We start from the raw sequence: 115,651 nt of genomic DNA on the forward strand, positions 1-115,651 counted from the left end.
GGCACCCTTCGCCGTCGTCGAAGGCTAGCGCGCCGGCGGTGAAGGACCTTGGCTGGCGGCCGTGCGCGACGCGGAAGCGGTGGCGCGGCTCGCCCGTGAGCGCGGAGAAGGCCGCCACGCCGCCGCCGCCGCCGCCGTCATCGCCGCGGCGGCCGGTGCCGGGCCGCTCCCGCGCGGCGACGAGGAGCGTGGCCGCGTCCAGGTACGCCGCGTCGTTGACCGGCGCGTGGCCGGGGCAGTAGACGGGCCGGCGCTCCTCCAGCATCCAGTTGTACACGCGCACCGCGCCGCCGTGCGCGACGCAGCACCCGCCGTCGGGGGCCGCCCGGACGGCGGTCCCGTCCCCGGGTGCGCGGCCGGGGACGGACGCGGCCAGGCGGAGGCGGTCGCCGTCGAAGTCCCCGAAGCGCGCGGCGCGGACGCGGTCGAGGAGGCCGTAGTAGAGCGCCTCGCGGTGGAGCGCCGCCTCCGGGACGCCCGGGGGCACGTGGAGCCCGCCCGTGCGGAGCAGGTCCAGCAGCACCGCGAAGCAGGCCGGGTCGCGGTCGATGAAGTACTCGGCCGCGCCGCCGTCCGCGTCGTGGCCGGCGTTCCAGGAGGCGTCGAGCATGGCACCGAGCATGGTGTCCCGCCCGGCGGCGGAGAGCGTGGCGGCCGTCGTCTCGAACACCCGCCCGCCCACGTTCAGCCGCACGCGGCCGCGGCCCGCCGCGGCGGGGGTGCACATGGCCGATCGCGAGCTGGAAGCGTCACTGGTTATGCTGGATCATGCGGAGCGCGGGAGGCACGGCCGTTTTGTTGGGTATTGGCCTATCCGGGGATGAGGCCGAGGCGGGCGGGAGGACCCGGGTCGGGCAGCTGGCATATATAACGGCGCGGCGGGCGGGCGGCCTCGTGCCGCGCCGGCTGGTCGGCTGGGACGGAGAGAAGGAGGCGCGGCGCAGCGGCAGGTCGGACAGGTACACCAGCACCAGGTGCGCGCGCGATGGAACCGAACCGAGGATTTGGTCGTCCCGCGCGAGACGTCAACCCCCCAGCCCACGTCCACACCCCGGCCGGCGGTTGTTTCGTTGACGCGAGACGACTGGCGGGAGCGAGTGGGGGCAGGGAGTGGCGTCCGGGGCGGGGGCGACGGGTTTGGTGGGGCGGCGATCGCGGGAGTGGGTTTCGGTTGGGTGCGGTGCGCGAGGGCGTTTGTCCACCTCCTCCTCGAGTGCGATGCGTGGCGTGGCAACGCAAATCTAACGGGGTTTCGGCTGATGTCGCGATGCCCGCGGGGTTCGCGCGCGCGAGGTTTGGGGGCTGGGAACTGAAAGCAAGTGTACTGGTAGTGGAACAGAAAGTTTCTCTGGATGGGTTGGGTCGGACAGGGAGGCGTCGCGTCGCACGCCCCAAAAGCGGCCGCTCGTACTTGGGTTGCGGCGAGGATCCCGAACCAGTGAACCACCACTCGCTCTCGAGCAGCACGACGCTGGGGCTAGCTCACTAGCTCCAAAACCAAAAGTGGGAGCTGCAGCCTCGTTCAGTATACTGAATGCTCGTAGTCATGACAACTTAACCGCGGCAGGTAAGAGCGCCTTTTTAGGGCGCTGGATTGAGCTTAAAGAGTGGAAATGCAAAAGCACCGTCACCGGATCGTGTAGCCATGTAGCGCAATTATATGCTACGAGCTCTCTCTCTCTCTCTCTCTCTCTCTCTCTCTCTCTCTCTGTGTGTGTGTGTGTGTGTGTGTGTGTGTGTGTGTGTGTGTGTGTGTGTGTGTGATGGCAAAGAAATGATCACGCTACGTTTGCTTAATCGTCGTCATATCCTTATCTTCGGATAGAAAAAAAAAAGGCAGCGGAATTAAAATGGCACTCGAAAATGTACTAGTCGCTTGCGTTCTCCCCCGTGAATCCAAGTGAGATGTTCAAACAAGTGGCAAGAGGGAGGTGAGAAATTCTGCAAGGAAAGCGACGGGCCGGGCGAAGCCGCAAGCGGATGGCGATCGAGCTGACCTAGCAGAGCATTCAGGTCTTATCTTGGTCGGCTGGCTCTAGTGCCCCCTGCCTGGCTCGGGATAATTTTCGCGTCATTTCTTCCTTTGAAGTAAGAAAACGCACGCGTTCTTATCGTTTTGACCAGTGCAAACGCGCGCCGCCAGGACCCAGTAGAAAAATTGGCGGCAGTGCATGGTGCGGAATTAAAAGGACACCGGCCTAATCCCACTTCCTAATCCTCCTTCCTCCAGTAATCTCATAGCGTTGACTCTCCTTTCTTTGCAAGCGTTGATCGAGACGACCACTACGGGACAGTATCATAGACTGACGGTGTCTTTGCACGCGCCCCCCGGAATCCCGCCTGCTCAACAGCTACCGTCTAGTACAGCTTAAACCTTAGCCTATGTGTTCCGCTGACCAGATTTTAACAAAGTCCCAAAGAGGAGTCCGACCGCTAGAAGGATGCATGGCTGTGGTTTAGTTGACCACCAGGACGTGACGCCACCGAATCGGTCACTTGGATGTGTATGGACTTGTGGAACTGGTCACTGTCCCTGACGATTCCATGTATTGTGCCGTGCGGTGACCAGGTTGAGGCAATTTTTTTCTTCTTGTTTTTGAAGAGGACCTGGTCGGTGGTAGTTGATCGTTGCTGACCGACCGGGTTAAAAGTGAAAAGAATAAAGAGCTGTCAGCTGTGTAACGGGGCTTGCTGCAGACTGCAGAACCATCACCTTGCCACGCTTGCGCTTGAATAGTTGTGTTTGCAACTTTGCATCCTCAAGTTACGAGGAGCCGTGTAGCCTGCAAATATATAGAGGACCTGCAGACCCTCATTCCTCAGTGGATGAAAGCGAACGGCAGTAATCCCTACTACTGTAACACAACCACCCACCATGCAAATGCAAGGTTGCTCGGTTGCTTTCTGTATCTTCCTGGATTCCTGAAAGTTTCTGTTGCTGTAGATTTCCATCACCGGTCAAGTAGAGCTGTAGAAATGTTGAACGGCAGCCCTGAGCGTCTCTGCAGAAACTCAGGATGATAATGAGCATACGCTTTCAGGATGCCGACATGAAACTTTCTTTCAGGATAAAGGTTGCAGATATAGAACTGAGCAGACAGACAGACAAGGCTTAGGCAAATGAATTTCAGATTCTGCGATGAACTTACATTTCGAAGAGATAAGCCATCAGTTTGGATGCCGCCCTTGGCTCGTCCTCCCCTACATAAATGTAAGTAGATACAACAATGCGCAAGCTATAACGGCAGAGCCAAGATCCAGAGGTAAACTGCAAATATCATCCGAGAAATTAGTAAGCATGCAACAAAGAAACAAAGCCAACTTGCCCACCATCTTTTTCGAAGGCGCATCTGCTCAAAATCCACTGAATAAATTGCCTATCAATAAATATCACACCATGAAGCTACAACACCATCCTGACAACACGATGCCATGGGCCTCACAGCGAGCATGGGATTCATTCCGCTTAAGGCTCCGCACCACGCATCCGACCACAACGAACAAGTTACTTCTAACATTAAAACTATAGCAAATGTTGCTACCACTCCTAAACACTAGAGACCCAATCAGATGACAGTTTAAAAGGCAACCGAACCAGGAGTTACAATCCATAATACATGGTGCAGTGCCGACCCCTCTCTGACTAACGGAGCAAACCTAGGGAGCAGATCCATTTACAAGAGAATCATAGCCGCCAACTTCAAGCCTTCCTTCTGCGCTTCTTTCCTGTAGAAGCATTTGCTGATGCCTCTTGCTCTGTTTCAGCTGTCTTGCCATCTTTCTCCTTCCGCTTCTCTTTGTCAACTTCACTCACTGCAGGAGTATTTTTTGGTTTGCGACCTGGCCTGCCTTTTCCTTCAGTGGACTTCCCTTCATCTTTGGAATCCTTGCCTTTGCTGCTAGCCTCCTTAGATTTGCTTGCACTCTTGTCATCAGCATCTTTAGGCAATTCATCCTTTGTCTTCTCAGTTGATCCACTGGCTTTGTCCTTGGAGGTCTTCTCAACTTCATTTTTGAGGTTGGGGCCAGTTTCAGGCGTATCTTTCACATCTTTGCTTGCAGCTTTCCCCTTTGTGCTTGGAGTAGCAGAGCTGTTGTCATTCGGTGCCCCATTGGTGGATCGCACACCTTTGGGACGTCCCCTTTTCTTTGGAGGATCCACAGCATCGCTGCCACCATGCAGAAAACAGTAGCCTCAGAAAAGCTACAGGCACAAGTCGTCGCAACTTCTTTGTATCAATTACTTACCTTTTAGGTGTCTCTGTATTTTCTTCCTTCACTGCATCCCCTTTCCTTTTTCGGCCTCGTGGACTGTTCAAAACAACCAATAACACAAACTTAACAAACAATACTGCTTATGTCCAGTAGGGGTGAGGTGACAAGTATGGGACATATTAACATGCTTGGAATTTGGATAGATATCCAATTATCAGTTGCCAGCAGGGACCTACACAGTTTGCCGGTGTTCACAAACTAGTTTACAACAAACATTTCCCTTGAAATTCTTTCAGAGAACAAACAATTTCCAGATTAGGGGATGTGGAGCTTGACTAACACTATGCTAGTCTACCCTGGCAACCCCAATAGCAGTGGAGTGATCATAGCAAACCATGAGACCACAGCAAAGCCAAAGGACTGATCAACCATGAGACCACAACCAAGCATACTGATTGACACTTGCACAAAGGTAAGCCAGGCACTTCAAAAATAAGAAAACAGGAGAAAAAGTAGACATACATCACACTGAAAGCACAGAATCACACTACTTCACCATAGCCCAAAGCTTTAGCTAAAGATCTAGTTTCGAGTGCGCACCCATGCGGGTGAGCAAACACATTGACATCAACGCATTGAACAATGAGTCACTGACTCCATTGTCATGCAAGTAAACAGTGGCCCTGTTCTGATTTGAGGTAGCCAATTAAGTATGTAGGGTGCAAGTGCATTCTAAATATAAATATGGGAAACCAGTCCTACTGCCTATCAATACATGAACCAATATCCAAATTTGAAACTGTAACTAAAGGCAAAAATAGAGATGTAATTTTGACGTTGCAGATACAAAAATGGCGCAAAGACGAGTTTGCTTACGTTTGAGATGCCACAGAAGCTCCTTTGTCCTGCCAGAGTAAAAATTAATCAGAAACCAGGAAACAAACATAATCATCATCACGAGGTGAGATGTGCATACCTCACTGATAAAGTCCCACTTTTCATCCCTGAGAAGTAGTACCTCTACATCCCCATCATCATATGCAACCTACGCTCCAAAAATGAAAGAACCATGATGGAAAGAAAAAAAAAAGATACTTCAATCAACAGTAGTTTCCATGTAAGGTAAATAGCCAGTGCAGGTTATAGTAGTGCACAAAGACAAACCTTGTGCCTTTTAGAACCAGAATCAAATGACTCCACAACACCATTGTAGAACCTGCAAAACAATAAAAAAGGCTTAAAATCTGGACAATAATACACAGAAAGCTGACAAAATGTACAGAGCAACAGGCTTTGCTAGATCCAAACAGAGTATTCATTTCCGAGTAACAATCAGAAAGAAAATTGAAATAACTACACTGCAGAATTGTAACTATTCAAAAATAACAAGACATAGTAAATAAGTAGAAAAAATGGGTAGACAACCATGAACCATGTGAAGTCATATCTTACAATTGCTTCATTTTGGTACCTCAATGATAAAACATGTAATAATGGCTACATCTTTTAATATTAAATAGCGAAGAAACTAACCATTTCAACAAGAGGCAACAATTCAGAATCACAAATTGTTCATTCTACTTACATCTTATCATCTGGCCACCAAACTTTGATCCTTGCACCAACTAGGCTTCCATCAAGGCCTTTGTTTTTCCTTGAACGAGGAAGCTGTCAAAAGAAACTCAAGAATCAGATTAAGTAACTATAAACGAATAATGCAGCACTATAAGCACACCTGTACTGCTCAGACCAGGTTATTCAAATAATAAGAGGATATATATAAACCATGGAAAACTGGTTAGTTATCAGCATGATGAAAAATCTTCACCGCACAAAAGACCAACTTGATCAAACATTTTCAACCTCAGGCATCTAAAAACGCTGTATTGCAATAACTTAATCAAGCATGCACTCTACCCAAGGTTGCCAAAATTGTAGATTCTAGATCAAATCAGTGGTCCTCGGGTAAGATCAGAATCATATGAGATTGAATATATAAATCATGAGATTTGAATATATAAATCATAGAAACATAGATTCTATCACATAGAATCATAGAATCGAGGCCCTGAATCAAAATCGTAAAGACGTAAAATCTGAACAACCATGACTCTTACCTCTTCAGTCTCTTGTTCCTGCTTCCTCTTAGGTGTGCTATTCTCTGTGCTTTGTCCTTTGGTTCTACCTGGCCCCTTGGTCGAAGACTTCGGTGAGATCATTTCCTGCATTGTGGTCAAACAGTCAGTACACCAGATCACTGTGTTAGAAAAGTGAATAGCACGATGGCACATCTACTTTTTAAGTTTCAATGGATATGTGCAATTAAGTCTCTAATCACGAATTCCAGCAAAGCTAGACTCAAACCACCAACCGAATAGCAAGCACGGAATAACAAAGGTACAAATAATAGAATATTCCAAATACAGGTAATTGTATGAAACTAAAGTAGCGAAGACTTATTAACTAGCAACAGTAAAGAGTAAAGTTACACAAATATCATACAGTGCATCAAAATAGAAATACAAAGAAAACTATATTAGGGATCTAATACAACCTAGCAAACATTAGGGGCAATGTTCTACACATAAGAGGTAGAACTGTCAAAAGCAGGTAATATTAATAACTAAGAACAGAACCTGCTAGGTGTTAAGAGAATAACCTTTAAGCTCAGATCCTTGGCAGGATCTTCCTCAGAAAGAGTTTCATCCTTCTGCTGCTTCGAACTGCTCTTTTGAGGCTTCTTAGATGACTCTGCCTCACCAGCCTTTTTTACAGAAGACTTGACCTCATCCTTAGCTGATCTTTTTGTTAACTTCCCTGCTGAATCACTAGAAAATCTTGAAGGTTTGTTCTTTCCAGCAGCCTTCTTCTCCAATGACTTTGGCCCAGGAGGTCGGCCTCGTCTTGGCTTAACAGGTGTAATATCAGCAGGCTTTGATGTATCATCAGCTGCTCCGTTGGTCCCCTCCTCTCCAGATGCTACAATATCTTCTTTTTTAGTATCAGAACCAGAATGTTCAGTCGCTTCAGATTTATCCGATGGATTGGGCTTAATACTTTTGTCTGAATCAAGGGCCGACTTCTTTTTGGGTTCTGCAGCAATGGAATCTGCACCTTCATGGTTGCCAGAATTCAACTGATCAGCATCCACTATGTTTTCAGCATAGCAAGGTTGTTCAAACTTCTCTTTTGTGGAAGGCAGTACTTGATTAGACTCACCTGTGTCAGCTGGAGTTGCATCACTGCTAATAGCAGCAGCCGTATTACCATTCATAGAAGTACCATCTTGTTCAGGACGGCTAATATCTTGCTCCGCCTTCGAAGATTCCTGCCCAAAAAAACAAGCTGGTATTATATCAGCCATTTCAATAGATATAGAAGATGCAGGTCATACCTGTGGTAATTCATCAGAAATAGTTCTTTCAGATAGTTTGCCATCATCCACCTATTAAGACATCAAAAGTAAAGACAGGTGAATCAACTAGAACACCCTCTTCCTACATTTGTTGATTTGATTCTACAGGCTAAAACCAATCACAATTTCATCTCCCAAGCCATCCTCTTTAATCTAGCAAAGTGATAACATTTATGCATAACACCATCTCAAACCAAACAACGAAGGAAAAAAAAACAAGATTGCCTACTCTACCACCTGTAAGAATGGCGTAACAGTTTAAGCAAACAACAATGCAAACATCTTCCAATATTAATCGTAGCAAGCTTGTAATTTAACTAACCGTGTCCTTCCCAGAAGGATCAGCATTATTTTCTTCCCTGTCATCTGAACCCTCTTCACAAACTAATGCAACGATTTGGCTGTATTCACTCAAGGAAGTGCCTTTTAGTGATTGCAGAAAGACTGGCTTTAGTTTTTCCCGGCACGCGCCTATAACCTTCTCAGCAAGTTCAAAAGAAGGCGAAGAAGATTCCTGGAAATAAAATCAAAATGATTAGATCGTGTCAACCCTTTTCTCAGGCTATGAATGTAAATCTATGTTGCTGATGTGAGGAAAGTTCAGACAGAAATACCTTGTCCTCTTTTCTAACATTTTGGAGTAAGCAAGATGCAATCTGTGGTTGGACATCCTCACTCTCCTCAATTACCAATCTCATTATTGTTTCCATGCAGGAGATGACAGCATTTGAATGTTCAGAACTGAAATAAGACGTAGAAAAGTTGAAAACTCGTATGCAGAATACAACACATACTTCTGAAACCATGAATGCTGATCAAGTGAACAAAATGTAGTAGCAGAATAGGGTTAAGCTAATATCAAAATATAGAAGCTTCATTTATAAATAATCAGTGTGTGAATGTGTAACTCCCAGCCAGAGAAACAGATCAATGAGTTTAGAATCAACATTAGCAGTTTGGCAATGCTGACAAATATAATGTTGAAGTATCTAAGGAGGAAATCAAATTAAAACAGATAAAAAAAGTAGCTAGCTCTTGTTCCTTAGCAAATCTTACAGGTACAAAGTATCTTAGACAAATCTATAATTCCGTTATAAGTAATGGAAATGGGATCGAACCTCGTCTCAAAAAAAAATGATGGACAAATTTACAGAAACTTGAACATACATCCAGGGTATAACTTAGAAAACATGTTTTAGCACAGCAAGAAATAAGAAAGAGAAGAAATAGATGAAGCCAAGACAAATGAAGAGGTTTCTTACGAAACAGTCCTCAAGAAGTGATGGAACATATCGTTTATCAAATCATCACATTCAAGATCTAGCATCACCACACAGGACCGGACTTTTGCAACAGTATCAAGAATTGACAATCTCCTTCCAAACAAGGGGCTTTCTGTGTCATCGAGATTCTGGAAGGAACCCACAATCAAAGAGAATACATCCTGAAACCAAGTAAAAACATATGTGATTAGTGAGTACACACAATGTAACAGAAATCATTATGTTCAGGACAAACTATACCCTCATTGCATCATCATCATATGGAGCATCAGGTGCCGTGATTCTTGTGATCTCAGAGATACATGATGCCACAGCAAGCCGGACATCTGGGTCAGTATGGCCCACCAGCTCTTTCTTGACCAGCGCTTCAGTTGCTGCTCGCATAGCATTTGATGTGCTTTCAGGAGGTGATTGCTCTACTTTAAGTAAACACTCCTCAACTTCCTGCATGAACAAACAAACAACCAACTTGATGTCTTCATACAATTAGAGGAGCAAGCCTGGGTAGGCAGATGCCATGATCAGACTCTTAACATTTATAGGCCTTCCCAGTAAACTAAACTATGCTATGTCCCTACAGAAATCATTCCTAATAGAAAATATTTCAGACCATTAAAAGCACTCTTTCTGCAATGGAAAAAAAGGACAAACTTTGGAGCAGTAGAGAATAAATTAGGCTGATGTTAAGCTCCAATCTGATACACACATCCCAACCTCAATCCAACCAATAATCGCCAAGAAGTAAAGTAATAAGAGGCAACACCTCCAGCTTTTCAACCATACCAAACAGCCAAAAGGAGCAAGCCCAACAGAAAGAATAAAAGGAGCAAGCCAAGCCTAGAAGGAAGATTGCATGATAGCTCCTGACATTCACTCAGATTTCTAAAAAGGTAAAAATCATTCCAACCAAACCATGAGGGGGTAACTCTGTATAACAACAATCCAGCACTCTACATAGAAAACTGAAAACACTTCATGTTAGCCACAACAAAAAAGATTTACGAATTCCAGAGCACCGAAGACTAAACAACCCTAGAGCAAATCACCAGCCCTAGTAGCAGTTCATCCACAATCCAAACAGTCATACCCAGTAAACGAAAAATATGCTAAATCTCACAGAAATTATTCAGGACAAAAAATATTTCAGAGCCCCAAAAGTACTCTCTGCAATAAGACAAAAAAAAGACGAACTTGGGAGCAGTAGAGATTAAAGTGGGCTGATGTTAAACTCCAATCTTATAAACAATCTCATCCTCAAATCCCCAATCCAATAATACTCGCCGAGAAGTAAAGAATTAAGGGGCCAACACCTCCAGCTTTTCAACCATACCAAACAGCCAAATAAAAAATACAAATTAAAATTCAACATGTCCAACAAGTGGAACCCTAACAGATAGAATCGAAGGAGTAAGCTAAGCCCCCAGATAGAATCGAAGGAGCAAACCAAGCCTAGAAAGGCAGGTCGTATGATAGCTCCTGACATTCAACGAAACTATGCCAGGTTAACTCTGTAAAACAACAATCCATCACTCTGCAGTAAACTACACTTCCTGTCTAAGCCTTAACGGAAAAAAAATTCACGAATTCCAGAGCACCAAAGACTAAACAACCCTAGAGCAAATCACAAGCCCGAGTAGCATTCCATCCACGATCCAAAAAGGTAAGAGCGCAAAATCCAGCCGCGTTTCCACTCATACTACGACAAACCGAGCCGAAACCACAGGGCCAAACACGACAAATCACAGAACCGCGTCCCTAACAGATGCGCAATAATCAGACAAGACAAGTACAGGCGCTGGGAAAGGAGAGTAGTCTCACTATGAGGAGCTTGAGCAGGTCCTCCGCTTCGTCGGGCGGCGCCTGCAGGCGTTCCCCAACCTCCCTGAGCCGGTCCTGCAGCTGCTGCGGCCGCTCCTCCGCGTCCGGCGCCCCGTCGTCCGCCATTTCCCCGGCCGAATCGGCCGGATCGAGAGCGCCCGCGCGAGATCTGCCGCTGCTAGGGTTTCCCCCTCGCGGCGGGAGTGTCGCGGGGGCCGGGAAGGAAGCAGGCGGCGCCGGAGCCCGGCGCGCCGCCCGCGGAGGAGAGAGGGTTTAGCTAGCGCGGTGGAGCGGTGGCGGATGACGAGGGGATTCCGCAGCTGTATTCCCTTCCCACCCGCGCGCACCACTCTCCTCCCTCCCTTCCGCGCGACGCGACGAGGTTTCGGTGCGGGGGCTGCCTGGCTGGTGTGTCTTATGGCTCCTTCTGGCTGTGGCCTGTGGGGTGGGCTGTGCGTGCGTGAGAGGCGAGGCGAGGGCGAGGCGAGGCTTGGAAGAATCGGCAGGCGATTTATGGGGGGAGAGGGGCGGGCGCGGGCGGCTGGTGGTTTGGACTGCGCGCTTTCGCGCGGCCTGCCAAAATTGCACACGCCGCAGGCCCCAACGGACGGACGCGTCGGGCGGCCATGGAATCCCCTTCACCTGGCCGGCCTCGCGTCCGCCCGCGGGCGCGGCCTGCTGTGGCTTGGCTGGCCACCGCCACCTCACCCCGCGCGATCTCGGCCGTCGCTCGCCTGGGCCGCGCGGCCGATGGCTGCCACGGCTCGCTCGCTCGCTCGCTGCGGCAGAAACGGCAGTTCGGCGCGCTGGTTTTCGGCTGTGTACGCCCTCTACGTATCTCGGCAGGCAGATCTCGTGCTGTGAGCGTAGGGAGGGAGAGGTAAGATGGGAAAGGAATTTTGACTTTGCTTACCTGGTCAAAGATGTCTGCAGTGTGGCGAGGCGGCGACGACCGTGCTTCTGGTATGAAATAGTGGTTGCGATGGTGGTCTTTGAAGCGGAGACGGCAAGTAGACATGTCACCGACGTCGGAGAAGACGAACAATATAAACCGCGTACCGATTCGAGGCGATACGTCGAGAGGTAGGAGAAGACCGTCCGACGAAGGGGTATATATACAGGCGGGGGTGCTAACGGACCATCAAATTAGTGGAATCCAACGGATATGCGTTACTCCGCGTAAAAGTTAAAACATGACGACGATGCACATGTAGTACATAGCGTCGTATTGTGTGAACATGTAATAAATAAAAATATCTTTTTTAATTGAGGTAGCATCCAATGAGTATTCCTTTTTTTACCATCATGTGCCAATGGTGTAAATTACACACTTATGTAGGCTGCACGGCTATAATTTGAGTTTTCAAGTCTTTTGCATAAGAAAGTGTTAAAATCTTTCAAATACCTCGCAATAAACTCATGTCCATACCTTAAGTTTGGCTTCGGTCTTACTATGCTTCCTGAGTGAAAACGTCATGCCACTTGGTGCTATAGAATGCATGTTGCGGCAGTCTTATATCTAAACTTTTTCAGCGTGGCTGATTTTCAAATTGTAAGTTTAAAAATTAGCTGCATGTTTATCTAACACGGTATAATATAGCGAGCCATAAAGAACAACATTATTTGATCTTTGCATCGTAACAAAGATATCTGTATATTTAATTTTCTCACTTATTGAGTTATGAAATAAAATAAAATAAAATAATTATATCCCTATAAAAAAGTTGTAAATGAAAGAAGAAAATATTCTATACCCCAAACTCTTCCTTACCGAGGAAGAAAATATCCTAGCTATATGAAATATTATTCCAAGCTTGAAGATTGATTGTTCCATCTTTTGGATCACCTTCTATCTTACCTGTACTCCTTAGCGCCTCACACCTTAAAGTTAGAGACATCATCAAGAAGGATGCACCAGCATATAGAATTGTTTGAAATAAAATAAAATTCTTATATCCCTAGAAAAATAGTTGTAAATGAAAAAAGAAAATGGTCTAGACCCCAAACTCATCCTTACAGAGGAATAAAATATCCTAGCAATAAGAAATATTATTCCGAGCTTGAAGATGGATTTTCCAAGCATGAAGATGGATTGTTCCATCTTTTGGCTCATCCTCGACTTCTCCTTCATTCACCGAAAAAAAGAAGGGAAAGCTGATCTCATACTCAGATGGATCACTACTTGTCGTAAAGAGGCACGGGACAGCTTGAAGGTCAACCCTGGAAGCCTGAAGAGGAGATGACATGGTGATGGCGGTGATAGTGTAAAGCGGCGACGGTTGCTAGCGAGTGAGCAAGCAGAGCCAGCACAAGAAAGAAGAAAGAAAGTAAATGGGCTAAAAAAAATGGAAGCATGGAGGAAACAAGCGGCCCATCATTATGAATGACGTGGTCATCCGGAAAATGAGAAGATATCGAAGACTGGGCTGGTCCATCACCAAGTTGCTGCTAGATGTGGCCCGTAAAATGTGGCCCAGTGGGTTTGTTTCGATCTAGCGTTTGAAATGGCAGGCAATAGTTCGAAGGAAAAAGTGTATTGAAATGCATAAATCTCCTGTGAATTTCATAGGAGATGGTTCAGTTTGACATGGGAATTGGGAATAATTTCAGCGCTCCAAACGAAGCCTTCAAGATCTGCTTCTTCTTTAGATAAATGTTAAACTCATTTTGGCATAAGTGATCGAGGTTAATCTAGTACGAGGTTGGGATTCACGACCAAAGAGGACAAAGTAAAGAGCGACCAAAGAGGACAAAGTAAAGAGGACATGCGCGCGCGTTCTCAGTACGAGCAATGTTATGTCCCTAAACTACCAATTGATTTGCATATACTATCAGTAAATGTTCAATCTGAAAAGCCTTTATAATAAAAAAAACCCTGAAAAGCCAGCTGCACATTTTAGTTTGGAGATGCAATGAACCAGCTAAAATATTAAGAACAAGTGAAATTTTAAAAAATGGAGCCCTTTTTTTTGGAAACAGCGAATCAATTCGAGTAGAAAACCCACATGAAACGAAATGCCTCGCAACGTCCCAGGTCGGTTCTACCCGGGTGCCTTTCACAAGCTCGACCGTCTTTGACATGCTTTTGCTTCCCACAAGCCCGACAGTTATTTTAAGAGTCAGAGCTAACATCCGACAAAGCTACATGATAGTACTTGACACAATGTTCCCAGCACTGCATCACCATAAAATAAAATCAAGCACTACATCTTAACTCCACTGATTCATCCAAGCACATGTACAACAACACAACACGAACGTATAGGTACACTAACAGTAACAGCAGGCAGATACAAATTCTAATTTCTACGGCAATAATTCATTTTATTCGCCGCACGCGGCACAGATTATGCTTAGCAGATAACACTAGTACTAGCAGCAAAGCACCGTAGCATGTGTAGTGACTGATAGATGGATCATTTGCCGAAGAGCGACTTGAACCACCAGACCCCCTTGGTGTCGGTGGGCGCGGCGTCGCTCTCCGGCGGCGGGTCCTGCTGCGGCGTCCTGTGCAGCTTGCTCACCTCGTAGCCTTCCTCCTTGGCCCTCTCCACCAGCTGGTTGTACACCTCCTCCTCGATGCTCGTCTTCCTGCACAGGATCTGCACGCCCAAAGACCGATGAGAACACACGGTGGAATTGAAACTCGAATACTGTGTGGCATGCTCTTGTACTTGTGTATGTAGAACAATCGGCTTACCCAGAGGTTCTTGCGGCGGGGCTCGCCGACGAGCGCGTACTGGTAGTCGTCGTCGACGTAGAGCACCCAGTAGTCGCCGACGACGGGGATGATGGGGAGGAAGGGCGGGAGGTAGAACTTGACCTTGAGCTTGGCCTCGTCGCTGCTGGGGTCGGCCTTGTACGCCGTGCCCTCGATGTAGTCGCGCTTGCCCTTGCTCCACGTCTCGTTCAGCACGTGCACCGTCGCGCCGTCCTCCAGCAGCTTGTAGGTGGCGCGCGTGTCCCGGCCGTCCCGGGGCTGGAAGAAGGACGGGAACGACGCGATCTCGTACCACCGCCCCATGTACCGCGCCACGTCCAGCCCACGCACCACCGTCATCTCGCCGCCGCCGCTCTTCTTCGCCGCCGCCATTGTTGCTGCTGCTGCCGATCGATGGGCTAGTTACTGTGTGCTCCTCGCCTGGGACAATCTGGTGATTTCGCTTTGTTGTTGCAGGTGATGCGGTGAGCTTCCGATGATGGATGATATATAGAAGAGGATCGGAGAGGGGTTTTGGGGGTGGTTTGCTGGGACGGAGAGGGAAGGGGAGCAAGAGATCAGGATAAGGTGCTGGTGCGAGGGGAACGACGTGGAGGGCTCTGGAACGCTTAACAAGTGTTTGTCTCGTTGCTCAGGGAGGTCAGGGTACGTGGAGACTTGTACGCGAAGGTAACTGCTTTTTACTGTGCATCTCTCCATCCACCGTGCAGCACTAGCACCGTGTCGCGTGCTCGCATCGCACGCCCAGACAGCTGAGCTTTCCGTTCGCTGGCACGTTGTTTTGGTCGATTTCGTCGAGGAATCAGCGGCGCGAGCGGTAGTGCCGGATTGCCGTGCTTCCAGGACTACAAGTCTACAACAGAAATGCAGACATTTCTGTTAACAAAAGGCTGTGTTTTTGGTTTGGTTCTCGTTCCGAAAACGCATCTTCTACTGTTCCAAACACCAAGAATTCCAGCGTCCTCCTCTTACTTTCCTGTTCGGTAGTGCTAGTTGCAGCAGCGGCAGTAAGCGTTTAACACAGCGAGCGGCTGGCTGGCTGGGCTGCTGCGGCTGCAGCCGCAGGCGGCCGAAAGTAGTGCAGCGAGCGTTCTTGTCTGGCCACATAGGATCAGCACAAGGCCGAATAATTTGATCTAAAAAACAGTGCTGATCGACCCAGAAGATGGGTTCACATGATTGGAGCACTCCGGAGTACTCCAGAATATCCATGTCACTACTCGATGGCCCTGCGAGATTCTTGCTTCTTGCTTGTTCTCCAAGGCTGAGACTCTAGACCGCAATGAGAAAACGAAGAAACTGATCCGGGAGGCGAGACCGCGACATCACTGCACTCTAGTGCTGCTGGCGTTGGGAGCTTTCCGGCAATGTCCTTGTCCATGGAGGGAACAGACCTTCTCAGAGTTCAGGTGCGCACCGTAAACCCAGGCCAAAAGTGCGTCACTGTTGACGGTACCGGGCCGTGGACGATTCGGCACCGGTAGAAAACTCATCTTCCATCTACCCATTTTGTCCCAATTAATATTTGATCTGGGATTAAAGGCTCACCAACCGGTACTAAAACTCGGCCACTAGCGGGGGCTCATCAACTGGGACTTTTTTATTCCGGTTGCAAAGACTAGTGGAAAAAAAATCTCTCTTTTATCCCGATTGGTGTTACCAACCGGGATAAAAGGCTCTCGACCCTTTAGGGTGCGTTTGGTTCCGAGGACGGAACGGGACGGGACGGGATGATCTCATTTTTGCTAGTGTTTGGTTGGGAAACATACGGCATGGGGTCGTCCTTAGTAGGGAATATACCGCAAATATCCGGGACGCTCCCGTCCGCAAAAAACGAGTGGACGGGATCATCCCACTTCAACGCCGTCGTCCCCCGTCTGACACGCGAGAGGGAGCAACAGCGAGCGGGCGAGCTCTGCCGCGGCCCTCCATGGCTGGCGTGGGCGAGCTCCGCCGCGGGCGCACGAGCGAGCTGGACCTCCGCCGTCGCGGCCCTCCATGGCCGGCGGGGGCGAGCTCCGCCGCGGCCGCGCGGGCGAGCTGGAGCACCGCCGCGGCCCTCCATGGCCGGCGGGGGCGATCTTCGCCGCGGGCGCGCGGGCGAGCTGGACCTCCGCCGCGACCCTCCATGGCCGGCGGGGGTGAACAGGGGTGGCGGCGGGGGGATCGGGGGGCCGGGGTTGGAGCAGGGGCGGCGGTGGGGTGGATCAGGGGCAGCGGTGGGGTGGAGAGGGGCGGCGCGGTGGGTGGAGCAGGGGCGGTCCCATGGACGGCGTGGGGCGAGCAGGGGCGGCGGCGGGTGGATCGGGGGGCGGCGGGGTGGCGTGGCCCAGGATGAGGAGGAAGAAGATACTTAGTATGACAGGTGGGCCCCACAAACAGTGTTTGACGGAAGGAGGAAACGGTGCTCGTCCCATCTGTTGCAATCTCTCCAACCAAACAAAAAATTGGGACGGACCCATCCCATTCAACCAAACATGAAATGGGATCATCCCATCCCAGAAAACTGGGACGGAACCGTCCCGTCCTACATTATCTCCCATCCAAACACATACTTAATCTTGGTTGGTAACACCAACCAGGATAAAAAGGGAGTCATCTGTCCTGGTTGGTGTTTCCAATCAGGATAAATGGGTCCCCGCGGGTGGCTGAAAAAGACTAAAGTTCTTGGACCCTTTAGTCTCGATTTGTGTTACCAACCAGGACTAAAGGAGATATTTAGTCCCGGTTAGTAACACAAACCGAGAATAAAGGATTCCCCACGAGTTAATACAAAAGAATTGCATTCTCTGTATAGTTAGATGTGTTGTGTAGGTGGGATGGCAAGAAAACTATGCGCGAGGTTTGAGGTTGTGGGTTCGAATCCACGCACCATGCACGCGCATATTCCGTGTGAAAAATCGCATGACTTGCGACATGCGCGTGGGGAGCCTCCCGGAAATTTCTAATATTTTTTTTGCAAAATCCTTTAGTCCCGATTGGTTTTACTAATCGGGATAAAAGGGATCTTTAGTCCCCTTTTATCTCGATTGCTTTATCTCGGATGGTTTTTCGGGAGATTTGCTTCCTACCAATTGGGATAAAAGATTTTTTACTAGTGTGGTCACACATTCATCTTTGCTGGAAAAAAGTTTCTTGCAAGTTCACGTATCTTGTGCATTCAGGCCTTCTGGACGCCGAAGAGCTGATGCAGTTCAGCAGTTGCATACTTGCATTGCGAGGAGGGGTTCACATGGTAGCTGTCAGCGACGCCGGGTGCTGCTGTGTCAATGTCACGGCACACGAGTTGCGTCCCAGGACACTTCAAGTGCCGGCTGATAAGGCTTCCCAGCTGGATTATAGTTTAAGGATACTAGAATAGAATAAAAGATCATCATCTAGCTTATTTCAAATTATTTGTAATCCTAAAATGATCATAAGGTGATTTCTTTAACATAATACACATGATCCATAATTCAGCTTATATAATCTAGGTGGATTATAATCTCAAACAAACAGGGTAGATTATGATCCAAGGTAGTAGGGTAAGAGATCATCATGAGATATAGCTTATTTCAGATTATTTGTGATTCCAATATGATCTTTTACTATAGTACCTTGGATCCATAATCCAACTTATATAATTTGGATGGATTATAATATCAAATAAATGGATTATAATCTCAAACAAATGGGATCCAGTTTTTCCCCTTGAAATTGAGTTGGTGCGATGGCTTGCAACTGCCCTCAGCACCTATAGCACGTTTCTAAGCTGTTACAGCATTCTAAACGCTTATATATTCTCTCAAAAGATGCTAAAGGCTCTTGGCGATGCCAAAGACAAGGAACAATACTACCAAGTCATGAGAGCAGCATACAGGCGATAAGATGCTTCCGTTATTATTGGATACAAATCAATCCTCCTAATTTATTGGTTGTTTTGATTTTTCTAGATGTATAGTTTTAACTATGCACCTAGACATATGCTTATATACATAGAAAATACTATGAATCTATAAAAGCTAAAATGATCTATAATTTTGAAACAAATGAAGTGCGCATCAGTGTTTGAGCGTATTCATCTTGGCTGAAAAAGGTTTCTTGTACGTTCACAGATCTTGACACCCAAAGCTCCAACAAGCAAAATCGGTGCATGATATAGCTATATTGCTGGGTAACGGAGAGTACAGGGTAGATGGGATCTCACCCTCTTTCTGGAGGCTCTAAGAAGTTCCAATTACTTTCTACTTAAGGATTTCAAGGACTCTGCCGTGCTTTATATTAGCAGCCGGCTAACTAACAAACTCTAGCAAAAACAATATCTAAACCGAACTAACTTATTTCCCTAACCAACTAGCCTGACGCCGCGATGGAACTTAGCACCAAAGAAGGTGTCCCATGGAGTAAATAAAAGAGGGCAAGTGTTCCTAAATCGGTAGGCGAAGATCTCATAGAACTACAGCAGAGGACCAAACCATCAACACCAAACAACACTCAAGCGCAGGGCGCAATATACAACACCCCAAACAGGACGTAGGGTATTACGCTACTCCGGCAGCTCGAACCTGTATAAATCCGTATCATGTCCTCACTTTTACCTTCAAGTTCCAGATCCGATGATTCCCCACCAACCAATCTACTACCTCGGGATACCCCTCGGTAGGTTGCCGGGTATAAAATACCGACAGAAGGCTACATGGCCCTAACCCTGATGAAGAACAACACCAAATCCCGAACCAGACGCATCACAATCAACCACAAATTCCCGATCAAAATCCGGCAACTGAAGAATCGGTGCTATGGTGAGTGCTGTCTTTAAGGCGTTGAACGCCTCTGTAGCAGCGTCCGTCCAATGAAACGCCTCTTTCTTGAGCAAGGCTATGAGGGGAGCAGCAATAAGACCGTAATTGTGAATGAACTTACGCCTCTGCAACAGTAATATTCTCCTGATCCATGGCCACCCCGTCTTCACCAATCACGTGGCTGAGGTAGGCTACAGAGCGCTCTCTGAAGACGCACTTCGACTGCTTGAGGAACATCTCATGCGCGCAGGGTGGTTAGAACAGCACGAATGTGCTGGAGGTGTTCCGCCCAGGTGGAGTTGTAGATCATGATGTTGTCGAAGAAGATGAGCACCTCGTTCATCAATGCCTTGGAACGTCGACAACGCGTTGGTGAGGCCGAAGGGTATCACTAGGAATTCAAAGTGGCCATGGTGTGTGCGGAACACGGTCTTGGGCAATATCATCGGGATGCATTCGGACTTGATGGTAACCACTTCGCAAATCGAGTTTGGTGAAGAACTTGGCGCCACGGAGTTCATCTAGTAGCTTGTCGACGACGGGAATTGGGAGCACGTCCCGCTTCGTCTTGGAGTTAAGGGCACGGTAGTCCACACAAAAATGCCAGGAACCATCCTTCTTACGCACCGGCAGCACCGGGGAGGAGAATGCCGACATGCTTGGTCAAATGATCTGCGTAACATCTCTTTGCACTGGCGCTCAATTTCATCCTTCAGGAATTGGGGGTAGCAGTACGGCCACACTACCACTGGCGGCGTGTTAGGCAGAAGGTGAATGCGGTGATCCAGATGGCGAGACGGCGACAGTCCCGTCGGAGGCTCGAAGATGTCGCGGAATTTATCTAAGAGCAGGGACAGCAAGTCACGAGCGGCGATGAGGGAAAGCCTTGACGTTGTGGACGCGCCCATGCCAAACCACTTGACGCGGTGATCAAAACGCTACAAGGACATGGATTTGGCGGTGAAGTCCCAGAGGATAGGTCCTAGGGTGCGTAGCCATTGGCAGCCTAAGACCATCTCGTAGCCATTGAGGGGAATCATGAAGATGTCCACGTAGAAGCGCTCTTGGCAGATCAGGATCGGGACGGCGCCGCACACCCCTGACGATGGCACTCTTTTGCCGTTGGCGACACCCACGGTCAGCCCGGGGCGTGGCGTTAGAGTCAGCCCCAATCGTGCCACAGTTGCCGTCAACACGAAGCAATGAGTGGATCCGTAGTCCACGAGGACGGAGAGGGTGCTGCACGCATTCTCTGTGTGCAGCTAGATTGTATCCCCTATCGCGATGCCGGTGAGCGCATGGATAGAGACGCGCAGGTTGTCGAGGTCGAATTCGTCAGTGGGATCATCCTCGGCAAGCTCCAGCAAATAGATGCCGCGCATTGAGCACGACTTGTCGTAATTGGGGGTGAACTTTTCCGGGCAATTGAAGTAACGGCCCTCGAGCCGCCACTGTGCCATCTCCTCAGGTGATAGGTGCGTGAAGTGCGGACTGTGAGGCACCACCTTAACTGGTGTTGCTAGCGTTGATGGTGTAGAGCCGGTGGCACTTGCTGCAGGTGAGGGCTTGGGCATGACTGGTGAGGTAGGGAAACGCGCCAGCGACCGTGGCGTCGCGCTCGCCGTACCGCGCGTCGTCATCCACCTTAAGCCGTCGCTCGTATTCCTACGCCAAGGACATTGCATCCTCGAACGTCTACAGCTTGAGCATCTCCACGTCGGTGCGCATTGGGTTGCCCAGGCTGGCCGTGAAGATGTCCATCTGCTGCTGCTCGGTGACGCCATCACAATGGGCCAATAGCTTCAAGAATTGATCTTGATATTCGTCGACGGAGCCCGTGCGCCGGAGATGAGTCAACTTGCCCAGTGGATTGCTGCGAATCGGCAGTCCAAAGCGCTTGTTGATACCCTCCACGAACTTGGCCCAGGACAGTACGCTTGTGTTCTTCTCCAGGCGGTACTACCACTGCTGCGCCGCGCCCTCCACGTAGAACGAAGCCGTCCAAATTTTCTGATCCTCCAGCGTCCTTGCAAGCGACAGAATCGATCGCACTTGTGCAACCAGCCCAACGGGTCCTCGACACTGTCATACTTGGGAAACGAAGCTTGTGGACCGCGTGTGGCTGCAACACGAAGCGGTTTTCGGAGGAGGCGTCGTCGAAACGACCCTTGTTCGTCAAGATCTGCGTGTGCAGGTTGTTGATGGAGGTGTTCATAGTTCCAGTCTCGACCCTTGTTCGTCAAGATCTGCGTGTGCAGGTTGTTGATGGAGGTGTTCATAGTTCCAATCTCCGTGCGGACCAATGCAACCTCGCACTCAAGCTTGGAGCCAAGATCACTGATGGCCTTAACCATCCGATCGATTGCTGCATCGAAGGAATCCTTGGTGACGAACTCACCACCCATGATGATGATTGCGGATGCATGAGGCGCAGTGGGTTTTGCAGCAACGATGGCAGATGCAGGCGTGGAGGAAGGCGATTCCAAGGAAGATCCCAGCTAATACCAAAGATGATATGGCTATATTGCTAGGTAATGGAGAGTACAGGTGGATAGGATGTCGCCCTCTCTAGAGCCTCCGAGAAGTTCCAACTACTTTCTACTTGAGTCCAACTACTTTCTACTTGAGGATTACAAGGACTCTGCCGTGCTTTATATTAGCAACATGCTAACTAACAAACTCTAGCAAAAGAATATCTAAACCGAACTAACTTATTTCCCTAACCAAATAGCCTGACGCCGGCTTCTCATTCCTGCGATGGAACTTAGCACCGAAGAAGGTGTCCATAACAGTGCATAGTTTCGAGTATATGCAAAACAGGTGCATAGTTTTGACTGTATGCATCAAGCATATACTAAAAACCAAACTGAAAACCCGCATAATCACAACCAGCAACAAAATGATACTGACTGAAACAAAGCATCATTTAACCTTTTTTTGTCTTAACTTCAGCGCTCTTTGACTTTAACTTCAGACGATATTTTCTCAGTAAAAATCCTAGGACAGATGGAATTGCAATACAGAATGGGACATCAAAATCTCATAGCTTTCAGAATCTTTGATGTATTCCTCAGGCAGCAGTGAATGCCTTCTTCACAGCACCACTCTTTGACCCGGCAGGGATCACCTTCAGCACATTGAACCTCACGGTCTTGGACAGTGGCCTGTGTGGCACAGCAGCAAGTTTTAGATAGTTCCAAGCAGCATCTAACAACTCCCATTGGCACGCACAGCAAATGTTTGAATGCCGTAATGGTATTGGGGAAATGTTGTGCACGTGTTAAGATAAAGATCCACATGGAAAAGCTGAGTTTGACAAGGAAACATCACAACTGCTTTTACCTGCACTGGCCAATGATCACGTGGTCTCCTTCCTTCACACGGAAGCAGGGGGAGATGTGGGCAGGGATGTTAGAGTGCCTCTTCTCATACCTGTATTTACAAGTATAATAGTCAGTACAATGAAATCGGTAAAAGTTTGTAAACTGTAAAATAATGTCACTTGCCTCTGGTATTTCTTGACAAAGTGAAGGTAGTTCCTGCGAACAATGATAGTCCTGTTCATTTTAGCACTATGGCATGTTCCAGCAATGATGCGACCTCTAATTGACACAGTGCCAGTGAACGGGCATTTCTTATCAATGTATGTTCCTGCAAATACAAGGCAAATCTCAGATTTTACAAACTACAATTTTTCTGCACCGCACAGGGTATGGCACAAACACAAGCAATACTGAGTTATGATGCAATGGCAACAACAGAACAGACAAACGGTCATCAGATTTCAAGTATTTACATGTAGGCCCCGTTTGGATCCTTGGAATTGAATTCCACTCTAGTAATCATAATTTAGACACAAATTAATTAAGCTAATATAATTGTATGTGGAATATATTTGTATATTATTGTTGGCCATATGAAAGAGATACTTATGTGTTGCATTTATGCTACATGGAAGCGAGTCGAAGAGCGTGCTATAAGAATTGAATTCCATTCTAATAATCATAATCTATAGAATCAATTTCCATCTCCCACCCTATGAATTTAACATAGGCTTATATCTAAACTTTGGAAAGTTGTGGAATCCCACATTCCAAGATAAATTAGCCTACTCCATTAAATAGATTCCAATTCCTTCAAAATGAAGGGAACCAAACGGGGCCGTAATGAATTTCCAAAATGAATAATGAAGAAGCTAACCAACCATAAGTGAATGATGAAATAAAAAGTAATCTCCATAACAAACAACTAATTTAAGGGAACAGACAATTCATAACGAACCAGGAATGTAAAGAAGCAAGTGCATAAAGAAAACAAAGGAAGAATTGGAAGACAAACTGTCAAGCCATTCGCATCAATTCTACCATGCACACCCAGGTCAGATACAGAGGATAGTAATGTTGTACTCAATGGGCATAGGTGAACCAGGCAGTCCTTGCTATATGTGATAAACAAAATTGCATGCAAAAAAATATAAACAACCTTGCAACATGTGTGCTAAGGTTTTATATTTTAATTCACCCCTAATGTTGTAGAAAAGATCAAACAGTCAAGTGATGACAGGCTGACAGCTTAACCATCCATAGTTGCTCTACAACATACCAAGTAATTGTGAGCTCGATATAGGGCACATTTGTAACAGACAAATTTTCAGAGAGTCTGATTCAGTTGTAGACTATATGCTAGTTCCTTACCATTCAAATAAAATCAGCAACATTAGGAAGCAATGAACGAGCACCATGAGTAAATATAGTTGTATCACGCTGATAAGTTCCAAAATGGCAAGATAGATAATACATCTAAGCTAGTATCTGTTGGACAAGATATAGGGCAAACCTTCAATGGCCTCCCTGGGAGTCTTGAAACCAAGGCCAATGCTCTTCCAGAACCTGTTGCCCCCCTTGCCGGGCTTGTTCCCCTTGGCGGCCTTCTTTGGGCTGCAATTATACAAATGAAACATGGTTTGCTGTTTGTTACCAAACGAATACCACGAACCAAGTCACAGAGAATAGCACCACTTTCTCTTACCAGAGGAACACCTTCGGCTGCTTAAGAAAAGCCTTCTCAGTCTGCAAAACCAGAAAAATGTTTAAATTGTACTGCTCAAGAGAGTCCAAGGCCATCTTCGGATAGAATGATGACAAGTTAATTACAAAGCCACCAATCCATTTGTGGCAAATCAGAGTTAGACTGATCCACAGACGCGGGTGCTCAAATATTGAGCTACATGGCTACATCCAGTTCAGAGCATAATGGATTAATCACTAAGTGCCAATGAAGCAATTGAATCAAACCATGCCACTTAAACGAAATAACAATATTACTAAGAGCACCCATTGCTCTAGATATTACACTTCAATATAAGAGGCAACGATCTCTACCAGAATAAGAATACAGGACTAGATCCGAAGGGGTCAGCCAGACAAACGAAAGGCACCTTAGCAACTTGGGCCAACAGAACGCTGCGAGAGGAGTAATTGTACCTCCTGCTTGAAACTTATCGAAATACAACAAGTGGATAGACCATGCAGTGGACGACCGGACGCAACTCACCTGCTCCGCCATGGTTGATGCTCCAAGAGACTGGCGGGGAAGCGGCGCTCGGCGTAGATGGCGGCGGCGGCGCAAGGATAGAAGGCGTGCCCGAAGCCAAAACCCTACCCGTCCCGCTGGCTATATGTATGAGAGCTAGGTGGGCTTTTCTTCTTTTCTTTTGAGAGGTCAGATGGGCTTTTCCTTTTTGTGGCCTGCTGGTTTCATGTTGGGCTAGGTTAGGTCGTCGGCTTAATGGGCTTGGAATCGTCAGATTAATCAAGCCCGTAGAAGCAATCAGCTCTATGGCCGTCCTCCGATTATATTAAAATTAATTAAAAGAAAAATGGTTAAGGTGAATTGGTAATTACAACGAGCCGTTTGTTTGTGAAGACTAGCAATGACAAATAATAAGTGCACAAATAATACCAAAATCTATATTTTTTATATGAAATTGTTGCTTCACCAGACAATGATAGAAGAATTGTATAGCGTAACATAGCATCGGAACGAGGAGCTTTCTATCTACAAAACACATGTCCGAACAGACGTCCGGACGCTAGCTATGCCGTTTTATCAATTTGTTGTTCCCCTCAACTTGTTGTTCCCCTCAACGACATATGGTGAAGAACTAGCTATCATGTATTTACTTAGTCCCAAATTGTATTTCGTTTTTACTTTTCGATATTGCAACTATAGATTTTTTTATGTTGCAGATATTTTGTTTTGATGTTGCAACGGACCTCCGAGCCCTAGCTGTGCCGTTCTATCAATTTGTTGTTCCTCTTAACAACATATGGTGGAGAACTAGTTACCATGTATTCGCTCAGTCCCAAATTATAGTCGTTTTTACTTTTCTAGGTACACATAACGTATATCTGCATCTAAAAATGCCAAAAGATTTATAATTTAAAACGAAGGAGGTAGCAAGTATAAGACCAAGCATAAATGCCAAACGATTTATAATTTGAAACGAAGGAGGTAACAAGTATAAGACCAAGCATAGCTACTCACAGACATCAAAAAGTTAAATTAGATTTTTTCAAGATATTATTGAAATACCTTTTTCACTATAATCTCGTATGTGAATCTACAAGGCGTAATCATTTCCGTTATGGTAAATAAGGAAGAGTCAGTAGGGCTTTTTTTATTTTTACCAAAGGTTAGTAGGTTACCAAGGTCACGTGACCCAATAAATTCTATAAGACTGCCATATATATGAACCATAATCGAGCATATTTTGCACACTATTCCCTTTCCGTGAATTTTTTTTTGAAGAAAAACATTTATTTCGCATGCGTGGCCTCCAAAACCGGGCAGGGCCTCTCGTCCGGTTGCCTTGTCTCACGGCCACAAAAAAAGGAAGCCCAACCAAGCCGCGGCCAGCTTTCGCCTATTCCTTCCCTCGCATTCCGGCAGCCTCGCCCAACGCCCGTGCGCCCCCGCGTCGCCGCTTCCTTCCTTGTTCCTTCCGTCCTCGGCGAATCGAAGCCGCTAGCCCCGCGACCGCCATGGCCGCCGCGCTGACCCGCCTCCGATCCGCCGTCGGGCGGCTCGGGCCGTCCCGCGCACGCGCCTTCTCCGCAGCAGCCGCCGAGGCCGAGGCCGAGGCCGAGGCCGCGGGCCCGCGCCGCGACTCTAGGGCTTTCGCCGCGGCGGCGGCGGCCGCCGGGTCGGGGCTGGGGATCTGGCTGCTGCCCTCGAGCCCGCAGCCGCTCGCGGACTCCGGCCAGGTGGCGGACGCCGCCGCCGAAGCCGGCGGAGGCAAGGGGGCCTTCTCCGCGTTTTTCGGCGGTGTCGGAGCCGCGGGGGAGCGGGAGGAGGATCGCAGGTTCCTGTTCGGAGGTGAGCACCCCTGGCTCGACACGTGGCGCTATACTGTATGCGTTATTTTGACTAGGGGCATTGATTTATTGTGATGTCTCGGATCATGTGGATGGCTGTTCCGTTTCTGTTTGAGGCTCGTGGTTATCATATTATCATTGCACGAACGGTTTTATTAGTTTCCCGTCATTTGCGTTCTTATGATTTCACGGAAATCTGTAGGACTGTAGCCGTCTATTAGTCAAGTTAATCTGTCATGGTTGGTAGAAACGGAATAATAAATTAATAATCTGGTTACGATCCTCGTTTGTAGACTCGTATCGCAGGAGGGTGTTCTTCAACTACGAGAAGAGGATTAGGACGCGCAGCCCTCCAGAGAAGGTAACTGTGGCATGTCACATTCAGAATAACCACTCTGCGTCATATGGGCTGATAAATTATTGTCATTCTAATTCTTGTGTTTCTGCTGCTAGATCTTTGAGTACTTTGCGTCTGTCCACAGCCCAGAGGGTGAGATGTACATGTTACCTACCGATTTGATGAGGGCGGTTGTTCCTGTTTTCCCTCCATCCGAGTCGAAAATTGTAAGAGAAGGGAGGTTGAGGGGGGAACGCCACCCGGGCGAGCTACATTGTGCTCCATCTGAGTTTTTTATGCTATTCGATACAAATGGTGATGGAGTCATCTCCTTTTCTGAGTAAGTGGGTTGTCACTTCAGCCAAAACATCTGTTTGTGGTTTGCTTTGGTATCTAATATTCACGTGTTGGCAATTCTTTGTGTTCTATCTAGTTATTTTTATGCAATAAGATAGTTAAAAGAAGCTACTGTAAGGGGTATATTATCACATATAGGCGCTGTTATAACGTCCTCTAAACTTTGCATGCTTAGAGATGAAACATCGAGGCATCTTGCTAAGTATGTGTCACTATGGTATTAGTGTTGCGTGCCTTGCTGTACTTATGTACTTCTGTAAGCCGTATGACATACATAATTGTAATGTTGCCATCCACGCAGGTATATCTTCTTTGTAACATTACTCAGCATCCCTGAATCAAGCTTCAATGTGGCTTTCAAGATGTTTGACCTTGACCACAATGGGTATGTTATATTAATGAGCTCTTAATCATTTTAATTATTATAAACATGCTTACTTACAAATTTTATTTTGAAATATGTGTGAATAGTTATATCTTGTTTGGAAATACTGGTGTCAGATGATTATGGTTATATGTACGTCCATAGCAAATGATATCTGAGAGAAATGTAAATCCACGCTTTTCTTCTTTTGAGGGCACTTGATCACACTTTGTTGTATAGAATTTCTGATGTGCTACACTGGAAAACAACTGCATCTACATGTTTTAAGCTGGAATTCAAAGCAAACATCAGATCTCAACAAACCACCATAGCTCTCCACCCCCACCTCACCGAAATTTTTTTATTGCGACATGTGCATAGTGAATCTAACATCCATTTTTATTAAGAAATCCAGGTTATATGTGAATTATTATTGCTTTCTGGTTAAAGTATCATTTCCTTTTTCTCCTCAGAGTATATTATAGGTCTAACAGTCTTGCAAACAAATATAATCATTAGAACAGTTTAGCCAATGCAAGCCTTTACACAGTGAGTATATGAATTAATAACTGTGAATGTCAAAGCTGCCCATGCTTTAGAGTTTATTTGGAAGAAAATCAGATAGAGCAAAAGAAATATCCAACATCACTAGTTGTTTGTCTTTTGCATTGTTCTAAACTTTGATGTGATCTTTACAAAAGGATGCCTTTGAATACATTTGTTTGTGTTACATTATTGTTTACATTTGGCAATTCACGTACAGTTGAATTTGTCATTCAGAAAAGACCGGCTTTATGTGCATTGTTAGTAAGGGTATTAATTCGGCAAGCTCTTTATCTATTTTCTCCTCATTATCATTTTCTACTATGTCTTCAGGGAAATTGACAAAGATGAGTTTAAGAAAGTGATGACACTGATGCGGTCCTATAATAGGCAAGGAGCTGCCCACAGGGATGGTTTACGCTTTGGACGTAAAGTTGGCCAGCCGGTGGAAAATGGTGGACTGGTTGAGTACTTCTTCGGCAAGGATGGGAATGAACATTTACACTATGACAAGTTCTCTAGCTTTTTGAAGCAGTTGCATGATGAGGTGATTCTTCATTCATTAATTTGAGTATGATTCTAGATAATGTTCTGTTGATAACTTGATATAATACTTGAGAGACATGAAAAGCCAAACAAGTCAGCATTGTGTATCAATCAACTCCATTTTGTGTGTTTGCTTCTGGTGTTTCTGCACAGCTGCAAATAATCCATTGTTTCATGAAATGGATATTGTGCGTGTCACAGAAACAAGTTAGATGTTCTAGAAAGTATTGATGAACATGACTATGCTATATATATATGTTTACTGATTAATTCGTGTAGAGTTTATTCGGTTTATAAAGTTTCTATAAACAAGCATATTGTGGAGAATAGGAACAAATTAATGTACACGGAGAGGCTGCAAATTCCAAAACGTAGAAAAAGGAGAAGCTGCCAGCCTGTTTCTAATAAATTCCAGATTATGAACACACACAACTTATCCTGAATTTCCTTGTTTTCAGGCTGTATAATGTGTTTGTCTTGGAAACATTAAACTTTGATAAGGCCAACGTTTCAATTTTTTACTGTAAAAGAGCATCAGTCCAGTGATTATTTCCATTGTATCCTAGCTTTTAAGTAGCGTTTGGATCCTTTAGGGTACTAAAATATGCTTCATCATAGAATCAACACTACGGATTCAGTGAAAGCATGAAAAATTTCCTTAGTGCCATATCAATTCCTTTTCCCCTCTTACTATCTCCAGTCCATGCTGAGAGAACTTTCTAACTCATGGTGTTTTCCCCTGAATCATCTCCAGATTGTTCGCTTGGAGTTCAGTCACTATGATGTGAAATCATCCCAGACAATACCTGTGAAAGACTTTGCATTGTCCATGGTTGCTTCTGCTGACATGAATCACATAAACAAGCTCCTGGACAGAGTTGATGATTTGGACGACAATGCTGATCTCAAGGATCTGCGCATTACCTTTGAGGTTGGACTGTTAGCTATCCAGAGACCCTCTTCATCATAATTCTTGGCTCCACCATCTAATCCTTTTTCAAATTATTATCTGGAATTTTAGGAGTTCAAGGCATTTGCTGATCTTCGGCGAAGGTTGGAACCATTTGCAATGGCTATCTTCAGCTATGGTAAAATAAACGGTTTGTTGACGAAGCAAGATCTAAAACGGGCTGCATCACATGTAAGGTTTTCTACACATGCCATGTCTAGTTGTTCGAATTATCTATTACCAATGGAAGTATATTCTTCCAAAATTCCTTAGAAGAAGCACAGGACCTCACCATTTCTCTCATTATGTAGTGCTCTGCCCTAGGCTGCTAGCTGGACAGTTGGTTTATTGCTGGCATGCTACAGTTATTCACAAGTGATCTATTTTCTGATTGATTTCCTAATCTTTGCCTTATAGGTTTGTGGAGTGGACTTGACTGACAATGTAGTGGACATAATTTTCCATGTGTTTGATGCTGACCGAGATGGTAACCTAAGCTCAGAGGAGTTCCTGAGGTCATTACAAAGACGAGAGAGTGACATTCGCCAGCCAACAACTTCAGGTTTCCTAGGGGTGGTTGCCTGCTGGCTGAACTGCACAAAGTGCTCTCTTCAACAGATGCTGCCGCAGTAGATTATTTCGATGCTCGCGATACTAGAAATCCGTTGCCCTTGGTTGCTCTATGTTTAATCTAGGTATGCCAAAATCTCCCTGTATGAAGTTATTTGCTTTAGTTGCATCATTCAGTTTTCATATAATTTCACCTAGACTACTCGCTAACGTCTTTCTTTGGTTCTGTGCAGGAGCTGGAGAACCTGATCGATGACCAGTAGAGTTGGGAAGTGTGACCGTGCGAGGACACGATTTTGTTGTAAATACTACCCTGCGCGATGATAATCAGAGTTGGTCATACACATACTACGTAGCAGCTGTGAGGAATATATACCTTCCGTTCTCGCCCAAGGGCTCAGATGACGTCTCTCGTCTCCACTGACGTTAAAAACAACCATCGACTTCCCTGGGATCTTTGCTACCTATCTTGTTTTTAGTTCTATATCCTCGATGCTAATGTTCTGTGGGTGGACAATCACACTTGTCATAATCTCATAGCTAGTCGATGTTTTCTTCTGTAAGTGATTGATAATGATGATCCGTTGGAAGAATTAGTTTGCAGTAATATCATGGAAGAAAGATTGTGACGTAATAATATCTACGGTTTTCTGTACAATGCCCTGAACGACCTGATTGTATAAGTTCGCGTAAAAAAACATTTAGGTGGAGGTAACCAGCTCAGCAACTGGTCCACGAAGGTGTATCATCACTGTGTATGGCGTATGGGTATGACCTTTTGAGCTTTTGATGAAGCCAGCCAGTGCCCACGGACATGACTGGGCTGAGGGCGTTGTACGGTGGTACTGCCGGAGCGGAGCACCAGTTTTTCTCCGCACGCCCACGCTGTCCGCCGCCGCCCGGGCACCGCTGCCAGCCCCCGGACTCGGACCGCGGCCGACAGCGCGAGGCGGCTAGACCCCGCCCTACTCGGAACGCACTCCGACCGCGCGCGACCGGACTCCGCGTGCAGGGGAGCAGAACATGAGGAGATGTCGCACGAGGAGCTCCAACTGTTCGCCCCCTGCGGGCTGCGGCATGGCGTCTACTGTCTGCGGCATGGCGGCATGTCGCATGAGGAGAATAAGGGGCATGTGCCCCCCTCCTCTCTCTAGACACATGTTATTATGAATTAGTTTAAAATTATCTATCATACAATAGTTGGTAGAGTCGAGCAATGTAGCAACTATATATTCGGATGGACGAGCAACTACTATGGATTTGCCATTGAAACTAATTAACAACAAACAGACCTGAAAAGTGAATATGATTCAATAAGACCTATTTGTGGGAACGGAGGTAGCTAAAATTTTGAAGGCACCACGTAAAATATTGCCATAAAATAATTTTTTAAGGATATGTGAACTCATTTTGTCCGGAAGCTAAATTTTTTAATGATGATAGACGTGCCTAAGTCAGAATAGTTAAAATTATTATGATAATTGTGCGAATACTTCAAGATAATTTGTATTACAGTGATGGTTTTGCAAATATATCAGGATAATGCACATTATTATTAGAATTCTAACTTACAAATCACGAGGATTCATGGCTATTGAGGCTATTCTAATTTCTGGTGGTGAACTAGAGGCTTTGTATCTCGGTATAAATGACATTTGGATGGCAAAACAGCTATTGACTTATCTTGTCCTGTACTCGATTGATAATTTGATCATCTTGATGCTAGAGGATTTCTTTCATATCTTTGGTAAGGAAGTAAATATCAACACAAGCGCTATAAATAAAACTACAAAGGAGCTCAACCAAGTTGATATATACTTCCTCAAATTTATATTTCAGGCTGGAGCAAGTAGATTTTGTAGTTTGAATTTGCAATTTCTGAAATTATAAACTTCAAGCTCTATCATGTTGAATGCACAGTATGACATCCACCAGTCCACCATAAATTCTCAAACCTGTAGCGAAATAGCGAGATTTCAATTCAACCTTTTGATTTCAGGTTAAATTGCATATAATAACTTTTTTCACCGTTCCAATTTATGAAGTATTCCTTTGTGATTGACTATAAGGTTTTTGTTTGGGCATGTGAAAAGCAACCTTTCGTTGGATCCAATATGATTGGAGAATACTCCCTCCATATCTATTTTTATAAAATATAGTATGACTTGGCACGATCTTCCAAATAACACCTCGACTATTCATTTATCTTATATTATATTACTTATAATTATGAACTTATAATCATGGGAGGGTATATTTGATTACGAATACAACCATATAAACTTTATATTATAAAAATAAAAAATTAATTATCAAATTATTAATCAAAGATTGCAAAGTTTGAATCTTGATATGCGTGTGCGCCTTATAAATAAAACGGAGGGATCGGAAAATAAAAACACTGGTGAGACTTGTCGTGTTGACATCAACACACAGGCCGATGCGAGTGATCATCACCATAGTAAAGATTGCAAAAGTAAATGTCCCCAACAATCAGTTGTAACTTGCATGTAAGGAGTGGAAAAAAAACAATTTTTTTTTTAAAACGAACCTGCGTAAGAGCTGCAGCTATATTTTAATATAGAGAAAAGGCCCCGATGGGCAGACAAAAAAACAACTTTGGCATGTGAATGTGATACTCCATGATCTCAATAAAATACATAGTTGAAATTGTACGATCTTCAACCCTCATCGTTAATCCGTACATTCCTTGTTGACACGAGGGGAAAAAAAATCTACTGCTCTATCATCAATACCATACTCTACCCATCCTACATTAAACCGAACACATACATTGTACAATTAAACAGGAGCCCATGGACCTGACCGGAAGCTGCATCAGTACGGGAGCCTAACGTTAAGCCTCCTGAGCCAGATGGAGTGCAGCACCATGTGGATCATGTCAAACCTCCTCGCCGGCCGGTGCATCACGAAGTGGCGCTGCGCCTGCAGCACCCTGGCGCGCAGCACCCGGTACCTCCGCTCCGACACTCCCCTGAGGATGTCCTTGAGCTCCGGTATCCTCGCCGACGGCACGGCCACCGACATCTTGCTCCAGTCCAGCACGTCGCCGAACGGCGGCGGGTAGCCGTCCGAGATGATCACGGGCACGCAGCCGGAGAACACGGACTCCACCACCCTCGGGCTCGCCACCTCGAAGCCGCTGGGGCAGAGGCAGAACCTTGCCCTGGCCATGAGCGCGTGGTAGTCCTGCCCCGCGGGGAGGTACTCGTGGACGTCCATGTCCGGGTCCTTTTTCCCGAGCCAGTACCCCAGCAGGGCCTTGCGGATGTGCCCGTGCATCCCGCCGGCGAAGAAGGCGAGCGTGGTGCGGTTCTCCGGCGGGAGCCCGAAGGTGGGGCCCCGGAGGATGCCGTCGGCAAGGTTCACCTCCGGCAGCGTGGCGTCCTTGCGCGGGATGAACCCCTCCGAGGTGTTGGCGTTGCACAGAACCCGGATCGCGTTGGTGTAGAGCTCCCGGTTACCTTCGGAGACCAGCGGTGCCCAGTCGTGGCACGAGACGATGACGTGGTCGGCGCCGCGGGACCTGTTCCAGTAGGGGTACCTGTCGGCGACGACGTCGATGTAGTCGGCGAGCATGCGGCGCATGGGCGCGACGTAGGCCGTGGTGTTGAGCCTGTAGATGTACCGCACGAGGTTGCAGACGCTGACGGGGAGCAGGAAGGCGTGGGCCTCGCCGGGGTGGCGCGCGGCGAAGGGGTTCCGGGGGTCCTCCATCTCCTCCAGGAACTGGCCCTCGATGGAGTAGATGTCGGCGCTCGGGCCGAGGTGCGCCAGAGGCGGCTCGCCCTCCCTGTACGTCCATATCTTGAACTTCCTCTCCATCTCCAGGTAGCTCCTGTTGATCAGCCCGTTCCAAGATCGAGTTACTCCATTTGTGCACGACATTCTTTCCATGATGAAAAAAGTGTCCAAGATCCGGGAGAGCTACAGAGACGTGCGTGACGATCACAGTACCTGTGGAAAGCCCTGGGGTTCCGGTAGATGGCGCCGCGCGGCACGAAGGCGTCGCCGACGTCCTTGAAGCTCCGCCGGGCGCTGTCGGCCGCCGTCGCCGGGGCCTCGCGAGCGGCGCGGCGGATGGCCGCCCGAGACCAGGCCAGGGATTCCTCGATCGGCCCGACGCTCACCTAAAGAGACACGCACGCCGCGGACGATCAATCAAACACGACGCGGATTTCCGCAGAGTCGCGGCACATGCATGGCGCATTGGAGCATGGGCGGCGCGCGTGTCACGTACGTACCTTCCCGGCTGCGTGCTGCGTGCCCGCCGACATCGTCCGCGACGCCTCCGACGCCTTCTGGGGCTCATGCGGGACGTGCCGCAGGAAGTGCTCGCGGCGGCGCTCACGGCTGGCGGGCGACTCGGCGCCGCCGCCGCCGCCCAGGAAGGCGGCGGCGAGGAGCGCGAAGGCCAGTAGCGGCACGGCGATCGCAGCCACGCGATGGCCGCCGCCGTTCTCCATTGCAGGAACCGGGCGGGCGTGCCGGCCCTGAGCTGCTCCGCGGCGATCCCTCCCCGCTCGCCGAATCGGCTACTGCTCCAACGACCGCCCGCGCATGTTGCACCCTCTCTTGTTGACTCCCGAACTGACAGCCCGAACAACCCTGCCGTCTTGTGTTGCGATTAGCCCTGTTAATTGAGTTGGGTTTATTGGTTTTAATGGTTTGGTTTATATAATAAGTTCATTTGAATTGGTTTATAATGAGTTGGCCTGCTAGATGGTTTGGTTTGGTTTGGGTTTTACAAATAAATAGTTTGGAAGGTGTTTGGGCTGTGTGGTATTATTTTTGGATCTAAAAGACTCTCAACCCGTGGGTTGAGACCCATTAAGAACCCAAAAGCCTGGAGCCTCATCTATCAAGAGTCGGACCCTAAAAATAAAACCTCGCGTTTACACCTTAAAATTTTGGATAAATTGATCGAAACTTGCTACAGATGAATTAGTTTAACAGTCCGCTACTGTATGCAAAGTAGTACGGCTGGACTTACATGTGGGGCCCGCGTAAAGAGTCGGACCCTAAAACTAAAACCTCGTGTTCACACCTTAAAATTTTGGATGAATTGACCGAAACTTGTTGCAGATGAATTAGCTTGACAGTCCGCTACTTTGTGCAAAGTAGTATGGCTAGACTTACATGTGGGCCCCACGTTGAGAGTCACATACAAACTCAAAAAAAAAGTTAACTAATGGGTTTTTATTGGGTACCTAATGGGTTCTTATTGGGTTGTAACCATATTTGGCAAGTAATTTGTATAACTTATGCAATGGTAAGTTTGGGGTGGTGTGGTGTGTGATAGTGGAGGTTTGGTTTAGGGTGGGTTATATTTATTTTCTTATGAGAATAGATTGAATAGATTGGTGTGGTTACAACATGGGTTACAACCCAATTAACAGGGCTAGTTGCGATCCGAAAGGGAAGTTTATCGAGTAATCGAGTTCGTTGCAACAGCAGCGGCCGTTTTTCTCGGCACAACAGGGCGATCAGGAGCTCGAGATCTCCTGCTGCACCGCACCGTGTCACCTGGGCGCAAGAGAAGAGAGAGGAGCTGCTGCCCCGGCCGCGCTCGAACCGGCCGGCAGCGCGCCCAACGACGAGGGCGTGTGGCGTGTGCACCCGCGGGGCCGCGACACCGTGTGCCACGGCAGGTGAGGTTTGGTTTGGCAAGTTTGGTTGAAGTTGGGTTGAGGCAGGCGACATGTACGTACGTGCAAAACTATGCTTGTTGGCACGGGAAAAAGTTTGGCGTGCTCAGCACCGTGCTGCTTAGATGCCGTTGATCCGGATCAGGTGGATTGATCATGTTTGGCAATTCAGGATTTGGTAGCGACTAAACTGCCAACGGAAGGTTCGCCATTTTATCGAGAAGAGTCCCCGCATAGGACACCGCTAGCACGAAACAAGCTTGGCGTCCTTCGTGTTGCGCGGATGCCGTTGAGCCGGATCAGGTGGGTCGATCATGTTAACACTAGCAAATCAGGGCTGGGAGCGACTGAACTGCCAACGGAAACTCTGCATTCTTTCAAGAAACCCTGCAGGAACTTGGAAGCTAGTATGGCATTCAGTTCAAAAAGATTATGTAGACACCAGACAGTGAGGGCAACCGGGCAAAATAATAAGGGATGTAAAAAAACCGGGAAACAAAGCATTCAGAAATCAACGGAGCATAACCACAAAACGTTCAGCTCCAATTAACACGGAAACAACATGTTCGACACATAATCGCACATACTCCACACAAGCATCCCAGATGGCGAGGAAGCGGGCTATTTACAATTCTGTTTCTTCCCGTCGCGCCTTGGAGGGTGCACGCACGGTGCAAAGCAAGTACCCAGTTCTACAGCGTCCCGAAAAAGACGAGCACGGAGCACGCTGACACCGAGCACTAGATTTGCCACACACTAACAGTATTATTAACTTATATGCCTGCCTTCACCTCAGGCTCTTTCGAGACTATACCTATCTACAGAACAGCCTGCTACAGCCTGGTGATTATTTACAGCAGGCATCGGATGGCAACTGGCAAGCTACTCAGGCCGCATGCTGATCAGATTAGGCAGCGTCGTGGCCCGGAGCTTCTTCATCTCATTTGCCGTGACCCTGGTGGAATCCAGGGATAGCGAGCGCAGGTTCTGCATGTCCTTCAGGTGTTTGAGACCGGCGTTGGACACCCGGGAGTTTGAGACGTTCAAGTTGACCAAAGCGGTCAAGCCTGTAACACACGGATGGCCATGAGATTTCAATGGTATCAAAGGGAGCTGGGACTGGGAGCATATATGCAGGCAAGCGCCCGCGAAGAAATAAAAGCAAGGAATTTATTTCCATATGTAAGAGCAGTACCAGAAATCAGCTCCAAGGTTTTGTCCGTCAGGTTAATGTTTTGAGAAAGGTTCAGCTGCGTCAGAGCTTTCAGATCCTTGATGTTCTTCACTCCAGCATCCGTGATGAACCCGCCACAGACCTCAAGAGACTTAAGATTCTTAAAACCTGCAGTAGTGTAAATTATGTCAAGTGATGTAGTGCTTAACTACAGATGAGGTCACCAGCTTCAAACATGTCTCTCCAAAATGATCTTAAAATTGGAAACGGGGATGCCTAAATGACACCAAACAAATTGGCTAACACAACAGGACCCAGCAAAAGCTATTGCTGTACAGTGCAATAGCTCAGTCTTTCTATATATATGACCTCAACCAAGTTATAGAAGACAAACGTGTTTGTTAAAAGTGCCTGTGTTAATTGACAAAATTATCCAATTTGTGTTGTGTGTGCTGTGTGATAGTGTATCATTTCATGAAACTGGCTTCACAAATAAGGCTGGTTTTCCAACATATTAAATTACCGCACTTGTGTAAGCTTCCGGACAAACTGAAGAGTTGAAATTAGCTATGATTGGTAGGTCTAGATAGAACACATGAAAAAAATTCTAGCTTAAATATATTCTGAAGTATGCTCTTACATCTGAAGCAGTTTGCGCCATAGTCAGTTATGCGAGCTCCAAAAAGGTCAAGATGAGTCAGCCCAGTGAGACCTGCATTATCAACCACATGCATCAAATTTCGGTTAATACCAAGTGGTACTGAAAGTCTGAAATCTAGGTTTGTAACAACTCAGAGCACCTAATTTGCAACCACGCAAATTGATCAAGCCAAATATTGGTCATATTACAAAACATTGTCGTATGATAACTCATAGTTGAGGCAACAACCAATGATCCAAATTTTAGCCCAGAAGAGAACATGCAGCAAGATTTCACAAAATTAATAAATAACAAGAACAGGCAACGCAAAACTCAGAATGTGGTAAACTTTTATCCGAGCTAATAGTTTTGGAAATAGCTGTACACCACAAATTGAATAAAATAAGGACCATGGAGAAACAATCCCAGTATGATACATACTCGTAAGTGCTGCCAAGCCAACATCAGTAATTTGGCGGTTGTCAAGATTAACCGCCTTCAGGGAACTCAACATGGAGATCTTCTTCATACCAATGTCCGTAACCAAAGTAAATGAGATATTGATATTCTGCAGATTACGAAGGCCTGCAGAAACGGAATAACAGAAACCCCTAATCAGCATGTTTCTCAGGTTTTAACTTCATTAAAAAGATTTAATAACTGCAAGCACCATTGTCTAAAAATTTTATCAAGAGTTCTACTATGTGTAGGGTTTGATTAGTTTAGCTGCTAAAAATGATGAGAACTAAAAAGTTTCTGACAAACCAGATAGATGATGGAGTCCATTGTTTCCAACTTCAGTATCAGAAAGCTCCAAGCTTTGTAGTAGCACAAGGCCTGCATTAACATAGACCCATACTGTCACAAATACAAATATTCTTAAAAGCTCTTGAGTGTAAAGAAGGAACAATTATTCACACATACAAGCTGCATGAAATCCTAGTCAAATAATTAGTGTTTTTTTACACATGGTTGATGCTAAACCTCCAGGATATAAGCAGGGAATGGAATGGATAAACAAATTTCAGAGATGATACTCAAAGACAGGTAAATATGCAACTCACCTTTCAGATACTGTAGACCTTCATCTCCAATCTTGCACGAATCCAAGTTCAAGGACTCCAAATTGATTAATTCTAGAAGCAACAAAGGAACACAAGAATTTAACTTTACCAAATTGAAGTTCTGCTCTACAATTATTTTTGTTTTTAAATATCTTTCAAAGAAATAAAGCATGAGAGGGGGATCATCATTTGGCAGAACTAAGCATGTGCATGGCATATAAAAATGCATTAGCACCCAGAGGAAATCACATTCCTAAATTTTAAAATTTTGGTTTTGACATATTTTTTTATGTCTCTGATGAATATATTTTGTTATTCGCACTATTTTATGATCAACTATATTTAATGCCACAATTCATGTTTCTTGGTTATCTGAGCACCAAGGAAAAGGAAATAAAAAAAAGTCACCAGGCCATTTTATCAGTGAATAGTATCTAGCCAATCCCTTGAAAGAACCTGTTCTTTTAAATTCTTGAAGAAACAATCACTAGGATAATCTAATGAGGTGATACCATATGCAAAATCAAGACCTCAACAAATAGAAACTATTGAAATAATCAAGAACATGTGAATTTGATATATGCATTATTTGTGACTTTCATGTATAACTCCAATCTAAAAAATTAAGACAAGAGTTTTCAACCACATTACAGTAAGGTAGTCCTACCTTTGAGATGCACCAAACAAGCATCTGTAATACAGTTAAATCCCAAGTTTAAAACCTTCAATTTTCTAAGACCTGGAAAGCAGTGGTAAGCAATGAATTAGATTGCTAAGCATGACATAAACATGCAGAAGAATTGTTTAGAGTAGCTATCATGGCAACACATGCTCAGCGGCTAACTAAGCAAGCTTGATTCAACACAGCAATGCATCTATCATCTACTGTGCATAAAAGCAGGTAAACCTTCTATAATACTTTTCTGAGTTGGAAACAGAAGCATTTTTTTTTTTTGAGTCAGCAAGAAGCATTACATTTACCTTCAAAGTTTTCACATCCATCATCATATATACCACAACGATTCAAATTCAATGATATCAATGAAGCCAATCCTACAAAAGCGACCATGAAGTTAAGAAATCTTCCAAAATGAACAAAATCAGCAACTGCTTTGAAGATGCATTTAACACCTACAACTCCCATCCAAGAAAAGAAACACAAGATTGAAAAATGTACAGGAATACTGAATACATGACACATATAAATCAGTGAACAGTGATAAGTGCAAAAGAGTATATAATCAAGCAGTAGTCAGGCCTCATCTGCAAGAGCGGAGTTCTAACTCCTGAGGAAAACTATTTAAATCTGCACTATCATGAGAGCTCATTTAAAATAAACATACTTAAACGGCAAGCTAACCATATTTCCTAGATCTGTGAGAAATGCCTGATCTACCATTGTTCTGAGAACTTGTCATTTTCTTATCAACATTTATCCAATGATTGAGCGCTCGTTTACAGTAAATCAAGAGTTTCTTCAGGACACTTTATTGCACATAATTTGGGAAAAGACAAAGATATTCATAGGAAATCAGTAGATTATAATTCCGTAAAGTCTAACCACAGATGAACCAAGCAAGCACCAGAAAAATATATGGAACTTGAGGTCAAACACAATGAAGACTAGGTGGCACAACACGAGATACTTAGGAAAGATGCAAGACCTGAAATAGCTTCCAAACAAGCAGCAGTCACTGTGCAGCCCTCTAGGTTCAAGTGGGTGAGCTTCGACAAGCCTACAGGAAAGAAATGGTAAAAATAAAACTTATGAAGCTTTTGATCGGTTAAAGATACACAGTTATATGGACCGACTTACAGATAAAACACTTAAATATGCACTTACAGAAACAGTTAAACACATGTTATCAATATACAGTACAAAGGTAAATAAGGTTTGGAACATACATCGGTACATGCACTCAACAGCAAAAATGATCCACCTCCAAGTTAATAAAGAAATTTGAGATCCTGTTTACCTCTAAGATAAGATACACCCAGATCTGTGATCCTACAACATGACAATTGAAGGTCCTTCAAATTGGTAAGATCTACAAAGTAAAGATGATTGTCAGCTTTGCAAAGATGGGGGAACTGGATAGAACATCTTATAAAATTTACTAAGTCGCAAATGAAAATAGATTAATTTCTGTTACAGCAATCCGTTTGTGCCTGACAGACTCATATCATATGCTATATCTGAAGAAAAGACACAAACAAACAAATATGCTGGTACCTGTTAAATATTTGATATCTGAATCCGCAATATAATTGCAATACCTCAAATTCAGTGACTCCAGCTTTGTCAGATCTGAAAAGAAGAAGACAATTGAACTGACATTTCAAGCCAACAACTCAGAAAGTAGTGGAAGTTCATGAGGACCAGAGGAGACCTTTTAGATGAATAAGGCCACCATGAATCTTTAGGCAACCTTCAAGGTCGAGTTTTACTAAGTTAATTAAATTTGTGAAGGCTCTCATTCCTTCAGCAGTAACACCGTTACTTCTCTTGAAACTTAAAGAAGTCAGGTTTGAAAGTCCTGCAGGCATAGAGGCATTAAGATTTAGCGTAACAAAACACAAGTTCTGGCAGATAGCAAGTTAATTGCCTAATAGGTTATAACACAAACTTAATAAAAAGAGCTTTGTATTGGAAGTGCACCAATGAGTCAAGGTCAGAATAATTGAGTTTGATAACAAGCCATTTGTATTCGAGGAAAAAAAGATAACAAGCCATTCAAAGAACCAACTTGAAGTAGTGCACTAATCTTGCAGAATAAAGTTAGCAGCCGGGAACGTGGAACATGGCCATGTTCCTCGTTCCGGGAACGTCAATCCAGGAACTATTATGTTCCGGGAACAGGAACCGTTAGTGTAAAAGGCTTTAATAAGTGCGGTACCACGTTCCTCGTTCCACGTTCCCGATCCCATCGTTCCGGGAACATGGCTGCTTAAACAACAGTTTTAAGTCATTCAAATAAATAAAAAAAACAGTGAGAAATGTGTGACTGACCTGACAACATTCCCAGGCTATGTTCAGAGATTTGATCACAGTAATTACATGCCAAGCTTTGTATGCTTGAGCAATCTCTAAGAAGATCTATCCCACTATCAGTTACTTCAGAGCAAGAAACATCAACCGACAACAATGATTTTCTTTGAGATGCCACTACTTCCATCCAAGCATCCTTCACTCCAGGGTACTCCCCTAAGCAAATGTCCTAATAGTGAGACATAAAAAAGAACAATTAGCACACATGTGAACTGTCCTCATATTTTCATATGCCACAAGTATTGTTCTGGAAATATACATTGTCAACAGCAACCTAGTTTCAGGTGAAATTCTCAATACCAAGTTATTATCTATTATGTGTGCTTAATTATTTACGTGATTTCCAAATGAGGAAAGAGCATTTAAGCAACTTAACAGAACATAAATCTGACTTTCATGGAAACAGTTACACTTGCCACTTGCTAAACAGTACTTGCTTATTCTTATTATTAAATACCACCTTCAAAGTTTGGCATGTATCTTACGGGACCAAGCTATGTGCTATACTTGCTAGCAAGCCAAACATTATGTATTTTTGTGGTAAACAGTACGAGCATGCTCCTACTGGAATGCTATACATATCAGAACAGAAACATTACCTGCAGCGCACAATCCCTAAAAGTTTGAAGCGATGCCTCCGTAAGACAGTTTGATTCTACTAGCTTATTGAAAATCTGCTGGCTGAGATCCCTCGGCAGCATCGTGAAAGTAGAATACTTGTCTATATCCTGCAAATATTGCTGGGTTAAAAAAAAGGGGGAAGACATTCCACTTCAGAATTCAAACACATGTAGCCACAGTACTACCTTGCAGACTCTAGCCACACAAAGATCCATGAGGGATGGGCATCGCCCAGGACCTTCCCCTTGCCCCTTGCGGGAGACATCAGAATTGGTCCGGGGCAGCGAGAGCAGCAACCATTTCAAGCTGCTGGTCTTTGAGAACCTTGGGGATGTCTGCAAAGAGTCTCCCTCATCCACCAATTGGCTTCTCTTCCTAGAGCAGACGCCACCCATGATTGAGGCACAAAATCGAACCAAATCCAGTCACTTCTCTTGGTATCAACAATTTTGGTTCTATAAGAAACTGGTAGCTGCACCGCCACTATCTTATCACCCAATTATGGTATATTCAAAGCCAGCCTCCGTCACCTCCCACTCCATTCTGCAACATGAGCATCATTAGAGGAATCAACGGTGGCTCAAAACCCACCTCCCACCAGACGCAACATTAACATTTCAGTGCTGTGCTGTTTTTAACTTTGAGTGCTCTGCTTCCAGATAACACTAACCAAACGAGTAGATAAAAATTTGTCGGCCAAGCATGCAACCTTATCCTAACAGACCAAAACAGACAGCCACAAACAAATCGAAACAGGGAGAAATTACCTAAAAAAAACATCACGATTTTACGATAGTATATATTGGCAACTATCGTCTACGGATCGAACAGTCCTGCTCCCGCACACCCCCAAATACAGAAGCCCCGGCCGAGTAGCATCACCAGAAAACCTCAAGACATAAAACAAAACACCGAAGCAATCCTGCTCAAATCCCACCGAACAGAGATCGGATGGAAGGAACCTCCCGAAACCTCACCGATCACGATCAATCGGTCAGTCCTTCGGAGGTAAAAAGAAAAAAAATCCCAAACAATCCGAGGATGGATAGTCACACCAAAAGTGCAAAAGGTTAGAACCTAATTGAGGGGAAAGTCACAGTGCCCAACCACCCCCTCACCCAGCAAGTCCCGCACAAACATCAGAGTCAGCACCACACAGTCACACCAGTCGCCGAATTCTCACCTAACCGGAGACCAGCGTGCCGCCGCCGCCGAAGCCAATCAACCCGGCCGCGCCCCCGGCTTGGGTTTATCCCCCCGCACGGCTCAGCTCCACCGCTTGCGACTGCGAGCACGAGCACGAGAGCGGAGAGGGATGGTTAGCCCGCTGCTGCGCTGATAAATATCTGACGAGTTCTCGCGGAGGAGCGGAGGGGGAAGGCGAAAGGAAAAAGGGTGGGAGGAAATGCCAGTGGGGGAGAAACTGTTACGCAGGAGAGCCGAGCCGGCGCCGCGTGTGAGCTCCACGTGTCCCGCGGGCCGACGGATCGGTTCCGCTGATGGGTGGGCCTGGTGCGGGAGGCCGAGAGCGGCTTGTGGGTCGGGGAAGGGGTGTGGGGGTGGGCCCGTGGAGCGGAGGGGATAAGGCGAATGCGGGGGCACGCAAGCGATCGGCCGCGCGGCGCTGCTAGCCCGCTGATTGTGCGGCCGGATGTGTGGTCCTTTTACTGTTGGCCGGGCATCGAAGGACATGTGGGTTCCACAGTGATTCTTTTTGTTATCAATGTTTTCTAATTTCTTCTACGGGGCAAAGTAGCATGAAAATATGGTTTGAGCGTGGAATGAAACTTTGTTTATTGACATTAGAAAATATTTCAAATTGCAGGTTCATTTTATTTTTTTTCTTTTTTTCCAATATAGTGTATGTCTAGGTGCATAAATAATATCTATGAATATTATAAAATTAAAACAACATACAATTTGGAACAGATGGAGTAATATTTAACAACAATTTGCAACGGAAGGAGTAATATTTAACAATTGCTGTTGTTTATAGCTGGAAAACTAGTTATGTATATTCGGCCGCAAGCTTCCCTTTTCCGTTGTTGGCGCGACCCACCCGGCAGATGCTTCTGCAATTGGCGGTGCACCTTGACCCGGCGCCGGGGTGAACAGTGAGCGCAAGTGCGCAACCCGTCCACTCCACTGACACTAGTGGAGCCGCGCCTACGCGGTCGCAGAAGATCCCTGCCCAGAGGACCATCGACACGCGACACAGTAGTACGCAGCCTGTACGGACGGCACACACTGGAATAAAACAGGCCACACACACGGCCACGGACGCCTGTCGAAGGAAGCATCTGGATCTAGCCATCTACTGCTACTAGTACTGTACTACTAGTAATGGGCCTCGTGGCGTCACGGATGAAACGCTGCCGTTCGTGCCCCCGGCTCTGGCGCCCGCGAGTCGTCGGAGCGTTTAGAAGCTTCGATCCGGCCAAGAGGAGGCCGGCACGGCACGGCACGGCACGGGGTCGCGCTTTGGCCGGAGCAGCAAAGCTCGGCGCGCCACCCATGACCCATGCTTGCCCCGAAAGGGACGGCGGGATTCTCTCATCGATCACCGATCGCATTTTCGGCGAGCGACGAGATGATGCGAAAGCGGACCGGCGGTTTAACTGCTTTCCCGACCTTTTCGCCCGATGCGCTTGCCGTCCGGCCAAGCCGTCCAAAATCCAAGGGTCTCGTCGACCCTTTGTGCTCCGAACGGAACCATTCGTTTCCACCTTTTTCGTTGGAGCGCTGGAGCAAGTGTCACTCGTCCGGTGCGTGGAACCGGTCGTTCTCGCATCTGCTTTCGCTGTAGCGCGCCATCACAGATGCCTTTGGCTTGGGCGGAGGACACGACACGGCCGGCCGTCGGTGAGCTTGGCAAGGGACGCTATAGATGCATATATGTGATATGATACGATACGATACGAATCGAGGTTTTTCTCCGGTTGGACGGAAGGGACGCTGGCTGGACGCATGTTGGTTTGGGCCACGACGCACGGCATCGCCCAGCAGGAAGGACGGCGGGCGCGAGGACGACCGGCGCGGGTGCGTGGGGTGTTGTGGGCTGCGCTCGGTGAATCGGTCTTGCTCTCCGCGATCTTGACTGAATTCTCGCGAGTCCTGATTGATCCATCCGTAAGGCTGTAGCCATCGCTCGTTGCTGTCTTCGACGCGTCGCCGAGATGATGACTCAGGGACACGCGTGCGTGCGTGCTGATTAGTTTAGCGTGTTTCTGGACACGTGTTGGGGACGGATCGATGACTCATCGTCCCTGCCCACGCTGCTGTCCACCACCTGGTTCATTTGCTCTTTCTTTCCTCCAGAGAAAGCAGGGGTAACGATTTTCGGGTCTGCATCAGCGACTCCCGGGGTTGACATCACCCAAGCATGGCGTCTACCTCAAGAAGTCAGTAGTACAAACTGTATAATAAGCATGTATACCAAGATTATGAGCATCAACATCCACGTAGGAGTTGTTCACATGGCGAAAGGAGAATGGCCGAAAGTCCCACGCTTCAACTTGAGTTCCTGAATCCCTGGGGTGTTGTACGTAGTAGACAAGCACACCGTGTCGTGTAGTAGGGTCCTCCATGCTCTTGAATCTTGATCACGAGAGGCCGACCCATCTTCATGCTAAAAGTGAAGAATGGGTTGCTTGCTCTGGGCTGAATTAACTGGTAAATTCCGGGCGGACAACCCGGCCCAGCACCGGAGGCCCAAGCAACGTTAGCCTTGGCCCGTTTACTCGGAGGCGGAGCCGCGGAGGCCACCGCCGACCGCCATCCACATCAGGCGCGAGGCAGTGTCGAGCGTGTGTCCTCCTAGTCCGTCTGAACCGGAATCCGGAAGGTCTGAACTCTGAAAAACCACGGAGTCCGCCGAGTCCAATGCTGAGATCCCACCACCACCACCTGCTCGGAAAGCTAGTAGCCGGAGCCGGCTACGCCACGCCGCCAAAAAAGGCAGAGGCGCACCCTGCGCTTCTCTCAACCAAACCAGAACTGCGTTTGCAAAGGCCAAACATTCAGCCAACCAAACCAACGCAAGGTCCACGTCCACGAACCCTGTCGTGTCTGCAAGGCAGCGCGCGTGAAGCCAATCACGGGGATCATCACGGGGAAGAAGCTTCTGACGCTGGCGATCACGCTGCTCGCCGCCCTGCTGCTGCTCCTGCCGTGCGCCGCCGCACGCCCTGGCCCCGTTATTTCCGGAACGGCTGCCATCGACGGCAGCCGGAGCCAGCACCTCCCGCTTCGCGGCGGGCCGCTGCTGCGTGGCCCGTAGAGCGTCGCGTTCGACGGCAACGGCGCGGGTCCCTACAGCGGCGTCTCCGACGGCCGCGTCCTCAAGTGGAACGGGCAAGCGCGCGACTGGTCGACCTACGCGTACGGCCCAGGTTACAACGCCAAGGCCTGCACCGCGTCCAGGACTCGGCCGGCGGAGGTCACGGAGAGAATGTGCGGCCGGCCGTTGGGCCTGCGCTTCCACTACGGGTCCGGGAACCTCTACATCGCCGACGCTTACAAGGGGCTGATGCGCGTCGGGCCGGGCGGCGGCGAGGCCACGAAGGCCGACGGCGTGCCGCTCCGCTTCACCCATGGAGTCGATGTCGATCAGGTCACGGGAGAAGTTTTCTTTGCAGATAGTAGCATGAACTACCCGCGGTCGCAGCACGAGAGAGTCACGGCCACCGGAGACTCGACGGGCCGCCTCTTGAAGTATGACCCGAAGACGAACCGTGTTGCAATCCGGGATCACTTACCCCAATGGCCTCGCCATCAGCCCCGATCGGACGCACCTCGTGGTCGCATTGACTGGACCGTGTAAGTTGCTCAGATACTGGATCAAGGGTCCCAAGGCGGGCACGTCTGAGCCGCTTGCCGATCTACCGGGCTATCCTGACAACGTAAGAGCCGATGGTAAAGGTGGATTTTGGGTGGCACTACATCGGGAGAAGATGGAAACTACCTTTTGGTCCGGACAGTCACATGCTAGCCGTGAGGATCAACGCCGACGGGAAGATAGTCCAAGTGATGAGAGGACCAAAGAGCGTAAGGCCGACCGAGGTGATGGAGATGGAAGGTGGCAAGCTAGCTGTATATGGGCTCAGTAGAATTACCTTATGTCGCCGTAGTTACTGAGTAGGAAATTTGATTTGTATATGCCTAGTGCTTTTTGTTTTAGGTCTGTTATTTTGAGTAGGAAAAGTTTTAGGAGCTTGAATTTTTCTTTAAATTTCAATTAAGATTGTAAATACTCGTTCAATGCGTACTTACTGTAGATACTCGTTTAAAAAGAAATGAAAGAATAGTGGCATGCAGTGATCCATTCATTGTTGTAGTTCTCAGTCAATGGCTATAGAATGCCAACAAATAGCAAAAGGTTCACTAAAAGTAAAATCACAAAAGTTATTAATAAATATACACATATATGACAGATCTAGAATCGAAGCCATTCATAGGATGACATGCATATATGAGTGTGTTATTGCCTTATAAGAAAATATCATTATATTTATACATTATCAAATAGCCCAACATTAAGTGTGTGTACCTTGGTTGATTATACTCCTGAGTGGCTAAGTGAAATCAACAAAGGTTGAAATTCTAAGTCTAACTATTCAATAAAGCTTTTGTGACGAGCCAAAAAAAACCTAACATTAGGTGCTTGTCCCCAATACAAACTTAGGGTCCCAAAGCTCAATTTGAAGCTAGTTCCCAAATATATTTGCTATACCTTTAGATGATTGGTAATATCCATACATAAATTAAACTATTCTTCAAATAAATTCGACAATATAAACATTGGATAACTTTGTTGTTAAAAAACTTATTTGTCGATTTAAAAGGATAGTAGTCATTGCATTACTAATTATGTCCAAATAACTTTTAATTAAGGGATCATTAATAATTTTATTTATATTTACTATTATGGGGTTAGTGATGGAATATTGCGGTTTTACAAATGACAAATGATAATGCCAATGACAAATAACTACATAATATTACTAGTATGATATTTCATTTAGGTTGAACTACATAATATATATATATATGTGCATCATTGATTATATTTTATATTTATATTTTGTTGATAATTAAAAATTATTACTAGATATAAATATTTTATATAATATGTCTTGAAAATTGTATATGTTGCTATTTCTGTGATGAGGTGGTTGATTATTTTTACTATACCTTCATCCCTATTCCCTATCCATGACAAGGGAGTGAACATATATAGTTACTATGCCATGCTTTTTGCAACCGAAGCAGGCGTTGGTGATGAAGAATGCCCGGGACCGGAAAATGGCAACAACTCCAGCAAGCCCAGAATCAACAAGCAGAAAAGTACTCTGACATCTACGACAAGCTGGTGAACTTCGTGAACCCCTGCACCCTCGACGAGGAGATCATTATCCAGTTGAAATCGTGCTGATGAAGTATGAAGCGGCAGCACTAGCACCGAGGAGACCAATGTGTTATGGATGAGGCTGGGTTGACCAATGCCACCAAGACCGAGGATGGCAAGGTTGTTGGAGCCAACATCTGGTCGCACAGAGGGAGGAAGGGACAAAATATAGCCAAATAAATTCTTCTCGCGTAGAAAATTTAGACATTAAAATTGTCTGCATATGCAATTCAATGAAAAATGCATCAATGTGATTGTTTTACTTCAAATGGTTCTGTTGTTAGATTGAGAAATTCTAATTTGTCAGTTTCATATTTTTGTCCTTGCAAATTGGCATTAGAATTTGTGAGATTAGGGATAACACTACCGTCATCAGATTCAGAGTTGATTATACTGATATTGGCATGGAGTAATGGTAGTCTAATAGAAAAAACATTCATACTGAAAGAGTTACAATTACAAGAAGAATCAATCTCAAGAACACTTAGTCAACATTTTAAGAGTGTGACCCTCAAAAAATACATTTTAAGAGTGTGAAATAGTGATCAAATAAAAGATTGGAGCCAACCTACATGCAACCTCACATATTGTCATAGAATTACATCTTTCTTTTGAGATAAATGCAGCAATCATAAACTTCTTGAAAGCAAAACCTAGATTCCTGCTGATAAAAATTGCATTGAAGAGACTAAAGAGATCGTCTTGCACTCATCCCACTTGGTGCCAAGAGGAAAGAAGAAGTGCAAATGTTCTTCTAACTATCATAGTAGTCTGTGTCTGAAAGATAACTTTGTCTAACCCGCAAAGCTCTTTCTCGTGCTAAAAGGAAGAGGAATATCGTGGGAGCAAGGCGCGCGGCCCGAATAGGTACTCTGGGCTGAATTAACATGGGCAACCCGACCCTGCACCGGTGGCCCAACCTGCATAGGTGCTCTCAAGAGCCCACAACAACTTTTTAATTAATATATTTTAATATTTGTGTTTTGCAAATATATTTGAAACAATTGTCAATCTACACCTATATAGATATTTAAAATGGCTATAGCCATTTTAACTAACAGAATGTCCCTTGCCGATGTTGTGCTCGTTAATGAGACATTTTCAATACCGTTTTAGCGGTATTATTGAACTAATTTTTATACTAACTTGTCACTTGGCACCTGAAATAACCTCATATTCGCATATGTTGTGTTTTGAACTATATGGCAAAATGGCAAGAAATGCGAAATAAATAGGTGTTTTTTGCATGAGCCTTAGTTTGGACCTGGAGTTTGGATGATACAAGGAACCCGCACGAGAAAGAAGAGCACCGGAGGGTCTAAAAACCTCATGGCCTGATCGGCACAAGGACCCTACGCCAATTGTCTTAGGCTATTTTTGTGCCCAAATGCATCCACACTTGATGATCCATCATTACAGATGACTTAAGGGCAAAGCACGTTATGATTTTGCAAGTTAATCTCATGGTTAAGAAAAGGAAGCTCAAGATTGGAATATCCTGCAAAAGCAGCAGATCTTGTATAGGTTATATCTTCCTCATCCACACTCCTATTGGGGCCAATTTGGTATCTAAACTACATGGCTCAAAAAAATCTACAATTTTCGTATGGAAGGTTTGGGTGTTTGAGGTCGGCAAGGTGGAGAAATCACGCACGACGATTGGCCTGGCCCTTTCCTCTCCATTCGACGTGCCTTTCATCCCACGGTACCCTGGGCTATAAATACCCCCATTCTTTATCCGCATGTGAAATCCATTCATAAGAAGTCGTGGAAATAGAGGGACATGCACTATAGGAAGCTGAGGATCGCTTCAAGTCATCGAGGTTGCCTAGGAGATGGCCCGTCATGATCATCCCTCCATGGTGAAGCCATGGTGGAGTTCCACAGCCAAACCTTGGATTGATCAAGGCATATGTACATTCAATGGTGATAGCAATCTATTATGATATCCACATTGATCTACTTCGATACATGTTAATTCATTCATATGTTTAGCTAGCATATATTCTTAGTAGGATTAGATTTAATTGTGGTGATTAGTCTATGTCTTGCGGATGCATTGTTGTGATGCAAAAGCAACCGGTGCTAATACCCTTGTGTGGTGACAGCATGCGGAAAGGAAAAGGCCTAAAGATTGCATAATGTTGACGACTCTTTATCAAGGTGTAGATGGATTGGTTACTGATTTGGCTAGAACTGCAAATAGAAGTCGTTAGACTCATGTTACATTTGGTTGTGTTGGTGTGCTTGGTTCCCAGCCAAACCGCCACACTACATGGCTGTGGCGCCACACCCGTCACACTACAGTGGCGTGGCTTTTGGTGGCGAGCAACCAAGCACGCCCGTTATCTCGTGTCATGGGAATATATATATGATTATTATATTTATCCCATACTTATGTTTCCCTACATATACAATTTATGATTCATGATAGGACTACATTAGACAGAACCTTAGCTAGTTCACTATCAATCCACGGATTGATAAATTTTGGATGGAATACTCTAAGAAAAAAGCTACCATTAATTCATACATTTATCGTTCACAAATTACCATGCTAACTCCCACCTACAACCGTCACCTTACAGCTAATTCAGTTGGCATTATGTCCATTCTCTGCATAGACACACGACGCATCTTTTAAAAATATTATAGATTTTCCATATTAATTCGGATGAAGATAAACTTTATACGAAAACTATAAAGCTTGACGAGATCTATAACTTAATAGTCAAAACCTTTTTCATTTGGAGCCATCTTGATGCCCAAATAATAGATACATTATTCAGATCTAAAATTTAGATACGAACATTGTATTGATTATTTGGGCACAAAAATGGATTCAAATAAAAACATTTTGAAAAATAAAGTTGTAGATTATATCTAGTCCTTAAATTTTAATATAATTTTATCTCTATACAAAGTCATATAAAAAACTTATGAGTTTTTTAAAATATGTTGTGCTGGAGAATGGGTGACTTATCTGATCGCTAGCACAGTATGTATTAGAAAAAAAAAGTAACTTTTTCATATGATTTCCTTTGAACATAAAAACTTTTCCAGGCTTCCATCCGTCCGCTCCGTAGTTCAACACATCATTGCACTGTAAAAACAAAAGGATTTTTCGTACCTGAACACCAGCAACTCAGGAGTGCGCTACCAGAAAAAGTTAGGCAACAAATCAGAACAGTGGAGGACGAAAGAGTGCAGAACTTAATGACGGAAAATAAACCTCGAACGGCATTATCTATCGCACCTTTACTTGAGAGGAAAAGGACAAAAGCCTTTAGTAGTGAGCAAGCACAACCATTCCCATAGCTCTCCACTTGCACCTGATATTTCCATCGGTTTCCTTGATTATTACATACATTATTTCATGCTGACGCCCTTTACGCTCATGCGACATCAAGCCGACGGCACTACCAAGTAAGTACAAGGAGAGAGCCTGACGGAAGGCCAGGAACAAAAAGGCTATCGCGTTGGCTTGCTCAGCGGCTGCAAAATACGCCCAGGCAAATGTGGCCCGTTGAATCAAATGCACAAAATGGACACCTTTTCCCACTTCCAACCGAGTCTGCTTCTCGCTCAGGTCGGATTGAACCAGCGGCCCCCGGCACCGTTCGCGTGCCCATTCCCGTGGATTCCTGCACCGTTGGGTGCGATCGGGGATGCGGGGATGCGCGGGGACGGCAGGCCAACTGCCATTGAAGGAGGCGGGGGCGAGGAGAATAAGCCAGGGATGTGCGAGAGAGAGGGGCCACCCAAGAGATGGCTGCCACCTTTCCTTTGCTGGATCGCTTTGATCTGTCTTAAACTATGCTCGTGGATGTTTGTGAGCGCCTCGAGCTCATCGAATGACAATGATTCGACACCAACACCGTAGAGTGGAGCATGCCGAGCCATCTCTTCTTGGAGTGAAGTTTCAAGTGTCCGAATGTATTGCTGAAAAAAATGGTGACAGATCAGTAAACATGGTGCAGCAGCAGTAGTATTAAGGAAAAAAAAACAAGAAAAATATGATGAATTTGTTCATCACAATGCATAGCATGGACCCTTACAGAGTTTCAAAGTTTTGTAAGTAGCACATAGTGGCGGATGGAACATGTGTCTATGACATAGATACCAAAACAGGTCAGAGATTTCAAAACCACCACAAAATTACAGGTCAACAATGTTGTGGTCAGTTATGTCCACTGAGTTCTGCTGAGTATTTAATTACATCAATTAAAACAATGCAAGATTCATTTTCAAAAATAACTGGCATACTATTTGGCGTACATATCTAAAAATCAATGTGCTGAATACAGGTAACACCATTCCATGTATATCAAATAGTTGGTGGACAAGTCCCCCAAATGTATGATGCTGTTGACTACATCTTTTGTGACAACAAAATATCCTAAGGAAATAATCTCCATTTTTTAACAAGGCATTTGAGACAATAGTCAATGTAGATATAAGTATAGAACAAACAACTGTGCAAACAATAGAAAATAGCAAGGTGGAAAACCTGGCAAACTTCCAGTTTCGACTGCATCCCATCAATGTAAGCTTCACATCGACTAATTTGCTCTTCTTTTTCCTTTTTTTCTCCCTCAGTTTGCCCAACTGTCTGTGTCAGCCTTCTCACTTCATTCTCAAGTGATTTCCGAATCTCTTCACGAGTCTGTGTTTCAGCTGCATAACGTTTTAATTCATCGTCAAACCTTTTCCTTGAAGCTTCAGCATTCTTCAGCCGTTCTGCTAATGTGGTTTTCTCCTTTGTCACTTTCTGGAGCACATAACACATTAGTTGTTTGGAAATGTGTAGCAAATAATATTGGTATAATTTGAAATGTAAACAATTACATGAAGGTAATGATAGCTATAATATATAATAGGAAAGAAATGTGTAGCAAATAATATTGGTATAATTTGAAATGTAAACAATCACATGAAGGTAATGATAGCTATAATATATAATAGGAAAGAAAGTAAAAAAATGCTTCTCATAAATGATAAATCCATAAAATATCTATACAAATCTGCAATAAACCTCTAGAATAAATCAGTAAAACAGTTTGTACCAAATTATGTACAGACACCAACACATAGAAGTTGACTTAACACAAAATTGTAATTCTTCTTTAAGAACGGCAAAAATCCGCAGTCGAGCAGAGTACAACCACTAACCATCATAGGTCTAGAAGATCACAGGGCAAGTCTGAAGTAAACATCAATACAGATAGATTCCATGGCACACATTTTAGGATACTTGAAAGAGAGTAGAAAACCAATTACTCCAGCAAACGATGCCTCAGCGTTAGCATATGCAACATGATATATGGATATTGAACCAAATTGTCATTGGTCCTCTCAACATGAACCAAGATCGAAGAGGAGCGAATATGAAAGGAAGAACTACTACCAAATGGCTTGCTACAACACATCATGGATTATTCACAATTCCATTGATAGTTATATAAACACAATCACCTCAATTATCTTTGCGCAACAGATGACCAATGTGACCAAAAAGGAGCTCCTCAAGGCAAATAATGTATCATTATCAAGATATGCATCTTTATGATATCGGACACATACATGCAACAATTTATGTAGGAGTGATAAATTCCAAAACCACCTCACGCGCACACGCACACTCGCTCACACACACATGCTCGCGCGCGCACACGCACACACTACCCCACCCCTAAATCCCAACCCAAAACCAACAAACAAGCATTTTCTTTCGTTTATCATTTTTCCACAACACTCAGCAATGAATTTCCATTGAAAATAGCTTTATTCTGAAAATCGAGAGCTAAAGTGCGCAAGTTCCTACCCAGGATAGCTGCATATCAACCAGCTAAGGGTGACTTTCCAACATTGCTTCTGGAAACTCAGAAAGCAGATGGTAAGTAACCAACAAAAAGGTACAGATGTATTTCTACATTTTCTTAAAACAGCAAGTGCACTTTTATCCTACATCTTGACCTTGGTAAAAGCTTCGCATATTAGATACAGAGACTCCAGGTCGAGGTGTACAGACATATTAGCATAACTGAATAGCACATATCTACAGTATCAAACTACAATGGTAACCAAAGCCCAAAGAGAAAAGGCATTAAGCAACAACATAAGACGTACTTACGGCAAGGAGGCGATTAAAAGCATTTATTTCGAGAATTTGTATCATAATCAACCTATCAATTAATGACAATAAACACCACAGACAAACAGTTTGTTTTGATCAGCATAAACACATTTTGGCACACAAATATTGCTTAGGGTTACTAGAACTTCTACCTTTAATTCTTCACGTTTCTGTGCTTTCACCATGGAGAGTTGTGACTCTGCATCATTAAGACGAACTTGAAGATTCTTCTTTTCAGCAGAGAGCTTAGCAATTTGCTCATCTTTCTCTGATCGCACCCATTCCAATTGACTCTCAATCTCTCGCATCTGATCGGACAGCGTCTTCTTCTCGCGAGTGAAACGATCCCTCTCAGCTTTTAGCTCAGACTACAGCAAATGAGGAAATCAATAATTGTTAGGCTAACAAACAAACACGAACAACAGGATTAACAATTGGATCACACCAGATAAATACCCTTAGATGGCCAATAGTTGCCTCCGATTCAGTTAGCCGTTGGTTTAGTGCAATCTTTTCATTGGTGAAATTTGTTTGCTCCATTTCCATGTCCTCACGAAGACGAATATTTTCATCTTCAGTAGTACATATTTGGTGCCAAAGATTTGAACGGTCAGCCTGAGCAACTTCAGCAACTTCACGCAACATGTTCAAAACAGGTCTTGCAATCCCATACTCCTCTTTAACAAGAAATACCAAGACATCCATATCGATGTCAACTGCTCGGCAGTTATCTGATGTATTTGTTGCTCGTTCAACAAGGCCCTTAAGAATTCTATATCTATAATGATCCTCAGAATAGATCTTAAATATGATAGCGTAAAGCATCCGCACAAAGTCTTGAACCTTCGTTTCTGTAGATAGAGATAATACCTCACCAAGCGCAAGGACTGAAGTGAAATCATTTTCTTGGACAGACAAAGGTTCAAACTGCCCATCTAACAGAACTTGTTTGTTCTGTGAATCATTCACAACAGACCCAGACTTTGAACTTGATCTGTAAGAGTGTCTTCTTTCCAGCACCATGGCTACTAATTGTAGGCCAAAGGCCCCTCGCAATAAAGCCCTCTCAAAAACCTGTGCGACTTCAACAAATAATCCAGGTATTGATAACATTTCTATCAATGCAAAAACATCTGATAGATGATTTCTTCCATGCACAGCTTGCTCTTGCCAAGAATACATCCCTTCAGCTGAAAGCCCATCTGTAGAACAAGTACTACACGATGATGTTGATGATAGACAATTGTTTTCAGGCTCACGATCAGAATCGATATCTTTCAATATAGCTTCAGCTACATCTGGTTGGCTTTGAATTGTTTTAGACAAAAAGTCAAGCACACAATCTGGAACTTCAGTTCCCAGATCTTTCAATCTCCATCGAACAGCTCTAACCTTAGGAAAATAAAAGTAAGAAGTTACTAATATGAAAAGTAAGAAGATGCTGAAGAAACAGAAAGTCATGAAGCATGACTGCTAAACATACCGCTAGAGAAAGATGCTGACAATGTGATGCCGCCTTAAGAACATAAGTAATGGCAGTTACAAGAGGCTCATCGTTAGAGTCGGACAATAATTCAAGTGCATGAACAGATGCTTGTTTCCAGATATCACTTTCGAATTCTAACTCAGAAAGGGCACCAAAAACCTGCAATAATTAAAATAAAACATAATCATATCAGGGATGAGTTGTTTGCATGTATTTTACATAAGCTAATCGGGCATGATAGCTATCCACCAATACAATCATATTTAAGTCACAAGCTCACGATACAGTGGAATAAATGTATATACATCAGCTACTCATTCCAAAAATAGTGGAAACAATTTATTTTGGAGGATTACTCTAATGTTTTGTAAATTATACCACATAAATTTAGTATCATTGGATATATTTGAAAGGGCTTTCAAACAATGTCAATTTCATGGTCATTAACAGTTTAACATAACTACATAAGAGATGTCAACGGTCAAAGTGTAGACTTGGAGACCACCTCAGGTCAAACCATACCCTACATCTTGATAAGGAGGTAGAAGCATTAGAGGAGCTCCAGCGTATACTCTTCCCAAAATCTGTGAAGGTGAACACGTGGAACAAAACACTCCAGCATATAGCAAGCAAGTTGAGTCCTAACCCACAAAAAGCGATCATTCCTACCTAACTTTCCTTGCCCCCTGCTGTTTCCATCCCGCAGGGATTGCCATGATCAATGGATAAATAAATACTACTTTTTGAAGCACTGGGTGCCAAAACAAGGTTCAAAGTTAAGATGGTGCTTCCCAGCCCCCCCCCCCCCCCCCCCCCTCACACCCCCGCTCCAGCATGAAGCACTAGGGAATCTTTCCCTGGCATCTCGTAGCACCCCCTTAGACATGTACGCTGGAGCTGCTCTTATAGCAAGTCTTTTTTTTTTCTCGTAACACCAGATGAGCTGTGTATCATTATATTAAAAAAGAAGAAAAGGGTACGAAACCCTTACAGAGAGACACCCACTCAAATCTTATGAGGCAAACTTACTGGTAATCTCAATGAAGGCTCCGCATCTGACTTTTGAAGATGATCTAACAGTGCACAAGCTGCAAGGGAGTGTTCTGAACCATCCACCAACTTTGGTACAAGGGCAATCAAGTCTTGCTGGAGCTGTTTTGGAGCTTTCTCTAGAACAAGTGCAATCTTCTGGACAGCTTGAGGCCGCCTTCGTGGTTCAGGGCATCCATGTGGTACCGCGCTGTCCAATGCCCTCAATGAATTAACAATCAACCCTAAAAGTTCCTCTGATTGCTCTGGCCATTTTGACTGAGAAATTTTTTTGGAAGGATAGTACATTAATTAAAGGAAATGTGATGATAAGGTTAAAAATAAGAAACCTTAAATCTTACCCTGGAAGCCTGCTCGGGGCCTTCATCTGCTGGCAAATCTGTAGCGGATGTTTCCAGAGGAAAACAAGAATGTTCTTGATTATTTGCAGTAATCTCATTTGTAGCCAAATCTGCATCTCGTACTGTAGGACTATCTCGAATATTATCACTATTAGGTTCCGTAATCGCACAGACATTACTACATGCACTTTCTGTTAGTTCACCTTCAACACTAAGCTCTGGTGGAGAGCTTGCTGATGAACCACTTTCTTCTGAAGGCTGGCAACACTCAACCATTATATCTAGAAGCAAATCTATGATAGCCTGCTTCAAGGCACTAACCCCCATCAGCAGACTAATGAGACTTGTGGAGCTTGAATCACACTTCGAAGCATCTTTCTTTCCACCATTCTTGGTGGATACTTTGGTCGGAAGAAGCATACGCTTAACTTTTGCTGGGTTATCCAGATAAACACGCAGGCCAGTAAGGAACCCAGCAATCGCACTAGCATCTGTTAGAATTTTCTCCTTTAAAGTAACCTGCGGTTGAGTATAGTTATCTCCGTATGTAAGAGAAAATCCAGCTCTTAAGAGGAGGTTCCGGAACATATCTTCCTCATCACCACTCATATCTTCGCTATCTTCAGAATCAATGAGTTCATCAGGATCTGTCGACAATTCATCCTGATCGTCATCTGAAGCCCAAACCTGCTAGACAAGTTAATTATGAGCCCAATAAAAAAGAGCACTGTCTACCATATGAGCACATCACCATATCACTTCCAAAAATGTGCCATGAACAAAAATGATTTCGCTGTCAACGTGTCACATAGTAAGGACTATAACTCATGAACAGCTACAACTTGCATACAAATATCATGCTATCAACCATAAATCCTTCAACGGTCAGAAGATAAAGTCTATTTACTCAACAACAATTAACTAATCCTGCACATATGGTCATCTTCTGAAGAAAACCCTAGGGCATCCGTTCAAAAGAAAGGGTCATAGGACATACCATTGCTTTCAGTGAACTACCAGATAAATGCAGGCATCATTGCAATAATCAACCAGAAATGTTACCTATCGGCCATAGCTAGGCCAGCGTAGCCCTCAGTAGCAACAAGCACAAAATGTGTAACTAAAACACTAACAAAAGGGCCAAGGGATGCATGTTTCAACATAGATGGCTGCTGTCCACAGGAATCATTAAACAATGCAGTTCATTCATTCCCATGATTAAAAAAATTTGATGGGTTCATAGGACTCTTAACAACGGTGAACATGATATCTTAAACTGCAATCTGACCAACATACAGTTACAATGCTCAAACTATTTTCAATGGCATATGATGTATAGAACCAATAAAATTCTTAATCAACTGCTTCACTAAACTTCCCTCCATCGATGCATTAACAAGAGAAAATAGACAAGACGCGAAGAAAAAGTAAATGAAATCTCACCTCAAGATCAGAGAAATCAAACCATGGGCAACAATCTATGATTTCACAAGTAAAAATAACAGTGTCCCGAACAAGGAAGCCAGCATCAGTATCAAGCATGTCTGAAATCTTCATAAACTGGAGAACTGAATTGTTCCATGTTTTCGTGCAGATTGAAGATTCCTTGCACACAGTTTTTGCAGAATTCTTCTGGTTAACTATAGCCATCTTATAGTGCACCCAGAAGTTCTTATCAGGATCATACCCAGATGACTGGTCACTCTCCAAGTATATGCATATCGTATCAAACGACTCATATACACCTGCAAGTTGCGACGAGGTAAACACAAAGTATGGGTTTGGTACAGCTGTAAGTTATGAAAGTAACTAAATCTACTTTACCTATCCGCAGCTCACAACCCCCAGCCTGAAAAAACTTGCTAAAAATCTTTCTGGTCTCCATAATCTCCTTAAAGGACAAGAAATTTTCCACTTTCCATGTAAATGATGGCCGCTTTGGTAAAGCTTCAATCTGACATCCAGAAGTTGAATTGCATATTTCAGAATCTTCATCAATTAGCTCTTGCATAGTTGCTGTTTCCTTCAGAATGAGAACCTCTGCTGAAAACACAACGGTATCCTGTACAAGAAAACCTGCATCCTGATCAAAGAGGCTAGTTAGTGTCACAAATTCGCGCCAGCCCCAATCCTTTGCTGACTTAGAGTAACGATTCTGAGACTCTTTCATGATCGACTTCTCCTCCACTTTCTGGTTGATGACAGAGAGACGATGGCTCACAAAGCAGCTCCATTCAGTAGTTGTATTTCGGGGATCTGTCACTTCCAGAAATACTGATAGGTGGCATGGTGGTTGAGACTGCCCTGGTTGCAGCAACATAAACAAAACCAACTGAAAGAATCAGTACCCAAATTATAAGAATGCCCACATATGAAACGTTAACAAGTAAACATATTCAAAGGCTACTAAAAAGAATGGCCGCAATTTGTAGCGAAACCAAATTCAAACTTCAAATGGACTGAAAAAATTGGGGCTGCCATAGAAATGTGTCAGCAGTAGCAGTTAACATCCCCAAACAAAATTACATACTATGTCTACAACAGTGATTTCAATATGGAGGGAAGGAGCGCCAGGAAATCCAAGTTGCGGCTGCATTTGAAAACTGTAACTCTACTTGAAAAGACGAATTTAAGATCAATTTGCTAGTTTAGTATAGTGTAATCATGAGTTTCACAATCTTGAGCAAAGTAGGGGATTTAAGAAAACAAAAGGAAAAAACAACATTCACTTCAGTGCTCTATGGACTATGGCTGCAGCTACATGAGGGAAAATGTGAATGACACTAGTTAGTGACATCCATTGGTTTTAGGCCACATGAATAAGACTTTATTAACAGGGATAGAGGATGGACAAAATGAGAAATGGACATGATATATTGTTTTGGAAGAGGCCACAGCTACAAGGATAAAAAGTATGTCTGTCATCCACAAGTACAGACAGCCAGATTTTGAGGACAACTAAGGTGGAGAATTGACAGAATCTGTGCAAGAAGAAAGAAGATTAGCTGTAATATTACAATGGATTTTTTTTATTCTAGAAAGGCATGATAAATTCTTGCCAATGTAATCGTTGGTATCTAAGGGGATAACAATTTGTAGAATAAAAAGGATAATCTGTAATGTGGTGTTTATATCAGAGGATTTCCTTGTCAAAAGGATTGGATGAAGTTATTGCCGATGTATCCATTGATTGCCTGATTGGTACACTAACTATTAGCTATTGTTTCTTGGTATAAACTACAAGTATTTATTTTTATGGTGAAATTCCGTAAATTCCAACAAATGGCAAAACTACAGGTGTATGTGTCTGGATTTCACCCTTACAATTCAAGTCCCAATTTAATCAAGCACATCTAACAAATGATTCACAATTTTTCAATCATTTAAGTATATCTAGAAGTTTTGTGCAAACCATTCAGGTGTACACATGCCTAGTTGTCTATGCCAGTTTACCAAGTTTACTTTGTACGCAGTTCAGTGTATGTCAGAATAAAATCCATAAAATTGACTTCAAAGCTACCATATGAATCCGGAGAAGCGTATGTGCTAGTGCTTACCCCGTGGATAAACAATAAGACGGCAATCTCGATTCCCAACTTGAAACCGTCTGCTTTTGATACAAAGACCTGTGACCTTGCGCTTCTTGAGAAGCTCCTTCAGTCTTGTGAAACTCTCAATCCTCCACACAAACTTCCCAAAGTGTCCATCTGACTTCCTAGCTCCAGCACGCCCACCACCAGCACCACCCATTCCCAGAACCAACGGCAAGCTACGAGTGAATGAGTTTGACTCCTTTATCACGTGCACTGAGGCACTGAACACCACAGCTCCATCAACCAGGTATCCACTATCAGCAGCCAAAAACTCATCCATTTTGATGTAATCACCCCACCCAAGGCTGGCATTGTCCACCCCGAACCGACCATATGAATCCTTGTGGATATGGCTCCCACCAGACTTCTGATTAAGGATCGAAATGCGGAAAAGACACCAGCAGCCACGATCACCATCTGGCACGCCACTCCCTGCACCACTTTGTGGCAATGCCGATGCTGATGACCCAGATGCAACCTGCACAACAGGCTCCTTGCTTTCCAGACAAACTGACAAATGGTCTGCGCCAGAGACATTGCTCTGGTAGATACTAATCCGGAGCCCGCAGTCACTCCCACCAGCGGAGGCAGCGGCAGGGAAGAATGCAGGGCTCATGATCTTCTGCGTGCGGATCATCTCCCGGAAGATGCTGAAATTGAGTACCTTCCAGGTGAACCGGCCGTCAGCATCGGCAAAGGAGGCCGTCTCGGAGAGGACCGATATGTCGGCGGTAATGACGAGCGCGTCATGGGGCTGGAAGAGGAAGGCGGCGGCCGAGGAGGGCGCAAAGTCGCACCAGCCGTGGGAGCGCTTCTTGGAGGAGAATCGGTGCCAGGAATCCCGCCCCAACGACTTGGCGGGATCGGAGGGGTGGACGACGGAGAGGCGATAGCTAAGGAAGCAATCCCATTTGGAGGAGGTGGTGGTCGTGGTGGAGGACGACGACGACACCGGGGTTTTGGGGTCGAGGACCTGGAGGTAGAGGGAAAGGTACCCCGGCAGCGCCTGCGAGTCGCCGCGCGGGTAGAGGAGGAGGCGGCAGTCGAAGCCGCCGACCTCGAAGTAGCGGCTGTAGAAGGTGCGGGCGCGGGTGCGGGGGAAGTCCGGGAGGGTCCACCGGCAGGAGGCGGAGGCATCCCCGCGGCGGTCGACGGTGAAAGTCGCGGACGTGGAATCAGACGGAGAAGGGGATGGGTCATCGGGGGTGACCGCCGCGGCGGCGGCGGCGGCGGCGGAAGTGGTGGGCTTCATGGATTGGGGATTTTTGGTTTGTTTTCAGGGGTGGGTTTTCTCCCCCTTTTTTCCTTGGTCTTGGGCAGGCAGGAGCAAGGCTTGGTTGGGGAGGCGAAGAGGGTTGGCGTGCGGTTTATTATTTATTTTCTTTTCATTTCCATCCCTTCCATTTCTTTATTCTTGTTAATCAACAAAATGCCACCTGTGGATGGAATGTCTTGTTTACTGGAATTCACTTTTCACATTTTTTTCCTCCTTACCTTTTATATGAATATTAATAACATAACAATGCTTTTAGCTGCAAGTTGAAATATATTTGGAGAACTTACAAGATTAGTTTACTTTGATGTCAATAAGTTTAAAACTACGGTGACACCAAGTCTGGCGAGTGCGGGTCAAGCCTCTTTTTCTAAATGTCTATGTTAATAGTTCATATTTATGATTTACTAGGACGAATGGTTTTGCATTTTTAATATAACATATCTAAATAATATAAATTTTCATAAGAAAAACTTCAATATAATTTGATGAGCAATTTTTAATCCCAGTCTATAAGTAAATTTGGCACCTATGCATCATACAGATGAAAAACAACAAACCGATTGATAAACAATTTTTGAAGTTAGATAAAAAAACATGCATTCAATTCACTTCACATGGCGCTCCATATGGAAAAAAAAATTCTAACCTATTGGTGTTTCATACTAGAACCAACAGCCATGTGTCATACTGTCAACAATTTTGTTTTGCCATTTTTTTTAAATATCTAAAAGCACCTGGCTGCCCCAAATAAATCCAGAACGTCATCATAGAAAAGCCAACAATGTGTGTCGCTATATGAAAAAAAAAGGATCGCTAGATAGTAAACAAAAAGAACAGGAAAGTGTATCAAGTAGCCTAGAGTGATACTAAACTATCCTGAACCAAGATTATATTTATTTAGGCCAGTAACTAAGCTATACTAGTTTTGAAATAGCCTTCTTCGATTGCTTTCTATTGTGCCAGGAAGCGAGAAGAATTTGGTAGAAATCAAAACAAACAAGCCCTAGTAATTTCCATGTCCATAAGTCAGTCCAGTCGCAATTAGGGTTTTTGTTAGGATAAATGGTTACAGTGATAGCTTGTCTTTGTGATAGGATTGTTACGGGTTCGAAAACCAACCAATTAATATTCTTTTTGTCAATAATTGTTTTCTAAGGTAAGTAATACATTGCCATGATATTCGATGAATCTAGGAGCGATGCATTATCCACATTGAAGACACACTTGTGTATACCAACTTAGTCCAAGTCTAAGAAATAAATGCCAAGTTGAAAAAATAATATGAGCTTTGAGTTTATAATTTATTTGAGTGTAATAAAATATAAGCAACTAGTGCACATTATGCAATCATGTCATATATCGTGAATCTTTAAAATCTTATTAGGCCATATAGGCATATAGGCACATAACTTTTGAAATGCCCTTTCCAAAGCAAAAGAGGAAAAATACAAGAAGCTAAAACCCTACTATGGAAATGAACATAGCCATGATTTAGTCACCAAAGATGGAGACAATGAAGAATAAAATCAAGATCATAAAGCTGGAGGGAGGAAAAACATCTGGCAGTTATTTGTCGGTGTGCTTTTAAATTGAGAGAAATTACCAAATGAACATATATCAAATACTTTTTTCTTGATGAAAAATAGCTTAAATAGTCACATATCATTTCTTTCGGGAAGAAGTCCATTTAATACATCCAACAATCCAGTTTTTCTAGTTAGTCCTCTACTAGACAATTTTTTAACTCAATCTACTTCTCTAAAATATTTCAATGGATTCAATCTACCTTCTAATGAGAATTGTCCTTTACTTTCTCAATGTACCAATTGAGTTTTTAAGTCCAACTTTAGTGGACAATATAAACACATTAAGGATTTTTTATAATTAGTTTTGCAGGTTAGGAGCATCTAATATTAAATTAACTTTGGATATACAAATCTGCGTGAAAAAATAATGGTAAAATCCTATTTTTCTAACATTGGAACAACATGTCATTTATCACTTCACACAAACTAAACTTCAAATTCAACATATATATGGAGAAATGAAAAAGAAGGTATTAGAAGGTAGAGTGGATCAATTGAAATAGTTTCGGGAGTAAACCGAAGCAACTTTGCTAAGAGAATCAAAGGAACAAACTAGATTGTTTGTAATCCTAAAATGAATTTTTTTTCCTTCGTTTTACACGTTGCACGTATGAAACTAAACTACTATTTGTACACCAATAAAAAAATATTTTGTTCGAATTTTTTTCCTTCGTTTACACATTGGACGTATGAAACTACTATTTGTACACCAATAAAAAAGTATTATGTTCGATTTTAAAAAAAATGTTCAAGAAAAAATAAAAAAAGTATTGAGCAAGTGGCTCACAAAACTTTGACGAAGATGATTGAATCAACAAGCGGGAAGTAACATGCTATGAAACATAGAGTAAAATAGTGCAAGAGTAACTGAACCGGAACAAACTTGAATTGCCTAGGCATTTCGGGGTTCAGAAATTCAGACGAAACATTAAACAAAACCGCCTCCACCAGGCGTTTTGTGGGAACCCGTAATTCCGCCAGGAAGACGTAAACCGTTCGGAGGTTTTTGTCCAGGACCCGCAGAATGAAGAGACACTGCCCTCTGCCTGGCCCGCTCTCTCCCTCGTCCCTCCCCTTCTTCCCGCGGCAGCCCGATTTCGTCGCCGTCGGGATCTCATCGCCACCCGCCCAACCCCTGGCGCTGGACTGACGTCGGGTGGAGATCCCACTAGGTTGATTTCTTCATTTGCTGGTAAGAACCTACTTTCTTGGAGGGATTGTTATAATGGTTTGCTTGTTCCCTATCGAATCTTTTGTTGGTGTCCTCCATGGATCTGAGTCTTGCGTGGTTCCCTGTTATTAACCAATCGAATTCAGTCCAGTCCATCCTAGTTCGACCGGGTTCTTCTTCAGCCATGCCCCCACGTTAAAATCCGCCTCCGAGAATTGTGAATAAAGATGTAGTCATACACTTTGAAGGACCATGCTTGAGGGCTTGGTGTATCAGCATTTAGATAAAAAGCTGTAGCAGCGGTCTTATTTTGATGGCATAATAGACTCTGAAAGGTACCGAGGACCTTTGTGGAGTGATGTGGTTGGCAATATCACGCTCCAATGGAATCTCAGCATCTGGTCGGAAAGCCTATATGAGGTCCTGGAAAATAGTCCTATCTGGCAATGTCATTGTCTAACTTTAGCACTAGTGTTTGGTTTCCTGTGTGGTTAAATCATTTTCAAGATTTCTAACAAACATTCAGTTGAGTGAATGTTCTTCGTTTTGATGACAGCACTTAGATATCTCAAACAAGTGTATCCATGAATTATGTTAATCTTAGACCAAGGACCTTTAGAGTATGTTTTCATAGTCCTGTCAATTAAGCTTGCTAGCCTGTAGTGGATGACCTCATCTGTTCCTTCATTTTGCGTGTTGTGAATTATGTTTGCAGTCATGAGCCATTGGGCGTTGCTGTTTTGAGGTTGGAGAAAATGTTTACGACCACCATTGATAAGTGATCAAGATTACAAACTAGAATCATCTGTGTAACCATATGGATTGGTTATTTATGTCCATCATCTTTAATATGGATGACAAGTTACATACAAGTACAACGCTTCCTTGTGTAGAAGGTGCATGTAGGTGCAACACGTTAAAATACGGTGTTATCTTGTTAGGTTCTGTCATGTAGGTGCAACACGTTAGAATATGATGCTAACTTGTTAGGTTCTGTCCCTTTTGCCTTATGTTTATGTTTTTCTTTAAAAAAATGCATGCTAATATATCATGCTATCATTTTAGATTCTGTCCCTTGTGCCTTATATTTAAGTAAGTTTCAATTTTTCTACAGTGATTTTGTCCTGCTCGGTTGCAATTTTATTGTTCACAAGTCTTTAAAACCACTTTCAGAGCATTAGTTGAAATGGCAAGCACAGCATGCTTCGTGATTGTTAGTAAGAATGACATCCCAATATATGAGGCTGAAGTTGGATCTGCTCCAAAAGTATGGTTCTTTCAATTCATTCCCTCTACTATTAGTTTCGTATCTGTTGAGATTCCTTTATATGATGTTATTATTTATCTCTAGCCATACACTGGAACTCTATTGAATCATTGTTTTTCTTAGAGAAAAAAAATCTACTGTGAGTGCTGTGTATGAGAGGACAGGCGTGCCTTCATCCCATTCACTTTTCCATTTAGTTATTCTTGTCATGTTTGCTATGATAATTGTAAACATTATTTGAGATGCTTGCTTACTGCTTAGTTTACATCCCTCTTGCAGAAAGAAGATTTAGCTTATCATCATCAGTTCATTTTGCATGCTGCGCTGGATGTTGTTCAGGACCTTGCATGGACTACCAATGCAATGTGAGTGGTAGATGGTCTTGGTCTGCCATTGGGTTACTTTTATGGTTCTTCTTTGTTTTTGTCTTCACCTGATATTCATTCTGTGCACCTTTTCAGGTTTCTGAAGTCAGTTGATAGATTCAATGACCTTGTTGTGTCTGTTTATGTAACTGCTGGTCATATCCTTCCAGCACCATACATCTGTTTAATAGAAACCTTATCAATTAAAATTCATAAAACAAACTTGCAACCCAAGTTAGATAGCAGTTATTCTATTTGCACAGTTGCGATCAAAATCAACATTACCCCTTGTTGCAAATCATTGAATAGTGGCAGAGCAGGGAACATTTGCCTCTCATACTTTATTTATAGTCAGTGCGTGACCATGGTGACATCCATTTCAATCTTTCTTTCGATGTGTTTTTTGCTTCCTTGACGAACATTGTGGCACATACTAGATTTATGTTGCTTCATGACTCACGGAGCGATGATGGAATAAAAAGTTTCTTTCAGGAGGTTCATGAACTTTACATCAAGGTAAACAATCAGTTAGTTATATTCACAGTTATTTGTTATTATGTTTTCATTAGCTTTGATTATCTAGTGGCATCTTTTCAGAATCAACATTTTGATGAATGTGCAGATTATAAATATCACATTTTTTTCCAGCTGCATCATTCGAAAACTTTTTTTGCAATCCAGTATTCTTCATCTCTTCCTTGTGCTATAATGGAGTTCTCTTTTGTAAATGTTTTTGTGTGCAGATATTCCTCAACCCGCTCTACTTGCCGGGTTCTCGCATAGCGTCCTCCCATTTTGATACCAAGGTCAGGGCTCTTGCAAGGAAATACCTGTAGCATACACTCCGGTGAAGACCTGTTGTGAATTGTGATGGCACCTTTTTTTCTTTTTTTGCATAGCTAAGCGTGTTAGTCACAGACCGATATATGCTGAAATTCTGTATTCCACTATACCAAAACAATGTCGCTCTAGACATTTTTTCCCTCGGATATATTTAATGTAGAGCATTGTACACAACAATTCTTATATTTTAGCTCTTCTCCTTTGTCCAGGACAAGGACTGATATACCCTAAAATGCATTATACGCAGACCAATGTTGCTCTCACACCAAGTCCGTTGAAATGTCTATTTCAGTCTGGACTGTGGTCTCGCTGAAACCCTCCCAGCCCTGTGAACCTTGCCCACTGTGGACTATTCACGTCAGCATGATACATCTACGGCAGAAATGGTGGCGGTGGCGCCTTGCAGCCCTGCGTCGTGCCATCAATTTCAGCTGCCAGTCGAATAATTTCCGCACGGCAGATAAGATCACTTGTAATTAAAACCTCCATTAGTCACTTGCACAGCTTTTACAATTCTGCACCAACGTCGAGATCTCGCCGATTCACACTGCCACTTAGGCCAAGTAACTCTACCTGTTGGGTTTTATGGCAATGAAATTCCTTTTACATGTGATGAAATTTCCTTACCTTTTTTTCATAATAATATTGTCACGTCAGCAAAATTGCTGATGTGACGTGTTACCTCCACTAAGACTGATCTTACCGCACACGGACGTGGAGCCCGTTCAGGATGTGAGCCTGCACTTCTTGCGGCAGCGATCGAACTGCTCTCCCAACCCCGGCAACCGTGCGGCCGTACTCGCCGAGCCCATCAACCACCCATCGACAGGTGCGCCGTGCGACAGTAATGCGCTTGGCCGACCTGTCCTGGGCGCGGCCGATCTCGCTCAATCCGCGGGCAGCCCGGGCTAGCTTATCAGATCGGCACCGGATCCCCGGCGAGATTTCACTGGGGATTTGAGGGCGGCAACACATCACGTTCGCCAGGCACATCAGAACCCAGTCCCAACCACATCGCCACCTCACGAGCCACCACCATTCCTGATCCGGAAGAGAAACATGGGAGCAGCCAAAAAGTTCAGTTCAGGCTCATCTCATCCATTGAGCAAAGAAAAGGGAACAGTAGCGAGTGGCCTCGCCTTTGAGATGCTGTGACGAGATCACCGGCTGATCTCCTTTGAGATGCTGGGGTGAGATCACTCCGGCACGGGCACGGCTGGGTTGCAGCTCAGGATTGGGTGAGGCGGATGCAAAGCGGGGCCGTGGAAGATTCGTGTGACGGGTGACAAAACATGGCGTCACGAGAAAGAGGGGCGGGGGGACGTCAAGCTCCGATCCCATCAGAATCCAAGTCGCAGTTCGGCGAAGCATGGGGTGTTGGGGGCGTCTGTGCGGGTGGGATCTCGCTACTGTCGGGGGGAGATCGTTATCTCCCGCGATAAGTACGGGCACTACCTCGCCAATGGCTAGATTAGCGGGTCACGTCAGGGGATTTAATAGCATCGGAAGAAAATACTCGCGATAGATTGGCACATTCGGTGTGTTTTAAATTTTATTACCACTTCTCAAAGCGGATTTTTCATTAAAAAAAGTCCGGGTTTGCAAGTTGCAGCACCTGGATTTCTTTTGAACAAAATATGTGTTTTCGGAATGTCAATTAGTGATGCTACTCGGTACGGACGAGATTCTTTCTTCATGAGATGCCTGGAATAAAGAGTAGAAGATCCAATGATCAGTTCCCTATCATCCATGATCATATTATCTTATGATGAAAAAAGAAACTCTGAACCCAAATACCTAAGCCGTCCGGTAAGGTGAGCACAATTCACTTGTACTTCATCTCATCTTTCTTGGGTTCAAAGCTCTCTAGAATGGTGTGTGGCTTGAAAACAAAAACGACACTGAGCTCCAACGAAATTCACATGCTCCAGCACAAGCGCCAAAACTCGCCTCCACTGACGTCGGTATGAAAGCAGCCGAGCAGAAGCTCTCCGAAAGGGTCTGCCGCTGGGATTTTCACAGATGCTACTTGCCACCACCGACTGTGACTGACGCCAGCTGAAACCCGAGGGCGACACCTCGTCTTGTCCCTCGCCGATCGAGCAAATGATGCTGGCTTTTGACGGGCGGGGAAGATAGGGCGCGCGGGGCGACCCGGGGAGAGGCATGTTGTCACAACAAGATCTTAGCGTTTTCCATGCCAGGATCACCGGAAAAGACCCCTCGTCAAGGTGGCCGTGGAACACCACCACCTGACAGCAGAAGCATCGCGGGCGATTCGGTCCTCCAAATCTCGGGAGTAGACCGCAGTGGGAGTAACTCCACAATGGCGATCGAGCGGGCGGCGGCGGCGGCGGCAGAGGCTCTTTTGCAGACGGAAGCTGGAGTCTGACCTGGCGGGCGGGTAGGATCGCGAGAAGATTGACACCGACGAGATCGTCTGCTTTTGACGATGCGGGCCGGGGCGGCGAGCCGGTGATGGTGAAAAGCTTGTCCGCTGGGTAAAGAGCGCTCGCACGTCCATCTCAGTAATTTTCTCGTCAGCAGTCGCTGGGGAAAAGGAAGACGTGCACTGTGCGTCTGTGCCTGCGTGACGGGTTTGAATGGTCGCGAGTGGCGGAACAGTGCTAGAAAACACATGTATCGATTGTGAACATAGCCGGGATCCGAGGACTATCCCACTGGAAAGCTCAGCATTGTTTGCGATCGTACGCCTGGTCGCGATTGTAACAGTGGTATGAGGATTCACTTTTGTGAGCAGAGGGACTGAAAGCGTGAAAGGGTCCTTGAGAAAAGTCAGGTGTACACTGTTCAGTGTCTCGCTCTCTCTCTCCCTCTCCCTCTCCCTCCCTCCCTCCCTCTCCCCCACTCTCTCTCTCCCTCCCTCTCTGGCTCTCTCTCTCTCTCGCTCCCTCCCTCTCTCGTGCTGTTAAGCAGTTGCCGAGACGGAGAAAAAAATGGCCTAACGAAAAGCTCCTCCCTTTTTTGGGTTGAAAGGCTGCCCAACTAGACCGGTAGATTCTCGAGCACCTCCCATCTCCAGAGGAGCTTTGGCTAGAACTGGTAGCACATTGCCGATTTGTGAACGAACGATTCTCTGGCTCCACCACGAAGCAGAGATAATCTCATAGACATGATCATGTGGAAATACTTAGGGGCCATCATTCGCCTCCATTTGTTATTCTCATTTCCCCGGAGAGTTGCCACTTTTGCCACTCGGTACTAGTCTCTAGGATAGGATCTACGACGCCGCGAAATCCAGTGCCCAGCGCGGTCAAAAGCTGCATCTATGATACTACAAAAAGTTGGCAATGATGCCCACTTCGGATCGGAGCTAGCAGCAAGTCACCAGCAGGCCCTCCCGCCACACAGAGGTGATCCAGGATCGCGGAAGATACTCAAGGAAAGAAAAGAGCCCCCTGACGAACCTTTTTTCAGTTTTTCTCCCCGTCGCCGTTGTCCGAGCGGCCCATTCTACAGGGGCAAGCAATCCTCTCCATTGTTGAAGCTGAACGCCCTTTTTGCGCGTCACGCAGCGTCAAGTTGTCGCGTGGCGAGACGGCGACCTGCTAAAGGACCCGGCGCCTCCTTTCCCGGTCTCCGAACACGGCGATCCGCGCGGGGCCGAGCGATTGCGGCGGATCCCTGGACGGCCTCGTGCTCGTGCCCGTCGTGCACGGCCGGGCTAGCTGCGCCCCGGCTGCCTCTTCTGGCCCGCGCCTAGATGAGCCCGGGAAGCGTCGTCGTCTCTGGCGGCATGGCGCGTCATCGTGGGGACGACGACACGGAGCGCGGGCGTCGTCGTCGTTCAAATCCGGCGCGCTCGATGGCGGCGTTGAAAGCCGTTTCGGATCCGGTGAGCCTGACGTTCTAGAGTTGTATCTAGGCGGCCGGCTAGGCCGTTGGCCTCACGCACCATGCGGTCTAGAGGGCATGCATGTTATCCGCGATTAGGTTGGAAGTGGCGGATGAGATCCCCGGTGCGGTTTCTTCTGGGGTCTAAAGACACACTCATGTCATCTAGATGACGAGATCGACCCACGCACCCAACCGGGATCGACACAAAGATTCGTTCTCACTCGCAAACCACCAGGCGTGTATGCATTCGCATGGCTTGGCAGCGGATGTAAGTACACGTAACATGTCACAAAATCAAGTTAGACTACATAGGCCTTGGTGTGATTTACAGCATTTATTTGTGGTTCACAAAACGTACAGTAAGCGTCTAGAGCAAACCCCCTTCACTCATGCATGTGTGATTAGGCTACCAGATAAAAAGCTGAATTCACTCTTCCATTTTATCTCAACAAAATCAACTAGCATCCGTCCCGTGCCAGTGACGGATCGGAGCGGCGGGGAGACGATGCCAACAAAGACTCGTCAGTCGTCACACATTCCACATGTCACTTACGTCCCGGTGCGTACACGGTGCACATGTACAAGACAACACGATTCCTCCACCGCTCACTTTCGACGACGACGAGCATAACCTTGCACTGTAGCGATCCATAGCAGAAACGGGGCCTGGCTGCAGCTTTTTTCCATGTCCATGCTATGACCCTGGCCCTCTCCGGAAAAGTGACGCCGGCGCTTTTCTTACTAGTTGCCGATGAACACATACGCATCTGCCGCAAAAGATTTGCACGGGGTGTCGGGGCGATTCGGCGCCGTTCACGTCCGTGGATCGGGAAAGGCGGGTGCAGATGCATGGATGAGGTTTGCGCGCGGCCAGGACGACGGTGGTGATCGTGTGCGTACGTGCTCCATCCATGAACAGCGCTAGCTTTAGGGCTAGTTTGGTAGGGTGTGGCTCCTCTGAAAACGGCTCCGGCTCTGCCTCCTCTAGTGGAGTGGTTTCTTCGGCTCTGGCTCTTCCTTTTAAAAAAACATTTGGCAAAACGGCTTTTCCTGTAGACCCTTCCCAAGGAAGAGGAGGAGGAGCCACTATTTTTGACTCCTCCTCGGCAGTACAAAAAGGGCTCCGGCTCCGTGGATGCTCCACTCGCGGAGCTATTTGTGATGCTGCCCTTTGGTAGGGCTCCAGCAGAAGCCGCGATTGGAGCCGGAGCTGGAGCCCCACCAAACGAGCTCTTACTCTCTCTAACAGGTTCTTCGGATCTTTGGAGATGTTGTGCCCGTCAACCCGTGCAATAACAGTTGTACGAAATGTAGCAATGGTTGCACCAAAGAGAGCTGTCGTCATACAACGGAAACATAGGCTAAAGCAATTGCACCTTTGTTTTGTTCACGTTTTGATGTGTTTTGGAGAGGTTTTGTTTGGAAAAAAAATCCATTTTACTCCCTCCACCTATTTACTTTGTCCACCCCATCCCCTAACCTATATATTGGCTCAATTTAATCCCTTCACCTATTAATATTGGATCAAATTCCCTAAGAAGGATTTTCATCATAATTTGCTTATGTGGCATGGTTTTGACCGAGTCAATTCACGTTTGAGACCAAACAAAACAGTCTGACATGGACAAGTGCAACGCCATCGAGCCAGAAAAAATGAGCCGAGCTGCATGTCTCCAAACGAAGTACGCACTGACGCCTATCCGTCCGCGCCCACCTTAGCGCACGCCAAGCCGCAAAGTCCATCGCCCACTAGAGCCTGAAATCGATCTTCCAAAACGTTGCTGATGTTTTGTTTCATCAGTTCAGTTTGCACAGATAAAATGCCACCGTATGTTTTAGACAGTGCCCGTGCTGTCCAATGCTCTTGTCGCCATGTTCAAGCGAGCGCAGGTGCACTAGTGCCAGGGCGCCCTCAGAGGCGGCCAACCATTGCCGCAGTCGCAGTCGGAGCTCGCCGCCGTTGCCAAGGTCGAGATCGAGCAACTCATCATTTCCATCCTCAGATGACCCCAGCGTTAGCCGCGTTCGAGACCAGCTTCTCTAGCTCCCAAGTCAAGCCAAACGTTAAGAAGGCCGTCGTCGCCGGCACATCATCCAAAAAAGATGCCCAGCCACGTGGTGACGAGCTCTCCACTAGATTCCGATCAACGCAGCTGGACTGCAGGGCGAGTGAGAGCAAGCGGTGCATGGTTGTCGTCATCGAGAGCGTTGCCGCCGCAGAGGTGGTGGTGATGGTCAGGGTGAGCAAAGCAGGCTACCTTCAACAGCGACACGAGCGGCTCAAGGATCGCCAGTTCGTACCCCTCCCGACGCTGTCGTTCCAGAGGATATCAAAGGATGAGGTGGAGGCCATGGCCGGCAACCTCCGCACGCTCGTGTGGCAAGGCTGCGCTGCCAGGAAGGGCATCGCGGTCGTCCGGGTGGCTATAGCTTAGGACACGACTGATAGATCGGCTTAATCTGGTGACTCAGCTCTTGCGGTCTTTATCATACTGCTTAGTGACCTCAGACGTGAATTGACTCGATCATAACAATGCCACATAGGCAAATTATGATGGAAATATTGCTTAGGGGGTAATTTGATCCAGAATTAATAGGTGAAGAGATAATTGAGCCAACATATAGGTTAAGGGGTGAGGTGGACAAAGTAAATAGGCTGGAGGGAGTAAAATGAACTTTTTCCGTTTTATGTTGACAAACCCATCTCAATATTTAACATTTACTTGCATTAAGAGTCCGGAGCAGTACCAACCGCTACACTACAGGTCTTTTCATCGAAGGACGCTGAAACCATGTGGAATTGGAGACGTACAAACCGGGCTGCTCTCCTGAATCGCTGACGCGATCCTGTCCTCGTGCAATCCCCGTGGCAGCGGCGCTGCGACCACACTGGGTCCGCCGCACCCCCGCTCTGGCGCTCCCCGTCCCCGGCCGGCCCCCTGGCTAGCGTCTACCTCCATTGATACTGTAGCTGCCGCTCGCAGTCACCGCTTGGTACTGACTCGATCTGGCACACACACATTGCCCGCTACAGTTACACGGTAGAGATCGACAGAGTACCACGACAGAAATGCAGTACGGTGGCATGTATCCGGTGCCTGGCTGTTACTCCCCGGTAAGATCTCCGGCGCCCGTAAAATCACTCCCGTCCGTCGCTCTAAGAAGCGTGACCTTTTACGCCGCGGCCATAACCGTGACTCTGCGTAACAAGTAAATTTCTTAAACGATTCGATCCGGGGATTCTGTTCGAAACAAGCCCATGTCCAAATCGGGACCAGTTTGGCTGCGACGACGGATCATCTTTCCCCCCGGCGCGTCTTGCTCCGTCGGAATCGCAAATATTTCCCGCACCCGCTAGGATGGGACGGGAGAAGCCCGAGTCAGAGACGTTACTACGCGGCCAACGAGCGGCGGACACGGCGATCGACCAATCGACCTCCTCGCCTTGGCGTAACCTGTGTTGGCGACTTGGCGTAGTGCCAAGACGGTGCTGATCGCTTGTGATCAGCGTGAGCCGTGAGCGCGTAGGCCGCGCGGCGCCAGCATCCCAACCAACAACCGGTACGGTGATGCCCGGAGACCTGGACGGAGCAACGCGCGGGGGGTGGGTGCCATTAGTGCAGCAGCCAAGCGACGCCGCAGTACGGTCACCACCGCCGCGCGGCACGGCAGCGGCAGCCAGCCAGCAGGCAGGCAGGCAGAGGCATCGGATCCTCACCCCGGCTCTGCCGCCGCGAGTTCCGACGCGGCGCGGTGGCCGGCTGGCCGGACCTGTACCCGCCAGCGAAATCCCGGAGGAAACGGACGCCGGAAGCGTGGGCGTGGGCGAGGGTAAAAAAAAAAAAGGATGGATGCTGTTCCGTGCCGTGCCCACTGTACCCACAAGCGAAATCCGGAGCGCGGTGCGGTCCGGTGGCTAGCGCCTAGCGAGGTGGCTAGCATGCCTGCCAAGTGGAGCAGCGCCTACGCCACTTGGCTAGCGCTACGGGCTATACGGCCGCGCGCGCCCCGTTTTCTTTCCCTTTCCTCGCTCGAAACGGCTAGGCTCTGTCATCTACAGGAGCGAAAGGCAGGGCTAGGAGGGGCAGCTTTTCACCAAAAGAGAAAGAGGGGACGCTCCCCCGGCTGGCCTCGCTCACGTTGTCGCGTACAACTGTGCGAGTAGGGCGGGGCACACAGAGAGGGTGTGAGAGATCGTGTGCGCCTGTGGCGCTAGTCACGCAGTAGAGACCTACACGAGCGTGGCGCAGTAGCCTGGCGTGGCAGCGCTGCCCTCCGGCTCCGCCCTCTTTATAAACAGAGGAGGGTAGGCGAGGCCGAGGCGAGCGAGCGAGAAAGGAGAGCCCCCCGGCGCTTGTTTCCAAGGATAATAAACGCTGCCCAGCTCACTTCGCCCCGCCCGCCACTCGCCTCCCCTGCTCGGCTGCTCTGCTCTGCTCTGCTCGGGATATATATACACGCGGGCGCACCAGTCCAGCGAGCAACAATAAAGGCTGGGTCGAGGAGGAGGAGGGGGAGGGGGAGGAGCTGCTTGGTTGGACCGAACGAGCTGAGAGCCAGCGAGAGAGGAGGGCCGAGCGAGAGGGAGAGGAACTAATGGGTGAGGAGGCCAGCTGCAACACCGTCAGCGTGATGGAGGCCGCTACCAACGCCAAGCCGCAGCCGCAGCAGCCCAAGGAGAACGGCCGCGCCGCTGCCGCTGCCGCTGCCGTCGTGGCCGAGGCGACGGCGCCTGTGGCCGAGGCGGCGGCCGACCCCCGGCTGCAGGGTATCTCCGACGCCATCCGCGTCGTGCCCCACTTCCCCAAGGAAGGTCCGCGCCCGTTCCTCTGCTTCGCCTCCTCCCCCGGCCGATAAATTCCGCTCCTTGCTTGCTTGCAACGCTGATCCATCTGCTCCCTCTTCTGCGTGCATGCATGCGCCGTGTGGTGCAGGCATCATGTTCAACGACATCACCACGCTGCTGCTGCGCCCCGGCGTGTTCAAGGACGCCGTCGACCTCTTCGTCGAGCGCTACCGCGGGATGGGTATCGACGCCGTCGCCGGTAATCCACGATACCCCGCTCCCCTCCTCTCTGCGACTCTGCCGACATCGGCGTCGACTAGTCTCCGGCGGCCGCGCCAGGCCAGGGTGGAGTCGGCACGTCGCTGTCCTGCGCGCGTGCAGGTGCAGCCGCGGGCGGGCGGGGAGCTGAGCTGTGGGCAGAGTTCTGAGATTCCGTAAAATCTCGGGGGGAGATCTCCCCTGGTCCTTTTGCTCCCCCGCGCTTTTGTCGCCGCGCGAACCCGCAACCTCACCCGCCACCGGGTCCGTCTGGCGCCCCCTCGCGCCTGCTCCCTCCTGCGCCTTTTTCTCGCCCACAAGCCCGTCGCAACTCGGCTTTCCTCGAGACGATAACAATATCATAATCGCCCGCAATAATCCTCCCCCACGCTACTGTTTCGCTGGATTTGCGTCGCGACCAGCTCGGCTGCCGGTAATTATCCATCCGTCCGTCAAGGTCAGGTGCAAAGCTCCACTGCTAAAGCCGGAACCCGATAATAAATGTGCCGCGCTGTGCCCCTGTCTCCTCCACACGGCCGTGCGCGTGCGAGCGAGGGAGATCGCCGTGCCCTGTCCCTGCCATGCCGGCCCTTCGCGCGTGCATGGGCCATGGTCGTGGAGCACCTCCTCTTCTTGACTACTTGCTTGCCGGTGTAGTGGTGGAGTAGGTTGAGTGTACGCTTGGCGCTGCCAGCCAGCGTGCATGCATGAGGCATCCTCCTGTCTTGCTAGCTCATAAAAAAAATATATTTTAATAGGAGAGAATAGCTATCTTGATCTAACGTACTTCAGGAATACGTGAGGATGATGCGTGAGCTAGGTGCTCCTCCTACCATTGGAGGAGGCCTGAGCCGGCGAGTAGTCGAGTCCGCGCGGCGGGCGTGCGTGGCAGAATGTTTGGCGCAGGCATGCAGCGTACTCCCCGCCCGTCCCCGGGCCGGGCACATGACGCGGGCGCGCCTTTCCAGGCTTTTCCGCGGCGCGGCCTTGCCCGGAATCTGCCGCATTCAATAGCGTATCGGGGGTGGCGCACGGCACGTAGGCGGAGCCGAGGACGAGGAGGCCAGCCAGGCCCCCTGCCTGCCTCTCGCCTGCCACGGCCGGATCACGTCTCGCGGCAGGGGCCATGGCCAAGCGGGGCGGCAGCGTCCGGCCGGGCCGGGCGTGGCGCGGCCCCGGGGGTGAGGGGACCGCGGTGAATCGGACGGGCGCGGGCGCCGGGGCACGGGATCGGGCGGTGGTGGGGGCGCGGAGGGCGTGGGGTACGACCCGTCATTGGCTCTGCTGGTGGTGGCGCGCCCTGATGTCACGCGGCATGTGCCCGATCCGCTGTCGTTTTCGCTGCAAAGTACTGCTTGTGGGATTTCGCTCTGTTGCTTGTTGGATACTCTGGCCGCTTCTGCGGCCTTTGTTTCCCTGAATTTCATTTTGTTTCCTTCCGGCCTTTCTTTTTCCTTTTTACACACTAAAAATATTAAAAGTATGCTACACTTTTATGGATTAATGTGGTGCTGCTGCTGCTTATGTGGCACACCATCTTTTGCTCTACTGTCTTTGTCAGTCAAATTACTTGGCAGTGTCTGGCCATTCATGCTCGCATTCAGGTTTTGCACTCTTTCTTTCTGACATGGTGTTGTGCATGTTTACTTTGCATTCCCCCAGGGATTGAGGCCAGGGGCTTCATATTTGGCCCGGCAATTGCGTTGGCCATAGGCGCCAAGTTCATACCGCTGCGCAAGCCTAGGAAGCTCCCAGGTGAGATTTCTTGAAGATCCTGCTTTCTGGATTCATTTTCCATACTTTATAGCCAGTTGTTGCTTTTATAATGGCTAGCTTGTGGTGGTGACACCCTAGTTAAGTAAGTTTAGTGAGCAGATTTGGTTAGCAGGCAGTAAAAGTACGGCAGTTGCCCATAATCTCTGACACCAAAGTTGTTGCTCTCGCCTGCTCCTTTTGTGCATGCAGCCCATGATAGGGTATTAAAAATGCATCGGACTTTTAAACGAGATCTTTCTGCTCTTTTCACATGTTCTATTACTCCAAGAGATGCTGCGCAGAGCCACTACTTACCCAAAGTGTGGTTCTAAATGGCTTGCTAGTTAAACAAAGTTTGTTATACAGTAATCAACATGTGCTGACATTCGCTTTTGCAAACATGGAAGGCGAGGTGATATCCGAGAAATATGTGCTTGAGTACGGGACTGATTGTTTAGAGATGCACGTTGGAGCCATCGAACCTGCAGAGCATGTGATCATCGTTGATGACTTGGTTGCTACCGGTGGGACACTGTGTGCCGCGATTAGGCTTCTTGGTACGTATCTAATCTACTACCTCAAGTTTATGCATTGAAACAACTTTTTTGACCAATGCTTGCATGCAAAATTGCAAAGTATACATGATGGTTAATTAGTAGCCAATAGAGGTTATAGAGTATAGAGTAATGTAAGAAATCCAATTTATGCATTGGAACATTTTTTGACCAATGCTTCCATGCATGCAAAGTATACATGATGGTTAATTAGTAGCCAATAGAAGTTACAGAGTATAGAGTAATGTAAGAAATCCATAGTAAAGTACTCCTATATCTTGCAATTAATACATTTTTTTGTCTGAAACTTAAATTGTATGTTTCTGTTTGCTCATTCACGTCACATTATTCATGGTCCAGTTGTAACAGTTAAGCTTTTCAATTGTGCATCATGCACCTGTGACATCATAGCAACCTCTTCTGAATCACAGCATCAGTGCATGTCAGTTCCGCACAGCATCAAATTATCCAGTACTGCTTGTCTTCGAACTTTGCCAATGTCAGTACCGTGACTTAGTAATGCTGGGCTTTTAATGTGCTAATGTCAGTAGTCTGCACCAACTAGGGATAAGGGTAGAGCATTTATGATTTGTTTCTTTTACTTTTAGCCTTTAAGATTGAAAAATGTTTTTTAAGACATTCTTTATATCTTAATCATTACAAACATTTTATTTTGGTAGTACATTTCCAGTCAGAAATTGAATTTTGACAATACATGTATGACTACTCCTATTGTCCTATTCACAGAATCAAGTACACCCAGCTGATAACTATCTGTAGTTAGTTATGTTGTTTTAGTCTTGCCATCAAACGTGCTTTCTCATGACATTTTATATAGATCGATTTTATCTTGTACAAGACTGGCGTAGGTTTACTTTTCTGTATAGCTTACATCTTGAGGCAAAAAAAGAAAATCTATATTTTAGCTTATAATTCTCAGCGTTAACACAATTTGCTTTCCAGAACGTGCTGGAGCTGAGGTGGTCGAGTGCGCATGTCTCATTGGGCTTCCAAAATTTAAGGTATTATTGTTGGACTCACAACTATCTGGAGTACAGACAGGCAAAATCACCTGTTTACTGCAGTATTTTGCTTATGAAACGTTTCAGTCAGTGGCACTGTAATGTATTCCCTCCGACCCAAATTACTATTCGTTTTGGGTTTTCTAGATGCGTAGCCTTTATTATGCACCTAGATATGTATCTAAGTCAAAATGAAAGTAATTTGGGATGAAGGGAGCAGTACACTATTTAGATACTGTCTGCAGCATAGGCTTGATACTACTAGCTGTTAAGTGTTATTGTAGCTTTATAGATTGTGCAGCCAATGGTTTTGTTATGTCCAGCGTCCAGGAACAACTTGCCTTGTTATTAACTGTTATATAAGTACGATCAACATGACCATTTCTGCTCTGTTCCCGACATCTAAGATACTTAATATCTGTACCAGCAGGGCATCCATAGACCATAGACATGACTAGTTAAGATTTGGATGTGCATTGTCTGTGATTGTCTAAATAAAAACTGTAGAAGGTACTACTTGCATTGCACCCGTTTCATTCGGCCATATTACTTTGTTATAGGTTTATAGCATGGGGGCACACCCCTCTGTTGTGGTACAAGTTGTGGGTGAAGGATGCTATTACTGCCTGCAATCCTGCATCCTGTACCATGGTTTCAGGATTGCGATCCTGTAGGGTTTCAGGATAAATAAAAGCTGAGACATTTGCAACGAGTAGCAGGCTAGCAGCAGCAGCCACTCACTTCTGCTTGTCAGTTGATCTAATTCTATTTCAGTAACTGGCGACATTAGTAATTTGCAATAGAACATGCATTTTTGTTGCTTCAAATTTCAAACTCATTGATCTAGAAAGCGGATTCAAACTGGTTAACCGAGGTAGCAACTTCCCTGCAGAATTTCTACAAGCTCAATGGAAAGCCTGTCTATGTACTGGTGGAGTCCCGTGAATCTGATAAATAAGAAGTGATGGTCAGGTTAGCGATATTGTCTTGCTCCCTCAGTGCTTGTAATCTTCCGGCATGCTATCCTATTCATAAGTGCTTGGCTACATTCGCTTCTGTGTTCTTAAGCGTAGCTGGTTCACCGCATGTGCTCATTTCCTTCACCTCTTGTTTTCCAGGAATGCTGGTGTGTTCATTCCTTGCTGCTGCAATTGCGAGGTGGACGGGCATCGACAACTATGCGGTACATTACTAAGACTAGCTGCTAAGTCATGGCAAGGGGAGAGGTTAGAGTGTTGAGAGTGTAGTCTTGTAGGTTGAGTAGTTTTTTTTTCAGAGTAATGGCGCTTGTAGTTCTTCCGGGAACATTGTTATTAGCTGAAACAAGGTTGCTGCTGTTCCATTGTTGTTGAATTGTGCGGTTTTAATTTGAAAATGTCAGCAATCAGGATATAGATGGAGCTTCAGAGAAGAACTTCGGCAGCATGACAGCATGGTTAACGTCTAGGAACCTGTTACCGTTAGCTTGTTACTAGAAAGCATGGGGGCGCGGCGTTGCCGCGCCAACTTGAGCTGGCCTGGCCTGGACAACTTGTGCATAGTATTAGTACACTATTTTTATGATGGATTATACGTACTATTCTCTATCAATTCAATTCAAAATATTAATTCATCAAAATATTAAAGCAAGTAAGGCTTCTTCCTCTATTTTTCGTCCGTCCAAGGGCTTTAGTTGCAAGGCGTCCCAGCCTCAGCCCCGGCCATCCGCCCGCCACGCTGCCCCGCCCGGCCGCGCCTAAGCCGCCTTGGCGGTGCTAGAGCCGCCTCCCCAGCCCCGTTCGCTCGTGCCACTCGCCCCAGCTGGGGGAGAGGGAGTGGGGGGAGTGGGGGCTGGTCAGATCCGGCGGAGGAGTCGGTTGGGGGAGAGGGAGTGGGGGTTGGTCAGATCCGGCGGAGGAGAAGGAGAGGGAGGAGAGGAGGTGGGGGTCGGAGGAAGGAGGAGAGGAGGCATGCGGGTGTTGGAATTAAGAAGAGGAAGCCTGGGTGCTGGAATTAAGGAGAGGGAGGAGAGAAAGTGTTGGAAACACCAACTGGGAATAAATACCCCCTTTAGTCCCGGTTGGTAGTTGTAACCGGGACAAAATGCCCCCATCAGATTCCCGAGGGTGATTGGACTTTACAAACAGGATTAAATGGGTTCTTTAGTCCCAATTGATATTAACCACTGGGACTAAAGAGCCCGCATCGGTGGCCATCGGAGTTTGATTTAACTCTATTGCTTGAATAAAACATATTTTAATTTAATGGGTATTTGAGTTGAAGGAAGTGGTTTTCTATTATATGTGCAGACATCCAATAAGTGGAATAAAAATTTAGTGATGATAATAAAAATATCATTAGTTTGAAAAACACAATTAATATTTTACCTAGTAACGCACGGGCATTTTGCTAGTTTAATTCAAAAAACTCTTCGGTCCATAATGATAATTGAAATGCCTTTTCCTGCAAAACATCATCATAGTATTGTGCCCTGGTGTAAACGGTTGATCTAAACGATGTTTCAGATCCGACAGGGAAAATTGATGATGTATCATTGATAATACGTGACCTCATTTAGAAAGCAAATAGTTTAGAGTTGAAACGGGAGATTTCTACATTGGTTGCTACACATCCAAAGTTTCAACTATTTTTGGACTTCATTTGTTATTAACTTATTTTAAAACAACCTCCTAATATGCTTAATTTCTCAAACAGATTTTAAAATATGTTCAGAATCCTAATGAACATATGCTATCATTTGGATGTGTATACAGGCATACAGCATTGAATAGGTTTGCCAAGTTTTAACCCAAAAAGATGTCATTTTCTTATTTTAATCTTTCCCCAAAATATCTAAGTGAACATAATGTTTTACAGTGTGACAGTCATAGTATAGTTTGAAGTTCCATAAAGAAATGCTACTAAGACACCTGAAGGGCATATCTGCATATGATTACCAAGTAGTATATACATATTCTTCTATATACTGACAGAATTTAAGAGAAAATAGTGACCATCTACTAATTAAATTAACAGTACGTAAATAGCTAGTTGATCTGAAATTTCCAGACTTAATTAGGACAGGTGGTCGAGCTCTATTTTGTTGCTTTAAATGTCTTCTCTGTTCGTTCTTAGGGCTCGTTTGGTATGGTTTAGGGGGCTTTGGCTTCACAACTGTAGCAGTCCTGTAACAGGTGGAGCCACTTTTTTGAGCTTCACCTCCTTCCCAGTTTATTTTAAGACCTCAATATCCATTCCGAGTTCGTGCTACAGTAATGCAGAGTGCTAAATAATGCGTGTTGCTGTAGCCGTGCCAACGGGAGCCTTAGTGCACCGCTTCGGACGGTGGCGACACGTAGGCAGGAGCTGGCATCGACCTGCAGAGTGCCAATCCTCTCTCTCGTAGACACACAATAAACTCCTGTCGAGTACCTGGGCCTCGGCTTAAGCTCGAGCTCTCCGTTCATCTCTGTTGCTCTTTCTCTCTCTTGTTCTTCGTGGGAATAGCAAAGGAAACTCGGAGAGCATCCTCCATTGCCGCCGCCTCGGACGATTGGACCTCACCGTCGACCCGTATTGCCAACTTTTATTCTCACCTACAAGGCTACAACAACACGGTGAGCATCTTGAGAACCACTTGATGGTTACGAACCCGTGTTCATTCTCGGCCGTAGCTGATGTAGTGAATGGTGTTTTCCTCTATCAGCTGGTGCCTCGGACCTCCTGCTCCGCCTAAAGAGGCTGCTATAGCGCCTGCAGGTCGTCATAGTTGCGCTGGCTGTGCATGGCGGGCGAGGCATGCGCTTCGATGGGGATGGAGGGCGCGGCAGTGCCGACATATCCGAGTCGTGGGATGACGCTGCTATTTCGGGTGCGTGGCGTGCGCGCCGTCGTGGTGATCATGGACCACGGCCAAGTTTGTTGAGTTCCTTTGTATTGCAATATCGAGTCACAAGATGCTGTGGTTTTGAGCGGCACCTATTGCTTGTGTTCAAAGCGTTCGGTTTCGTGTTTTCTTCCTCGTCTCTGGCAAGGTTTCACCGGCGATCACGACTTCGGCAAAGGGCTGATGATACGGTCGTGGCCGGGGGCGCCCTGCACGGGAAGGCACCGGCACGACCGCCGTGGTGATGTGACCACAGGCAGTGCAGCCATGGCGCGCCAACTCGGAAGAATCGTGCCGGAGACCCTTCCCGGCCCCGTCGCCCGTTAGTGGTCCAAAGGTTCCACAATATCATGTGCATAAGACGGCGCGGGCGCCGCCAGTGCGAATCTGCCGCACCCGAGGGTGTGCTGCATCGGCTGCGAAAGCGCTCGCAAGGGGTGATGATGGGAATGGGGCGGCCAACGCGCGGTTCATGTGTTTGCTCGCGTGAAGGAAGCACATCGAGCCCACGCGAAGGATCCAGACCTAGCGCCTCTGCCTGACGTATATAACCGGTTGGTCTAAAGGATGCTTGAGATCCAACGGTTAGGAGAAACTGATGACGTGGCTCAGTTAGGGGCCAGAGTCTGTCCGCAGGTTTCGTCCACTAAAGATTCGTATATCTGAACTCGTAAGGCTAGTGACAGAATTTCGCTAAAATGGCTGGCTGATCCGGTGATCCCTCATCCGTGAGCACTGAGCAGGATTTTCAATCGATAGTACTCTCTACTTGTTCCCTGTATAGCACTCGAAAAAATCGAGTTCCCTGTGGCACTGAAAAATTTTGTCACATCCAAATTTTTCTTTGGTTCCTTTCATAGCACTTCCATCAGATCTGCTGTTAAGTCTAACCTAAAAAGATATTTTTACCCCTCATCTTTTCTAGTGAAATATGATCCATACAGTTGCACATTCTAACCTAAAAAGACATTTTTGCTCATCAAGCAGCCGCATTAAGTTCTAGTAAGTATACATGTGCACATAATTTTCTTGTTTAATTTTTCTTAGATTTGAACATGAACCATCCATAAATATTAAATAGAAATAAAAAGTTGATCCTCTCATTCCAAAATCCAACATCAACAATGCACAAAAGGTGATAATTTCAAACAATACATTAGGTTCACATGAGCAATTCAAACCTACAGAAAGGTTCACATGCATACCTTACAATCAAGTTCACATACACACATAACCAAGCCAACATTACAATAGGTTCACATGCACCACATTTGATTCAAAGAAAGGCATATGCAAATCATAAGCTAAGCCTTTGTTTACTTCTTGTGCTCATTGCAGGACTAGCCGGGTCTTGTGCACATTGTTGGACTGTCAAATGGTAGCACCAGATTCTTTCCTTGTTTTTTAGTTGGTTGCTTACTTTTCCTTTTGGCCTTTGCCTTCACAGGTGCAATTGTTTGCTGAGATGTTTGCTCACTAGACATAGGAATGGGCTCAAGCTGATTTGAGCCACTTCTTGACCTACAAACATGCAGAAATAATATTCAGAAACAGCAGTGGCACTAAAAATTCAGAAATAAAAAACAGTTGGACATTACCTTTTGGAGCCTATAGATGCTGAGTTGGCAGATTTTCCCTTTCTCACAGTTGCAGATTCCAGGCTTTGGCTACAATGAGAAGGTACTTAGAATAATTCATGGCGGGTTATTATGTAAGCATGAGCATAAGTGTTCATCACTACTAACCTAGGTGGAAAAGACATGGATGATGCTAGTAGTTCATCACCTTGAAAAGGCACAATGCTTGTCTCGGATGATTTGGTAGTCTTTCTCTTCTTCTTTGGTGGCCCTCTACATGAGCGATAAGAAATTAAATAGTGAACATACAAAATTGGAACAAACTTAATTGTGTGAATGTAAAAAGCTTGTCTTGCAAACACCTAGGGTATCCATACACCTAGGCCCTCTACATGAGATCATCGACTGAACAAAACACAATTGGAGTAATCTAATGTTTGAGGACTAAAAGAATGACTATATGGGTATCTAACTGAAGCAGTATTGGCAGAGGGGTGCAATGTGACACTTTGCTCGTGATTTTGAACTCAAATCCTGAAACAAATGTTATGAAATCAAACAAAACAAACTCAAAAACCTGTGTTCATATGCATATGCTAGTTTCATCAAGGAGATAATAATAGGATATGGAGCAGAGTGCTGGGCATGTTTGCCAAGTTTTCACAGCATCGTCCTCACTGGCGTCCACGCATACAGGGTATCCATACACCAGTGTCAGCGCATATTGGAGATAATAAAAGCTTATCTTGCAAACACCTAAGATATCCATACACCAAGGAGAAAAGCAGCATGTAGGATCTCATGGAAGAGCCATAACAAAATGAACGGGAGCTGAAGAACAGACCGACCACAATAGGAAATCAAATCAAAGCTGCAGGCAGGAACCCAGGGTATCCAGAGGCAAGGCTGCCCCTGCCCCTACGCTGGCCTCGTGCACGGCGTGCCCGTCGCCTCGGGACGTCATGGGAGGTTAGGGGTACTTTGATCATAAAACGTGTTCAACGGTGTATTTTAACGAAATGATCTAACAGATGCCACGGAAGTATCAAGGAAAAAAAACAAAAAAATTAAACGTCAAGGGAAACAAAATTTTCCACCGCTACGTGGAGAACTATGTTTTTTTTCCGAGTGCTGTACAGCTCTAGTAGTTTCCCTGCGCCCACGGCGTGCACGTCTGCTTCCTCCTCCCCAGCCCTGTCGTCTGACAGGCGGCACGGCCCAGCCCGTGCTCCCGTGCTCACCGATGACGCCATCGATGGAAATCCCGCGACAGGCATTGATTGCGAGAAACGGCTACGCCCGAATGAATGCCGAGGGCTACGTGCATGTCACCTCAGATCCTCCATGCATGCGGCAGCGGCACTGGCGCTAGCATCAGCAGCCAACCTCGTTGGGGATCCCCAGGCGACGTGTTGTCACATCGGCCGGCAGGGGGCCGCAGGCCTACGCCTACGCGTAGAGCCCGTGTCCCGCCTCGCCCGAGCGGAGGCGGAGCGGATACTGTGTACCGCAGGGGCATGCAGCCAGGCAGGCACACCACGCGGGACGAGGGGCCCAGCGTACGTGCGCGTGTAGGCCTACGCGCGGCGCGCGCCGCGAGGTGTTGCCGGCTCGCCAGGCGCCGGGCGCCGTGGCGTGCCCCCGCTGCGCGGATGCTGACCTTTCCGGCGCCAAATCGGACGACGGGCGGCAGGAGGGGGCGGAGGCACACAGTGGCACAGATGGCACAGTGCCATGCGGTATCTCTCGCGCGCTGCGGCGGCCAGGTTGGGGGACTGCCGCACGTACCGTACCTGTCGGGGCGACGTGTCGACCGTCCGGTGCCGCACCTCTTCACATTTCAGCCAAAACCAGCCTCCTCCCCCAGTAGCCCATCTCAATCCCTCCCTACTTTTGTCATTGGGCTGAATGTATTATGTGTTACTGCTACTTCACATTTTCTAATAATTTTAAGAATGGTATTTGGCCTCTCCCAATACCGCATTCTTTGGAGTCACTAATTAGAAGACTGCTGTATATATCTAACGTGTGTCATCAGAACGAATTCTATACTATGTACTCACATACTGGCAAGAAAAAATTAATATTTAACGTGTGCATCCCAAATTGGTCAGCAATATGCTATGCTCAAGTGCTCGTTGGTTCGCACAATGCTATGTTCATTGCTCAAGTGCTTGTAGGAGGGTAAGGCTACACTGCCTCTAGTACCTGTCATGTGAGCTTCGGCCTTCGGGAATCAATAGTACTCCGTGCATAAATATGGCATAATTTAGCTCATATGCGAGAACTAATGATTAATGACAATTGCAAAGTTTGGGTGTGCCTGTGCTGCTGTGCACACCGACAGGGGCGGACCCATGCCTAGGGCCACCCAGGCAATGGCCCTAGTCGTGGCGCAGGAACATGCTGTATCGCCATTAGTTTTGGAGAAAAATAATAGGCATAGTCCACCAAGTAAGACACAGCAAGTCGATAATCCACACGCTTCTGCTTACACACTTCCTTGCCTAGTTGCCTCGGTCGGTGTCACGACGACAATTCGCGACCAGCTGCCTGCTGGTGCCGCTGCAGCTGCCTGGTGCGCCGCGTTTGCCGTATGCCCGGAGCCCTCGTCGATTGCTCACACTCGTCCATCGGCGGCTCAGCTTGGTGATTCGTTCCTCCTCGGCTCCTCTATGCGCGAGCGAGTTAAGAGCCAACGAGAGAGATGAACGAGCACCGCGCGCGACCGTGAGATGGCGGAGGAGAGCGATTTGGAGAAACATCGTGCTCTCCTGGTCGGTGCGAGAGATCATGGCTTGCTGCAAATGTTCGATGAGTCGCTTGCGGTGCACGTGCCCTATTGGTATGTACTGCTTGTCGCTGTGTGACAGAAATTATTCACCTTGAACTAGTATGATGCGGAAATGGATCTTCTTGTGGTATAGGCATATAGAGCTGGGAATTATAATTTCAAGCATCTTATCAAATATGAACCCTTCTCTCTACTTTTGCTATTTGACATATGATATATGGGGTAGTTTTGCTAATGAAATTTGGCCCTAGTCTTGACAAATTTCTAGGTCCGCCACTGCACACCGAGCAACCCACCTATCCCCGCTAGTGGATACAACTGTTTTCCAATTTTATGACTCCTTTGGTAGGTAGCATCTATAGTGGAACATTTTATTATTTTATTGTTTCATTTGTCTGATTGGAAAAATGTTTAGTAAAATAGCTTCTCTTAGTTGTTTAAAATAGATTAAAAATGTGAAATATCCATAATTCCCTCATTTTTTTCTTCACATTCTTCCCCCCGCCTTGTCGGAGATAGATCCTAGTACCCGCAAGGAAGGAAGAAGACGGATTCCTCCTAGGATTCCACTGTAATCGTACTAGGACTCATATCTTGTAATCCTACTAGACTTCTTCTTGTAACTGACTAGTAATCCCGCCCCCGAAGTATATAAAGAAGGGCAGGGGTCCCTAGATCGGTAGGCGAAGACCTCATAGAACTACAACAGAGGACTAAATCCTCAACACCGAACAACACCCAAGCGTAGGGTGCAATTACAACACCCCAAGCAGGACATAGGGTATTACGCTACTCTGGCGGTCCGAACCTGTATAAATCTGTGTCTTGTGTCCTCACTTTTACCATCAAGTTCCAAGTCCGGCGATCCCCCACCAACCGATCTACTACATCGGGTTACTCCTCGGTAGGTTGTCGGGTATAAAATATCAACATCTGGCGCGCTAGGTATGGGTGATCGTCGAGATCATCGGGCGAGCTTGAAGGACCTCATCACGATCAATCTACTCTACAAGACAAGAATGCTGTTCTCCCATCCAATCGACGACTCGGTGTGCATCGGCGTCGGAGTCCGAGGTGAAGTCGCCGGACAGGCTAATTCCGAGTTAGCATCTGTTCTCGCTGAATTGGAATTTGAAACAGAGTGCGGAATGGAGCAATTCACTTGCAGCTGATCATCTCCAAGCATCAAGATCGAGATGGAATAGAATTTGATGGCGTCAAGACGGAATCCTACAGGGAATCGATTTCCTTAGTTAAGTCCGAAGCGGAGACCGGCTTTGTTAATCGGAGATGAAAAAGCACGTCAAGCATCAAAATAAAGAAACAGCTACCGCAGTTCTCTTTGGCGCTGAAAATCAATGGTGTATTCAGCTATGCGCACATCAAAAAAGCTACCAGAAGGACCAGCTTGCGTGGCAATACCAACAAATCTCCAACGATGCGATCGGCTACTTCTGCAAGAGCAAGATGTCTACGCCGGCTCGCTAACGACTACTTCAACTACTTGTCTCGACTAGAAAACTAGTCAAGGGAGAGCCTCATGCCGTCGAAAACTAGTCGGAATCAACTCCGACTAGTTGGCTTCATCAACAACAGCCGTGGTTTCATCGATGAACGCCACGGCTTCGTCGACAATCGTCCACGAATCAAGCTAAGTCACTTTTTTAATAATTAATTTTTTCTTTTGCTTGTTTTCAGCATGATTGGCCAATGCGTCGAGTACTTATTTACTAGTAGAGAACTGATCTTTCATAGGAGCTTTTGTCCCGGTTGACTTTGAACCCAAGACTAAAGCGTCTTTAGTCCCGGGTCAAAAATGAGCCACCGAAGGCCACCTCCAATGGGCTCTTTAGTCCCGATTGGTAATATCAACCGGACTAAAGAGCCCCCTTTAGTCCCGGTTGTAATGGAGGAAATCTGGTGGGGTGTTTAGTCCCGGTTGAAAACACCAACCGGGACTAAAGACCCCCCTAGTCCCGGTTGGAACTACCAACCAGGACTAAAGATTTAGCCTCGGTTGGTAATTCCAACCGGGTCTAAAGGGGGGCCTTTAGTCCCCGTTGGTAACACCAACCGGGACTAAACGCCCAACCGGAACCTTTTCACGCGGTCTCCCTCCACCTTACCTTCTTTATCACCCCTTTCTTATCTCTCTCTCCCCTTTCTTATCTACCGCAGGCGTGCAACGCGCTCCTCTCCCTCCTCCTCCTCCTCCTCCTCCTCCTCCTCCTTTTCCAGGCGGGTGGGCGCGAGCGAGCGGGCGGCGGTGGGCGCAGGCGGGCGGTAGCGGCGGAGGGCGGCAGGTGGTCCTTTTTTTTTTATTTTTTTGAACCTTTTTAGTACCAACCGGCTTTACCACCCGAGACTAAAGGACCCCCTTTTATCTCGAAAACTTAGTCCCGGTTGGATTTTTGGGATCTATGGCTCTATCCAACCAGGACTAAAGGCGCGTTTCCACCCGTGATTTGTGTATACCTCTCGACGGTAATTACCCTCCAGAGCTACACTTCGTCGACTATTCTTGGGCATGTTGACCGACAGCGATGGGCTTGGTATATCGAATTACGGAGGCTATCGCTATGGGTTTGGTGCACTGAGTTTTGAAAGCTCCGTCACAAGCTTCGTACACTAAATTAGGAGGCTCTGCCACAAAGTTTGTTGCATCGAGTGCTGGAGGCTCACAACGGCTACACACTAGTAAGGCACAAATCCTATGCGCGGCAAATACGCGCTCTCCTCGTCAAAAGGCAAAGAAGTCTCAAAGACTACTTTACGCGCATCGCAGTCTTTTTGTCGCAATACCGACTACTTATTTTAAATATCTTCTCTTAGCGGACACTAATCTCCTCGAGCAGAACATGCCTTAATCCGTGAAAGCCTCGAATCTTCTATCATGCCTAAACGCTAGGACGCGAGACAAAGATCTCCGTAGCAGCAGTGCCAGTACGCGTACATAAGATAAAGATCTCACACGCAGTGACAATGGCTAAATAGGGACTGAGAGCCTAAACGTAATAGGCTAACTACTCGGGAGAAATATGGTTGAAACAAGAGCATAACACACAACGTTTACATTCATCATTGAATAAATTTTGGTAGTATCTTCAAAAATTCTACAAATATGCTACATAATGTATGCATCTCTTTTTGCAGGTCAAGCTTTGGCGACGACTCTCCAGGACGCTCAACATACCTCCAATGGCCCCGCTAGCTCCTAGGCTCGGGGGCTAAGCATCAATTACTACTCGGAATATCTCCAATGGCTCAGCTAGCTTCCAAGCTCGGGGGCTAAGCGCCAAATAACTACTCAACATGGCTCCTACAGCTCACCTGGCATATAAGCTCGGGGGCTGGATGTCGCAAAACTACTCAAATGATGATTGGCGTGAAGACTAAAGCTCGCTAGAGACTTGAATTGATTAATTAATCATTCCAAGGCTCGGAAGCTGATTAGCTATACCAAGTAGTTATTTTTTTCAAGACAAAGGAAGAAGATTTAAGATTTTATTGACCCCAGCCTGATTTTTCGATTCAACCTAAAGCTCAGGGGCTACTTCATATGGAGTGTGACTTTCGCCGCCCTCCATATCAGCAAAGATGAATATTACAAAATCAAGATGATCAAGGGCTTGAGCACACCATAGCCTCATGGCAGCTTTGAAGAACTTTGAAGATTCAGCCAGACAAAGTACTCGAGGAGCACTATTACTGCTCAACGAGGATCTAAAAAGTACTAAAAGACTGCTGCATTCGACTATGAAGCGCTCGAGGGCTTGTCGGGGATAGATCCCCTATACTCGCAAGGAAGGAAGAATACTAGGACTCATACCTTGTAATTCTACTAGGACTCCTTGTAACCGACTAGTAATCCGCCCTTGGAGTATATAAAGGAGAGCATGTGTTTCTAGATCGGTAGGTGAAGACCTCATAGAACTACAACAGATGACCAAATCCTCAACACTAAACAACACCCAAGCGCAATGTGCAATATACAACATCCAAAATAGGAGGTAGGATATTACGCTACTCTGGCGATCCGAATTTGTATAAATCTGTGTCTTGTGTCCTTACTTTTACCATCAAGTTCCAGGTCCGATGATCCCCGACCAACTAATCTACTACCACGGGATATTCCTCGGTAGGTTGCTGGGTATAAAACACCGACACACCTCTCTCTCTCATCCATTCTCGTGCTATGTGCGTCCTTCGCATCCTGTCACGCTCTGCCTTCCCGTGCCGCCATCGTCTTGTGTCCCTGCCTTGTCCGTACTGCCATCGTCCTCCGCCCTCGCCTAGCCCGCGTTGCCGTTGCCATCCACCGGCCACTCAAGCCACTCAAGGGGAAAACTTGGGACTTTAGCCCTTTGGATGGGGAGGAGCCGCGGGGGCCACTTTTTTTTTTCTCCTACTCCGTCAGATGGCTCGTATCAGCTGGATTTAGGAAGCTTCTCTGCCGGAGCTGTTTGCATACAACAACTCAACGGAGAACCAAGTCTTTCGTTGGTGGAGCAAGTAAAGAGTCCATGAATACTATTTTCCAATGCCGTTGTGGTGTTGGGCGAGTTACATACGCATCGTTGCTTCCTTTTTCTTCATCACACACAACATGCTCAAGGTTGCCCCACCTCCACCGTTGGACCGTCTTCATCGTCCCAGTATGTTGTTCTAAAAACACATTCTATTTTCTTCTCTAAATTCCCTAGTGGCACAAATAGTCATAAAATTGTGCCAATTTTTTTATGTGCAAAATCACTTTTGACCTTTGTCGCAGCCGCACAAGCGCTCAGCTTCGCCTCTGATTTGCCAATTTTGCTGCTCCGATATTGGCCCTGAGGAGCATTGGAAGTTGAAAGCTTCTAGGTTTATATTCTTGTATCGGGTTATTGACGGGGGCAAAAGCTGAAAGCCAACCAACGAGAGTTGTATAGATGGGTAGACACTGCATGTTGAGACTTTGGGCCTATTCTTTCATGTGCCCATTCATCTATTCAATTAGACCCACCAAGCAGCATACCCATTTGCTCTTCTATTCTTTCTTCTCCACTCATCCCAACAGCCAGTGAACTCATACGCAGCAACACATAGGGAACAGGTTTAGAGGCTCGTCTCTTCATCCTCCGTAATTGTGGGTCATTGGATTCTGCAATCTAGGGTGGTAAATGCAACATGAAGTGACTCATTGTTGTGTGTGTGTGTGGGGGGGGGGGGGGTGTTTGCAATTCTGCCCAAATAAAATCTTTTGATGTTTTCTCATGAAGAATTTTTAGTGCTTATCTTAAGCAACAAATAAGTTCTCCAGCGACAAAATTGAATCTTGATTTTGCTTCAACATTTTAAGTCCTTATTTTAAGCAACAAATATAGTTCTTTAACGGCAGGATTAAATGTTGATTTTGCTTCAAGATTTTTCAGTGCTTACTTTAAGTAACAAATAAATTTCTTGAGCAGCAAAATTAAACCTCGATTTTGCTTCCAGCTTTTTCCTTTTTGAGTGCCTATTTTAAGTAAGAAATGAATAAATTTCTTGACTGGCGAAATTAAACCTCGATTTTGCTTCCAGCTTTTTCCTTTTTGAGTGCCTATTTTAAGTAAGAAATGAATAAATTTCTTGACTGGCGAAATTAAACCTCGATTTTGATTTTCAATGCTTGTTTTAAGCAGCAAACAAAGCGCACCGAGACAATCAGGGGCTGCATGCCTGCATCCTTGTGCATTACTAGGAAACAACAACGGCACAGGGGATGTGCAATCTCAGTATCCATCCACAATAATCGGGGAAAAAAAATAGCAAATGATATCAGTATCCTCCAATTACTCCCGATTTGAGTGACGATAGAACGCTATCGCCAATCTAGATCCTCGACCTCGATCCGTCGAACCTGCAGCAGCCCGCGGCATGCAGCACGAGAATCCCTCTTCCTTTTAGCGCGATCCCATCAGATCGACGACACACAGCAACACCGTATCCCTGGTGGTGGATTGCTGGATCTCATCCCCTCGCCGAGGATTTGCTTGTTTAATCAAGGTCCCCCGGCTAGTGAGTGCCCTGTGGTGACATCGCACACTTACCCCTATCCCGATCTCGTCCATCCATCCACTGCCCCCCTCTGTGCGCCGGATGCTGTGATCCCGACGCGATCGCGATGTGACCAACACGCGCGAAGTAACCAAACGTGACAGCGAGAGGCGGCGGCAGGCCCCGGCCCAGGCAACTTGCCAAAGCGAGCACCCCCGGTCCGTCCGCCTCCAATAAAAGGCGGCCGCCGCGCTGGCTGCCCAAGCAAGCCTGGCAGGCGCGGGCGCGGGCGCGGGCGCGGTCGGGCAGAAGCTTCCGCAGGCCGGGCGACTCGCTGACCGGTGACCGCGTCGCCGAGCCCGGTCCGGTCGCCGGGGCGAGAGCGAGGCAAGGCACCCGTTGTTACCCAGCGCAGCGCGGCGCGGCGAACAAAACGGCCAGTTTTATTCCGCTGCCGTCGCGTGCTGCATCGGGCCAGGGCCAAGTGGGGGTGGGGACAGAACTGAAATATCCTCCTGCTCCTCGTCCTTCTTCGGCGTGCTCGCGGCGGGCGGGCGAGCGAGCGAGCGGGAGGCGGCGGATCGGGGGGAGCGGAGATCCCGGGCGGAGGGGGGAAGATGGCGAAGGGCGGCGGGGAGAGGGGGCAGCTGCTGCCGGTCTCCGCGGACGACGGGAAGGGCAACGGCGGGGGCGGGGCGGGCGACGATGCCGCGCTCTTCAAGGGCTCCGCCATGACCCGCCGCGGCGCCTTCGCCGCGCTCTCCTACATGGCATGCTCCGGTACGTACCACGCCCGATCCGCGCGGTTTGGTTGCTCCCCTTCGGCTCCGCCGCCTGGACTGGTCTCGGTTGGGGGCCGGGTTGCTTTGTTCGTTCGTCGTGTTCGGCGAATTCGGGGTCGGGAGACTGGAGAGCACCTGCATCACGTGTGGCGACTTATTGCTTGTGCTAGTCGTCACGTACGCCTCCTGTTAAATTCAGCTACTAGCCTTTTGGGGTTCGTGCAGGATGGTTGACTCGTGCTTTGGGCTTTTGACGACACGACCGAGCTTTTCGTAGTTCGGTTTATACGCAACGTAAATAGTACATACTCCGTACATGTTTGTGAAATTCTAAAAGTAGGAACTGGCATGATTTTATACAGATAATTGGATCTGTCATCATGCTGAATCTGTGAAATACTGTCCCCTGTTGTCTGCATGAGTGGGTCTAAGCGTGTTATACTTGGGCACCATTGTAGAGTAACATATACGTAGAACCCTGTTGGACTACAATTGAGAATGCAATTGGCCATTTAGCGAAGTTAGTGAGATATCTAGGTGGGGCACCTGTGTCAAACAGGAAGCGGACTGAGGGAATGTCAGGAAGAAGAATGATCTGGTATACCAGTTAATTCGCTGCTGATTATAGGATGTAAATTGCTTGAACACCCTATTTGGGTGGTGGTACAATTGGATGAGAACAAACTATTTGATAGAACAGACACACCATTGTCATCATCTGACTAACTAACTAGCCTTTGAACTGAAAGGTGCCCATCTGTCATTGTTAAGAGAAATCAGCAAACTATTTTCTCTTTTAAGAAAAAATGAGTGTGGAAGGTTTATGAGTCACTGTTAAGAGATGAATGGGTTTTGAGTTGCGCAATTCATCCAAACTTCCATTTATCTGTGTTTGATGGAGGTTGGAGAACAGTGAATGGGCTACTGGGCCGGTTATGTTCGAATGATTCATGATAATATTCTTCCGTTTTTGGATTCATGACCAAAATTGCACTTGAATCCACTGTTGCATTCAAAATCATTCATCCAAAGCAATAACTGCGGCGAAATGAGATATTTTTGCTGATAATACCTGTTGAAGTGGTTGTGCAAAATGCATGTTAGTCAGTTTTACTGGTATAACCTACTTCATATTTAGATTTAGATTGATTACATGTCTGCATCAAACACAGTTGGGCAAGGAAAAATGGAAAAATAAGTATGCTGCTGCCGCTGACTGTTCAACAGTTGTTGATTGGGAAGATAAATTGGTTTTAGTGCTTGCTGTAACTGTATGAGTAGATGTAATTACCCTACCTTGAATATTTCCAGTGGCATGGCAAAGCAAATATTTGATTTCTTATCCTCCTTAACATGCGCAGTGTGCCAATGCAAACTTGGTCTCCTCATAATATATTGTGCGCCACATGAATTATCTGTTATCAGTACATATGCATTACATTCATTTTAGTCCCTTGATGATTCACTCTATGGTGCCTAATTTTTTAGCTCCAAAAGCATGTCAAACCAAATAATGAATGTCCATAGAGAAATGATTTTTTGCTTTTGTTTCGTTTCCGTTTTCAGACCTCAAACCTTGTTGTACTAATTTTGGTGACTCTTCAATTTGCAGTGTTGCTAGTGATGTTTAACAAAGCAGCTCTTTCTTCATATAATTTCCCTTGCGCAAATGTCATCACCCTCCTTCAGGTCTGTATGTGTTTGGGTAAAATTCTGTGGTGCATATACTTTTTGTGCTTTTCTGGATGGATATTTCACCTAGGAATTTTAAGTTCACAACAGAGCACAGAAATTTTCATGCTTGTATGTGATGGATTTTATAGTGATCATTTTCAAGTTTTAAATGTTATATTGGTCTATGTGGTAGTCTGCCCCATGTTTTCAGTTTCCACTGATAACTGGTTCCCATTGGATACCAAGATAGTTCTAAATTTGAACTGATGAGCAGTATTCTGGTGGGGACCGGATGGGACAAATGTCCCCTTTAGTTTTATTTAGAGAATGATCCAAGTCTTGTTTGAGAAGCTTTGAACAAATTTCACTTTTTATCTTGCTTTGAATATAGTGGCTCCAAAATCTTAGTTGCTGATGAAACATAGCTTTCTAAAACCTTCTGTATCTTTAGATGTCTGGCTAAATATGTTTGCATCTCTATCATTTGTGTATTTCTTTCTTTCCTAACATAGCACTCACCTTGTGCAGATGGTGTGCTCAACGTGCCTTCTTTATGTTCTGAGACGGTTAAAGATCATCTCCTTCACAAATAGTGATCCATCAGTGCCTTCTGATTCACTGTTCTTTGTGCCGTTTAGGATATTGTTGCGAACCACACCTCTTTCTTTGGCTTATTTACTCTACATGGTATGCTGAATCCCTTACATATAAAATTGAACTGTATAATGGTTAGACAAATGCATTGCTTGATCGCATTAAATTCTGACTGGTGTTTGCCATCCTTGGTAAAAAAAAGCTAGCTTCAATGGAATCTGTCCGTGGAGTCAACGTTCCTATGTACACAACTCTACGGCGCACAACAGTAGTATTTACAATGACCATGGAATATTTCTTGGCAAAGCAGAAGCACACCCCACCTATAATAGGCAGGTAAGTGTATAGCTATTACTATTGTTTGTTTTCTTCAATCTAACATTGTCAGCACACAGCATGTTCTAAAATGAATACTGTGCAGTAGTTAGCTAGTATAAGTGTCATTTCATTTAATGCATTAATGTCCTTGGCAGTGCCATATTTCAACACATTATCATTTTTAGAAGCTTTTGATTTATATAATTGTGTATATTCTATCCAGTAGTAATAGGTTTCCGTGCCTACCCTTGTACCTCTACTCTGCTTTTGTTATGCTGAACGTTCTCAGAACCTTTTACCATCCTGAATCTGCAATGTTACATTATCTGGTTGTTAACCAACTAACCAAGGCTTCATCAGTGTGGCTTTGATCGTATTCGGAGCATTTATTGCTGGAGCTCGAGACTTGTCATTTGATGCCCGTGGGTACGCCATTGTCTTTGTGGCCAACATTACAACTGCTGTTTATCTTGCTACTATAAACCGTATAGGTAGAGCACTTTACCTTTTCAACTTATAATGTTGTTCCACCTAACATAATCTTTCTGATCAGATGTTGTTTTATTTTTCTAGGAAAATCTAGTGGTCTCAATAGCTTTGGCCTGATGTGGTGCAATGGTATTATTTTGGATGCCGATGCCATTTACTTCAGATCAAACTTCATATGCCTTAAAATCTTATATCATGTCTTGTCTGTTTTTCAGGACTTGTCTGTGGACCTTCAGTACTGTTCTTGACATATATTCAGGGTGACCTAAAGAGGGCCATAGAATTTCCCTACCTTTATTCTCCTGGGTTTCAGGTAACACCATGGATTTAAAGATAATCTGTAGCCCTCCTTTTGTCGTCAGGTTTAGTAGGCATCTAAAGGCAGTGTTTGTGGATGCACATCACAAACTTCAAAAACACACATCATGTCAATTTGTCAGCCGCTAGCCAGTACTTTGGACACATGTTATGCCTGGAATTTTAGCTTCCAACACATTGATCTGTTTCTTTCCACTATCTCTAAGATTACTCAAACCAAGAAATTAGCTTGGATTGTGCATGTTACTATAACATCTGAGTATTATCTTGGGTGTGATTCTATTACTAAATATTTAGTGTCAAGTAATTTGTCATGTCATATAGTGCCTGTCCTGTGAGGCTATGAATGCCACTAACAATCCAATAACTTGTAGGCTGTGCTGCTATTTTCATGCATCCTAGCATTTCTACTGAACTACACCATCTTCTGGAACACAATCCTGAATTCTGCACTCACACAGTCAATGTGTGGTAACTTGAAGGTTGGTCTACTCTCATCCCACTCTACCAAACATAAAAGAAAAATTCTCTAGCGGTGTTCATATTCGCTATTTCTGTAGGATTTCTTCACTGTTGGGATTGGTTGGGTACTGTTCGGTGGGCTTCCTTTTGATCTGGTAAGTCTTGAGCTTGTTTCTTGTGTGCCATTAAATCTTTAACCCCTCCCCCCCTGAGTACTGAACCCAACTTTTCGTATTGCAGCTTAATGTTATTGGGCAAGGACTAGGCTTTCTGGGCTCTGGATTGTATGCCTACTGCAAGATCAAAGGAAAATAGGCATCTGAGGTCAAATGGAAGTAGGTATTGGTGGTGAAAATAGGCAGTGTGCTTTAACCAAAGTAGCGTTGTTCAAGCTGTTTGCTCCTGCATACGGGAGAGCAATTTTGTAGGTTTCTTGTATGTATAAACTCAATTCACAAATACAAGAATGACCAAGAAAATAGAGTATACCGAGATTTGACTTCTGCTGTATGATCGTTTCTCGTTTAAGCTAGAGTAACCATGGGGAATACAAATATATAATTTGACTGCTGCTGTATGATCGTTTCTCGTTTAATCTAGAATAACCATGCCGAATACAAATATATAATGACCCACTTTTAGGGGAACATGTAAATAGAAGGCACATAGCACATAACGATGTGATCGATTACATTACTCCGGACGCGTTCAGTCGCTCGTTTTCATCATAACAGAAAACAAAGCCAACAAACACGCTCTAGAATAAAATGATGATTTTGCTGAACACAACTTTTGCAATCGCATAATAGTTGCAGTCTTAACTAGCAAGATATAATTGTAATGTACATACTACTTAGCCAAGAGGTGAATACATATAATAAATATAGCATTGTATGTAACAAGTAATCTGTCGAACAAAACTTTCATAGCTTTTAGAAAGCTCAAAGTGGGTCATTACAAACATATGCGTCTAGAGCCTATATAAGCCGGTGGAACTATCAGTTCAAACTGAACCTTAGGTGCTCCAAAGGTACGGCGAATTTTTGCTCAGTGTCTATCTACCACAGCCCACGCCATCCAAAATTACTCAGTTGGCTTGTCCGGGTCATCTTCCTCAGGTTCTTCCTTGTCCGGATCATCCTCCTGTGGTTCCTCCGGAGGTGGTTGTTCTTCCTCTTCCTCTTCTTCGTCATCATCCAGAGGGTCATCAGCTGGTAATGGATGTGGCAATGGTGTCTTCATTGGGCTGAACTTTGGGAAGATATCAGGTCTCCTCCCAGGCTTTGGTCTCTCCCATTCCTAGCAACATTCAAAAGACAATAGACATTAACCTTGGCACCAAAGCAAAAGGTGGATGGAACATCATATCTAAATCACTGCAGTCATGCTTGACATTGTTTTGCTAGGGAAGAAATATCGGGCGCACCAATAACTAGAATAATCATTGGGGAACAAATTGCAAGAGGTCCGCACACACTACTTTGGTTATACTCAAACATCACCAAGAAAGGCTCAATATGCTCATAGATCAGAACATGCAACAGACAATGTCATGAACCCATGAACATGGTCTGGCCTTAAAATTAAGGCAGAGAGTTTACCAAAGACACCTCATAACTGCTCATAAGCCACAACAATCTATCACTTTTGTCATGGAAGACTTTTCGGCTTTTCACAACTTTAAAGACAGAAGAACAAAGGACCCTAGTATCTATGTAACGAATCTACGCATGCCATGTTTGAAACAAGTAAGATGCCACGAGGTACGAGATTGGCAAAATGGATTAAACTAACAGCAGCACGGAATTCTTGTGACACTGAAACTATAGCTGAGAAAAGAAAACTCTCAGATTAGGGCTTATTTCTATCCAGGATTTAGGAGTGAATGAACCTAGTATTCGAAGCTAAATCATTTTTTTTGAAGCGGAAGATAAATCTTATTAGCACAATAAGCTACTAGCTGCACAGCAATCTGTGCAAGTCTATGGCAAGAAAAAGGCTATCCTATATTCCTAGGACTGTTCCAGCGTATGGGAGGCCATTTACAAAATAATCTGCATAATCCAAATAACCCAAGATAGTTTTGACACACAATCAGTCACAAAGCATTTCTGTTAACTTAAAAGCATTTTGTTTATAGGGGGCATCTTCTTCAGAGATCTATGAGAGCTGGCAAAACCCTCAAAAATAGATGAAGGACGAATCAGCCCTCAGTATCCACAGCCGGAAGCTAGTGAGCATCATCCTATCCTACCCAATCAGAAGAACCTGTTCACAACACGCGACCTATGCATCATTTCTACTGATTTCCTTCCTCTACACACAATCCCTAACCTCCCCTAGTCCCATACTTGCTCAACTAAACATACCTAAAATTTCCCCAACCAGAGCCTCCAATCCCACAGGGACAAGCCGACAAACAACGAACGAGCTGACGAGAAGGCGGGGGCAGGAGAATTACGATGGGGAAATCGAGGGGCGACCGCCGCGTAATCTTCTCCTCGTCGGGGGCCGCGCAGACCACGAGCGCCGCCCACCTGCGCCGCCTCCTGACGGGGGCCGCCACCCGCGCGAGGGCGGCGGCGCCCCCGGAGGCGGAGGCGGGGACGCCGAGGGCGCCAGGCGCCGGCGCCACCGGCGGGGCGGCGGCTGGGGCCGAGAGGCACCACGCGGACGCCATGGGGGATTGGGGGCTTCAAGGTAAGGTCTCTCTCGATTCGCTTGGGTTCCTTCCTGGGTAAAGAAGTCGGGTTGGAATGGAATTCGCGTCTCGTGTGGAGTGTTGCCGCGTCCAGTGAACCACCGGGCGGCCGCCTTCTCTTCTGCCCGCGGCGGTGATAAGAGTCGGCAACGCGTGTCTGCTGTCGGCTGGTAGGCAGGCGCGCGGCCCATCACCAAATGCAAGGCCTGTACGGACCTGCTAGTGTGGCGGCCCACCGCTGGTTAGACCACCCAACCCAGTCAACAAATGAGGCCCATGAATGTTTAGAGAGAAAGGAAGGTTGCCGATCCGCACCGCCACCAAACCACCAATACGGCCGCCGCAACCTAGAATTCCAGGTCTATATGGAGAGCGAGGTCGCCGCGACGGAGACGCGCCCCGCTCAGGTGCTGACGGAGGGAGAACTCGCGGCCGCGGGCGGCGGCAGTACCAAGCGCGCCATGCCCGTGGCCGAGACGGCGGTGGGCGGCGGCGGCAGTACCGGCGCGCCAGGCCCGTGGCCGAGACGGCGGTGGGCGGCGGCGGCAGTACCAAGCGCGCCAGGCCCGTGGCCGAGACGGCGGCGGGCGGCGGAGGGATGGGCAGCGTCGACATGAGCGGCACCGATATTGAAATGGATGCCCTCGAGGTCGAGAAGGTGCTGGCGGCCTTCGATGCCGACATGTCGGCACTGGCGCAGGCGTATGGAGCGATGAGCACCGTCGGCACCATCGGCCTCCCGATGATAAAAGAAGCGCGTCAAGGCTGATGAGGCCGCCGGATCGAAGGAGGGGGGGCATCTCCATGGCCAAGAAGACGGTGACGCTGTCGCCCCCCAAGAGGACCAGGATGGTGAAGATGAAGTTCTTCCACCCGGCGGTCATCGATCTGTTCGAGAGGAGCCCTACTAATCCCTCCGGATCCCACCGTCGCTGCCCTCGTCCAGACGCAAATTGAGCTTGAGAGGGACATCGTTAAGCAGTGCAGGGAGAAGGGGACGTACGCGAATGTGTCGGTCATCGACGTGACGGGTAGGGTAGCAGCACTGCAGCAGTGTGAGATGTTAATGGTCGGTGCTAATGGGGTTTTGTCTTAGTAATTTACAAGAAAACCTTGCGTGTGATGATCTAGCTACCCAAAGTTGAACAATCTTATGTGATTAGTGATCTAAGTGGAACAACCTTGTGCGTGTGATCTAGGTCCCCTAAGTTGTAACGTGTCAGCTTGCTTGTAATCCGTTCTGAGATCAATCTATTGGTACAACATCAGAAAGAGAAGAAAAAAAACAGCAACACGTTCACTATCGAGTATCGGCTGCACACACGACGCGACCACCGGAGAAAGATTCATCCGGCGGCGGCGGCAGGGCCGGGGGGCGGCGGCCACCTGCAGCCCATGCACGGGCGGCCCCGGCAGGAGCCCGGCCTGCCGGTCTCGCCGCGCCTGACACGCGTTTGCGCCCGCGATTAGTTAATCGCGATTCCGAGCCCCCTGACGCGCGCATTTTCAACCCAAATCTCCGCACCACCCATGCCTTCCTAGATTATTCACCTGCCGTGTGCCGAGCGGAGCCGAACCCAGCAGCAATTAAACTAACCATGCCACTGACCAAATAGTAACCCCAACGTGCGACGTGTGCACGCGCGGCTCTCGCGAAGAAACGCGAGCGTGCACGGGCGTCTCCAAGTGCGAAGCGGCCGGCGCAAGTCTACGCAGGGGACGAGCGGAGAGGCTAGGACTAGTAGGAGATGCTACTAGTTGAAAACCGGTAGCAGCAGGAGGAGGCACTGCAGGGCGTACAGGGCTTGCAGAGGTGGTGGTCCTTTTTACCTTTTTGTCTCACCCCGCTGGACTGGACGGACGGAGCGCCCCGGCCGTTCTCTATTTTTGACCGGCCGGCGATCGCAGGCCGCATTGTTTAACCCCCGTACGTACACGCACGGCGTAACCCGAGGGGGTTAAACGTGTGCGTTGCTCTGCGGCTACCGGCCAGAGATTGCAGATTACCCTCCCGTTGAACGGCATGTGTTTCACTTTTTCACCGCGCGCGACACCGCCCCCCTTTTGATCAGCAAGCAGTCTGCCCGGCCGGGCGGCTCGGCTCGGCTAGGTAGCTAGCTTTGACGGTCAAAGCCTGGGCAGGAAGCACGGGAACCGAGCGCAGGACCGGTCCGGACGCCAATATTCTACCCCAGGACCAATACGCCGCTCGTGGCCGCTCTGTACTGCACCACGGCTACTGCGGCGTCGAGAGCTGGCGCGCGCGCGCGGCCGAGGAGGATCCCATGCACACCATAGACTAGTCACTAGTGGTTGCCGTGCCTATGTGTGTGCGTGCATGGGGAAGCCGCGCGGCGCCTCACGTGCACCGTGGAAAACACCAACGACGCTGCCGCCTGCTGCCTGCCTGCCTGTGTGTGTGTACATGTGGACGATGCACTGGCCAGTGCTCGCAGCGCAGAGACTAGCTGAAGAGGACCGACATTTTCGAACGGGAGTGGGTAGGCCAGGGCTGACAAGCTGTTCTTGTTCCTCGATCGTGTGCATGTGGTGGATTGGATATTAATTTGGATTGCAATGTAATCTCACTGCCTCACTGGTGGGTAGATATATATGTGGAAGCATGTTTGGTGCAGGTGTTTTTGCGTGTAGATGTAGACACCACTACACTCATGGGTTCGCGGAAAAAGATGTACAACCTGATTCCTAAACGATTATTGGCAAATTGCAACACATCACTGCTAGGGAAATGGCCTTTAGTACCGGTTAGGAACCCACTTTAGTACCGGTTTCGCAACCGGTACTACTAGTTCGGTACTAGAGGGGGATCCTTTAGTACCGCCAACCTGTACTAAAGGGGTATTAAAAAATTAAAAAAAAGAAACCCCCCGCCGGCCCCCACCGCCCGCCCCCTCCCTCCCGCCACTCTCGCCGCCCCCGCCCGCCCGCCGTCACCGCTGCTCCTCACTACCGGTGAGGGGCGAGTGGAGGGGGGAAGGGAGGCAGAAGAGGAGAGGAAGACTACCATGCGGGTAGAGGAAGGGAGAAGATTGTCATGAGAGAGAGGGGGGAGAGATAGAGGAGGGGGGATGGGATAAGACTGTCGTGCAGGTAGGCGGGGGTGCATAAGGTGGCGGATGGGAGTTTTAGTACCGGGTGGGGGTGACCTTTAGTACCGAGTGGAGGCTCCACCCGGTATTAACGTGCCTTAGGGCCCTTTAGTACCGGGTGGAGCTCTCACCTGGTACTAAAGGGGGTCATAGGGTTCTCCTCGGGGACTATCCGTTAGGCTCGTTACTAATACTCACATTAGTACCTGATCAAAATGCAACTGGTACTAAGTCTCGGAACGAATGTTAAGTTTTCCAGCAATGCATGTTCTGGGTGCCGACGACTGTTGTGTAGTAGTAAAAACTAAAAATGCTGTGTATCTCGATGATGGGTTGGATGCGATCTACTTGGCTAATAGACTACGAAGATTATCATCATGATGCATCCACTACATGTATGATGCACAGGTGTATTCGCGTTTGTTTCACCTTGACTCAAAGGCTTGTGGATGTGCAGTAGTACGGAGCTCACTCTCTCTGCATGCATGGTACAAACTATTATACCCTAGTCACCGACCTGCTACCTAACTGCATTGGCGTTTTTCATTTCTTCCTCCCCGTGCATGCAATCCTGTTTTGGTCTTGGATTACTGCACATGCATGGCCCGTGAGGGATCAGAGGGCAGCATTAGGCATGTTCGCAGAGACGTTTAGGGCACTCCTCCAGCGCGTGCAGCAAGCACTGCTACGCTGCGATCCCCCTCTCCCCTAGTGTGCCCGGAAGACAAGGGTGTGTGTCCTCGTAGAGGGCACAGCTTGCAACCCCAGCGCGCCTACTTTATTCCGAGTCACCGTGACCTTTCTTTAGGGTTAACCTTTCTCGCTCTTTGGGGCTGGATGGGCGCTTCTCGATACGGAGAGAGAGAGAGAGAGAGATTAGGCGAGAGGAGGGGTGGATGCCCGCCCGACTGATGCGGGAAAGACCGTGGGTTTGGATCATTTGATTATGGTACCAAGGAATGATCAAGAAAAGATAACTGTGGGACGGATTAGAATATGCGTATGACCAGAGGGAGTGAGCTTCACACTACACTGACACTTTCAGTTCCAGTCTTGCATTTTCAGATTATAGCGAGAGATGCAAGTAGGTGATTTGACGTGTCTACGCACTGGAGGGCCGGCATATATGCCATGTACTATACTACCGTTTATATAACTGTTAGTGAGATACGCCGTAAAGGTAAAAGCCATCGAATCCTTCAGTCTTTGTCTATCATCACTGAATACGCTCTGAAACATGAAACCTGTTTATTTTTAGCAGAAAAGCTAACCCTGGAAAACCTCTACTCGTCCTCAAGAAAAGCATGAACTTATCAGTCACAAGCGATCGATGTCCTCCGATCCTCGTCCAAGAACACAAGAACATTCAGCTACTACGCCGGCATTGGTGGCTTGAGGCAAGACAAGGGCACACCGCTGCCAAAACCAGAAACTGACGCGCCATTTCCGAAACTTGGGGTCCGGCCGGTCGTCAGTCCAAGCAGGTCATACCAGTCCAATCCAGCGATTCACCTCGAAAGCCACGGCCCCGCCCGAATATTGTAGAGCGGGCAGGCCTAGGCTGCCGCCGCTGCCCGCGTAGCCTTGTGCCCTATTAGTGGCGGGGAGGGTTGGAACTCGGAGGCGCACGCGCGGGCCGGCGCGCATGCCGCGGCTCGCCTCGCCACGACATGTCAGAGAGATCGGCCGGCGCTTCCGGCTCTTCTCTTCTTTCCCCCCTTCCACAGGTGTGCGTGCGCGCGGCCGGCCGGCCGGGGTTTGACCGCCGCGGCGAGCGCGCGCGCGACGCGACGCGACTTCCTTTTTCTTTTCCGGCCCTGCGCACGGGAATCTTTCGCTGGATTCGCCGCCGTTGGACGGGACGAACCGTCCGCACAGTACCTGCCCTACCCTGGGCGCTCCCAAGTGCATGCATGCGCGCGCGCGCGCGTGGGCGCACGGTTGCATGGCGCGTCGCGTGGGCGGGCACCTTATCGGATGCTTCTTCTTCTGATTGTTGATTGATTGAGATCCAAGGAAACGTTGGACTAGCTGATCGTTTTTAAACGGCGCGGCTGATCCGATCCTGTTCTCTGTATGTTCCGGGTCAGATTTCTTTTCAGACTGCTGGAGGTGCGAAATGGATAGAGGATACGCGTGGGCCGTGAATTAATACTAGGATATATAATTAGTTTACCTATTACTAGATGTGTGAAAGCAGCAGCTCTATGGAATGCATATGAACACACACGAGTTGGGCACCTCAAGAGCCACGCGGATTAACCGTTCAGTTTGGTAGCACAACCTTAGAGTTGCCTGCTTTTTTTTTTTTAATTTCCTCGGGTTATAATTTCCTGTGAACGTTGAACCTGTATCGAGAATGATGTGCTGACTGATCAAAACGCGGGTCCACTTTCCTGACAAGAAAAAAGAAAGAAAAACTTTTGGTCCACTTGATAAAGAAATGGGCCTTGTGCTTAAGAGAGAATAGTTAAACCATGCAATCGCCTAATAGTATGCATCTTTGACATTCTAGAACTAGCATTTCTGGTTGGTAAAGCAAATTGCACTCAGATAATCTCCATGTGCTCTCCCAGCCTCACTATATTTTCTTGTTTACTTGAGTGTGCTACTGGTAATACATTTTTAGTTAAAAAACCCCTACAAGATCTTATGTGTCTTTTTCCTTGACCTGTTTAATCCTTAATTAAGAAGCAAAAAAAAATGGACTACTACACTCTGCTACCTCTTATAAATACGGACCCATGTACAGCACTTTCACCTCCTCTCAGGTGGCCAGGATATTTTTCTGGCCTCTTCCTGCCCTCTTCACATTGATCCAAAATGTAGTGCTGCCCCTGAAAAGATATACCTCCCATCCCCCTATCAGCTTCCAAGTCCCACCTTTCATCCTCCTCCCTCCTCGCCAATGCTATCACCGCTCTGATCACACACAAACCTAACCCTCACTGTTCTACCCCCCTAGATGGCTTCCGCCAACAACTGGTTGGGCTTCTCGCTCTCGGGCCAGGACAACCCGCAGGCTAATCAGGATAGCTCGCCTGCTGCCGCCGGCATCGACATCTCCGGCGCCACCGACTTCTACGGCCTGCCGACGCAGCAGGGCTCCGACGGGCATCTCGGCGTGCCGGGCCTGCGGGACGATCACGCTTCCTATGGCATCATGGAGGCCTTCAACAGGAGCCAGCAAGAAACACAAGGTGAGGAGCGAGGCTGCATCGTCGACGACCTGCAGTTTCTGATCTCTTTCTCGTCTTTAATTTGTATCGTATGGTGCACACTACTATTCCATGGTTTCTCTTTTTCCACTGTTTTCTTGATATTTGATGTGGGCGCGCCAACAGATTGGAACATGAGAGGTCTGGACTACAACGGCGGCGCCTCGGAGCTCTCGATGCTCGTCGGGTCGAGCGGCGGCAAGAGGGCCGTGGAGGACGGCGAGCCCAAGCTCGAGGACTTCCTCGGCGGCAACTCGTTCGTCTCCGAGCAAGACCAATCCGGCGGCTACCTCTTCTCCGGGGTCCCGATGGCCAGCAGCACCAACAGCAACAGCGGGAGCAACACCATGGAGCTCTCCATGATCAAGACCTGGCTCCGGAACAACCAGGTGCCCCAGCCGCAGCCGCCGGCTCCGCACCAGGCGGCGCCGCAGCCCGAGGAGATGAGCACCGACGCCAGCGCGAGCAGCTTCGGCTGCTCGGATTCGCTGGGGAGGAACGGCACGGTGGCGGCGGGGAGCTCGCAGAGCCTGGCGCTGTCGATGAGCACGGGGCCCCAGCACCTTCCCATGGTCGTGGCCGGCGGCGGAGGCGGCGCCAGTGGAGCGGCGGCCTCGGAGAGCACGTCGTCGGAGAACAAGCGGGCGAGTGGCGCCATGGATTCGCCCAGCAGCGGCGCGATAGAAGCCGTCCCGAGGAAGTCCATCGACACGTTTGGGCAAAGGACCTCTATATACCGAGGTGTAACGAGGTTAGAACATTGATTAGTTTGTGTCTTCGATACATATTGTTCTTCTTCTTTGTTCATTTCTAATTGGTCTAGTAGCACCCTACAGATAGTTAGAAAATAACAATGATGGCCTTGTCGAGCGCGATCGATCCATCGAGAACATGAACTATCATCAGATCTATGCTAGCTAGCAAATATTAATAATGCAATCTCTCGAGGCAGCAGCCACGCTATTTTGCTTTTGCTCCAGTAGTTCATATGATACTTGAGAAATAAGGTGACTAATTTAGAAGTAGGCTCTTTGTTTACTAGGAAGCACACACTTTTTCTTTTTACCAAGGAAGTGTATGGGATATCGAAATAGTTTTTCATATGATGTGATCACGGTTCACGACAGCTATATATGCCATTGATCACTTAGGTGGATGTGAAGTGCACATGTATGTACAGCCTCATTGACTAATCATGAACCGGTTAACGATTGAATTGGTTGTTCACTTGTTCTAGAGTGCATGACTAGTGTTGCTTTTACTCCGTTCGCCAATGAACATCGAAACCTATATATTTGCAATTGCAATGCAAAGTGTATTTTTTTCTTAGCTTCGGGGGTATTTAAAAATATAGACCTATTTACGGTGATAAAAACAAATGTGTTTTGAATGTACTATATGGATTGATCTGAATTTTATTGTTTGTTACTTTGTTTATTTATGCTATTTATATTTGGTTTGTGCACAGACATAGATGGACAGGGCGTTATGAGGCTCATCTCTGGGATAATAGTTGTAGAAGAGAAGGGCAGAGTCGCAAGGGTAGGCAAGGTAATGAAATATGTATCCATAATCACTTTTGCCCTCCATGGCACTAGAAAATATACAGTATATATATGTACACCTTGAGCTACTGATAGAACATTGTGTCTTCTTCTGTTCCATCAACTTAACATTCTGGCTTCACATGTTGCCTACGGGAATGACATCAACAATGTGCAGTTTATCTTGGTATGCATTAACTTATAAGCTCTTGCCCTTGCATTTAATTTACTCCATTGTATAGATCTTTCCATTTTAATGATTGCACCTTGTCATGGTATTTATGTACACTTATTAGGTGGCTATGACAAGGAGGACAAGGCAGCAAGGGCTTATGATTTGGCAGCTCTCAAGTATTGGGGCACTACTACAACAACTAATTTCCCGGTAAGCAAACTTCTAATATATAACCTTTTCTGTGAACGCTTCTAACAAAGCATCGCTATTTGTTCTATTTTCCTTTAAAATCTTGTGTTTTAATCAATGTGTGCGCTTCTTGAATGAACTAGTTATTTTTGTTTCACCAATATTTTATTGTTGCAGATAAGTAACTACGAGAAAGAGCTAGAGGAAATGAAACATATGACTAGACAGGAATACATTGCGTACCTAAGAAGGTAGTATTTGATGCTTATTTCACATTTCAATGTGTAAATCTTGATTGGATGATTCAGCTAACTGTAATATGATTCAATACAAATACAGGAATAGCAGCGGATTTTCTCGTGGGGCATCAAAGTATCGAGGAGTAACTAGGTAACTCAATCGCCTATATGTACAACATAATGCGCACTTTTAAGATGGTATATATATATATAGAGAGAGAGTTAACACAATATTATTAGAGTTTTATTAAAAAATCAAATTAATTTTTATCAGCGATGAGCTGCACAATCTCTTATTTCCGATCTTGTACTGAAATAATATTTCATCAAGCAGACACCATCAGCATGGGAGATGGCAAGCAAGGATAGGGAGAGTTGCAGGAAACAAGGATCTCTACTTGGGCACATTCAGTAAGCTTACTTTCCTTTTCTTCCCTTTTGTTTTGTTTGGGGACTCATCAGTGAGCTAATTCTTATTAGGTGACCCATGACAACCAATTTGCTCGTTTAATGAAGATTCTTAAGACTAGCTAATGACTACGCATAGTGTTATATCCCCAAGATCTAAGTCATCGACCCGTACTTGTTTAGTCAAATTTCTTGAAATCTTCGTCTCGTAGAACTGAAGATTAGATATTCTATATGTTGCCCTATGGGGGCATAAAATAGTAATCGCCGCATTAACTATGCCCCTAATGTACCTTTCCAAGTTTTTGTCTCAAAGTTGTCTGAGAAAATCGGGGCATGGGGTCAAAGGGCCGAGTAGAAAACCCTAGTGCTTTGAATCACGCAGTTTGCACCCTGCATGCATGCATGCAATATGCAACGACACATATAGCTAGCTGCTCTGCTCTGCTAGGACCTGCATCGGGAGACAACCCTAATCATGCATCCTAATCGCCGTGCACATTCCCTCGTACGTAGGCACCGAGGAGGAGGCGGCGGAGGCCTACGACATCGCCGCCATCAAGTTCCGCGGGCTCAACGCCGTCACCAACTTCGACATGAGCCGCTACGACGTGAAGAGCATCCTCGAGAGCAGCACGCTGCCTGTCGGCGGCGCGGCCAGGCGCCTCAAGGACGCCGTGGACCACGTGGAGGCCGGCGCCACCATCTGGCGCGCCGACATGGACGCCGGCGTGATCTCGCAGCTGGCCGACGCCGGGATGGGCGCCTACGCGTCGTACGGCCACCACGGCTGGCCGACCATCGCGTTTCAGCAGCCTTCGCCGCTCACCGTGCACTACCCGTACGGCCAGCCGTCCCGCGGGTGGTGCAAGCCCGAGCAGGACGCCGCCGTGGCCGCCGCCGCGCACAGCCTGCAGGACCTGCAGCAGCTGCACCTCGGCAGCGCCGCCCACAACTTCTTCCAGGCGTCGTCGAGCTCGACGGTCTACAACGGCGGCGGCGCCAGCGCTGCCGGGTACCAGGGCCTCGGTAGCGGCGGCGGCGGCTCCTTCCTGATGCCGTCGAGCACCGTCGTGGCAGACCAGGGCCACAGCAGCACGGCCAACCAGGGGAGCACCTGCAGCTACGGGGACGACCAGGATGGGAAGCTCATCGGGTACGACGCCATGGCGGCCGCCGGCGGGGACCCGTACGCCGCCGCGAGGAGCGGGTACCAGTTCTCGCAGGGCTCGGGATCCACGGTGAGCATCGCGAGGGCGAACGGGTACTCCAACAACTGGAGCTCTCCTTTCAACGGCATGGGGTGATGAGACGATGGAAGAAGAAAGAAGAAGAGGGCAGGGGCCTAGTGGCTAGTGATAGGGGATTAGCTAGCAGAGAATCAAGTCTAGGTTAGAGTCTTATCGTTGCTGTGTTTTCGACGTACTCAGGTTTCTGGTTCTGCACAATTAACCCGTGCATGCACGCGAAAGGTGCTGCCTCTCTGGAAGCTGGTAATGGCAGGTCAGGGTAAGTAAAGTTAGCGTTGTAAGTTTACCCTGACGTGCTGTTAGTTTTGGGTAGTTTCAGAAGGTCCAACCAGTTGATCTCTTCAAAGACTCAATCTTCATCATGCTATGAAAATAACTTCTTCATTTTTTTTTTGTGGTCACAGTTGCTTTAATTTTATTTTCCTCTATCTGTAGTTACCGAGGATCATTTCCATGCAACGAAATATAAACTGACAGTGACAGGGTTATCGTGCTAAGAGACAGCAACTGCAGCGTGCGTGTGTGTTCTGCCAAATGGTGGCAGAGATGAGACGAGAAGTTGATCGATTGCATGCATGCTAGTAGTAAGCAATTCAATAGAATAAGAATAAGAATTGAACTGAGGACAAGTCAAGGCTAGGGAAAGAATCAACAACCAGCGGCCGCACCAACGTATATCAGTTGAACTTGTCTGTCGTTCGTCAAACATTGCCGTGAGGGGAACTGAACTTCAGGTAAGATTGCCATCGCTATACACCATCACCGCATCCATGCCACCTTGAGGGGAGGCATGGCAGCCACCACTGCCGCACGGGCCGCACCCAAGCACGGGTCATGCTCGACAACGAATTGAAACCTTCTACGTTAGCAGTGTCAGGTCTTTATACACTGTGGCCCTACGTTGATCATGTGAGTTTGTACGTAACTTAGCAATCACTACACTGTAGCTCCAGTGTACACGCCTGATGAATACATTTACCGGCGTTATATACATCTGGTCGTGCCGTTTCATGGTTGTGCCCTATATAGGGTGCAGTACTGTTGTTGCAAACTTGCAATGGCCTTTTCTTGTTTTTGTCCCGTATGTAGCCTCTGAAGACAACATACTTGCATTTATTTTTCTTCTACTACTAGCCAATTAAACCGGTGTAGCATGGGCTAGCAATTTTTCGAAGGCAATATAATGTTTCAGTTCAGACCAAATATAATTCTTAGTTATAAAGTTAACATGTATGGATTGCTATTGTACATGGTTTATTTACATAGCAGCACGTATATATCATGCATGCATACTTATCTCTTTTTCGAAAATTAGTATTTTGTATATTAATATGACAGAGTGAGTAATGCTGAAGCATTTAGAGAAATGGGTAATTTAGATGTGTATTTAAGGGTTACTTTAGTTATTTTTATAATGGCAAAGATGTGTAATTAAATGCAAATTTAGAGGTTTACTTTAATTATTACTGATAATGAAATAGACAAGTAATTTGAAGCAAATCGAATCTAATAGCTATTGTTGTCAACAATGATTGAGCTCGGAATTGATGGTCAGATGTTTTATTTTTGTGTATGAATTTCTAGAATCTATCTCTTTCTAGCATGCCTTGTGATGAGTTGTGACAATTAACACAATCTCTAATTAGTAATAGTACTTGTCGCGACGGCAATGCTTTCTAATCCCTCGTGACACCAGATTACTTGATGTGGCTTCAGTAAAAGTAACTTAACAACACTAACATTTAATTTTGTTAATGTTGAACTATAGAAGCCATATCTTATTTTCTTAGAATAGATGAAAGCAAACATGTATTAAAAAACATGACATGAAAAATATCATCTATATGGTTCAAATAATCGAGAAAGGATAACCTTTTCCATTAAGAATCGGATGCGTGGCTGAAGGTTCCTAATATCAATAAATTGGGAGGATTAGATTCAAATGTTATCATAAAAGGGTCTCAAATAACAAAAAAAATCATAAGAAACGATCGGAATGATTTATATTCAAAATAATTTCAGATTGTATTACCAAACTGCCCTCGAGGTTGCACGGCTGCAAGGGCTAGACGAAAAACTCGTGGCTCGCTAGCTCGCTCGACTTGGCTCGTTGGTGGCTCGACTCGGTTCGTTGGGAATTCTCACGAGCTGAGCTAGCTTTCAGCTCGATAGAGATAACAAGCTAGCTTGAGAGCCAAACGAGCTCAAGCACAGGCCTAGTAGCGAAACAACTTGGCCTGGCCCAACCAATTACTTAGGGTCTGGCCCAACTAATTACTTAGGGCTTCTTTGGTAGGATTCCAGCTTCGCCTTCTCCTGCGGCTCCAGTAAAGCCTTATCAAACAGTTTGGTCAAAAACGGCTCCAACCTAGAGCACAAGAGGAGCCGGAGTTGTTTTATATAGAGAAGCCGGAGAGGAAAAAAGTACCTCCTTCGGCTCCTCCTCATTTTAGACGCAGCTGGAACCCTACCAAACCCTGAGGTCCCACGGTCGACTGCCCAACATCCATCCGTTCGTGTTCAACATGACGAGAGCCTCTAAAACACCTGGGACCCACACGTATAAAATAGTACTGCCTTTTTCTTCTCCGTCCGTTTCATCCGTAGCCCAAAGTCCCCTCTTCCTTCTTTCGTCGAGAGCACATGCATGAGGAAATCCCTGATCCAATCTCTCTCTTCTAATTTCTAAATCAAATCGTCTATTGCTGGGATGGTCGCAGCTGCTTTGTCAGATGGGTCCACATCGCCAGTGATTATGGCACGCGACGTGGGGTGCGGTTGTGCTGAGCTCACCAAGTTCGCCCGCGCCTGCATTCCACCCTGAGGACATGGCAAAGGGAACAACGCTCCATTGCGTGACACCGCGACAAGCGACCCAAAATCTTGAGGCCTTTTGTGCTGCGGTCCAAGTCAAGCTAAGCACACCGTTGGTGTCACCGCTGAAACTGGCTCGCGTCGTCGAGACGACAGTCACACCCGTATTGCCCAAGCGCAGTGAACAGTTAACAAACCATAATCTCTCCCATGTCGCTGCAGCCAAGCGTGGCGAAGTCCTTATGATAGAAGCGTTTTGGAATGATGGAAGACAAGGTATGGACAAGTATACAAGAAGCTATATGGGTCAACACTCGAGACGACGCACTCCAAGGCCATCGAGGAGTTGTTCCTGTGCAATGTAGGGAGCTCGCAGACAGCGATCGACCGTCACCATGGCCTGATGAGAGACTATTCTGTGGGTGTGTTTTGGTTGATAGCTCTCATGTAATAAGTATGTAATGGGGTTTGTTTGGTGCCGGCTCTCTTGCCGTGCGTTGTATTGTTTGAAACTTCTACCTCTAATACAAAGATACGCAACTCTCCTATGTATTCGAGAAAAAAACCATGATCCTTCTTCCCAGATCTAGCTTCCCTAGCAGTTTAATTGCTGGGATACGGCGAAATTGGAGTGAGGAAGCGCCGGAGCAGGCCCCTGCATGAAGAACAGCGATGGTGATGTGGTTGGTGGCTTGCTACGCCGGAGCAGACCAAGCTTCACTATGCCGCTGCATGGCTGCAACCTCGTGCCCTGCCCAAGGCTCCAACTTCGTGCCATTGCTCATCGTGCCCTCTCTCCAGCAGCAACTCAAGCCTCGCCCACCTCGCCTCAGCACCCTGGAGAAGCTCCCTACTCTCGCCGACGTCATA

At 46.6% G+C, this 115,651-nt stretch overlaps 13 protein-coding genes and 1 pseudogene across 17 annotated transcripts in view; 6 read left to right on the forward strand and 8 right to left on the reverse strand.

Annotated features, from left to right (window-relative positions):
- The window catches only part of LOC117842452 (BTB/POZ domain-containing protein At2g24240), a 2,018-nt gene extending 847 nt beyond the window's left edge, over positions 1-1,171 (reverse strand). The window contains exon 1 of the mRNA XM_034722917.2: positions 1-1,171. This exon is cut by the window's left edge and continues 847 nt beyond it. Coding sequence (XP_034578808.1) covers positions 1-727 — 727 coding nt within the window. The 5' untranslated portion in view covers positions 728-1,171.
- A 2,180-nt stretch (positions 1,172-3,351) lies between these two features.
- On the reverse strand, positions 3,352-11,211 carry LOC117861596 (sister chromatid cohesion protein PDS5 homolog D). 3 transcript variants are annotated; one of them, XM_034745187.2, is made up of 15 exons: positions 10,732-11,210; positions 9,154-9,357; positions 8,893-9,074; positions 8,245-8,371; positions 7,953-8,144; positions 7,610-7,660; positions 7,435-7,543; positions 6,875-7,323; positions 6,333-6,437; positions 5,801-5,883; positions 5,380-5,431; positions 5,192-5,260; positions 5,092-5,120; positions 4,249-4,311; positions 3,352-4,169 (listed from the first exon to the last, which is right to left on the reverse strand). In XM_034745187.2, the coding sequence occupies exons 1-15, from the start codon at positions 10,855-10,857 to the stop codon at positions 3,701-3,703; spliced, it is 2,310 nt and encodes a 769-aa protein (XP_034601078.1). In that variant the 5' UTR covers positions 10,858-11,210; the 3' UTR covers positions 3,352-3,700. The 3 variants fall into 3 exon arrangements, with proteins under 3 accessions (XP_034601078.1, XP_034601071.1, XP_034601066.1); XM_034745180.2 differs by having other exon boundaries at positions 6,875-7,329; positions 10,732-11,209; XM_034745175.2 differs by having other exon boundaries at positions 6,875-7,543; positions 10,732-11,211.
- Positions 11,212-13,886: 2,675 nt separating this feature from the next.
- Positions 13,887-15,060, reverse strand: LOC117861623 (temperature-induced lipocalin-1). Its single transcript, XM_034745197.2, has 2 exons — positions 14,432-15,060; positions 13,887-14,333 (listed from the first exon to the last, which is right to left on the reverse strand). The coding sequence occupies exons 1-2, from the start codon at positions 14,822-14,824 to the stop codon at positions 14,148-14,150; spliced, it is 579 nt and encodes a 192-aa protein (XP_034601088.1). The 5' UTR covers positions 14,825-15,060; the 3' UTR covers positions 13,887-14,147.
- A 7,079-nt stretch (positions 15,061-22,139) lies between these two features.
- Positions 22,140-24,910, reverse strand: LOC117861635 (small ribosomal subunit protein uS17). The gene is made up of 6 exons (XM_034745206.2): positions 24,787-24,910; positions 24,262-24,302; positions 24,070-24,170; positions 22,740-22,884; positions 22,576-22,665; positions 22,140-22,397 (listed from the first exon to the last, which is right to left on the reverse strand). Exons 1-6 carry the CDS (start codon positions 24,796-24,798, stop codon positions 22,304-22,306), a joined length of 483 nt encoding a protein of 160 aa, XP_034601097.1. The 5' UTR covers positions 24,799-24,910; the 3' UTR covers positions 22,140-22,303.
- Positions 24,911-26,126: 1,216 nt separating this feature from the next.
- On the forward strand, positions 26,127-30,933 carry LOC117847086 (calcium uptake protein, mitochondrial). The gene is made up of 9 exons (XM_034728279.2): positions 26,127-26,610; positions 26,903-26,970; positions 27,063-27,286; positions 27,605-27,688; positions 28,544-28,757; positions 29,511-29,687; positions 29,778-29,897; positions 30,123-30,400; positions 30,509-30,933. Exons 1-8 carry the CDS (start codon positions 26,277-26,279, stop codon positions 30,336-30,338), a joined length of 1,437 nt encoding a protein of 478 aa, XP_034584170.1. The 5' UTR covers positions 26,127-26,276; the 3' UTR covers positions 30,339-30,400; positions 30,509-30,933.
- Positions 30,934-32,982: 2,049 nt separating this feature from the next.
- LOC117855725 (probable glycosyltransferase At5g20260) lies at positions 32,983-34,134 on the reverse strand. The gene has a single exon (XM_034738107.2). It carries the CDS (start codon positions 34,119-34,121, stop codon positions 33,114-33,116), a length of 1,008 nt encoding a protein of 335 aa, XP_034593998.2. The 5' UTR covers positions 34,122-34,134; the 3' UTR covers positions 32,983-33,113.
- Positions 34,135-36,466: 2,332 nt separating this feature from the next.
- On the reverse strand, positions 36,467-43,882 carry LOC117861641 (uncharacterized). 2 transcript variants are annotated; one of them, XM_034745215.2, is made up of 16 exons: positions 43,676-43,882; positions 42,678-43,035; positions 42,471-42,599; positions 41,833-42,040; positions 41,213-41,359; positions 41,056-41,130; positions 40,799-40,870; positions 40,487-40,558; positions 39,804-39,875; positions 39,490-39,561; positions 38,823-38,894; positions 38,524-38,595; positions 38,200-38,343; positions 37,759-37,830; positions 37,140-37,286; positions 36,467-37,011 (listed from the first exon to the last, which is right to left on the reverse strand). In XM_034745215.2, exons 2-16 carry the CDS (start codon positions 42,885-42,887, stop codon positions 36,827-36,829), a joined length of 1,749 nt encoding a protein of 582 aa, XP_034601106.1. In that variant the 5' UTR covers positions 42,888-43,035; positions 43,676-43,882; the 3' UTR covers positions 36,467-36,826. The 2 variants fall into 2 exon arrangements, with proteins under 2 accessions (XP_034601106.1, XP_034601114.1); XM_034745223.2 differs by lacking the exon at positions 43,676-43,882 and adding an exon at positions 43,260-43,569.
- Positions 43,883-45,982: 2,100 nt separating this feature from the next.
- LOC117855736 (protein STRICTOSIDINE SYNTHASE-LIKE 10-like) lies at positions 45,983-47,842 on the forward strand (annotated as a pseudogene).
- Positions 47,843-52,115: 4,273 nt separating this feature from the next.
- On the reverse strand, positions 52,116-62,834 carry LOC117861675 (uncharacterized). The gene is made up of 10 exons (XM_034745244.2): positions 61,469-62,834; positions 59,736-60,215; positions 59,355-59,656; positions 57,912-58,598; positions 57,550-57,828; positions 56,518-56,679; positions 55,491-56,426; positions 55,187-55,402; positions 53,409-53,669; positions 52,116-52,840 (listed from the first exon to the last, which is right to left on the reverse strand). Exons 1-10 carry the CDS (start codon positions 62,754-62,756, stop codon positions 52,484-52,486), a joined length of 4,968 nt encoding a protein of 1,655 aa, XP_034601135.1. The 5' UTR covers positions 62,757-62,834; the 3' UTR covers positions 52,116-52,483.
- Positions 62,835-65,360: 2,526 nt separating this feature from the next.
- LOC117861195 (uncharacterized) lies at positions 65,361-68,235 on the forward strand. Of its 2 annotated transcripts, none has more exons than XM_072294031.1 (6): positions 65,361-65,558; positions 66,652-66,804; positions 67,084-67,169; positions 67,266-67,326; positions 67,599-67,685; positions 67,913-68,235. In XM_072294031.1, exons 2-6 carry the CDS (start codon positions 66,724-66,726, stop codon positions 68,003-68,005), a joined length of 408 nt encoding a protein of 135 aa, XP_072150132.1. In that variant the 5' UTR covers positions 65,361-65,558; positions 66,652-66,723; the 3' UTR covers positions 68,006-68,235. The 2 variants fall into 2 exon arrangements, with proteins under 2 accessions (XP_072150132.1, XP_072150130.1); XM_072294029.1 differs by having other exon boundaries at positions 65,364-65,558; positions 66,711-66,804.
- Positions 68,236-76,182: 7,947 nt separating this feature from the next.
- On the forward strand, positions 76,183-81,598 carry LOC117833065 (adenine phosphoribosyltransferase 4). Its single transcript, XM_034712442.2, has 7 exons — positions 76,183-76,683; positions 76,805-76,915; positions 78,577-78,669; positions 79,077-79,226; positions 80,187-80,245; positions 81,138-81,217; positions 81,364-81,598. The coding sequence occupies exons 1-6, from the start codon at positions 76,467-76,469 to the stop codon at positions 81,201-81,203; spliced, it is 696 nt and encodes a 231-aa protein (XP_034568333.1). The 5' UTR covers positions 76,183-76,466; the 3' UTR covers positions 81,204-81,217; positions 81,364-81,598.
- A 13,500-nt stretch (positions 81,599-95,098) lies between these two features.
- Positions 95,099-99,643, forward strand: LOC117861748 (UDP-N-acetylglucosamine transporter UGNT1). The gene is made up of 10 exons (XM_034745296.1): positions 95,099-95,276; positions 96,891-96,967; positions 97,481-97,639; positions 97,749-97,882; positions 98,225-98,355; positions 98,438-98,482; positions 98,569-98,666; positions 99,046-99,153; positions 99,232-99,288; positions 99,374-99,643. Exons 1-10 carry the CDS (start codon positions 95,114-95,116, stop codon positions 99,446-99,448), a joined length of 1,047 nt encoding a protein of 348 aa, XP_034601187.1. The 5' UTR covers positions 95,099-95,113; the 3' UTR covers positions 99,449-99,643.
- Positions 99,644-99,986: 343 nt separating this feature from the next.
- Positions 99,987-101,948, reverse strand: LOC117861758 (uncharacterized). The gene is made up of 2 exons (XM_034745305.2): positions 101,595-101,948; positions 99,987-100,432 (listed from the first exon to the last, which is right to left on the reverse strand). Exons 1-2 carry the CDS (start codon positions 101,811-101,813, stop codon positions 100,217-100,219), a joined length of 435 nt encoding a protein of 144 aa, XP_034601196.1. The 5' UTR covers positions 101,814-101,948; the 3' UTR covers positions 99,987-100,216.
- Positions 101,949-107,464: 5,516 nt separating this feature from the next.
- LOC117844541 (AP2-like ethylene-responsive transcription factor BBM2) lies at positions 107,465-112,351 on the forward strand. The gene is made up of 9 exons (XM_034725244.2): positions 107,465-108,144; positions 108,289-108,913; positions 109,631-109,713; positions 109,885-109,893; positions 110,003-110,091; positions 110,248-110,321; positions 110,410-110,460; positions 110,644-110,720; positions 111,234-112,351. Exons 1-9 carry the CDS (start codon positions 107,910-107,912, stop codon positions 112,022-112,024), a joined length of 2,034 nt encoding a protein of 677 aa, XP_034581135.1. The 5' UTR covers positions 107,465-107,909; the 3' UTR covers positions 112,025-112,351.
- Positions 112,352-115,651: the final 3,300 nt, after the last annotated feature.

The sequence above is a fragment of the Setaria viridis genome, chromosome 1 (genome assembly GCF_005286985.2).
Source record: "Setaria viridis chromosome 1, Setaria_viridis_v4.0, whole genome shotgun sequence".
Lineage (NCBI taxonomy): Eukaryota > Viridiplantae > Streptophyta > Magnoliopsida > Poales > Poaceae > Setaria > Setaria viridis.

Excerpts from the sequence above, each read along its gene's own strand:
- LOC117861596 (XM_034745175.2), bottom strand. The coding sequence starts at position 10,857 with ATGGCGGACGACGGGGCGCCGGACGCGGAGGAGCGGCCGCAGCAGCTG. Across the intron at positions 8,372-8,892 it reads CACTTCTTGAGGACTGTTTC|TTCTGAACATTCAAATGCTG; the intron begins GTAAGAAACCTC and ends GTCTTATTTCAG. Across the intron at positions 5,121-5,191 it reads AGTGGGACTTTATCAGTGAG|GACAAAGGAGCTTCTGTGGC; the intron begins GTATGCACATCT and ends TTACTCTGGCAG.
- LOC117861623 (XM_034745197.2), bottom strand. The coding sequence starts at position 14,824 with ATGGCGGCGGCGAAGAAGAGCGGCGGCGGCGAGATGACGGTGGTGCGT. Across the intron at positions 14,334-14,431 it reads CCCGCCGCAAGAACCTCTGG|ATCCTGTGCAGGAAGACGAG; the intron begins GTAAGCCGATTG and ends TTGGGCGTGCAG.
- LOC117861635 (XM_034745206.2), bottom strand. Across the intron at positions 22,885-24,069 it reads TCCCAGGGAGGCCATTGAAG|GAACATACATTGATAAGAAA; the intron begins GTTTGCCCTATA and ends TTGTATTTGCAG. Across the intron at positions 22,398-22,575 it reads GTGATCATTGGCCAGTGCAG|GCCACTGTCCAAGACCGTGA; the intron begins GTAAAAGCAGTT and ends TGTGCCACACAG.
- LOC117847086 (XM_034728279.2), top strand. The coding sequence starts at position 26,277 with ATGGCCGCCGCGCTGACCCGCCTCCGATCCGCCGTCGGGCGGCTCGGG. Across the intron at positions 28,758-29,510 it reads TGAAGCAGTTGCATGATGAG|ATTGTTCGCTTGGAGTTCAG; the intron begins GTGATTCTTCAT and ends AATCATCTCCAG. Across the intron at positions 29,898-30,122 it reads TAAAACGGGCTGCATCACAT|GTTTGTGGAGTGGACTTGAC; the intron begins GTAAGGTTTTCT and ends TTTGCCTTATAG.
- LOC117855725 (XM_034738107.2), bottom strand. The coding sequence starts at position 34,121 with ATGGAGAGGAAGTTCAAGATATGGACGTACAGGGAGGGCGAGCCGCCT.
- LOC117861641 (XM_034745215.2), bottom strand. The coding sequence starts at position 42,887 with ATGGGTGGCGTCTGCTCTAGGAAGAGAAGCCAATTGGTGGATGAGGGA. Across the intron at positions 41,360-41,832 it reads TAGCCTGGGAATGTTGTCAG|GACTTTCAAACCTGACTTCT; the intron begins GTCAGTCACACA and ends CTATGCCTGCAG. Across the intron at positions 40,559-40,798 it reads GGGTGTATCTTATCTTAGAG|GCTTGTCGAAGCTCACCCAC; the intron begins GTAAACAGGATC and ends TCTTTCCTGTAG.
- LOC117861675 (XM_034745244.2), bottom strand. The coding sequence starts at position 62,756 with ATGAAGCCCACCACTTCCGCCGCCGCCGCCGCCGCCGCGGCGGTCACC. Across the intron at positions 59,657-59,735 it reads GGGTTGTGAGCTGCGGATAG|GTGTATATGAGTCGTTTGAT; the intron begins GTAAAGTAGATT and ends CGCAACTTGCAG. Across the intron at positions 52,841-53,408 it reads CGAAACTGGAAGTTTGCCAG|CAATACATTCGGACACTTGA; the intron begins GTTTTCCACCTT and ends CATTTTTTTCAG.
- LOC117861195 (XM_072294031.1), top strand. The coding sequence starts at position 66,724 with ATGGCAAGCACAGCATGCTTCGTGATTGTTAGTAAGAATGACATCCCA. Across the intron at positions 66,805-67,083 it reads AAGTTGGATCTGCTCCAAAA|AAAGAAGATTTAGCTTATCA; the intron begins GTATGGTTCTTT and ends TCCCTCTTGCAG. Across the intron at positions 67,686-67,912 it reads TTCATGAACTTTACATCAAG|ATATTCCTCAACCCGCTCTA; the intron begins GTAAACAATCAG and ends TTTTGTGTGCAG.
- LOC117833065 (XM_034712442.2), top strand. The coding sequence starts at position 76,467 with ATGGGTGAGGAGGCCAGCTGCAACACCGTCAGCGTGATGGAGGCCGCT. Across the intron at positions 76,916-78,576 it reads GGGTATCGACGCCGTCGCCG|GGATTGAGGCCAGGGGCTTC; the intron begins GTAATCCACGAT and ends GCATTCCCCCAG. Across the intron at positions 78,670-79,076 it reads CAAGCCTAGGAAGCTCCCAG|GCGAGGTGATATCCGAGAAA; the intron begins GTGAGATTTCTT and ends CAAACATGGAAG.
- LOC117861748 (XM_034745296.1), top strand. The coding sequence starts at position 95,114 with ATGGCGAAGGGCGGCGGGGAGAGGGGGCAGCTGCTGCCGGTCTCCGCG. Across the intron at positions 98,483-98,568 it reads TGGCCTGATGTGGTGCAATG|GACTTGTCTGTGGACCTTCA; the intron begins GTATTATTTTGG and ends TCTGTTTTTCAG. Across the intron at positions 99,154-99,231 it reads CAATGTGTGGTAACTTGAAG|GATTTCTTCACTGTTGGGAT; the intron begins GTTGGTCTACTC and ends CTATTTCTGTAG.
- LOC117861758 (XM_034745305.2), bottom strand. The coding sequence starts at position 101,813 with ATGGCGTCCGCGTGGTGCCTCTCGGCCCCAGCCGCCGCCCCGCCGGTG. Across the intron at positions 100,433-101,594 it reads CGCCCCTCGATTTCCCCATC|GAATGGGAGAGACCAAAGCC; the intron begins GTAATTCTCCTG and ends GAATGTTGCTAG.
- LOC117844541 (XM_034725244.2), top strand. The coding sequence starts at position 107,910 with ATGGCTTCCGCCAACAACTGGTTGGGCTTCTCGCTCTCGGGCCAGGAC. Across the intron at positions 108,145-108,288 it reads GAGCCAGCAAGAAACACAAG|ATTGGAACATGAGAGGTCTG; the intron begins GTGAGGAGCGAG and ends GCGCGCCAACAG. Across the intron at positions 110,322-110,409 it reads TACATTGCGTACCTAAGAAG|GAATAGCAGCGGATTTTCTC; the intron begins GTAGTATTTGAT and ends ATACAAATACAG.